Source organism: Oratosquilla oratoria, chromosome 25, assembly GCF_046742065.1.
Source record: "Oratosquilla oratoria isolate Oo_2021 chromosome 25, ASM4674206v1, whole genome shotgun sequence".
Classification (NCBI taxonomy): Eukaryota; Metazoa; Arthropoda; class Malacostraca; order Stomatopoda; family Squillidae; genus Oratosquilla; species Oratosquilla oratoria.
In genome coordinates this window covers 13,075,559-13,219,737 of record NC_134801.1, presented here as the reverse complement: position 1 = coordinate 13,219,737, position 144,179 = coordinate 13,075,559, and the positions used below count along the sequence as shown (strand labels likewise).

Here is a 144,179-nt window from a genome sequence, read left to right as displayed (position 1 = left end):
TCCTCCTTGTCTTAATTTCTCAAAATCTTGTTTGTTTTTCAGTTTGTTGTTTACAAATCTGTAGAATAGTTTTGGTTGATCTTTACATTTTTCTATGACATCTTTTTCATATTTTCTCTTTTCCTCTCTGCACGCTTGTACATATTCATTTCTATAACAAATATATATTTTCCATTTTTCTGGTCTTTTGTTTTTCTTCCATTTAGCCCAAGCTTTGTCTCTTTTGTCTTTTATCTCCCTACAACTTTTATTGTACCAGCACTTTATATATTCTTTTTCCTGTTTTTGTCTTGGGACATACTCTTCTACTCCCTTTTTATAGATTTTTGTCAAAATATTCCATTTCTCTTCTACTGTTGTATCTTCTTTGTGTATTCTTTCCCAGTTTTCATTTTGGAAGAATTCTCTTAATTTATCAAAATTTGCTTTTTCATACATCATTCTTCCTTTTCTATATTATTCATTTCTTTTTATGTATTTTTTCTCATTTAGTTCTAGTTCTATCAATATGTGGTCACTTTTGCTTATTGGTGCCTGGTATTCTATCTTTTCCACTATTTCAGGTTCTGATGTGAATATTAGGTCTAGACTCGATGGTTCTTCTTCATTTCTATACCTGGTGTTCTCTTGGATCCATTGTGTCATTGTGTGGTCAATAATCATCTCAAGTAGAACACTTCCCCATGAGTCTTCTCCACCCTTTACGGTCATCTCTTCCCAGCATATTTCTTTGCAATTATAGTCGCCCATCATAACTATTCTTCCTCCATCTTCCATTATCTTGTTTAGTGTTATTCTTGTGTCTTCTAACATGCTTTTATGTTCATTCTCTTCCCACGAGGCTGTTTTTGGAGGTACGTAGTTTATTACAAATTTTCTGCTCTTCTTATCTCTATCTTCTACTTCTACCATAATCATCTCTACTGTATTGTTCCCATATGTGACATTCTTCACGCTTATATCCTTCTTAGTCAGGAACATAACTCCACCCCCTTGTTTTATCTCTCTGTTTCTAATCCAATAATTATATGTATTGTGTCCTATGCTGTTGGGTGGTATGGGCCTTTTAATTTTGTTTCAACAATTCCCATTATGTCCGGATCTCTTTCTTTCAGATATTTGTTCAGTTCATTCAGTCCTGTTATTAATCCATCTATATTTGTGTAGGATACTTTTAACTTTCTGTTATTTCCATTGTATTCTCTGTTTCTTTTGTGTTTCTCTCTGTTATGCTCCATTTCTTCAATTTCATATTCACTACTCTCCAGTAGAATTCTTGTTTTTCTGTCTCCGTTCTGGTCTCGTTTTTTCTCTTAGCTTCATGTCTTTTCCTTATTTCTTCCTCTCTTTCCTCTTTATTCATTTCCCTTTTTATCCATACCTTTTTATATTGTTCACTTGTTGCTAGTTTCCCTGTTTTGGATAAGATATTCTCTGCCGTCGTTTGTGTGTGTGCGTGCGTGCGTGCATGTATGCGTCTGTGTTAACATGTACAAGTAAGCATGTACGTGTGTGTGTCTGTGTTCGTATTTGTGTGTACACGCACGCGCATTCACAACATACACTGGTTGTCTAACACGTGTCTACGTGTGTGTGTCTACACGTGTGTAAGCGTGTATATGTCTGTTTTTGATCTCCCAAACCACCACCGCCAGTAACAAGAACCTCGTAAGAGAAATTAAGACACGACAAGCGCAGTCATTATCAGACTTATTAGTTGTGTTCCAAACGAAAGAAACATAACACTTCAGCAGGTTAGGGCGGTAAAATTGTTTGCGATGTTGCCGCGTGTGTGCGTATGCGTGCCCGACTCGGCACGAATTTTAAAACGGTTCTCTACATTTGAGATGGTTTTGAAATAAAATCCGCGTATGATTGAATCCGTGTTATTCGAATCCGCATTATTTGAGGGACCCCTGTACAGGCATCCAGACATTTTGCTAAACTCAAAACACTTGAAAAGTAGCCATTTCTGATCATACTCTTCGCTGTTTTTCAATGCTATCATCTGTACAGTTGTTTGGACGAGACAATATGCACCACTCGGCAGTCATTATCAGACTTATTAGTTGTGTTCCAAACGAAAGAAACATTACACTTCAACAGGTTAGGGCAGTAAAATTGTTTGTGATGTTGCCGCGTGTGTGCATATGCGTGCCCGACTCGGTGCAAATTTTAAAACGGTTCTCTACATTTGAGATGGTTTTGAAATAAAATCCGCGTATGATTGAATCCGTGTTATTCGAATCCGCGTTATTTGAGGGACCACTGTACAGGCATCCAGACATTTTGCTAAACTCAAAACACATGAAAAGTAGCCATTTCTGATCATACTCTTCGCTGTTTTTCAATGCTATCATCTGTACAGTTGTTTGGACGAGACAATATGCACCACTTGGCAACTCTGTTTAGTCGCTCCCGGGACCACATGGTGTTAGTTTGTAAACATCTCTCACGTGGACTAGTCAATTTTTTGCAGTGGCCTCTGTTCTTGTGCCTTGATATCTCCGTAATGGGAAGTGGTAAAAAGCTGAGAAGAGACTATTATAACCCTCTATAAGGAGGGTTATAAGTTTTAAGATATAGCCACTTGTGTGGGAATTGGAGTGCAGCAAGTACAAAAGTGGACCAAGAAATTTTGAGGTGGAGGAAGTGATGCCATTCCTACCCCAAGCCTCACTCTGGTCAGTCAAGGAAGATATCAAATCATACTTCTAAGGTTATTAGGAGGCAGTTGGATAAAGATCCAACACTCACAGCTTGAAAACTGAAGGAAAAAAAACCCACATTGCTGCAGGACATGTCTGTAAGATGTGTTTCTAATCATTTAGCCAAAGTAATGTCGTAACACATTGATAAATGCACTAAAAACCCACTGTTGATTGGATTTAAGAAAAGAAAGGAAATAACGATTTCCGTATATATATGTTGTGATTGCATGAGGAGGAATGGGCGGGGGGTGGGGTAGTATGTGTAAGTAAATTTTGACGCAGCCCGAAGGGATTTCTCCCCGTCCTCTCCTTATATGCAAGGGGGGTCGCCGATTAAATGAAGCGGCCTTGCTGTGGATGTGCTGTGTCTTGCGACACTGCTTCTGACCCAGGGCGGTGGGCAGGGTGCAGGGATGACCCGTCATCCAGGAGGTGCTCAGATGAGAGGGAGGGTGGGAGGGGTGTGGAGTGTATTTAGGGATGAAATGGGTGGGAGTGTTTTTATGCCTTTCCCTTTTTGGCTACCTCCCTTGTAAGGGGGAAAAAGCCTTGGTATATGTATGTATGTATATTTCAATCACTTGCTGTGATCCTCTTCTGCTTGAAGAGGATCACAGCAAGTGATTGAAATATACGGAAATCGTTATTTCCTTTCTTTTCTTAAATCCAATCAACATTGGTTTTTGTGCATTTAGCCAAAGATTTATAATATTGTAGTTGTTGTGCTAAGGTTCTTCCCCTCTTAGATGCAAAAAACATATGTGATCGCATTGCTTTTTGCAAGAAATATAAAGATTGGATCCTAGAAGACTGGAAACAAGTATTGTGGAGTGATGAGTCATTGTTTATGATGTCACCGGGCTGTAGGTTGAAGCGTGTGAGGCGCCCCAGGGGGTCGGACCCTAATGACCCATGCTATACAGCTAAAGTGGTGAAACATGCACCAAGGGTTTTGGTGTGGGAGTGCTTTGCGTTTGGTGAAGTTGCCAATTTAGTGTTTCTTGGGCAAAATGAGTGTGTAAATCAGCACAGTTATTTCAAGTTATTGTGTGATAACCTGCCTTAAAGTTTTGAAAAGTGTAACGCTAGCTGGTTTATACAGGATGGAGCTCCTGCTCACATAGCTTGGTCTATTACCCAGTGGTTAGAGGACTGTGGTGTAGATTACTTCAAAAAGTGGCCTGGGAATTCACCAGACTTAAATAGAGCATGTGTGGCATATTGTTAAAAAACAGCTTCAGGATCATGATGTTTTGACTGTAGCGAAGCTAGAAATAGAAATACAGGATATTTGGGATAATATTATTCCCAATCAGTAGAAAACTGGCAAGATGCATCCCATCACGTTTGGAGAAGGTCATCAAGCTTAAACAAAAATCGCTTGGCAAATAAGGTATGTCATGAGCCCTTTAAATGTCTACATTCATCTATCGTCGATTTGCACCCAAAATTTCCTCTACCACTATAGACTGCATTTCAAATCCAGGAGAATCGCAAGATGTAACCCACTTGGGTTTCATGGGGGAGGGGTAGCTTAATTTTGAGTTTTTCCATCCATTGTTTTGGATTAAAAAGTGTAATGAGGAATAGACATTTGGGAATGGATGCTAAGAGGAGACTATATGAAGGAGTGATTGTGCCAACAGCACTGTATGGGGCAGAAACAAGGAACTTAAGAGAGGAAGAGAGAAGGAGTTTGAATGTGTTTGAGATGAGGTTTCTGAGAAGTATGATGGGGGTTACTAGGCTAGATAGAGTGAGAAATGAGGAGGCGAGGTGGAGAACAGGGGTGGAAAGGGAGTTGGGAGATAGGGTTGATGAAAGAGTATTAGGATGGTTTGGACACATGGAAAGAATGAGTGAAGAAAGACTAGTAAAAGAGGTATGGAAGGTAGATGTTGAGGGAATGAACATGAAGGGACGTCCTAGTATGAGGTGGATGGATGGGGTGAAGGGGGCTTTAGAGAAGAGGGGAATGTCTGTTGAGGAAGGATGGGAGAGGACAGAAGACAGGGGTGAATGGAGAATGGTTGTATATGGATGATATTGTGATGCATGAGGTGGAATGGGCGGGGGATTGGGGGTGAGGTAGTAAGTGTGAGCAATTTTTGACGCAGCCCGAAGGGATTTCTCCCCGTCTTCTCCTTTTGTGCATGGGGGGACGGATAGGGGGGGTCACTGATTTAATGAAGCGGCATTGCTGTGGATGTGCTGTGTCTTGCGACACTGCTTCTGACCCAGGGCAGTGGACAAGGTGCAGGGATGACCCGTCATCCAGGAGGTGCTAAGATGAGAGGGAGGGAGGAGGGGTGTGGAGTGTATTTAGGGATGGAATGGGTGGGAATGATTTTATGCCTTTTCCTTTTTGGCTACCTCCCTTGTAAGGGGGAAAAAGCCTTGGTATATGTATGTATGTATGTGTTGGTTAGTTTTTCCCAGTTTTCTTTCTGTTGTTTGATAAGTTTATGATGTTTCTATGTAATTGCTCAATATTTTCTTTATATTTTGTTATGTAACCTCTGGATGTTATATATGTATATATACATACATATACCATTGCTTTTTTTTTTTTGCCTTACAAGGGAGGTAGCCAAAAAACAAAGGTATAAAATCCACTCCCACCCATCCCATCCCTACATACTCCACTCCCATTCATCCCCCTCTCTCCCTCGTATTTTGGCTCTTCCTGGATGACGGATCGTCCCTGCATCTCACCCACTGTCCTGGGTCAGGAGTAATGTAGCAAGACACAGCACATCCACAGCAAAGCCGCTCCAATTAATCGGCGACCCCCCCCCCCTCTCCATTCCTTCATGCAGAAATAGAGAAGACAGGGAGAAATCCCTTCGGGCTGCATCAAAATATCATCCACACATACTCCCTCACCCCCCCATCCCCTGCCCACTCCATGCATCACAACATGATCCATACACAACCATTCTCCATTCATCCCTATCTTCTGTCTTCTCCCTTCCTCAACAGATATTCCCCTCTTTCCCAATGCCCTTTTTACCTGGTCACCCCGTCATGTTCACTCCTTCCACCTTTGCTTTCCACGCCTCTTTTACTAACCTTTCTTCACTCATTCTTTCCATGTGTCCAAGCCATCCCAATACTCTTTCATCAACCAGCACAGAATAGGCCTAACCACAGAGTTATATTGACCTAGATGCAACTGTCTGCCAAAGGACAATGAATACCTTACACTGCCCCAAACAACAACAAAATCTTACACTGCCCCAAACAACAACAAAATTTTCCTTCAGTGAATTATGGGCCAATCCAGTGGCTGATACCAATTCCCTTGGAGCCATGGGTCTCCTGTAAGAGACCCAGGACAGTGGAATGATTGATTGATTACACCATAGGCTACCATGGCAGTTATGGCTGCATTTTAGTTTATTGGCAAGTTTGTATAATACAATATATATTTTCATATAGAATTTGATGTTGTGAGCTTGAGGAATAGGTTTGGAGGTATACTTATTTTGTGTATAAGGTTTAACTACTGATATGCTGATTTTTGCAGAGTTACGGCCAGAGCAAGTTGTTTCCTGTGACCCTGCAGATGTTCGAAACATTGAACTCAATGATTTCAAGGAATCACTTAAGAAGATCAGACGCTCAGTGCCAGTTGCCACCTTAGCCTTGTATGAACGCTGGAATGCTGACTATGGAGATCTGTCTACTTGAGCCCCTCATTGATAGACTTCAATTAAATTGTCCTACCATTCCTATGACTTCATTACTTCCTTCTTGTCTTTGTCTCGGAATGAATATTCTCAAAACTTTCTCCTCGTTACTTTGTCACTCCAGCTACTATGTGTTGATCCTGTGCATTGTTACCAGGCTGCCACTTGATGAGTGTTGTCCATTTAACCTAACTCAGCTGAATTTTGTCACCAAGAAAACACATTTAATACAAATATATTTAAATATCTTTAGTTCAGATGTAAAGTGCCATTTTTTTTTTAATAAACATTTAAAAAGATTCTCAACTTTGTGCTATGACAGTTTCATAGCCATGCTGGTCATGTGTTATATATGTCCAGCATTTCCCTTTGTCCAAACAAACACTCATCTGTAAATTACCATTTTTACGCTTTTATACTTTTTGAATGATGTATTTGTAAATCTCGTACACATAATCTGGTTGATGTTTTCCTCCTGTTGACAATATAAGGGCTTTCAAGTAATAGCACATGGTAAAACAATTTTGTTAAAAGCACAAAGGTTGTATAGTGTGGCCTGTAGAAGTTGAAAGTTAGAACTTCATTGTAATCCCTGCCAGTACACACTAAATATATAATTCTAGGAAGGACTGCATAGCCTAAGTCTCACCCAGTGATTCGTATTAACTATCTCCAAATGGAACAAAATGTTTTTGTTTTGAAAGATGTGCATCATTTATGAATTGCAGTAAGTCAGAAACATTCCATACAATGTTGTTGTTTTTTTTAAATGTAGAAAGACATTGAGGTGATTGCACAATTATCATATTATGCTAATAAATTTTGCTGTGGTGCACTCATGGCTCCTCCTGAGCTGCAGGTCCAGTGTGATAATTCAATAGTGTCACATAGTGAAGCTACTAGTAATGATCTATAGATACCTAGTGAGAGAACAGTTGCAATATTTGTGGTGTAATATAGTCATGCTATTTATACAAAGGTGCAAGAATATTTTTTTCAAAGAATCTGCATAATATGTACAATATTTTGTTGTCAGTGTTGAATATGATTTGGTCTTTAGTGAATCATGCAGTTTTTTTTTTATTTTTATCACATCTCTAGAAAAATCCCTGCTGCCTCATTCCACTCAGGCTTGTCAGCTTTAAGTAGGAGAAGTTGGCCATAATTCATGAAATGCACTCCAGCCTTTTATCCTACACATTTGGTGCTGTCATTGTACTGTGGTCAAGGTATGCGTAGATAAACGCTCTAAGAGAGGAATAGGCTTTTTCACTAAGGTTATAGTTTACAGTGATAATGCCAGGTGTTCTACATAGATATGCAAATTATAGTATACTATTGAAAAAAAAAAATAGTGCTTTATATAACTGGACAATAACTTGCATTCACAAACACCTTTATAGATCACTAGCAGTGTTGTAGATACAGTATTGTCTTGTACCCAATTACATGTTACAAAATTTCCATCACAATTTAATGTCATTATTGAATTTTCCCGTGCCATTTTGTGTGAATTTTCCACAAATTGGTGGGAGAAATTTGCTCACATGGGATGTTTTGTGAGCAAATTATATGTTGCAATGAACTTATTTGTGTATATAATAATTCCTTCTTTATGTGGGAAAAAATGTGGAAATCCAGATTTCCATGTGAGAATTTTGTGGTGAAAATCTCACTCATTTGTGGGAACTGGCGTAGATCACAGTGGCAACACTGTTCCCTTGATTTGAATGTTTAGTCCATGTTTTTAGTGGGGATGATGCTGGTATTAAAATACTTTGACTTATTTTCTATATTCACTCCTCTCACCTAACCCTCTTTTTCTGTTCTCAGAACATGCCTCCTTCAGACTCCAGTTCTGAATTTATTACTCTTTCATGTAGTCTTTACATACATACTATACCAAAAGGCCCTTTCACCCTTATAAGTGAGGTAACCAGCCAAGTCATGTACTCACTCTTCACCCATTCCAAAACACATTCAATACTCATTTGGTTTCCCTTTTATTTTAGCTCCTTTTGGTGGATGAAGGGCCATCTCTATCTCCCCCCTCCCCCCACTATGTAAGCACAAAGCATTGCAGCAAGACAGCACATCTACAGCAGGGCATAACAGCTGAAGCTTGTTTACCCCTACTACTTCATTACATGGCAACCCTCTTTGTCCACTTGTAATCCTAGAAGACAAGGCCCTTGGAGCCATGTCAGTTTATCAGCCATTCATAACCACTCACCACTCACACCTATCTCTTGCACTTTTCCCTTCCCTCCAACTGCAAAGTGAGGTGGCTGTTCTTGTTAACATAATTGTTTTAACTATTATTTTCATTTTTATAATTTTTATTGTTATTATTATTATTATTATTATTATTATTATTACTTTATTCATAAAGTGGAAGAAGCCTTGTGGTATATATGTTATTATTATTATATTATGGGAGTGGAATATTTGAGGATAGAATGGATGGGAGTGGATTTTATGCCTTTGTTTTTGGCTACCTCCCTTGTAAATACACATACCAACAACTTTTCCCCCCCTTACAAGGGAGGTAACCAAAAAACAAGGGCATAAAATCCACCCCCACCCATTCCACTTCTTCATACTACACTTCCATTCACCCCTCTCCCTCCCTCTTATATTGGCTCCTCCTAGATGACGGGTCATCCCTGCATCTTGCCCACTGCCCTGGGTCAGAAGCAATGTAGCAAGACACAACACATCCACATCAAGGCAGCTTCGTTTAATCAGTGACCTCCCTCCCTCTTTGTCTCCTCATGCAGAAAAGGAGAAGACAGGGAGAAATCCCTTTGGGGTGCATCAAAATAACATTCACACACACTCCCTCCCCCCTCCCCCTCCCCATCCCCCATACACTCCCTTCCATGCATCAGAGCATCATCCATACACAACCATTCTCCACTCACCCCTATCTTCTGTCTTCTCCCTTCCTTCCTTAACAGACATTACCCTCTTTCCTAATGCCCCTTTACCACATCCATTCATCCCATCCTAGGTTGCCCCATGTTCACTCCTTTCACCTCTGCCTTCCACACCTCTTTTACTAATCTTTTTTCACTCAATCTTGCCATGTGTTCAAACCATCCCAATACTCTTTCATCAACTCTATCTCCCAACTCCCTTTCTACCCCTGCTTTCCTCCTCACTCCCTACAATACTTCTCAGGCATTTCATCTCAAACACCTTCAAACTCTTCCTCTCTTATGTTCCATGTTTTTGCCCCATACAGTGCTGTTGGCACAATCACTTCTTCATACAATCTCCTCTTAGCATCCATTCCCAAATGTTGATTTCTCATTACACTTTTTAATCCCCCAAGGCATTTACTTGTGTCTCTCAATCTACATTCTACCTCTACCTCCACTCCTCCCTCTCCCGGCACATTTGCACCCAAGTATCTAAAGCTATTCACTTCCTCCAGTCTCTCCCTTAATACTCACTTCCAGTTTGCTGCCACATTTTCCCCCTTGTACATCTTATCATCTTACTTTAACCCACATTTATCCTCAACTTCTTTCATTCGCACACCTTCCCAAACTCACTAACTTCCTTAATCCCTCCTTGGATCCTGCCACAAGTGCAGTGTCATCAGCAAACAACAACTGGCTTATCTCCCATTTTTCTCTTTTTTTTTTAACCATCTCCAATCCCTGGCCCTTTACCCTTGCATTTACCTCTCACACCACCCCATCCATGTAGGAATTGAACAGCCAAAGTGACATAATGCATCCCTGGCAAAGTCCTACCTTTACTTCAAACCACTCACTCTCTCCATTTCTAATTCTAACACAGGCTCTACTGTATACATACATATACCAAAGGCTTTTTCCCCCTTACAAGGGAGGTAGCCAAAAAATAAAGACATAAAATCCACTCCCACCCATTCCATCCCCACACACTCCACCCCCATTCACCCTCCTCCCTCACTCTTATCTTGGCTCCTCCTGGATAATGGATCATCCCTGCATCTCGCCCACTGCCCTGGGTCAGAACCAGTATCGCAAGACACAACACATCCACAGTAAGGCCACTTAATTTAATCGTCGATCCCCCCTCTTCATCCCCTCATGCTCTACTACTCTCGTAAAAACTCTTGACCACTCTCAACAGCTTTCCTCCTATCCCATATATCTGCACTACCTCCCATAGTGCCTTCCTGTCTACCCTGTCATAAGCCTTTTCCAAATCAAATAGAGGCCCAAAAACATCCTTATCTTTTCCTAAAGCTTTCTCACATATCTGCCTTACCACAAAAATCTGATCCACACAATCCCTACCTGTCCTAGGGACACTGTTCCTCACCAATTACTCTCTCTGTTCCTCTCCTAATCCTCTCAATCAAAACCTTCCCATAAGCCTTCCCAACTACACTCAATAAACTAATCCCTCTGAAACTACTACACTCCCCTTGTAAGGGGGAAAAAGCTATTGATATATGTATGTATTATATATTATTGTTATAATAACAGTGACCCGGTCACTTTTGGTCAGTATTATGAATAGAGTGAAATTGAAAGGAGGGTGAAGAAGTAGGTGGATGGATTGGGTAAAAAGGTCATTGGATGGAAGAGGAATGTCTGCTGAGCAAGGAAGAGAGATTGCTAAAAAGGGGAATGGGTGGAGAGTGGTTCTAATTGAAGATATGATGCAGACCAAAGGGATGATTTGTGTGCTCCATCAATTTTTTTTTTTCTTTCTTTTTTTAGGGAGGCAGTGGGTGGATTGGACCATGTAATGAAACAGGGGGGGGTAAGCCAGTTCTTGCTGTCACACCTAGCTGTGGAAGTGCTACATCCTGGTGCATGGCCAAGCAATGTGGCAGGGGTACAAGGGTGACTGTTTAAAAGGGCAAAATTGGGAAGAACAATGATTGGATTTTTCAGTGAGCATAGGATGGGTGTATACTTTGACTCAGCCACCTGCCTTGTTGGGGTAAAGGCCTTTTGGTATATGTACAGGTCCTCTTTAACCATGACATATTGGGGTTTAAAAACATCATAGATTAAAAAAAAATGTTCATATAAAAAACATTGTTTTTCAATAGATATTAATGGAAAAAATCAGGTTTAGGGGATTTTTTAGCCATAAAATTCACCTTTTTCATGTGGAAATACACTTTAAATTCTTCTTTAAAAGAATTGTATAATAATTGGCTACTTCTTTTCCTTCTCTAATTCTTGTAACATATGTGTACCAGAAGGTGTTGCTCATCACCAACCTCGATACAGTGCTGCCTCTATGAACATATGGGTAACTTTCTTCATGGCTCTGCAAAGCTTCCTTCTTGCACACTTCATCACTAAGTATTTTGCTGGTCAGGACACAAGCATCTTCAGTTGTTGTTATTATTGCTGCCTCTGCTGCTTCCATTTCTTTATTCCTCTTAATCTCAAACTCCAGTAAATCTTTGTTACTCAGCTCCTTCCTTTTGGACTGTAGAAGCTGCTCAATGTCTTCATCCATGACATCATCCAGTCCAAATTCCTTTGCCAAATTCAGCCTGCTTAGTGATATGTTTTCCACACTGAAGCCTTTAAACGAGTTGATAAATTGGGGGCAGATGTTTTTCCATGAACATATGATAAGACTGTGAATCTTGTGCACTAGGTTGTTTCCTACTTTCTTTAAGTATCCAGTTTGAGATCCCGTCAGGTCCTGAAGCTTTTATCACATCCAGTGACCCTAAAGATCACTTCCCTCACTTCTACATTTATATCTTCTAAGCCAGAATTCTTACTCCTCTCGCTTTCCTCCAAAAATTGCTCTCTTTTGTGAAGTCCAATTGGAAACTTTCATTTATTATTTTTGCCTGAGCTGATGCCTCCTCAAAGACTTCACCACCCACTATTAATTTGGTGATTATTTCCCAGTGTCTCAATTTACCATTTATAAACTTGTAAAACAGTTTCAGTTCATCCTTACATTCGCCTACTACACCTCTTTCAAAATCACTTTCCTCCTCCCTGTGAATTGTGTTTGAGATGAAGTGTTAAAAAGTATGTTGGGTCTGAGGATGGATAGAATTCAAAATGTGGAGGTGATACAGAGATCAGTTGTGGAAAGAATTGGCAGATATGGATGATGAATGTAGCTGAGATGGTTTGCCCATATGGAAAGAATGAGAGTGGAGAACAGAAATGGAAGGAATGAACTTATGGAGATGACCAAGAATGAGGTGGAGTGTTAAAGAGGACATTGGATACAAGAGATACAAGAGACATTGGACACAAATCTGTTGAACAAGGAAGAGAGAATTTGGTAGGAGTGGATAGTGTGGTTGTAAATGGATGAGGAAGTGATGTTTACCAAAGGGATATTTTTCTTGTCTGCTCCACACATTACTTGAGTGGATAAGAAGTTGGGGGTTAGGGGGCCTATAATGAAGCAGTAGGGTTAGAAAAGCTCTGACTGTGAAGCCCTGCTGTGGAAATGCTCTGTCTTGCTGGTAGAGGACAGGGATGACCCTTCATACATGAGGTGCAAAGAGGTGGAGGACATTGAATAAGTTTTGGATGGGTGTAGGGTGGATGTATGCTTTGACTGGGCTACTTCCTCTGTAATCAGGAAAAGGCCTGTTGGTATTTATATGTATGTTTTTTAGTATGATATGGTTCTCTGAGTGTATGTGTTTAGTGCAGTCTGTCTTATTCCATCCATATTTAGTAGACTTCTCTTCGAAGAAATTAAACAATCCTTTGTAGATTAAAAACCTTAAAGTTCAAATTCAGTCCGTTCCATCACCAAACATTTGCTCAGTATAGCATGTCATAGCTGAAATACCTGGAACCAGTCTGTAAATTGTTGATGCCACTAATTAATAACTCCAGAAATATTTGTTGCCATTTTTAGAACTGTTTCTTCTTTCTCCCTTTTTTTTTTTCTGCTATATTAGAAAATATTACCTGCAGACCTAGTTCATTCTCTGTAATGTTCAGAGTGCCATTTCTTGAAATTAAAGGCCATGACTTTCGACCATTTTGTTGGTCCATTGTTGGCAAATGTAAAATTTCTTTAATTTCTTGATGTAGAATTATTTGTATGTCGTGGAGGATCTGGAGAGAAGTGGAATTTCTTCTGTGTGGTCATACAATTCAGAAAAATTCATAGCTAAATAACCAAAGCCATGATTATGGGCATGTTTTCATTTAAATTCTCCTGCAAGAGAGATCTAAGGTAATATATTGATTTATTTATTTTCATTTGATAGATTTTACCAAGTAGTTCTTGTGGCTTGTTACTGTTTATGTGAATGAAATTACTATAAGCTCATTTTGATCAATTAGCTCCAGTCCAAAGACTCATAGTCAGGTCAAGATATTTGACTTTAGTAGATGTATGAGGGTGAAAAGTAATACGGTTGTCTATTTACACTGAAAATTTACATCTTGAAAATTATTGTCTTGTGGAAATAATAAAATTAAGCACATTAGTATTTTCAGGGAAAAGGTCTATCATATCATCACACAAGGTTAACTTTATAGCTTTATCACTTGACCATGTTCATATATGATATAGCTGCCTTTGAGACATGTGAGCTCAATCTTAAGTGAGAAAAGTTTGTTTTTGCCATTTGGTATTTTGCATTCTTATCCTGATACCACATGGAAGTTCCTTTAAGCTGTATAGAATCTCTTGGCATTAATTAGAACAAAAGATAGTGTAAAATTGGGCACTATATGCAATAAAGAGTTGAACAAAGTATACATATATTGGCAACTTGTGCTGAAAGAACAGTAAAGGTGAAAGATAGACAGACATATTGTTCAAATGGTGGCCAGATAATAATGGTAACAATGATAATAATAATCATTGCTGCCCTGAGTTTCAATGACTGGAAACCTGCAGTCCCACAGCAGCTAGCATTAGCCCTCAGGCATTCCATTAGATCTGTCTCAGAAGAAACATTGGACCAGTATTGTCTAATGTATTTGTGTGGAACAGTTTCTTTGTTACTACCAACTTGTAGTAGTAGGAGGAGGGGAACAGTGGCCAGTTGTCAGTTGTTTTTTATGTGAAAAGGTGGAAGAAATAAAGAAGTTGGTAGAGAAAAGTCTTGGGCCTTTTCCAGAGACTTAGTGTCATGCACCTGAAGTTGGTGGTGAGTGTTGATGGGTTTTGAGGACAGGCATCAAAGAGATTTCTCTAATGTCTGTCATACAGGATCACTACTTGCAAGTACCTTGTGGTCCCGTATGCCCAAATGACTTACATATGTAGAATGTGTGTCATACAGTTTTGGTGATTATATAACTGGCCTCAACATTTAAGATGTCATTATTGTATCACATAAAATAAATGTCACAACAAATTATCCAGTGATGATATAATGATGGTTTGAGTGTTAACTTTTCCATGTTCAAAAAGATGAATATTTTTGAAATGGAGAACAAGTGACCACTTTTGTATATATTGTTTTAACATCATTGGCTAGGAATTATGGAGAAAACATGTAGTTCATTATTAATCATTTTTTAGAATGGCACACATTGCAAACAAAAGCTGTATAATACTACTGGACATTTCAGAGTAAATTTTCCATTGATACTTACCCAGCCATATTGATTTCACTAGCTGGAGAATACTTTTACATGTTAATATGTAAAATAAACTATATGCCATGTTTTGGGTCCAGGACATAAATAGATTTACTTTTAATTTCAGGCACTAGTCAAGCCATATGTGCTCTGTTGTTAGGGGAAGGGGTAGCATTTCAAGACAGGTATTTTTTCTTTTCCTGTTAAAAATTGAAAGATATACATATGAAATCAATTAACCATTGAAAAAGGTCTTGATGAGATGTTATATACCAGGTTATTCATGCATATTATTGCAAGGAGCCTCTAGTATGTTTGCCATAGTGGCAACATTTTCTAGTTTGTGAGTTTCAGCAGCAGCCAAGGTAGGAATCTCTCATTTTCAGTGAAGATCACTTTAGAGGGATGCACACAACAAAATTTGTGATTTGTTAGAGATATGTACACAGTAAACCCTTGATATTCGTTGATTTGACTCTCATAATTTTTATATATTTGTTGTTTTTTCCCAGATAATAAAGAGTAATTAGAATTGGAAGAAAGTAGTAATATAGGTAAGATTTGTATTTTAAATTGAGTACACAAAATCATTTGGCAATCATCAGGCATCAGTAAATTCCTCAGTTCCCACCATACTGTTTGCTTAGTGTTCATCTCCATGCTCTGATTTTCATGGTTATTTTTCATCATGGCCAACAAATGAAAATCTGACAAGCCTCAATGTATACTGATAGAATGGGACATTGCAGATATGACAAGACATTGAATGCAACAGCTTTGAACACACAATACATGTAATGTCTAATGTATACAAAGCATTTGCACTGCCAAGCATGCAATGGTACAATACATACTGTATATCCTACATTACTCATTTTTGAATCATAATAAATGCCTATATTACTGGCTTACGAATGTACTCTACTGTACTTTCCATAATTTTTTAATGTAAACTTTCCTTACAAATAAAATGTTTACTTTATAAAAGTGTATGCTTTGACTCATAGACAACAGCATCCAATTTCACATTTTGTGCATTTCTTGTATGTTTTAGTCTATGTAAATTATAGTAATGGGTGTTTAAGTAATAATGTAATTCCCAAGCATGTTTTATGCTTCAGCATTAATTTCATGGATGAATATAACTATTAATTCTTTATTCATTCATATATATATATATATATATATATATATATATATATATATATATATATATATATACACACACATACCAAGGGCTTCTTCCCTCTTGTAAGGGAGGTAGCCAAGTCAAATGCACACGCCCACTCCCACCCATTCCACTCTCATCCACCACCCTTGTTTCCCTCTCATCTTAGCTGTTTGTGGATATCCCTGTCTCCTGCTCACTGCCTGGGTCAGAAGCAATGCAGCAAGGCACCACACATCCACAGCAATGCTGCTTCACTTAATTGACAACCATCCCCTCATGCAGAAAATAGAGAAGACAGGGAGTAGTCCCTTCAGGCTGGGTCAAAGTATCATCTATACACAGCCATTCCCCACTCTTTCTCATCCCCTTCCTTCTCTCTTCCTTGCTCAACAGTCATTCTTCTCTTGCTCAAAGCCCCTTTCACCCCCATCCATCCATTTTGCCCTTGTTCCACACTTGCTAATCTTTCTTCATTCTTTTCATGTGTCCAATACTCTTTTATCAGTCATATATATGTATATAATGTATGTATGTACATTACACTTGGGTGGGATAAGATCCTTGAAAGATATTTGCAGGTTTTGCAAATTTTACAAGAATGTGTAGTCACTGAAGTCTGTGAATACTAAGGGTTTACTGTACAGTGTTTCTGCCTTTTCCAATCCTAAAACCCACAAGTGGATTGAGTCACACAATAAATTATGATACTGGTACTGTGTATAGTTCTGGTAAAATAAAGAGTAAAACATGATGTTTTTTAACTGCCTAGGCAGAGAGTAGCTCAGAAACAGCTGAGTAACCAAATAGGGCCCAGAAGGCAATTCCAAACTGGGGTAAAATACGAAGGGAAATGTAGATTATTGATTACTGTAAAAAATGAGAGTGAAAGTTAACTCTCCAAGGTATCTATTACCTGTCAAGAATCTCATTTTGAGGTCCTACAACTCTTCACCTTCTTTTCTTGTTAATGGGAGGATAACAGGTTCTTGAAGTGAGACTAGGGTACTGGAAACCCGGAAAAGGAGGAACAAGTACTGCCCCACCACCTCCAGTGGTACTCCTCAGGACCTGCTCCCATCTAGGAGTTGCCAAAAGTGAAAGCAGTGACTGAGACTGATAATATTCAATCACCATCTCTCTAACTTTTTTTTCCCCACAACTAATAACCAACACTTCTGCAAAGGTGGAAGCAGGAGATGGTGATCTTTGTTACAACCCACACAGTAGCCCTGTGCAGAAATTGGGAGTAGCACATCTTGGCAGCAACCTACACAACTGAGCACCCATAATTGGAATCTGTTCTGCTAAACCCACATGGGGAAGAGACTAGAAAAGGTGCCGTAGATATGGCCTCCCCAAACCTGACTAAATTGGGGAGCTGTTCCCAGCATGGTCACCCATTATGTGGTATAAAACTGACAATAACAAAATAACAACTAGGTGGCAGCAGCCCACCCAAAACCAAATTCCACCTGTTGCATTCCCATCCCATCCTGCAACACCCCCCAGTGATCAGAGGCCTGCCCCTCAAACCCTAGAAGAAATCTACAATGGTAATATCAGAGCAACTACCCAACTTCACCACAGAAGGTAATACCTGCCACCAATGGCATTATTAGCAGACCCAAGTACCACAATCCATAACTACAACCCTAATCCCACTATACTAAGAGATCTTGCATTATCCACATGGGGTAGGGTCTAGAAAAAGTGCCCTAAACGTAGCCATCCTGAACCTAACTAGGCTGAGGAGCTGCCCTCAGCATGGTCACTCCCATTGTAGTATGAATAATAGTTAATTCTATGTACCAAAAGGCTTCTTCCCCTCATAAGGAAGGTAGCTAGCCAAGGCAAATGAAGATGATGATTATAATAATAATAATGATAGCAATTAAAAATAACAAGTAAGCATACCCATCTGGGGTATTGGCTGCTTGTTATTGTATAGTAAAAATCTGCTCAGTATCATGCAGCTGATACTTCAGGATATATATTGGATTCCCCTGTGCACCAGAGCCACACATAATTTTGTCTGTGTTAGAGGAAATATCTATATATGTAGAGTAGTAAGTCTCTACATGAGTCTAGGAGAGCAAAACCTTATTTGGTTTAACTTCTTTAATCTCCAATCCTTCTCTGTACAAAATATGCTGGCAAGTCCTGAGGAAAACTTGGAGGGTTGCCAGACATCCCTATACAATATTTACAAAATATGATGGCACCCTCGAGGGGCTGCCAGAAAGGAATATACACAAAGTCAAGAAATGTTGAAATGCTTGCTTGAAGCGTGAAGGTGATGCATTGTCAGCTTTGTACTCCAGAAGTATCCAGGGTGTCTGCGCCAGCATGAGTAGGATGTCTAATTCAGTGTATTGGGAAAACATGAGGGGTAAGGCTGCCTGTTGCTGCTGGACTTTGCATCCCTTCTGGTCACTCCCAGTGTCATAAAGCCATGCCCTAGTGAGCACCTGTGCCCAACGAGCTATCCTGAGTGCCTGGCTGAAGGGCTTAAGCTGTTCCCTTTCAAGCATGAAGTGCCATGTGCATCCAAAGGGACGATAACAGGGCTTGGTCAGCTACCACTCACCAGTGTCGATGAGAATTGTGCTCATGAAAATAAGAAAACACAAAACAAGGCATTTTTCAGAGCCTTGACATGAAAGTACATGTACATAATTTGGAACAATGGTGTTATCAGGAAAATATACGTGAATAACATAAAAATAAACTCAATTGTATAAGTGTGTGGAGGTAGATATTTCTGTTCACCCAAGGCAAAATATACATTTATGAAGTCGCTCGATTTCATAGACTGGAGTGGGGAAGTGGCAATGGGGGGAATTGGAGAAGAAGATTGATGACTGTCCTCTATTGCAGGAGTAGTGTGAATTTGTGAAGGAATAGTTTCTATGTCAAGGCCATGGGGAACTCTTTTTTTATGTGATCTTCGTGCAAGATGGTCTTCATGAGATTTTGCAAACTGAGTGCTTTTACTTTGTTCTTAGATTCATGTCCAATGATGCAATAGGGTCCAAAGAATTTAAGTGAGAGCTTCGAGGTGGGGATATGGTTAAGGGTGTAAACAATCACCAATTTCAAAGGTACGAGTTCTGGCTGATTTGTTATGCAAATGGACCATTTCATCCTTAGATGAAGGGTATTATGTATTCTTTTGAAAAGATGATTGAAATTTGCTACTTTAACCTTTACAAAATCATTGAAGTTGTAAATGGGAGGTAATTCTGAAAGAAGATCATATAGGAGCCTTTTATCTGAGCCAAAAAGGACAAAATGGGGTGACTCCAATATTGACTTATTTATGGAGCTGTTCAAACAAACTTCAATCATGGGGACATGTTCATCTTAAGAAGGGTGAAGATCAGAAGCAAGGTGTCTAAGAACATTGAGAATCTTTCTATTCTGGTGTTCAACTAAGCCATTAGAACTAGGGTGATAAGCAGTAGTGTTGCATTTCTTGACTTAAAAATAATCACAAATGTGTGAAAGAATCTCATTGTTGAATTCATTCCCATTGTGGAAGTGGAGGTAGAATGTAGAGTGAGAGAAGCGAGTAAATGCCTTGGTGGATTAAAGAGTGTAATGAGGAATAGACATTTGGGAATGGATGCTAAGAGGAGACTGTATGGAGGAGTGATTGTGCCAACAGCACTGTATGGGGCAGAAACATGGAACATGAGAGAAGAAGAGAGAAGGAGTTTGAATGTGTTTGAGATGAGGTGTCTGAGAAGTATGACGGGGGTTACTAGGCTAGATAGAGTGAGAAATGAGGTGGAGAACAGGGGTGGAAAAGGAGCTGGGAGATAGGGTTGATGAAAGAGTATTAGGATGGTTTGGACACATGGAAAGAATGAGTGAAGAAAGACTAGTAAAAGAGGTATGGAAGGCAGATGTGGGGGGAGTGAACATGAGGGGATGTCCTAGGATGAGGTGGATGGATGGGGTGAAGGGGGCTTTGGGGAAGAGGGGAATGTCTGTTGAGGACAGAAGACGGGTGAATGGAGAATGGTTGTATATGGATGATGTCGTGATTGCATAAGGTGGAATGGGGGGTGAGGTAGTATGTGTGAGCAAACTTTGACGCAGCCCGAAGGGATTTCTCCCTGTCCTCTCCTTTTATAATGGGGGGACGGAGAGGGGGGGGGGTCGCCGATTTAATGAAGCGGCCTTGCTGTGGATGTGCTGTGTCTTGCGACACTGCTTCTGACCCAGGGCAGTGGACAAGGTGCAGGGATGACCCGTCATCCAGGAGGTGCTAAGATAAGAGGGAGGGTGGAGGGGTGTGGAGTGTATTCAGGTATGGAATGGGTGGAAATGATTTTATGCCTTTTCCTTTTTGGCTACCTCCCTTGTAAGGGGGGAAAAGCCTTGGTATATGTACGTATGTATGTATGTATGTACTCCCATTGTCATCAATCAGAGTTTTGGGAGTAGTAAAGGGCATACAAGTTTGTCAATAAGTGTCTTTGCTACGTGTTGTGCTGTCTTGTCTGGTAGGGGAGAAAGAACACAAAATTGTAAAAAAATGGTCGACACAGACAAGGAAGTATTTGTTTCCAGTATGTGTAAGTGGTAACTTAAGAAGATCAAGAGTTACTGTGTCGAATGGTTTGGAAGATGTAGGGTAAGTTAGAATTGGAACTTAATTGCTGATATGACCTTTGTGACTCGTGCAAGAGTGACAAGCATCGATGTATGCATGTATATCCTTCCTCATGGTTAATCAGGAATAGTGCAATCTGGCTTGTATTACACATTTCTCCTTGCCAGGGTGTGCAGCAGTGGGTGAATCTTGTATAAGTTTTAAAACTTCTGGAATTAGGTCCATAGGGACTACCAGTTGAAACACTGATCTGTTGGGTTCATGTTTGTTAATGTTATTTTGTGATACAGAATGTCATCCACTAACATGTAATTGTCAAGATCTGGAGGAAAGTTTTCTGTGTCAGTTGTGTCTGCAGATTCGAGGAAGTATATGACATGTTTCCAAAGAGGGTCTATCTGCTGTGGCTATGCATGCTTGAGTAAGAGTGACTGAACTTGGATTTTGAGTGATGGTGGCAATATGGTGACTAAGAGCATCTGCAACTAAGTTTACTTTTCCCTGAACAAAATTAAAAGTAGGCATGAACTCTTGTATGGTAAGGAGTCAGTGGGCAAGTTTTCTTGAAAGATTCTTTCCTTTGAAGAGGTGTAAGATTAGTTGGTGGTCAGTATATATGTGCATTTCATAATCAAGGATGATGTCTTTGAAATGTTTGAGTGCATATACAACTGCTAAAGCTTCTATGTCTGTGACTGAATAATTTCACTCGTGTTTGTTGAGTGCATGACTCACATAGGCAATTGGTCTAAGTTTTTCACCTTGGTGTTGCATGAGGACTGTGCCAAGTCCTGTGTAGGATGCATCAGTGTAAATTGTGAAAGGAAGCTTGTGGTTTGGGAAAGCAAGGACAGGCTACATTTTTTGTTTCAGTACAGAAATTATGGAAACTTTGCACTGACATGATGTTAACTGGGGAACCCATGTTGAGAAAAACTCACTTTGGTGTTGCCAGACATGGTGTTGAAAGTTAGGGAATGGGAAGATATGTCTGGGATATCCAGGGTATATACTGGTAGAGTTGATGCTTGCATATCTGGGTGTGGGGTCACTGTCCTCGGTGTGCACTGAATCTTTGTATTCTGTAGTCAAGAGGGAGATGTGTTATATGAATGCCTTGTAGATGTTTAACATGAATATCTTACAGATGTGTTACGTGAATATCTTGCAGTAGATATAGAGTCTTGTCTGTGTTGTCTCCGTACTCACAGCACACAGCAATGATCACTCGTGTGAAAACATGTACCGTGAATCTTGCAATGTCTGGTTGTGTCAGGTATTTATGGTAGCACATGATATCGAGGTGTCATGAATTTTGGCAGCATGTACAAAATTTTTGTGTTCTTGAGGGGGAGTGATGGTGTGATTGATATATGCGAGATGTACATTTTGATCTCATGTTATGTGAGAGGGACTGTGTGACCTGGGCTATGGTGTGGTTGGGTGTGATGGGTACGGATTGGCTCTGTATCTGAGCGATAATTTTGTCTGTCAGAGAATTTTCTGGAGAATATACCTAGCTTACTACCTGGTGTGAATGAAGTAGTGCTATCTTTCTGCTGATGACTTTGAGGGGTCCATCGTACGGGCGTTGGAGAGGGGTTCGTCTGGAGTCTCGCCTGACGAAAACGTAGTCACTAGCAGCGATGGCCGGGGGAACATGCCCTAGCTTTGATTGTGGCGTCCGAGGTGGCGGGGGGCGGGTGTTGGCGAAGGTCTCCTTGATGAGCTGAAGGAGGGCGTAACAATCGGGATCGCCAACGGCGGGGGTGGCAATCTCCCCAGGAAGGCGAAAGTTTTCAACGTACACTAGCTGAGATGGAGACACGTCACTGTCGACTTTGGAAGTGTTGCGAATGGAGAGGAGCACCAGAGGGATGGCGTCAGTCCAGTTGCATGAAGAAGATTGCTGTGCCTTGAGCGACTACTTCAGCTGGGGGTGGAATCTTTCTACTAGTCCATTGGCTTGAGGGTGATAGGGGGTAGTCCGGTTGCGGTTGGTGCCAAGGAACTTGAGCATTGTGGACCATAGATCAAATTCGAACTGGGAGCCCCTGTCGATGACAATGGTGTGGGGGGCGCCGAATCTGGATACCCAACCGGAGAAGAAAGCACGGGCTGTTGTCTCGGCAGATATATACGGGAGAGGGGTCGCCTCTGGCCACCTGGTGTACCTGTCGACGCACATGAGCATGCCACAGGACGATGGAAGGGGACCCACAATATCCACATGGACCGATTGGAAGCGTGCTGTGGTGTAGGGAAACGTTGGAGTAGGGCGTGGACGTGGCGCGTGACCTTTGAAGACTGGCAGGGAAGACAGGTGCGGGTCTATTCTGTGACGTCTTTGTTGATGCCTGGCCAGACGACCCGATCCGTGAGGAGACGTGTTGCCCGGATACTAGGATGACTGCGGTCATGGAATGCCGAGAACACATCCTTACGATGACAGGCGGGGATGTACGGCCGGGGTTTGCCTGTAGAGACGTCACACCACAATGGTACAGGAGTGTTGGGGAGCTGTCGGAGCTGCAGGGAGGAGGTGCCATACAGGCGTAGGAGACGGAGTTCCTTGTCGTTCCCCTAGGAGGCGGCGATGCGGGCGTAGTCGACGTGGTGGTGATCAGGGAGGATGCTGGAGGTAATTCTGGACAAGGCGTCGGTCACTTGGTTGTCCTCTCCCTTGATGTACTCAATGTGAGTATCAAATTGGGATAGGGATGACAGCTGCCGAGAGACTCTTGGTGTCCAGTGCATGGGTGAGCGGTTTGTGGTCAGTAAGGATGGTAAATGGCCGGCCTTCTAAGAAATAGAGGAAGTGATTCACGGCTGAAAATATGGCCAGAAGCTCCCTGTCGAATGCACTATAATTCATTTGAAGAAGGATCCAGTCGTTTGGAGAAGAATGCAATCGGCTGGAGCTGTCCGTTGACCCTCTCTTGGAGGACTGCGCCTATCGATGTGGAAATAGGCATCGGTGGTAAGGAAGGTGGGGGCGTGGGCCACCGGGTAGGACAGGCGGGCAGCCCGTGTAATAGCAGCCTTGACCTGCCCAAATGCGTGGGTAGCTTCATGAGACCACTTCACGGGTACGACCGACCGCTTGGAACGGTTCTTGGTGAGGTTGTTGAGTGGTGCGAGTTTGACGGCTACATCGGGGATGAATCTATGATAATAGTTGACAATCCCTAGGAATTGGCGCATCATCTTGACGGATGTTGGCTGTAGGAAGCCTATGATGGTGTCCACTTTCTGGGGAGAGGGTACAGGCCTGCTGTTGAGATGCGATGTCCGAAGAATTCGAGCAATGGCACTCCTAGGAGGCATTTAGACGGGTGGATACTGAGGCCATACTCTTGCAGTCGGCGGAAGAGAAGGCGGAGGTGTTGGCGGTGTTGGTCGTAATTGTCAGAAGCCACCAATATATCATCGATGTAGACGGTGACGAAGTTGAAGTCTCTGAGGGCGTGGTCCATAAACCGCTGGAACTTTTGGGCAGCATTACGCAGACCGAATGACATCATTTTCCACTCGATCTTGGAGAAGACTTGCTTCCCGGAGAGCTTGAAGTGGAAGTCTTAGGAGTGCGGGATGGGATAGCGGTCGGCCTTGCTGATGCGGTTAAGTTGGCGAATAGTCACCGCAGGCCCGCCACTGGTTGGGTGGTGGAGGTGTCTTGGGGACCATGTAGAGTGGCGATAACCACGCACTCTTCGATGGGCGGATGATGCCTTGGTCAAGGAGGTCTTGGAATTCTTGTTTGGCGGCGACCAACTTCTCTGGGGAGAGGCGTCGAGGCTTGCTGTAGACCGGCGGGTCGATTGTTTGAATGTGATGCACAATGTTGTGGGGGCGAGTAGTGGTGGCCTTGCATGGAGACGTCAGCTGAGGAAAATCTTGCAGGATGCGTGTGTATTCGCCAGCTGGCTGAAGGGAAGATACTTTAGGAGAAGTGGCGGTGGTGGTTCCTGGTATGCGTATTGTTGTATGGTACAAACAGTTATCCTTGGCGCTGACTACCATTTTGTAGTATTGTAGGAAGTCGTAGCCAAGAATGGGTTGGCGGACATCTGCGATAACGAAGGTTCAAGGGAACTTGCCATTCTGGAGGTCCAGAACGCTGTAGTGGCTGCCGTACGTGGCGATGGGTGTACCGTTGGCTGCAAGCAGGTCGTACGACGGAAGGCTTGTACCTTGGCTCGGGTCTTCCGTCGGAGGCATAATGCTGACGGCTGAGCCAGTGTCCACCAGGAACGATAGGCCAGTATGACTAATGCGCACTGAGAGGAGGGTGTGAGTATGGTTAGCGGGGGAGGGAGTGCTTACCGACCCCCGCGTCTGGAGTTTCCCGACCAGCTACAAGGTTGTGTACACTTGAGCGCCTTGTTGCCGAAACGGGTATGGTACCAGCAGGGGCCACTATCCTGTCCCGGGACGGTGCTTCGTGGTGTTTGATGGCGTTCCTTTTCGTCCAAAAACCGACTCAGCAATTTCTTCATGTCGGTGATTTCCTGCCGTAGCTGCTGCACATTTTGATCCTTGGCATTGTAGATGAAAGCGTGGTTTTGCTCACTGCACTAATGTCTGAGGGATAGCTGGTTGGGGAGTTGTAACCGTGAATCCCGCGATCATTAGCATCTGGTTTCTCACTGCGCACTTCACTTATATTATGCATGGCATCGTCACTGTAAATGATGCTCCTCGCAGAGAGCGTGGCGTTTGTCGTAGCTTGTAAGGACCTATGGCGCTGGTACATCCTGTCGGCGATGGAGCAGTAGGCGTCGTCATCCTTGTCGGCGGCTAGGGCTTCCAGATTTAACTGGAGGGCCTCCGGCATCTTGGCGAGGTGTAATGACCGGAGGAGTTCCTTGGGCAACTGCACCTTTGCCCATGCGTTAAGGGTGGCAATTCTCCTGAAGAGTTGTTATGGTCGGTCGTCTCCGAGTTCGCTGTGCTGGATTTCCTTGCACTCTTGAAGGCTGCACACTTGTTTTCCGCCGGTGGTGAACTGACGTCACGGATGAAAGTAATGACGTCCGTTGGTAGCAAGGCGATGTATGCTCCGAAGGCTTGGTTGTCCGGCACGTCGGTCTGGGTGGCTAAGTACGCCTCGGCGTGAACTAGCCAGCTCTCCAAGTTATGGGAGAAACTTGGAAGTTTAACCTGTGAGCTTGCCATCTTCCTGGTTGTCCTCACTCGGGGTCACCACTTTGTTGTGATATGGTTCGGACAAGCCAGGGAAATGAAGCTCACTATAACACTACGCAATCGGCTTTTAATTAAATCTAAACCCGTAAAGGGAAAAACCTAAGAGCGAAGGGGAACTTGAAGCTTGGAGAGGAGTACTGCTTCAAGAGGAGAGCTGCTTGAAGGGGAGAGCTGCTTGAGGGAAAGTACTGCTTGGAGAGGAGAGCTGCTTGAAGAGGAGTACCGCTTGGAGAGGAGAGCTGCTTGAAGATGTGTCCTGGAGTAAACTGCCCGTCTCGGTTTTTTTTTTTTTTTTTTTTTTGCAAGTATATACAAAAGAAAACTTGTGCGGGTCACAACCCGCTACTTCCTAGGAAGTCTGAGGGACTTTTACAATAAATTACAGTACTAAGAGTGTATGCTGTCAGTCATCTCTCCGGTGTTCTTCTGCCTCCCGGTCTGATGTGTGTCTTGCCTCAGTCCATGCCCTCCGGGATCCCAGGTAAGGATGGCCAGTCGTTTTTGCTGTAAAGAGAGAAAAAAAAAAAATAGTCGTGGTGAGCGGATATGCTTTGTGGTATATAGGTTATATACTCAGTGTATATTCATCAAGGAAAGTGAGAAAAGTATGAGGGATATTATCTAGGAGGTGGCACTTCCATTAGGCGCCGAAGCCGATATGGGTTGAGCGTGCCCAACAGCCTCCTCACTAGTCCCTCCGGTGAAGTGGCGGGACCCGCTCGAAGAAATCCAGACGCTGGATTGGCCCCCACCGCGACGCAGTGTTGGCAGTCCTCTTGGCGTCCCGCAATCTCCCAGAAACACCGATACCCTGGACGAAGGCGATGTAGGACCACTTCTTGCGCCCTCGAGAGGTGCATTCCCGTGGCAAACTTCTCATAGTTGGAAGTCCTTTTGTACAACAGGACTGACGGCCTCATGGGCGCCATCAGCTCTCGGCTAGGTTCCCCTCCTTATAAAAGGAGGCTGGTGAGGAACCCGGCGAACTTTCCGAGCTCCTGATTGGCCCGTTTTCTTGTCGGCGCTGATGGAGAGGGGGGGGGGGAGGTCGTCGGGGGCGTTTTCTGCTCGTTGGCCTGTAGATGCCCTCTGGCGAAGTCTTGTGGAAGTGCAGCGAAGATAGGTTGCTTCGTATTATGATGCTGGACGGTACCGCGAAAGGGGCTACCTCGTAGTAGAGCTGGGCGATGCAGCGAAGAGGGGTTACCGCGTAGTAGCTGCTGCGGTGATGTTTGGAGAAAAGTTTGTCCGATTTGTCTCTGTGGTGGTGGTGGTATCGGGCATCGTGGGTGCTGGCGAACACTGGGGAACCACAGCGTAAAAATGGACGGCGTGAAGTAGTGCAACGGTGCTTTGTCGTAGACTGCTTGCTGAAGCAGGGGAGAAGGGTTGCCTCGCCGTACTTCCTCGTATGTGGTGCTTGGTTGTTGGCGAAGATTGGTAGCGTTGGGAGACGGCTATGTTCAAACGGACCCGCTGTCGTAGAGTTGTGCTTCGGAGGAATGGTATTTGACATAGGTTGTATTCCACCGTTACCGCCACCAGATGTAGAGTGGTAAGTCTCTACATGAGTCTAGGAGAGCGAAACCTTATTTGGTTTCACTTCTTTAATCTCCGATCCTTCTCTGTACAAAATGAATAATAATAATAATATCAAATTTATTTGGCAAAGAATCAATATACATGAAGTGCAGATAATGACAAGAATACAGTTCGAAATAATAATTGCAAATTGCCGAGGATGACACAAAAAAGCATGTAGGCTTATTTCCATTGTGGTCCTCATTAGATTGTTATTCTACACTAAATTACACACAACATATGTAGGGGGTGTGGACCAGAGACAATCATGAGTAATACCAGTCAGTACACATATGACACATAAACATTGTTATAGTTTTGCTAATATTACTAAAATGTTTGTAACACATAGGACCAAAAATTGAGCACCATCACAATAAGGAACATTCCATTAAGCAAAGGGACAACAAAATAATGTGCTGGCAAGTCCCGAGGAAAACTCGGAGGGTTGCCAGACATCCCTATACAATATTTACAAAAATGTATGATGGCACCAGCAAGGAAAATACACAAAGTCAAGAAACGTTGAGATGATTGCTTGAAGGTTCTAGCCAAGATCGATATATACCTTGTTTCTAGCGGCGCGTCACCACATTAGCGTCTCACTGGCATTTGTTATTCGGGTTGGTTTTATACTAAATAAAAAAAATAATTCTCCGGTTTGCGAGTTTTTCTCGAGACCCGGCAAAACGGTCGCACCGGACCCTGGGTAGGTGTAAGGGTTTATTCAGTTCGTTTCACGTTTTCAACTGGAACTGATCTGATTCACGTTGTTCATTTATTAATATTATGAGGTTTTTTTTTCGGAAATTGTTATCGTACAAGTACAGTGACGAAACTTTGGAAAAACTCGAGTTGTTTGACGGAGAAATTTCGCGAGAGAGTACGTGTGAGTTCGAAAAACATTACTTTGCGGGTTATAAGAATTTTACAAAACATGGGGTAAAATCGGATCATGGGGATTACCAAAGGTATTATTTGGAATAAGAAGAAGAACTCGAAGAAGAATTCGAAGAAGAAGAAGAACTCGAAGAAGAACTCGAAGAAGAAATCCAAGAAGAAGAACTCGAAGAAGAACTCGAAGAAAAAGAAGAACTCGAAGAAGAAGAACTCGAAGAACTCGAAGAAGAAGAACTCGAAGAACTCGAAGAAGAAGAACTCGAAAAAGAAGAACTCGAAGAAGAAGAAGAAGAACTCGAAGAACTCGAAAAAGAAGAACTCGAAGAAAAACTCGAAGAAGAAGAACTCGAAGAAGAAGAAGAACTCGAAAAACTCGAAGAAGAATTCGAAGAAGAAGAACTCGAAGAAAAAGAAGAAGAAGAAGAAGAAGAAGAACTCGAAGAAGAAGAACTTGAAGAAGAACTCGAAGAAGAAGAAGAAGAACTCGAAGAAGAAGAAGAACTCGAAGAAGAACTTGAAGAACTCGAAGAAGAAGAAGAACTCGAAAAACTCGAAGAAGAATTCGAAGAAGAAGAAGAACTCGAAGAAAAAGAAGAAGAAGAAGAAGAAGAAGAACTCGAAGAAGAAGAACTTGAAGAAGAACTCGAAGAAGAAGAAGAAGAAGAAGAAGAAGAACTCGAAGAAGAAGAACTCGAAGAAAAACTCGAAGAAGAAGAAGAACTCGAAGAAGAACTCGAAGAAGAAGAAGTCGAAGAAAAACTCGAAGAAGAAGAAGAAGTCGAAGAAGAAGAAGAAGAACTCGAAGAAGAAGAACTCGAAAAAGAAGATGAAGAAGAACTCGAAGAAGAAGAAGAAGAAGAACTCGAAGAAGAAGAAGAAGAAGAAGAAGAAGAAGAAGAGCGAGCAGCGCCGCAGGCCAAGCCCCCCGGCGTAGCCGGGCCGGCGCAGCCGGGGGCTTGTATCTATTAAAGGAAACAAACCAAATGAAAAATCAGATCGGTAAAGTGCCTGGTTTCTTCGTGTTTCATACTTAAGTAAATCAGTATTAAAGTCACCACATAAATATAGGTTTTTATTTTTAGGGGGATTAAGATTTCTTCAAGCATGTTAGTAGGGTGGCAATTTCCAATTTTCCAAAAAGGAGGACGCTGCATATCGACGATTATAATATACAGTAATATATATATATATATATATATATATATATATATATATATATATATATTTATATATATATATATGTATATATATATATATATATATAGATATATATATATAGATATATATTATTATTATTATTATTATTATTATTATTACCAATAAAAATATTCTGTTACAATTATTTCTTTTTCCTGAGGCGAGAGGCGTTTGGGGGTAAATCGGTTACACCGCCAACTGCGGTAAAGAAGAAGAAGAACTCGAAGAAGAAGAAGAACTCGAAGAAGAAGAAGAACTCGAAGAAGAAGAAGAAGTAGAAGAAGAAGAATAAGAAGAAGAACTCGAAGAAGAAGAAGAAGAAGAACTCGAAGAAGAAGAAGAAGAACTCGAAGAAGAAGAAGTAGAACTCGAAGAAGGAGAAGAAGAAGAACTCGAAAAACTCGAAGAAGAAGAAGAAGAACTCGAAGAAGAAGAAGAAGTAGAACTCGAAGAACTCGAAGAAGAAGAAGAAGAACTCGAAAAACTCGAAGAAGAAGAAGAAGAACTCGAAGAAGAAGAAGAAGAACTCGAAAAAGAAGAACTCGAAGAAGAAGAAGAAGAACTTGAAGAAGAACTCGAAGAACTCGAAGAACTCGAAGAACTCGAAGAAGAAGAAGAACTTGAAGAAGAAGAACTCGAAGAAGAAGAAGAACTCGAAGAAGAAGAAGAAGAACTCGAAGAAGAAGAAGAAGAACTCGAAGAAGAAGAAGAAGAACTCGAAGAAGAACTCGAAGAAGAAGAACTCGAAGAAGAAGAAGAAGAACTCGAAGAAGAAGAACGAATGAAGAAGAAGGAGGCTAGAAAGGAACGGAGAGAGGCCAAAGCAAAAGCTTTAACAATGCGCAAAGTTTTGAAACAAGAAAAGCAAGTAAAAAAAAAAAAGTTATTAATTAAAGGAAAAAAAAAGAATTAAAAAAATATATAAAGAGGGTGTTTTGAACGGAAATTTAACACCAGCACAAATCGCCTATATAGATGACTTGCGAGAACAGCTAGATGTTGACAAGAAATAAAAAGCAATATGATTTTGATATTTTATTTTCCTAAAAAGGGGCGTAGCCCAGGGCGCGCAGCGCCGCAGGCCAAGCCCCCCGGCGTAGCCGGTGGGCTTGTATAATAAAAAAACTGAAAGTGAATAATATTTTTCACTTCTAATGAAACCGACAAAAAACAAATACCTGTATTTCTTACCAAGTTACAACACAAACAAAACCTAGTTGTATCCTCACATTGATTGCCTGGAGGTTTATTACTTTTTGTATTTCTGCCCTCTTTCTTTTCGGCATTTTCAGACTCCTTAACCTCATAAATTAATTGCCAAACGACACTGCACCGTGGCCACATCAGGACTGCAGCCCATGTATGAGATGTGAATCATGCAATCACACGTTCACAACATTGGTCCTGTGCAGTTCCTGTATACGGCTGCCGAGTTCCGACGTTGACCTTGGCCTGGGTACTCCCACATAATTTAATTGTACGGCATCACTGTATACCTAGGATTATTTATTTACTTATTTATCTATTTATTTGTTTATTAATTTATTTTTGTCACGCCCCAAGAAAGGAGGACAAATGCACGTCCGGCGTGAGGTTGCGCCGGATGGAGGACAAAGTGCTCAAAAGGAGGACTGTCCGGCCTAAAGGAGGACGTCTAGCCACCCTACATATTAGTAAATTCATTAATTTTAGTGCCTGGCTTTCTGTAAATACTTGTTATGATGGTGTTTCTTTTTGAGTGTTAATCTCAATGGATACACAATCAAATAAGTTTTCATATGAATTAGAGGATTGATTTAATGATTTGTACGACAGGGTGTTTTTGACGGTCACGTATTAGAGACTCCACCACCTTTATGGAGCTGACTAGTATGGAGTATCCGGTAAGAAATTAACTAAACACGTGGGGACAGTCCATGTCTCACTTATCACTATGACGTCAAAACTTTTAATGAGTAGCTTGATAGTAATACATTTTCTGGTAATTGGCATTTCGGCTCCTGGCATTAAAGTGAATCAAAGCGAAACCGTTTATCTCATGAAATCAGTGTCAAATTGTGTATCACAATAGAAATCGCAGTCTTTTGTTTGCTCTTGTAGTGACGCAGCCACAGGCGGTCACACACTTCCCATAGTTGGCAAGAGGTGAATATGAGCTAGCCAATCAGGAGCCAGCAAATGGTTCTCGAGCGGCTAGCGACCTCTCTTGCCAACTACGCTGAGCCGCGAGCGGCCCTTAAATAGGGCAGCGGCGGCCAGTCAGGGCAGAATAGTAGTAGCCACGGCAGCAGCAACAACATCTCGTCCAGTCTTGTAGCAGTCCCATCGAGCCTCGCCGTCATCAGCCGCCACCGCCTCTGACGTTAGGCTCACCGTTCAGCTACGACTGATCAGATCCACTAAGCAGTGGCTATTACTTGTGGTTGTTTTACCAAAGAGATTAGAATTTCATTTTCCCTGGCTTGTTCGAACCAAACCACTACAAATTGGTGACCCCGGTGAAGGACAACCAGGATTATGGAAAACTCACAAGTGAAACTTCCCAGTTTCTCCCGTGACTTGGAGAGCTGGCTACTTCACACAGAAGCCTATTTAGCCACTCAAGGTGACGTTCCGGACCACCAAGCCTTCGGCGCGTACATCGCCGCTCTACCAACGGACGTCATCGCCCTTGTCCGTAACGCCGTCTCTTCTCCTCCGGAAGAAGGCAAGTGTGCCGCCCTCAAGACTGCCTTACGGAAGCTATGCGCCAGGCCTGACGACCAGCTCTACCGAGATATCCAGCAGAGCGAACTCGGCGACACCACCCCCTCACAGCTATACACCCGTATGGCCAACCTCAACACCCGGGCAAAGGTGTCATTGCCCAAGGAACTCCTCCGCTCCATTCACCTCTCCAAGATGCCGGACGCCCTCCACTTACACCTGGAAGCTCTAGCCGGCGATAAGGACGACGAACAATACTGCGAAATAGCAGATAGGTTGTTCCAGCGACATACCTCGGTACACAAACCAGTGCATAGTGTTCGTGCAAAGTGTAGTGACAACCCAGGTGTTACTGACCATAGTGCTGTGAGTGAAAACATTCCCATGTCATATAGTGCCAGTGACCAAAGTATGCAGCAGCTACGGCAGGAAGTCGCCGACATGAAGACCTTGCTCAACCAGTTGCTTGCCGAGAAGGGAACCCCCCCTCAACCACCACCTAGCCCCGCTCCACGACAGGATACTGCCTCCTGTTGGTACCATACCCGCTTCGGAGCCAAGGCGCTCAGATGCACACAACCATGCAGCTGGTCGCGGGGAAACGCCAAACGCGGGGGTCGGTAAGCACTCCTACCCCCGCTAACCATACTCACACCCTCCTCTCAGTGCGTGATCGCCACTCTGGCCTATCTTTACTGGTAGACACGGGCTCAGCCGTCAGCATCATACCCCCGACGGAAGAACCCAACCACGGTACACGGTGGCCATCCTACGACCTGCTTGCAGCCAACGGTACGCCCATTGCAACGTACGGCAGCCACCACAGCGTCCTGGACCTCCACGATGTCAAGTTCCCTTGGACATTCGTCATAGCAGCGGTCCAGCACCCCATTCTTGGCTACGACTTCCTCCAGCATTACAATATGGTAGTTAGCGCCAAGGATAACTGCTTGTACCACGGCACGACAAGCATACCGGGAACCACCACTAACGCCAAATCCCACCAGATATCGTCCCTCCAGTCCGCTGGGGATTATGTACGCATCCTGCAGGAGTTTCCCCAGCTAACATCGCCAGACAAGACCAACACCACCACCACCCCTCACAACATCATGCACCACATCCAGACATCTGGACCGCCAGTATACAGCAAGCCTCGACGACTTTCCCCAGAGAAGTTGGCCGCTGCCAAACAGGAGTTCCAAGAACTCCTAGACCAGGACATCATCCAACCATCGGAGAGTGCTTGGGCATCACCACTCCACATGGTTCCCAAGCCACCCCCACCGCCCAACCAATGGCGGGCTTGCGGTGACTACCGTCAACTTAACCGCATCACGAAGCCCGACCGCTACCCCATCCCTCACGCTCAAGACTTCCACTTCAAGCTTCACGGGAAGCAGGTCTTCTCCAAAATTGACCTGGTCAGGGCGTTTCATCAAATCCCTGTAGCGCCGGAAGACGTCCAGAAGACAGCCATAGCCACTCCGTTCGGCCTCTTTGAGTGGAAGATGATGGCCTTTGGCCTCCGGAATGCCGCCCAGACGTTCCAGAGGTTCATAGACCATGCCCTCAGAGACTTCGACTTCATCACCGTTTACATCGACGACATCCTCGTAGCCTCCGATACCCACGACCAACACCGCCAACACCTCCGCCTCCTCTTCCGCCGCCTCCAAGATTATGGCCTCCGGGTACATCCGTCCAAGTGTCTCCTCGGAGTTTCATCTCTCGACTTCCTCGGACACCGCATCTCAACAGCAGGTCTGTATCCTCTCCCTCAGAAAGTAGACACAATCCAAGATTTCCCACAGCCAACAACCATCAAGATGCTCCGACGATTCCTAGGAATCGTCAATTATTACCACAGATTCATCCCCAACGCAGCTGCAAAACTCGCTCCCTTGAACGACCTCACCAAGAACCATTCCAAGCGGTCGCTCAAACCTGTGAGATGGTCTTCCGAAGCGACCCAGGCATTCGGGCAAGCCAAGGCGGCAATCGCTGAAGCCGCCCGCTTGTCCTACCCAGTAGCTCACGCACCCACATTCCTTACCACTGATGCCTCCTCCACAGCAATTGGCGCCGTCCTCCAACAGAAGATCAACGGCCAGCTCCAGCCTATCGCCTTTTTCTCCAAACGTCTTGACCCTCCTCAAATTCGCTACAGCTCCTTTGACAGGGAACTGCTAGCCATAGTCTCGGCTGTCAAGCACTTCCTTTACTTCCTGGAAGGCCGGCCTTTCGTTATCCTTACAGACCACAAGCCACTCGCCCATGCCCTAGACAGAGTCTCCGACCATCACTCCCCAAGAGTCTCCCGGCAGCTGTCCTTCCTCTCCCAATTTGATACTCGCATTGAATACACCAAGGGAGAGGATAACCAGGTAGCCGACGCCTTGTCTAGAATCACCTCCAGCATCCTCCCTAACCACAACATAGACTACGCACGCATCGCCGCATCTCAGAACAACGACGGTGAACTCCGCCTCCTACGTATGCACGACACCTCATCCCTACAGCTAAGACAGCTTCCCAACAACCCCGTACCATTGTGGTGTGATATCTCCACAGGCAAACCCCGTCCGTACATCCCCGCCTGTCACCGTAAGGACGTCTTCTCCTCCTTCCATGACCACAGTCATCCGGGCATCCGCGCGACACAACGCCTCATCACGGATCGAGTCGTCTGGCCAGGCATCAACAAGGATGTCAGACAATGGACCCGGACCTGCCTCCCCTGCCAGACGGCCAAGGTTACGCGCCACGCCCACGCACCACTCCAGCGTTTTCCTGCACCAACGGCACGTTTCCAGTCAGTTCATGTGGACATTGTGGGCCCCCTTCCGCCTTCTCGCGGCATGCGTTACCTCCTTACGTGTATCGACAGATACACCAGGTGGCCAGAAGCGATCCCCCTTCCGGATATATCCGCCGAGACGACCGCCCGTGCTTTCCTCTCTGGATGGGTATCCAGATTCGGCGCACCTCACATCATTGTCACCGATAGGGGCCCCCAGTTCGAATCTGACCTATGGTCCAGCCTCCTCAAGTTCCTTGGCACCAAACGTAACCGGACCACCGCTTACCACCCCCAAGCCAATGGACTCGTGGAACGGTTCCACCGCCAACTGAAGGAGTCGCTGAAGGCACAACCCTCATGCGACTGGGTCGACGCCCTTCCCCTGGTGCTTCTCACGATCCGCGTCACACCTAAGGTTGACAATGACATTTCCCCATCGCAGCTACTTTACGCTGAGAACCTTCGCCTCCCTGGGGAAATTGCTACGCCTGCCGTCGGCGATCCGGATCGTCACGCCCTCCTCCAACTCATCAAGGACACATTCGCCAACACCCGTCCAACACCCCCTCGTCCACCACAACCACAGCCGGAGCACCTTCCCCCGGCCCTGTCTACAAGTGACTACGTCTTCGTCAGGAAAGACTCCACACGAGCTCCTCTTCAGCGCCCATACGACGGCCCCTTCCGAGTCCTCAGCAGATCACCAAAGTACTTCGTGCTCAACCGAGGTGCCAAACCGGATAGCGTCTCCATCGACAGGCTCAAGCCGGCCCATCTCCCCATCAATCCCCCTACCAAACCTCCAGGGCCACTACAATACATCTTACAACATGGTCCTAACCCCATCCTCACCACCGAACCAAGTCATTCCTCACCCCCGAAACACTCTCCCTTCCAAACCAACACTCCCCTCCTGCCCCTGACTCTTCACCATACACAGATCACACGCACACGACAGCGAACCCTTCTCCTTCTCCCACCCCGCAACCACATCCTTCTACAACTGTTCCCGGCACCCCGCAAGATCCTCCCCACCCTACGCCCCCACTCTACCATGCAATGCAACAATTCTCATCCAACCTTATGTCTCCACAGCTCCATACTCAACCGACCCCACCTCGCCAGGCATCTGACTTCGACCACACCACCCTGCATTCGAGCCCCCCTCCATCAAGGCCCTCCTCGCCAGACATGCCCCCTGATGGAATGACCACACGTTTTGGGCGAGTGATACGAAAGCCACACCGATTCAACCACGTCGCGCGCGTCGCTCCCTATCTCCCTCGACGCCCGCTCTCGAAGAGAGGGGGAGTGGTGTAGTGACGCAGCCACAGGCGGTCACACACTTCCCATAGTTGGCAAGAGGTGAATATGAGCCAGCCAATCAGGAGCCAGCAAATGGTTCTCGAGCGGCTAGCGACCTCTCTTGCCAACTACGCTGAGCCGCGAGCGGCCCTTAAATAGGGCAGCGGCGGCCAGTCAGGGCAGAATAGTAGTAGCCACGGCAGCAGCAACAACATCTCGTCCAGTCTTGTAGCAGTCCCATCGAGCCTCGCCGTCATCAGCCACCACCGCCTCTGACGTTAGGCTCACCGTCCAGCTACGACTGATCAGATCCACTAAGCAGTGGCTATTACTTGTGGTTGTTTTACCAAAGAGATTAGAATTTCATTTTCCCTGGCTTGTTCGAACCAAACCACTACACTCTCAGTAAAATCTTAAGACTTATTAAAAATCGTAAATTCTTTGTCTGGTATTTTGTCTATATCTTTGTACTTATTAATAGCGGTGTATACATCAGAGTTTTTTGTTGCATATGTTGAGGAATACAATATTTCAATTTCTGTGTTGGACGAGGCATGAAAGGGAAATATTTACAGTCTGAGCAGAACCAGTTTTTTAATATATTATGGTTATTTTTTACAGTATTTGCTGGAACATTTGCGCACATAAAGTGAAGTAAATGATGACAGATTTAATATTTCAATTGATTCTTTGGGACAAATGTTTGGCAGGAAGACCAAGTATTTGTTTTGTTTAGTTTTGTGTTGGTAGAAGTGATCATGGTTATGGTTATGGTGAAAGACTTAAAGAATGATCAGATCAAGAAGATAATCATGTAAAAAAAAAAAAAAAAAAAAAAAGGCTAAAGTTATGATAAAAAAGTCGGATAACTGATCAAGGTGACTTACCTGAAATACCTTTTGGCCATTGCTCTCACAAACACCTTGCAGTGAATGCAGTCCCTGGTCCACGTCGATAGTAGCTTCGCTTTCCTTCCTCAGGTCACGTGCGGTTCTGGCTATCTCTCCGTTCCGTTTGGTCAAATGCTCGTTCACGTAAATGCCCGTCCCCTTCAGTTTCTTGGCGTTCTTCAGTACGTGTACTTTCGTCTTCCTTGATACAAATCTGACAATCACATTCTGGGTATCGTCCTGTCGTCGTTTTCCTAGTGTATGGCAAGCCGAAATCTCAGTGTCTCTAATCTGTATTCGTTATTCAGAGTTTGAATCACTTGATTCTCCACAATATCCCGTCCACTGTTGTCCTCACTAAAGTCAGAATCACCTTTCACAATATCCGAATACGGCTTCACAATATCTAATCCACTAATAATGGTGTCCTCGTGTATTGTTCTAAATCATCCACTCTAGTTTGAAGGGTCCCCACTGTCGATCTCAAGTCCGATATCCCCTGCTGTTGTCGGGTGCAAGGTCGGGTGATCAGGTCTTTGAACTCGACGATAGTCGATCTCAGGAACTGTCGGTCTTCTTTTCTGGATTGCTCATTGGATATTTTATCTTCTTCTCTGACCTTGAGTAAAATCTCCACCATATTGTCCAGTTTCTTGTTGTTATTCCTGGTGACCATTGTGCTGTTATTAGTTACCGTAGGGAGCGTTTAAAGAGTAGGTGTGAGCGGCACGACGGCTAAGTTAGTTAGAGGGCGGGATAGATGGGGGAGAGGGAGGGAGGGGGGATTTGGGGGGTTAGTGCAAGGAAAGAATGAAATGGAAGGAAGTTAGAGATATGATAGGTGTGGGGCAGACCCACTTGCTTGGTTGGTTCAACCAAAGAAATGAATATGTAAAAGTGCGCAGAGAGGAAAAAAGAAACTACGAAAAAATATAGAAATATGCAAAGATCAACCTAAACTGTTCTATAGATATGTGAATGGTAAACTTAAAAATAAACTGGAAATGGTGAAAATACAGAATACACAAGATCTAGAAATGGCCGAAGTTATGAACAATCACTTCAAGTCGGTTTTCATTAGAGAAAAAGTACAACATTGGGACGAAGCAAGTGAAGTGCGATCTACCCCATGAGGGAAATAATAATAACACAAAAAGAAATAATGGATCAATTCACGAACTTTGACGTTAGGAAATCGCACGGCCCAGACGGAATTGCAAATGTGACACTAAAAGAATGTAAAGAAGAACTATGGACAAAATACACAACATAATAAGTTTCTCAAGGAAGGAAAAATACCAAAAGACTGGGGAAATGTCAACATTATACCAGTATATAAAAGAGGAAACAAGGAAGAACCAACTGATTACAGACCGGTCACCTTTACAAGCACTGTAGCCAAAATTTGTGAAATAAAAAATAAAAAATCATCAAGTATAGATGGATAAAGCACCTGGAAGAAAACAACATTTTAACTCGAGACAATTTGGATTCAGACAGGAAACATATTGTGCTACAAATTTAATATGTTTCTACTCAAGACTAATAGATATAATATAAGAAAGGGACGGATGGGTTGGTTGTGATTTCCTACTTACAAAAAGCCTTCGACAAAGTACCACACAAAAAAATTATTTAAAAAATTGGAAAACATAGGAGGGATACAACGTAACCTACGAAACTGGATGGAGGATTTCCTGTATGGTAGAAAAACGAGAGTAGTGCTCAGAGAAAAGTGTTCAGGTTGGGAGGAGGTGATTAGTGGAGTTCCACAGGGATTAATATTGTCTCCAATAATGTTCACTATTTATGTGAATGACATGGATGAAGATGTGAAATGTTGCATGAGCTTCTTTGCAGACAATGCTAAATTGTTGAGGAAAGTGAAAACCGAAATGGATTGTGAATCGCTAAAGAGAGGTCTAAACAAGGTTTGAAAATGGAGTCAGAAGTGGGAAGTAGACTTCAACATTAAGAGATGTAGCATAATGGAGTTCGGAATATATATATATATATATATATATATATATATATATATATATATATATATATATATATATATATATATATATATATATATACAATTGGAACAAAGGAAGTGAAGAAAGTGGGATCTGAAAAAGATCTGGGAGTAATCATCTCAAACGACTTATCCTCTGATAAACAAACAAACAAAATTGTCGGAGAATCGTACAACTTGCAAGACCAATAAAGGTGGCTTTTATAGATGAAGAAATAGTTAAAAAAAAAAAAAAAAAAAAACATTAGTCACACTAATAAGGCCTAGACTGGAGTATGCTGCGACACTATGGTCACCCATAACCAAAAAGAATGTAAAGAAAATTGAATGAATCCAGAGAGCAACCAAGAAAATTGCCCCCAGCACTTTCAAACCTGTCATATGAGGAGAGACTGGGTAAATATAAATTACCAAATTTGGAACAAAGAAGAGGGAGAGACGACTTACTGACCATCTACAAAATCATGAAAGGCACAGAAGTCCTTGATAGAAAGGACTTACTAAATTGGGACAAGAAACACAAGAGGACATGAAAAAATGATAGTTATAGAAGAGACCCGAAAAAAAAAGTTTTCCACACAGCCTCGTGGGAAGAGAGTGAACATAAAAGTATGTTAGAAGACACAAGGATAACATTGAATAAGATAATGGAAGATGGAGGAAGAATAGTTATGATGGGCGACTTTAATTGCAAAGAAATCTGCTGGGAAGAGATGACAGTAAAGGGTGGAGACTACTCATGGGGAAATGTTCTACTCGAGATGATTATTGACCATACAATGACACAATGGATTCAAGAGAACACTAGGTATAGAAATGAAGAAGAACCATCGAGAGTAGACCTAATAATCACATCAGAACCTGAAATAGTGGAAAATATTGAATATAAGACACCAATAAGTAAAAGTGACCACAAATTGATTGAACTGGAACTAAATGAGGAAAAATACATGAAAAGAAATGAACAATATAGAAAAGGAAGAATAATGTATAATTTTTTTTTTTTTATGACAAGCCCCCGGCTGCGCCGGTCCGGCTACGCCGGGGGGGCTTGGCCTGCGGCGCTGCTAGCTCTTCTTCTTCTTCTTCTTCTTCGAGTTCTTCTTTTTCGAGTTCTTCTTCGAGTTCTTCTTCTTCTTCTTCGAGTTCTTCTTCTTCGAGTTCTTCTTCTTCTTCTTCTTCTTCTTCTTCTTCTTCTTCTTCTTCGAGTTCTTCTTCTTCTTCGAGTTCTTCTTCTTCGAGTTCTTCTTCTTCTTCTTCTTCTTCGAGTTCTTCATCTTCTTCGAGTTCTTCTTCTTCTTCGAGTTCTTCTTCGAGTTCTTCTTCTTCTTCTTCTTCTTCTTCTTCTTCTTCTTCTTCTTCTTCTTCGAGTTCTTCTTCGAGTTCTTCAAGTTCTTCTTCTTCTTCTTCTTCTTCTTCTTCTTCTTCTTCTTCTTCTTCTTCTTCTTCTTCTTCTTCTTCTTCTTCTTCTTCTTCTTCTTCTTCGAGTTCTTCTTCTTCGAGTTCTTCGAGTTCTTCTTCTTCTTCATCGAGTTCTTCTTCTTCGTCTTCGAGTTTTTCGAGTTCTTCTTCGAGTTCTTCTTCTTCTTCTTCTTCTTCTTCTTCTTCGAGTTCTTCTTTTTCGAGTTCTTCTTCGTCTTCGAGTTTTTCTTCGAGTTCTTCTTCTTTTTTGAGTTCTTCTTCGAGTTCTTCTTCTTCTTCGAGTTCTTCTTCGAGTTCTTCTTCCTCGAGTTCTACTACGAGTTCTTCTTTGAGTTCTTCTTCTTCTTCGAGTTCTTTTTCAAGTTCTTCTTCTTCGAATTCTTCTTCGAGTTCTTCTTATTCCAAATAATACCTTTGGTAATCCCCATGATCCGATTTTCTTCTTCTTCGAGTTCTTCTTCTTCGAGTTCTTCTTCGACTTCTTCTTCGAGTTCTTCTTCGAGTTCTTCTTCGAGTTCTTCTTCTTCTTCGAGTTCTTCTTCTTCTTCTTCTTCTTCTTCTTCTTCTTCTTCTTCTTCGAATTCTTCTTCGAGTTCTTCTTCTTCTTCTTCTTCTTCTTCTTCTTCTTCTTCTTCTTCGAGTTCTTCTTCTTCGAGTTCTTCTTCTTCGAGTTTTTCGAGTTCTTCTTCTTCTTCGAGTTCTTCGAGTTCTTCTTCGAGTTCTTCGAGTTCTTCTTCTTCTTCGAGTTCTTCTTCGAGTTCTTCTTCGAGTTTTTTTCGAGTTCTTCTTCTTCTTCTTCGAGTTCTTCTTCTTCGAGTTCTTCTTCGAGTTCTTCTTCTTTTTCGAGTTCTTCGAGTTCTTCTTCTTCGAGTTCTTCTTTTTCTTCGAGTTCTTCGAGTTCTTCTTCTTCGAGTTCTTCTTCGAGTTCTTCTTCTTCGAGTTCTTCTTCGAGTTCTTCTTCTTCTTCTTCGGATTCTTCTTCGAGTTCTTCTTCTTATTCCAAATAATACCTTTGGTAATCCCCATGATCCGATTTTCCCCCATGTTTTGTAAAATTCTTATAACCCGCAAAGTAATGTTTTTCGAACTCACACGTACTCTCTCGCGAAGTTTCTCCGTCAAACAACTCGAGTTTTTCCAAAGTTTCGTCACTGTACTTGTACGATAACAATTTCCGAAAAAAAACTCATAATATTAATAAATGAACAACGTGAATCAGATCAGTTCCAGTTGAAAACGTGAAACGAACTGAATAAACCCTTACACCTACCCAGGGTCCGGTGCGACCGTTTTGCCGGGTCTCGAGAAAAAACCGCAAAAAAAAAAAAAAAAAAAAAAGCAATACAAAAACAAGAAAAAGAATATGTAAAGTGCTGGTACAACAAAAGTTGTAGGGAGTTAAAAGACAAAAGAGATAAAGCTTGGACCAAATGTAAGAAAGACAAAAGACCTGAAAATGGAAAATATATACTTGTTATAGAAATGAATATGTACAAGTGTGCAGAGAGGAAAAGAGAAAATATGAAAAAGATGTCATAGAAAAATGTAAAGATCAACCAAAACTATTTTACAGATTTGTAAACAACAAACTTAAAAACAAACAAGAATTAGAGAAATTAAGACAAGGAGCGGCCTTGCTGTGGCTGTGCTGTGTCTTGCGACACTGCTTCTGACCCAGGGCAGTGGGCAAGGTGCAGGGATGACCCGTCATCCAGGAGGTGCTAAGATAAGAGGGAGGGTGGAGGGGTGTGGAGTGTATTCAGGGATGGAATGGGTGGGAATGATTTTATGCCTTTTCCTTTTTGGCTACCTCCCTTGTAAGGGGGAAAAAGCCTTGGTATATGTATGTATGTATGTAAGACAAGGAGTTGAATGCACAGAGGAAATAGAAATGGCAGAAATTATGAACAAGCATTTTAAATCGGTGTTTACAAGGGAGAGCATACAACCCGGAGAGATCTAATGGGAAGAGAAAGCCCCCCCCCTATGAAAGAAATAGAAGTAACAAAGAATGAAATAATGAAACACTTGAGTAATCTTGATGTCAGAAAATCGCATGGACCAGATGAAATAGCAAACTGGATTTTGAAAGAATGCAGGAATGAACTGGCAGACAAAATACATAGCATAATAAACAGTTCCTTGAAAGAAGGAAAAGTTCCAGAAGATTGGAAAAAGGCAAATATAGTACCTATATATAAAGGGGGAAATAAAGAAGACCCTACCAACTATAGACCAGTCTCTCTAACAAGTACAATAGCAAAAATTTGTAAAAGAATTATCAAAAGTAGATGGGTAAAGTGTTTAGAAAAAACAACGTGCTAAACCCAAGGCAATTTGGATTCAGACAAGGATGATCATGCGTCACCAATTTAATATGTTTCTATTCAAGACTAATAGATATAATACAAGAAAGAGATGGATGGGCTGATTGTGCATTTCTAGACCAAAAAAAAAAGCTTTTGACAAAGTACCACATAAGAAGTTGCTTAAGAAATTAGAAACTGAAGGAGGAATACAGGGCAAACTGCTTAAATGGATGGAAGACTTTTTGCAAGAAAGAAAAATGAGAGTAGTGATAAGAGACAAACACTCAAATTGGGATGAAGTAATAAGTGGTGTTCCACAAGGAACAATTCGGCCCCAATAATGTTTGCTATATATTAATGATATGGATGAAGAAATTGAAAGTTATATGAGCTTCTTTGCAGATGATGCAAAACTATTAAAAAAAGTGAACACTGAAGAAGATTGTGAGTCACTACAGAGTGATCTCAATAAAGTATGGGAATGGAGTAGGAAGTGGGAGATGGAGTTCAGTACTAAGACGGGTAGTATAATGGAATTTGGAAAAAGCAAAAAAAGAATAATAGGATCATATAAATTGGGAGAAGAAGGAATAAAAAAAAAAAAACGTAGAAAATGAGAAGGACCTGGGAGTCATTGTTATGAATAATATGTCACCTGAGAAACATATAAACAAGATTTTTGGAGAAACTTATAATTCAATAAGAACAATCAAAGTTGCATTTACATACCTGGATGAAGAAATGGTGAAGAAAATACTAATCACTTTGATAAGACCAAGATTGGAATATGCAGCAACGATGTGGTCACCTTGAGTGGAAGCACGCGCACTCACATGAGCTCGCAATTGTCCCATAGCCAAAGGGAAGGCGGCCAATCAGAAGACTAGTCAGAAACCGGAGCCTGACTGTGAGTCGTTACCAGGATTTAAAAGACGACCTCTTGCCAACGGAGGGCAAAACAGCCTCTTCGATCACAACAGCAATAACTCGACTAGCTCCAAGACCTTCTCTCTCCTAGCATCGGATCGAGGATCTACAAGCTCCAAGACCTTCTCTTTCTCCTAACACCGGACCGAGGACCTCCAGCTCCAGATCTCAGGCTCGCCACATTCTCGACTAATTTGGTGAATAAAGTGATAAAGATCACTGCGTTGGTTTCCTCCCTTGGTTGTCCTCCCTACAAATTGTTGACACTGGAGTGACGCAACCAGGAAGATGGCAGACTCAAAGCTCAAGCTTTCCAGCTTTTCCCATGATGTGGACAACTGGCTCATCCACACTCAAGGATATTTGGATACTCGGCAGGGGGTGACCGATCAACAAGCCTTCGGGGCGTATATCGCCGCACTCCCGACGGAAGTTATCTCCCTCGTCTAGAGCGCCATTCTTGCACCACCAGAGCAAAACAAGTGTTACACCCTCAAGACGGCCTTGAGGAACCACTACATCAGATCTGACGAGGAATTTTACAAGGAAATCCAGCAAACCCAACTCGGAAATGACTGGCCCTCAGCTCTTTTCAGGGGAATGGCAACTCTCAACGCTTGGGCGAAAGTACATCTTCCCGACACACTCCTTTGATCAATACACCTCTTCAAAATGCCGGTTGACCTACAGTTAAATCTGGACGCCCTAACTGCTGACAAGGACTACGACGCCTACTGCTCCACCGCCGAAAGAATGTATCAACGCTATAGGCCTCTGCAAGAGTCGACATACACCACGCTCTCAGGAAGGAGCAACACTACAGTGAACAGCATGCGAGGTGATAACGATCGTGGGCCGCCTATAAACACAATGCTCCCAGAAAAGAGCAACAGTGCAATGAACACAGAGTGTAGTGACATTACGCATGCTAATTACCACCCCTCGGCCAACCAAACTTCAGTCAATAGTGCAGTGAGCAGGACTATTCATTTGCCGACCAGTGCCGAGAACAAAAGTGTGCAGCAGCTACGGGAGGAAATGAACGAAATTAAAAAATTGCTGAATCGGTTAACTGACATGCCACGAAGTGTCTTTCCAGCCAGGAATAGTTGTACCTGCTGATACCATACCCGCTTTGGTGAGCGAGCAGTCAGATGTACCCAGCCCTGCAGCTGGTCGGGAAACGCCAGACGCGGGGGACGGTAGGCACCACCTCCCCCGCCAACCACGCCTCCACCCTCCTCTCGGTGCGTGATGATCATTCTGGACTCTCCTTCCTGGTGGACACGGGTTCAACCGTAAGCATCATGCCTCCTCCAGCAGCCCCTAGACAAGGGAAAGACATCCCATCATACGACCTGCTCGCAGCCAACGGCACACCCATTGCCACATACGGCTGCCACTACGTTGTCCTGGATCTCAAGAATGTCAAGTTCCCCTGGACCTTTGTTGTCACAGACGTCCATCAACCCATTGTAGGCTATGACTTTTTACAGCTCTACAGAACGGCAGTGAACACCAAGGATAACTGCCTGTATCATGCAACAAGCTGCATACCGAGAACGATCACCAACGACACTTCTTCCAAGGTATCTTCCCTTCAGCCTGCCGGTGAATACTGTTACGAATCTCGCTCACATATCTGACTTAAGTAAATGAAATGAGTTCCCAAGACCCCATGTCTTTGGGATAACTCAAATAGAAATTACAAAGCTGTCAGACTCGTAACACATAGTAAGAGTGATGGGTGACTGAGTTCCCAAGACCCCATGTCTTTTGGTAACTTAAAAGAAATTCAAGGCCGCCACTTGATTTTATAAAAATAAAGAAAAATGAAACGCACAGATAACGTTTAACACTATTCATTAAAGTTAATAGGATTACATGAAGGATTACAATCACTAAACTTCAAGTGTGTAAATAAGTTTACATTCAAATGAGTAAATAAGTTTCAAAACAGAAGATTCCCGCTCGAAAACTTTTAACGGGGGTGAAAGAATATTAATTAATTAATTAATACTTTACCAACGAAAAACACTGTCTAAGTCACTACTATAGACATTTCACACCACTACATGAAACACTAGATTAAACACTAGCTGAGTTTATTATCTTACGACTAATACAGGGGGAGTACAGAGGACTTACTTCAGCCGACGACCCCTTCGAGACGACACCTTTACATTGTACCCTCTACTCTAAAAAAAAAAAAAAAATCTGACACGCCCAAGGCGCTCTGGTTCTTCTCTACAAAATCCTCTGATTGGCTCATAGGAATTGCGTCTATGGTGGTTGAACCTCATTGGTCAATTAACTAAAAACGTTCTCCTTCGTTCTAGGCTGAGTGTTAGAACAAATACTCCATTGAGTAGGTTTTCCTTCCCATGCGTCCTCCAGTACTCGTCCTGTAATCTGACGCCCCCTTTATCGCGAGGCGCCGTTATCCAAAGTAATAAACTATTCCCACTTTACATATATGGGAATATATGTGACAATACGCACAAATCCTACAAGACTTCCCTCAGCTGACATCTCCATACAAAGCCACCACTACACGCCCCCACAACATAGTGCACCATATCCAAACAACTGGGCCGCCGTTCTACAGTAAGCCTTGGCGCCTTTCCCCACAGAAGTTGGCAACAGCCAAGCAAGAATTTCAAGAGCTTCTCGACCAGGACATTATCCGCCCCTCTGAGAGTGATTGGGCATCGCCTCTCCCTATGGTTCCCAAGACACCTCCACAACTCAACCAGTGGCGGACCTGTGGTGATTATCGCCAATTCAACCGCATCACCAAGGGCGACCGCTACCCCATTCCACATTCCCAAGACTTCCACTTCAAGATCCACGGGAAGCAGGTGTTCTCTAAGATCGACCTCGTCAGGGCATTCCACCAGATTCCTGTAGCACCCGAGGATGTTCAGAAAACAACCATCGTCCCTCCCTTCGGCCTTTTTGAGTGGAGGATGATGTTTGGCCTCCGCAATGCAGCCCAAGCTCTCCAGCGGTTTATGGATCACGCCCTCAGAGAATTCCATTTCGTCACCGTCTACGGCGATGGCATACTTGTGGCCTCTGACGATCACGACCAACACCGCCTCCTCTTCCGCCGACTGCAGGATTACGGCCTCAGGATACGTCCATGCAAAAATAGTGTTCAGATTTTTTCGCAATACTCTACCGTTCTCTCCATTTTTCACTCTTCTCGTGATTGTTGTATAGTCTACAAACATGTTGGCATAGCTTGTTGTTCCTTCCATCGTGTCATTAGCATAGACAAGAAAGATTGCACTGCTCAACAAAGAACCTGTCCCAAGGAAATCAATAGCTGTAACTTATATCCTTCACCCATCCTTCCACTCTTACTCCACACACGTCTTCATCCACTGTACCCGACCCAAGCACTCCGGGCCCCGACGCCAAAGCATACGTCCCCTTGGTGTAGCAAGGTCACGCCTTGAAGAAATCGTTATCTATCTATCTATATATATATATATATATATATATATATATATATATATATATATATATATATATATATATATATATATATATATATATATATACACGCGCACCATGATTAATTTCCTATATTAATAATTGCCACCCCATTGGAAATTGTTTTATGTAAACATATCTTAATTAACATTATTATGTCTCTCATAACAATATGTAAATATCTGTAGATATTGGTAGTAATATTCTGTATAGTTAAATTTTCAATTTATGAACTAAGTTATACACGGTGTTCCTAAATATAAAAATGCCCTTCTTGTGTTCCGCTGCCAAGACAGCAGCCTTATTCAGCTAGACTCGCATTATAATTACAATAACGAACCCCTAATGTGATTGGAAAGTTCATTATACATTCTCTCGCGGACATACTCTTATAATATATGTAGTAGCATTCCACTACAGTGGTGCTAATGCTCCCGCGCCTCCTAACCCTTCGGGTCATAAGTGTCAACGGTCTTTCTTATCATCCCGCACTTAAAGTAAATTCGTCCATCACATTCACATCACAGTATGATAGAAAATTTGAGAATAGGAGACGGAACCCAACAAGCGTTGCTCCTTTGCTGTAAACTTCAACCAGGTACACTGCTTGTCGGATTATCTCTCTCGCGCACTTTCACCCAACGCATTCATATCAAGTTAGGAGACATTGTGTTGCTAACAAATGTGTTGTTTTCAAAGATGTAACACGCTATTTTTGTTGAGCAGGTGCACTGCCAAGCTGTGCACCCCTTCTGATGTAACCATGCACTGTATCAATAAACATGAATAAAAACAAAGTCTCAAATCACCGTAAATTAATTTGCATCATGTTCTGACAAAGTTAGGTGATCATCATATACGAAAAATAAAATGGACCCTAAAACAGAGCTCTGGAGGACCCCACTAACTAACTAGGAAATCACACACTCGTGACAATAAACCTCTATGCGCCACTCAAACAGCAACTCGCAACAAAGAAAATAAACTGCTCCCAGCGAGTGGATTTTCTCATTAAAAGTGAAATGACACATGAAAAAATAAAAATATTAGTCAAGAGAACACCTACAATATATCCTGCTCCAATTACAAATAATTTTTTCATTGTTTTATACAACACTGTAGTGACGTGATGCATCCTACGACCCGTCACACACTGATCAAAGAAATCTTCGGAACTAGCCTTTCCAAGTTCCTGTAATTGGCAAGCGTAGTTCGCAAGGGTGTCCCTGCCAGCCAGCGGTCAGCCAATCAGGAACTTGGAAAGCTCCTCACGTTCCCGCCAGCCTCCCTTAACCCATTCAACTCCGATGACAAGATTCTTGTCATTTGGTCAAATAAAACAAAAAATCATAAAACACCAAAATGTTTTATCAAACACCAGAAAAATATGACGTCATCGGAGTTTAATGGGTTAAAAGGTCGGCGTTTCGCCGAGATGGGCAGAACAGTACCGACCAGCACACACAACAACATATCCTCGTCCAATCTTCTAGCCGTCCCATCGAGCCTCGCCGTCATCATCTGCTACCGCCTCGCTAACGTTAGGCTCCACGTCCAGCTACAACCATAAGCTCCACTAAGCTGTGGCTTAGTCCTAGCTTCACCTATATTTCTCATGTGACACTTCTAGTGTCGCACCTTGTGTCTAATTACCAAAAGAAAGAGATTAGATATTTTGTGTTGATTTTCATTTGTCCTGCCGTTGTTCCGAACTAAAACTACTACAACTCAACAGATCGCCCACTGTTCTCCCTTGACGAAATCCAAATTGGTCGTTACAAAATGTATCAGAGGAAACGAATTAAAATTAAACATTTTGCACCATACTAAAGCCAAACAGTTTGGATGATCATTACGTGGAGCTTAATATTATTTGACTTATTTCTAAGTAATGGCATTTTGCCAAGTACAGTAGTGAACGATGAAATTTCCCATTCTAGTTAGCGCTGATTGATTCTATTCAGTCGAAAGAAATCCCCCTCATACAGTCATACCTATTCCAAAGAAAATTAGATCATACGCACTGTACATCTTGATGTTTATTGATAAAAGTATTTCTTGTAAATTGTGTTCCTAGTGTTACGTAAAATATTGTTTATTTACACGAACAACTGCTCGTTCTAGTCTCATTGAATAGATTTCCATCGGTTACCTTCGTACATGAACACTTGAGTGAATGACAGGAGTTAAACATTAAGTCTAAACAAAGACGGAGTAAACAAGCATTTTCAGGATGCAAGATCAGGATATTCTCACAACACTTAAAATTCTCATAATAGGGGAAAGTGGAGTCGGTAAATCTAGGTAAGTAGTAGCTGAGAAATTATTTTTGTGATCAGTACTTCATTACGAAGTGTATGAAACTACTAAATATAATCGTATTTCACATCAGGTCAATTATATAATGTGGGATAATTTTGTTTTTCATTAAACTTGTTCATTTTAAATTTAGCATTTAAAGCCACAATTAAGGAATTTCGTGGTTGATTATACGATAATACGTCAACCATAATAATAACATTCAAGAACAATTAGATTTAGATTTTCATTAGCGTTTTCGAGGTATGGCCTTGATACAACAGTTTTATCTAAAAACTAAATGCGTCACAAAATCAGTGGAGGTTGAATTGTATATCTGATTCAGTATTGAAACCAAGGTCATGAGAAACTAGAAAGGTTCAGTTTGGTCTTCTCTAGGACTGATATCAAGAGAAAGATGTAATATTTAAATAAAATAAATATTTACTTTCATATGATATATTCAATTTCTTCTTTTTCTTGCACTGAAGGGATATATGTATTTAAAGAAATTATTATCAGTAAAGAATTCCTATAAACAACAATGATAGTGTTGTTTAATTTTTAGGGAATTTGGGGTAAAATTTTACTTTCGACCTTTGTTGGAATATAGCGATACAAAATTAAATAGTAATTTTGTAAATTAAAATGTATGAACGTAATGTGCAATTTTGTGTGCGGAAATGAAAATAAAAATTGTTGCTAAAACAGATTTCATAATTAACGAAGTCGTGTACTACAAATGGTACGCCATGTTTGTTATGGTAGATTCCGACGTCGGAGAAATGAAAGGACGATAAATTTGTCTCAACTAAAGTAAACTAAACTAAACTAACCTAACCTAACCTAACCTAACCGGTAAAATTTTACTTTCGACCATTGGAGGAATATAGCCATACAAAAGCTGAGAGAGTGGTTGAAAAGCCCGCCAACGTCTCTCACGACGACGAGGACCAGCCGGATGATATCTAATTTGCAGGTAATGATTTATTAAACATAGGTTAGGTTAGTTTAGGTTAGGTTAGGTTAGGTTAGGTTAGTTTAGTTTAGACAAATTTATCGTCCTTTCATTTCTCCGACGTCGGCACTACCATAACAAACATGGCGTACCATTCGTCGTACACAACTTCGTTACTAAGAAATCTGTTTTAGCAACTATTTTTATTTTCATTTCCGCACACAAAATTGTATATTACGTTCATACATTTTAATTTACAAAATTACTATTTAATTTTGTATTGCTATATTCCAACAAAGGTCGAAAGTAAAATTTTACCGAATTTGGGACTAGGTTAACCACTTTGGTACGATGATGCCTACGTAGGCGTCAATAGGTGCGAGTTGGAACATGAGGGTGCTGGTGTCGGCTTCTTGATTATGTATATTCTTTGTAGTACATGAGTTACCCCTGGATTCTGTGAACTGGTTTGATCATGTTTTCTGTGTTTATTATTACTTGGAGTAGAAGAGAACAAGCAATACAGCAGTGACTTTATATTTTATAATGCAAGTAGTGTGATGCAGCTGACGCTGCACACAAGAATTTTAATCGTACTGAAGTGGTTAATGGGAGGGTCTCGTTTCATTCGGGTAAGTGGCTGTGGGTAGTAGGGGCCCCAAGTTAAGTGACAACTACATCTAGGCATTCAGTTGTAATCATTCACTCAATGAATTCATTGTCTCAAGTCTCTTGCAGATCCACTGCTCCCAAGTAGTGGCTGTAACTGATGGGTAGGATTGTAGGTCACTCAGAGAAGAAATATTGTATTTGATTACTTCATGAAGTTTGAGGTTCCTCAGAGTGAAATTCCCTGGTCATACATATGTAAAGTGAAACTTATGTTGTCCAATAGCTTCTAACCTAATATAGCCTAACCTAACTTAATCTAACATAACCATTCTAAAAATTAAATAGATCTTTCAAATGCAAAAAAGAAGGAAGTGAAAAATATGTTTGCATGATACTGGAATAGAACTGATCTCAGTCACAGTGCTGAACCACTGTATTTACCTAATTGTAGTATACAGGAAAGGAGTGATGCTCATTGGGTCCCATCTCCTATTTTGTGATTTTCTAATTTACCTAGCCTCAAATTCTTATTCAGTTCCAACTTAATCTTTATCCTTGATTTCCAATTATCGTGTTTAGATTTGAACACCTGTATTGTTTGAGCTTGGGCTATGTCATCTTCTAAGCTATTCCACATTTATGCTTGTATATGGAAAATTGCATTTCTTCACATCCTTTAAACATGTAATCTTTCTTGATTTACTCCCAAGACCTCTTAAATCAGTAGATCTCTTCGGTCGATGCAACCTGTCCCCATTAGTAACCTGAACACTGTGATCATATCATCTCTTTCTCTTTGATCTTTCAAAGATGGTAGACTCAGTACTAGTCTTTCCTCATATGGTTTATCTGCCTGGCTGGGGACCAGTTGGGTTGCTGCCCTTTGTATTCTCTAAATCTTGCTTATATCCTTCACTTTGTGTGGGGACCATACTACTGACAAATATCCCAGTCATGGACATATCAGGGTTTCAAAGAGTGTTTTCATCATCCCCTCATCCATATAGTCAATAGTCAAATGCCACTTTAATTGTCTGCAGCTGATATGTCTGTCAGGTGACAGGTTGTCTTTTATCAAGACTCCCAAATCTTTCTCCTCTTTTACTTTTGTACTGGGATCCGCACATGTGGCGGACTCTATTCACCACAGGTTGCCTCTCTCTCTTCTTTGTTCCAAAGTCAGTAACTTCAATTTAGCCAGTCTCTTTTCATATGACAAGTTTGAAAGTGCTAGGACCATATTTGTGGTTGTTCTCTGGATTCTTTCAATTTTAATATATTCTATTTGGTACTGAGCGACCATAATGTTGCAGCATACTCCAGTCTAGGCCTTATTAGTATGACTATTTTTTTTTTTTTTTTTTTTTCCCCTTTAGTCCAAATGGTAAACACCACTTTTATTGATCTTAGCAAGTTATAGGATTCTCCAAGAATTTTGTTTATTTGTTTATCAGAGGACAAGTTGTTTGAGATAATTACTCCCAGATCATTTTCAGATCTCACTTTCTTTACTTCCATTCTTCCAATTTTATATTGTCTGATATTCTTTATTTTTATTATTATTATTATTATTATTATTATTTTTTACTTTTTCTGAACTCCATTATGCTACATTTCTTAATGTTGAAATCCACTTCCCACTTCTGACTCCATTTCCAAACTTTGTTTAGGTCTCTCTGTAGTGATTCACAGTCCGTTTTGGTTTTCACTTTCCTCAACAATTTAGCATCATCTGCAAAGAAGCTCGTGTAACATTCCACATCTTCATCCATGCCATTCACATAAATAGCAAACATTATTGAAGCCAATACAGATCCCTGTGGAACTCCACTAATCACCTCCCAACCTGAACACTTTTCTCTGAGCACTACTCTCATTATCCTACCATGCAGGAAATCCTTCATCCAGTTTAGTACGTTACCTTGCATCCCTCCTATGTTTTCCAATTTTTTAAATAATTTTTCGTGTGGTACTTTGTTGAAGGCGTTTTGTAAGTCTAGGAAAGCACAATCAGCCCATCCATCCCCTTTCTTGTATTATATCTATTAGAGTTGAGTAGAAACAGATTAAATTTGTATCACATGATCTTCCCTGCCTGAATCCAAATTGTCTCGAGTTTATTATGTTGTTTTCTTCCAGGTGTTTTACCCATCTATTCTTGATAATTTTTTCACAGATTTTGGCTTCAGTGCTTGTTAGGGAGTCTGGTCTATAGTTTGTTGATTCTTCCTTGTTTCCTCCTTTATATATTGGTACAGTGTTGGCATTTTTCCAGTCCTTTGGTATTTTTCCTTCTTTGAGTGAACAACTTATTTTGTATATTTTGCCCATTAGTACTTCTTTGCATTCTTTTAGTATCCAGTTTGCAGTTCCATCTGGGTCATGTGATTTCCTAACGTCAAGGTTTGTTAATTGCTCCATTATTTCTTTTTGTGTTGTTATTATTTCCCTCATGGGGGGAGATTGCACTTCACTTCCTTTGTCCCAATGCTATACTTTTTCTCTAGTGAAAACCAACTTGAAGTGATTGTTCATGACTTCAGTCATTTCTAGATCTTCTGTGCATTCTTTATTTCCTTGGCGTAGTTCCATTTCCTGTTTATTTTTAAGTTTAACCATTCACATATCTATAGAATGGATTGGGTTGATCTTGACATTTTTCTATGATATCTTTTTCATAGTTTCTTTTTTCCTTTCTGCGCAGTTTTATATATTCATTTCTATAGTTGATATATATTTGCCATTTTCCAGATTAAATTTTTTTCTCCATTTTTTCCAAGCTTTATTTCTCCTATCTTTTGCCTCTGCATCTTCTGTCAAACCAACATTTAATGAACACCTCTTGTTTCTGTCATGGTACGTATTTATGGCAGCTATGGGTGCTGGATTACTCTCTATGTTTGATTAAGCTGCTGGTGTTTAATTTTTTATGTTTAGCTGATACTGTTTGTGTGATAAGATGAGATGGGTGAGTGGGATTCAGGGCTCCAGCACAGAAATGTGTACCCATCATTTTCATATAGTATTCTGTGGGGAGGATTTTGATTTCTGTGTACAGGTGATCTATGGAGGGTATTTTTGGTGAATTATTTTATTACACAGTTTTATTTTGTATAGTTTGTATTGCATATTGTTGGGAATCATGATGTTATATAGAATGTATATTAATTCACTAGAATTGGGTCAGAGGAGAATGACCAAATTAATACAAGTGCTTAGAAATTTACTTTATGAAGACAGGTTTAGGCATCTTAACTTACTCTTTGAAAGGGCAAAGAGTGCAGGGCAATCAAATAGAGGTATTCAAATGGTGGTGTAGATAAGGTCATCATATTAAGACAGCAGGGCAGGACTTATAGTGTATTTAAGTTGAATGAATTTAGGTTTAACCCGTTAACTCCGATATGCCGTCCGGGAGGCAGCACTGGGGAGAACCGATATGCCGCCTGGGCGGCACGATATTCAACCCCTTACAGAAATCGCGCTAGATTTGGTAGCGCTTCCATACTTTTAGGGAAGTTTGTCTGACTTATCAACACTGCCCAGAGAATGCTACCATACACATGGTAGAGCGTTGTTGTTGTTGTTGTCGTTCCCTAGACTGTCTGTCCGAGCAGTCCCGTCTCCCCAAGGAAGGCCACAGCCGAAACTGGGTTTTCCCACAAATCCTTTATAGAGTGTATGTTGTGTTGTTTGCGTGCATGATTGTGTATAATGCAGTCTTCCATTATGTGTTGTATGGTATGAGGTGAAGTGTTACATCCTGGGCAGCTGTTCACAACACGGTCGTCCAGCCTCTTCTGGTAGCTTAGAAGTGCTGGGTGGTGACCGCATCGCAGTCTGGCCAAGTGGACTCTGTCCTTTCGTGGGAGAGAGGATTCAGAAGGGTGGATATCAGGGGGTCTGGCATGCAGCAGTGTGTTGTCTTTCAGTGTGTTAATGGAGCGGTGAGTGATATGATTATGAATATGTTTCCGGAGGCTGGTATTTGGTGGTTGTGGAGGAAGAGAAGAGAGTATCTGTGCGTAATAAAGGTCTTTGGGTGTAGTTTTAATGTTTCTTGGTGTGTGTGGGTGTTCTGCTATGTAGTGTAGCGGGTGTGATGTGTTTGTGGTGGCTGCAGCAAGTGTTTGTGTGCCTCTCATGTCGAGGTGGTCCTTGACTTTGAGGACTTTTGTTTCATGGTGTAAATGGTCTGTAGGTGATGTATTTGTGCAGCCTGTAATTGTTTTTAGGGCTTTGTTTTGTATGATTTGAAGGGTGTTGTGGTGTGTCTCACTGAGATTAGGAGCCCATGCAGGACTCGCATAATTCATCACTGAGCGTATGCATTGTTTGTATATTGTTATATTAGTTTCTTTGTTTTGTCCAAATGTTGTTCCAGTGATTGATTTAAGTGCGTTAAGTCTAGGTGTGCATTTGTTTTTTATGTTTGTGAGGTGTTGTTTGAAAGACATGGATGTATCGTATGTTACACCAAGAATTTTCGGTGTGTTTTTGTGTGGTATTAGAGTGTTGTTGATGTAGAGATGAGGTATGTATTTGTGTTCTTTTGTCCAGTTGGTGAGAAGTGTTGGGACCACCCCCCAACCCCAAGAGTTGGGGGCCAATCAGCAGCAACCACCCCTGGCCATCAGCTCTACGTGGTAGAGCGTTGGTACATGTGGTGACTCGGGAGTGCTTTTTGCATCTCATTTATCGGAATTATCTACCTCAGTCAGTGTGATATTAGTGTCAACATGCCTCAAGGAACTAAGAGGAAGCTTTTGTATGCAAGTGACAGTGATCCATTACGCAGTAGTGTGTACAAAATCAGCTATGCACAGAAAGACTCGTACACCTTCAACCACTCTTCCTCGTCGCCAAATCCACCAAATAATTTTTTCTGCACGTTTATGGTGTCCCTAAGAAGTTGCTCTATCTATCTGGTGCAAAAGATGCTTGAAACCAAACTGCGCTGATACCAACCATCGTGCAGGATCGTCTGAGCACACTGTAGCACGCCCCCCCCCCCCCCGAGTCTGGTAGTAAAAGTTGCCGCTACTGATTCTCGCACCAGATCTACAACTTCCGACCTTTCTCATGGCCATCCTAGAGTGGGTATATGATTTTTATGTGTCTTGGCTGATGCGTCTGAGTATTCCAAAGAAGTTAAACAATTTTATTCAATTTGGTAAGACTTGATTTTGCGGTCATAAATTCGTCATCAGAGATGAATTGATTTGAGGGGTCGTTGGATTTTACGGGTTAAGAAGGAAATAGGCAAAAACTAGTTTACCAAGAGAGTGGTTAATGAATGGAATAGACTTAGTAACCATGTAGTAAGTCCTGAAACTAGTGATTGTTATAAGATAAGATGGGGATGATAGGTGGTAATGGACATGGAACTGCCTAGTGTAGGACATAATATATGGTCTCTTGCAGTCTCATTCATGTATTCTAATGCTCTAAAGTGTAGTCAAGTTTGGTTCTTTTGAATAATTTGTAGAGGGTAATTAGAAATAGTTTCTTTATGTTGTCAGCCTGTGCCTGCATTTGATTTTAGTAGATTTATTTTCTTGGCAATTTTCAATATCAGATCTTTGATTTGTGGGCAGAAGAGGTCAAATGAATATCAAAAGTGAGGTCCAGATTTTTCTCTCTCTCTCTCTCTCTCTCTCTCTCTCTCTCTCTCTCTCTCTCTCTCTCTCTCTCTCTCTCTCTCTCTCTCTCTCTCTCTCTCTCTCTCTCTCTCTCTCTCTCTCTCTCTCTCTCTCTCTCTCTCTTTTTCCCCTGGTAGGGTTAGATTAGTAGTGGTGGGATTAAAACATTTTTTAACAAGAAAGGTTTTCTCACTAATAGCATACCAGGTTGGCCCAATGGTATTATAGCCTCCAAAAGCCAATTTCTAATAACTGGTTTGCAGAGCTCATGATATTCCAAGAACAGGGTTGTATGTACTGGTAAGAACCTGCTGAATTCCACCACTGGGTTAGGTCATTTAACCATTTAATTTCACTGTAGGGTGTTTTTTCTCATGGTTGTTTGTAATGAGCATTGTTACTGATAACTAATTTCTGGGGTGAGACTTCCATTCCATTATTTCTGAGCCATTGTCATAGTTTGTCTAAGTAAACATAGGTTTTCTTAGCAGCTATTATGTAGTTGCTGTGCTAGGTCATAATTATTAGGTCATCTGCATTGGTGTTAAGTTCTTGTTATTTGGGTTAAGTTTAAGTATTAAGCTAGAACTTCACCTTGTCTATATCATCATCATCGTCAATTATGCATATGCCAGGGGCTGCATTGCTTCATGCACATGCCATCATCAGTCCCCACAGTTTCACAGAGCAAGCTCTCATGCAACCACTCCAGACAACTCTTGACAAGTTTGATCAACTTGCTTTAGCCATGAAATCTTTGGGCATCCCCTTTGTCTCCTCCATTGATAGTTTTCTCTTATGGAGACAACCCTGTGAGTGGGATCATCAGGGATACTACATGCCCATTTAGCTGCAGATGACATTCATGAATTATGTTGTTCACTGGCCTAGATTGAGTCTCAGTATAGACTGGTTTGATATAAAGTCATTCCAGCTCAGTCATACCCCATGATTCTCCAAAGGCACTTAGTACTGAAAATATACTGAAAATATTGAGATAACTCATTGAGTCAGCTTTCTTTGTCCATATCTCACAGATGTACAGCAAGACAGGGAGCACAAGTGACTTCAAGATTCAGACTTTAATCCTCCTGCATATATAATGACAATGCCATATACCTTGGTTGAGTGTGGCCATAACACCATGGGTTATGTCAATCCTTTGAAGTACTTCCTGACATTACCCACCACTGTTATGCACTACACTGCCAGGGTATGTGAAGCTTTCCAAAACCTCAATGTCCTTACCACAAGCATGGACAGACTGAACTGTGTCATCCAGGAAACCTGTAGTCCAAGTGGTCTTGCCTTCCTGTGCAGTGACTAGAGGGCTACAGCCAGGATCTCCAACAACTTTGTAAGGAGGACAGCATCATCAGCAAAGACAAGTGTTGCCAATATATGCTTTGCAATGATATTGATGGACAATTCTCTCCGAAATCCAGTCCTTGCAGTTGTTGAAAAATGTCAGGGCAAGAACACACTCTTGCCTCACTCCTGAATTAACAGTAATGAAGCTGGACATGCACATCCTCCATACTTTACAACACTCTGTCCCAGAGTATAAGCCAAGCATCTAGTCAGTAATCCTTTCAAGAATCCCATGGATCCACAAAAGATCCCAGAGCACCCCACAGTGCACCAAGTGAAAAACTTCCTTGAGATGAACACAAGCTGCAATACACCCCTGTTGAAACTCACATCAGTGCTCCACAAGAACATACAGTGCTAGAGTCCTATCGCTTGTTGACTTACTTGATGTGAACCCAGACTGCTCAGTTCTCTGAAACTTAAGCAGGTGTGAATGAACCCATGTCAGTAACAGATGGGCAAGCACCTTACTTGGCATACTGAGCAGTGTAATACTGTAGTATTTGTTGCACTTATGCCAGTGCCCTTTCCCCTTCCAGATAGGGATGACCAGACCCTTTCTCCCATCAGAGGGAATGGTACCAGACTACAAGACAACATATAGTACCACATGCAACCCACAGGTCATGGCCTCACTTCTGGTTTTCAGCAACTTCACACTGATGTTTCAGATGTCAGCTGCTTTTCCACCTTTCAATTTACAACCTCTTTGACCTCTGTCAGAGAGGGCAGAAATCCATCTGTTGGTGGATTGACAACTGCCACCTGAATACCATCAAGGGGAAGTTGTCTGCTTGGAGGGTCACTCAAGAGGAACTCCTCAAAGTATGCAACAAAGGGGCCTCATCCCTCCATGCTTGACACTAACTAACCATTAGACTGTGCTCCTCTGGGTCACAGATTTGGAATGGGTATGCAGGCCTCAGGTCATTTACATAAAAATGGCCCTCAACATCATCATCCTTTTATATCTACTTGAGAGCTTTAGTCCATTGATTCTGAGTCCTGTGTTGGTCTAGGAACCCAGCCATTTTGGCAGCATGGCTCAAGTCTGTACTCTCCAGTGTGTACTGCAACAGTACACCACTCCTCAGACCTTGGACCCTCTCCAGGGGACTCCTTGGCAGCTTTTAGAATTTCACATTTAAAGGTGTCCCACAGTTTGTCAGGTTCTTGAATGCCAAGTACTGGATACTGCAAGGCAATGGTATTCCCTTCCATAGTGCTACTTTGGTATAGAGAAGTGCTACTTTGGTATAGAGAAACTTAGTAGCCTGGGTTAATCTTTTTCTCTGCTAGATGGTAATGTTCCTGTTATCCTGGCTGTTGCTGTGTGTTTTCTTTGTATGTCTTCATAGTACCCCTTTGGATGTGAAACAGTTATACAGTAGAACCTTGGTTCTCAACCGCAATCCATTCTAGAAATCTTCCAGAATCAATTTGGTTGAAGACTGAATTAAGTTTACTGATCTTCTGAATACAGCTTTATCAGGGTGATATTTTTCCACAAAACTCAGAATTTTCCCTCATTTTCCATTTTTCCCTTTCGATTAGTCAAGAACTAGTATTATTGTTGCCTGCTGGAGCAAAAAGTTGTCATTTTTTGGTTGAGATTTGATTTGTTTGACTTGTGAGATGTTCAAGAACTGAGGTTCTTCTGTATATTTAGCTCCATTGAATTACATAGTATCACACACAGGGACTGAGGGTGGGTGCCTGCATGAGGTAGTTCAATAGGATGAATATTAGAGACAGTCATCTCTCCACTCCCTTTCTTGAGTTAATCAATACCATAATCTCCACCTGGAGATGCAGCCCATGGGGTCTAACATAATCTCAGTATAAGACTTAAGTGTTCCATATCACTTTCTTATTTTCCCACCATTTTTTCATAGGAGAGCAAATTGCCATAAGTCACTACATTTTTATTTTATTTACTTATTTTTTGTCATTGTTATCATCCTCATCATTATTATTATTATTTTTTTTTATTTTTTTTTTTAGTTTGTTTATTTTTTATTATTCTCATGGAAACAGCCCCACACATAGAATACAAAGTTAAAAGAAACCAGAAGAGGCTGGATGACTACATCACAGATAACTGTCCAGGGTATAACACTTCACCCCACACTACACAGTACATGGAAGACAGGATTGTGCACAATCATGCACACTAACAACACAATATACACATTATAAAGGATTTATGGGAAAACCCCTTTCCAGCCGTGGCTTGGCCAGACAGTCTAGGGAATGACAGCAACAACAACAACAACAACAGAAACATCAATCCAAAGTTTCTTTATATAAGATGGATTAAGGATAATTGGTATCCAGTCATAAAAGCTTAGGGCAACACACAAATAGTGTAGGAAAGATGTTATGTATGACAGTAGTTATCAAAAAGGGACAGACAGACCACCCAAAAGTACAGTAAATACACCTAGGTTTCTTAATCTAACACTTGCCAACTGCCACTTGTGTGGATGTTTGGGCCCATGACATAAATCCTCTTCAGGAATTGGCCCAGGACATAAAACACCAGTGACTGAAGTGGGTTTATGTCCTGGGCCCAAATGTCTGCACAACTAGTGATTGGTGAGTGTTGGATTAAGAAACCTACTAAGTATTTCAGCGGCTTTGACCCATCGTTTTTCGCTCATATTTCCGAAATAATCATTCACATCAGCATGGTATATTAGCACAGCCTAATTCACACCAGGCCATAATTTTTGACGTTATAGTGTATTCACAAGTGTATTTAATTACGGTGTTTACTCTTGATATTGTGTGTGTCGTAGCCGACACCCGTGAAGTAAATCGAACAAGTGAAGTTGGGATACACGAGGTAGTTTGTGATGACGTCATGACTTCACCTGTTCGATTTACTTCACGGGTGTCGGCTACGACACACTTAATATCAAGAGTAAACGCCGTAATTAAATACACTTGTAAATGCACTCTAACGTCAAAAATTATGGCCGGGTGTGAATTAGGCTGTGCTAATATATCTGATGTGAATGGTTATTTCGGAAATATGAGCAAAAAACGATGGGTCAAAGCCGCTGAAATACTTAGTAGGTGTAAATTGATATCAGATGTAATCTTATATAAAATATTTCCTTTGGTTTAGATATGAGAGATTGTGTTTTTACCCTGAACTTGTATGGAAGGGCTACTCACATAATGCCAAAGAGAAATGGTTTGATTGTCTTTATCTCAGAAAAGAAATTGTTAAAATGCCATACAAAGAATTTTAGAAACATGAAATACCAAAGGTACCATATTTAAGATATAGTACTGACTATGTCCTGTTTTGATATGTTTTTAATTTCATAATTATTTTACAGTCTTCTACTTCGTTTCACTGAAGATACATTTGACCCTGAGCAGAGTGCTACTATTGGGGTCGACTTTAAAGTGAAAACAATTATGGTTGATGGAAATAAAACCAAATTAGCAATATGGGTAAGTCATGATATGTAGATGTATTAAAGTTTAATATTTTTCCCTTTCTGCTTTAAATGTCTTATTACTTCATTGGGACCAATGGCAGGTACCTGCTTGTGGTGGTTTTGCAAGATGGACAGCAAAGCTGCCCATTTTCAAGATCATTCAACAACCTCACCTCCATCAGGAGGTGCTGACTCATGGTCTCTGGACTGTGCCCAGGATATTTATCTATCAACTTCAACTGTATTTCTTACACTTTTCACACAAGGAGAGCGGACAACTGGCATCTGCTCCCTTCCCTCCTACCACTTTCAGTTGGTGACATTGAAACAGTTACATCAGTATGGCATAGACAACAATCCAAAGTCTTCCCAGAAAGATCGGTAAGAGGGCCTGAGGACCATTGCGAGTCACTGTAGGGCTGTGGGTTTTCCATTTAGTGAAACTCAAGGCAACAATAATTATTTTTATTGTTATTATTAACACATTTCATTCTGTAAACACAGTGAAATACAAGAGGAACAGTAAGAACCTATTACAATGAAGCCAGTGTGGTATAACTAATGGCCACCAGGAAACTTGAGAATTTCTATTTTTTTATATTATGATATCCTCATGGAATTTTAGAAGTCTTTTCTTTGTCCCATTTCCAATATTTTGTGTTTATGTTAAAATTAATTTGCCATTCCTGATTCCACTCATATAATTTATCCAGGTCCCTTTGCCACAATATTCAATTCTCTTCACTTCTCACTCTGGTCATGATCTTTGCATCATCAGCAAATAGGTTTGCACAGATATATTTTTGTCTAGTCATTAATATAGTATATACAAGGAACATTACAGGAGCCAAAATTGAGCCCTGTGATACACTGCTGGTTACTTTTCTCCATTCTGACTTTTCACCTCTAACTACTGTTCTCAAATGTCCATCCTTTAACCTCTTCAATATGAATCAGATATTCACATACACATTAGGTTGCATGCTGTAAGATGATGCATCACAATATGTGCATTATAGAATATATAATTACCACTGTTGTACTCATTCTTTTTCACCCTGAATAAATATACATATACCAAAGGCTTTTCCCCCTTACATGGGAGGTAGCCAAAAAACAAAGGTATAAAATCCACTCCCACCCATTCCATCCCCACATACGCCACTCCCATCCCTCTTATCTTGGCTCCAGGATGACAGGTCATCCCTGCATCTCGCCAACTACCCTTTGGTCAGAAGCTGTCACAAGACACAGCACATCCACAGCAAGCCCGCTTTATTAAATCGGCGACTCCCCTCTCCATCCCCTCATGCGAAAATGGAGAAGATGGGGGAGAAATCCTTTCAGGCTGCGTCAATTTATTTTTCACATATACTCCCTCACTCTCCATCCCCCACCCACTCCCCTTCATGCATCACAACATCATCCATACACAACCATTCTCCATTCACCCCTGTCTTCTGTCCTCTCCTGTCCTGCCTCAACAGATATTCCCCTCTTTCCCAATGCCCCTTTTACTACATCCATCCATCTCATCCTAGGTTGCCCCTTAATGTTCATTCCTACCTCTGTCTTCCACGCCTCTTTTACTAATCTTCCTTCACTCATTCTTTCCATATGTCCAAATCATCCCAATACTCTTTCATCAACCCTATCTCCCAACTTCCTTTCCATCTGCGTAGAGCTAATGGCCAGGGGTGGTTGCTGCTGATTGGCCCCCAACTCTTGGGGTTGGTGGGTGGTCCCACGACGTAGACGTTGCAGCTCCAGGACCTAAACTACACCCAAAGACCTTTATTACGCACAGATACTCTCTTCTCTTCCTCCACAACCACCAAATACCAGCCTCCGGAAACATATTCATAATCATATCACTCACCGCTCCATTAACACACTGAAAGACAACACACTGCTGCATGCCAGACCCCCTGATATCCACCCTTCTGAATCCTCTCTCCCACGAAAGGACAGAGTCCACTTGGCCAGACTGCGATGCGGTCACCACCCAGCACTTCTAAGCTACCAGAAGAGGCTGGACGACCGTGTTGTGAACAGCTGCCCAGGATGTAACACTTCACCTCATACCATACAACACATAATGGAAGACTGCATTATACACAATCATGCACGCAAACAACACAACATACACTCTATAAAGGATTTGTGGGAAAACCCAGTTTCGGCTGTGGCCTTCCTTGGGGAGACGGGACTGCTCGGACAGACAGTCTAGGGAACGACAACAACAACAACAACTTCCTTTCCACCCCCCCCATTCTCCTTCTCACCTTGTTTCTCACTCTATCCAGCCTAGTAACCCCTATCATACTTCTCAGGCACCTCATCTCAAACACATTCAAACTCCTCTCTTCCTCTATGTTCCATGTTTCTGCCCCATACAATGTTGTTTGTACAATTACTCTTTCAAAAGCATCCATTCCCAAATGTCTATTTCTCATTATACTTTTTAATCCCTCAAGGCATTTACTCGCTTCTCTCAATCTACATTCTACCTCCACCTCCACTCCTTCCTTTTCCACCACATTTGTACCCAAGTATCTAAAACTATCCACTTCCTCCAATCTCTCCCCCTTAATACTCACTTCCAGTCTGCTGTCACTTTCTCCCCTTGTACATCTCATCACCTTACTTTTACCCACATTTATCTTCAACTTCTTTCTTTTGCGCATCTTCCCAAACTCTGTCACCAACTTCCTCAATCCCTCCTCTGATCCTGCTACAAGTGCAGTGTTTTCAGCAAACAGCAGCTGGCTTATCTCCCTCCTTCCTCCATTTTCTTTAACCATCTCCAATCCCTTGCCCACTACCCTTGCATTTACCTCTTGCACCACCCCATCCATTTATAAATTGAACAGCCAAGGTGACATAACACATCCCTGATGAAGTCCCACCTTTACCTCAAACCACTCACTCTCCAGTTCTGATTCTAACACAAGGTCTACTACTCTCATAAAAACTCACGACTGCTCTTAAAAGCTTTCCTCCTATCCCATATATCTGCAAAACCTCCCTCAATGCCTTCCTGTCTACCCAGTCATAAGCCTTTTCCAATTCCATAAAAGCCCAAAAAACATCCTTACCTTTTCCTAAAGCTTTCTCACATATCTGTCTTACCACAAAAATCTGATCCACACAACCTCTACATGTCCTAAATCCACACTGTTTCTCACCAATTATTCCCTCTGTTCCTCTCCTAATCCTCTTAATCAAAACCCTCCCATAGACCTTCCCAACTACAGTTAATAAACTGATCCCTCTGAAACTACTACACTCACACTTGTCCCCTTTTCCCATGTAAAATGGAACCATACAGGCACTCCTCCAGTCCCCCGGCACTCTACCCTCTCTTAAACAAACATTAAATAACCTCACCAGCCAGCCCATAAATGTACAGGAGTCCCTCAAATAACGCGGGGGTTAGGTTCCTGAAATTACCACGTATGACCAAATCCGCGTATGCTGACTTTCCATATTAAATACCGAGAACCGTATGTATGTATTTACCTAGTTGTATTTTACGGGAAGGGGAGCTATGCTCGTGGTGTCCCGTCTTCATATCTCATTATATCTAAACTATTTTTGAATTCATGTATTGTTTTTGCACACACCACTTTCTCATCCAACTTGTTCCAATTGTCTATTACTCTGTGAGGAAAGCTGTTCTTTTTCACATCTCTTCTATAGCTGTCTTTCTTGATTTTCTTTCTGTGCCCTCTTGTATTTCTATCATCCCATTTTATCAGATTCTCTCTATCAATAATTTCTATGCCTTTCATGATTCTGTAAATAGCTATCAAATCTCCTCTCTCTCTTTGCTCTAGTGTCTGTAGTTCAAGTTTTGCTAGTCTCTCTTCATATGATAGTTTTGAGAGTGTTGGTGCCAATTTTGTAATTGCTCTTTGTATTCTTTCAAGTTTTTTATACATTTTTTTGTACTTGGTGACCACATCGTTGCTGCATATTCCAATCTTGGTCTTATCAGAGTGATTAGAATTTTCTTCACCATTTCTTCATCCAGGTATGTAAATGCCACTTTGATTGTTCTTATTAAATTATAAGTTTCTCCAAAAATCTTATATGTTTCTCAGGTGACATATTATTCATAACAATGACTCCCAGGTCCTTTTCATTTTCTACTTTTTTTTATTCCTTCTTTTCCCAATTTATATGATCCTGTTATTCTGTTTTTGCTTTTTCCAAATTCCATTATACTAAACTTTTTAGTGTTGAATCCATCTCCCACTTCCTACTCACAATCTTCTTCCGTGTTCACTTTTTTTAATAGTTTTGCATCATCTGCAAAGAAGCTCATATAACTTTCAATTTCTTCATCCATATCATTAATATATATAGCAAACATTATTGGGGCCAGAACTGTTCCTTGTGGAACACCGCTTATTACGTCATCCCATTTTGAGTGTTTGTCTCTTATCACTACTCTCATTTTTCTTTCTTGCAAAAAGTCTTCCATCCATTTAAGCAGTTTGCCCTGTATTCCTCCTTCAGTTTCTAATTTCTTAAGCAACTTCTTATGTGGTACTTTGTCAAAAGCTTTTTTTTAGGTCTAGAAATGCACAATCAGCCCATCCATCTCTTTCTTGTATTATATCTATTAGCCTTGAATAGAAACATAGTAAATTAGTGACGCATGATCATCCTTGTCTGAATCCAAATTGCCTTGGATTTAGCACGCTGTTTTTTTTCTAAATATTTTACCCATTTACTTTTGATAATTCTTTCACAAATTTTTGCTATTGTACTTGTTAGAGAGACTGGTCTATAGTTGGTAGGGTCTTCTTTATTTCCCCCTTTATATATAGGTACTATATTTGCCTTTTTCCAATCTTCTGGAACTTTTCCTTCTTTCAAGGAACTATTTATTATGCTATGTATTTTGTCTGCCAGTTCATTTCTGCATTCTTTCAAAATCCAGTTTGCTATTTCATCTGGTCCATGCGATTTTCTAACCTCAAAATTACTCAAGTGTTTCAATATTTCGTTCTTTGTTACTTCTATTTCTTTCATAGGGGGGACTTTCTCCTTCCATTCGATCTCTTCCGGTTGTATATTCTCCCTTGTCAACACTGATTTAAAATGTCTGCTCATAATTTCTGCCATTTCTATTTCCTCTTGTGTATTCAACTCCTCCTTGTCTTAATTTCTCCAAATCTTGTTTGTTTTTCAGTTTGTTGTTTACAAATCTGTAGAATAGTTTTGGTTGATCTTTACATTTTTCTATGACATCTTTTTCATATTTTCTCTTTTCCTCTCTGCACGCTTGTACATATTCATTTCTATAACAAGTATATATTTTCCATTTTTCAGGTCTTTTGTATTTCCTCCATTTGGTCCAAGCTTTGTCTCTTTTGTCTTTTAACTCCCAACAACTTTCGTTGTACCAGCATTTTACATATTCTTTTTCTTGTTTTTGTCTTGGGACATACTTTTCTACTCCTTTCTTATAAATTTTTGTCAAAATATTCCATTTCTCTTCTACTGTTGTATCTTCTTTGTATATTCTTTCCCAGTTTTCATTTTGAAAGAATTCTCTTATTTTATAAAAAAAAAATATATATTTCATACATCAATCTTCCTTTTCTATATTGTTAATTTCTTTTCATGTATTTTTCCTCATTTAGTTCTAGTTCTATCAATATGAGGTCACTTTTGCTTATTGGTGCCTGGTATTCTATCTTTTCCACTATTTCAGGTCCTGATGTTATTATTAGGTCTAGTCTCGATGGTTCTTCTTCATTTCTATACCTAGTGTTCTCCTGAATCCTTTGTGTCATTGTGTGGTCAATAATCATCTCAAGTAGAACATTTCCCCATGAGTCTTCTCCACCCTTTACGGTCATCTCTTCCCAGCAGATTTCTTTGCAATTAAAGTCGCCCATCATAACTATTCTTCCTCCATCTTCCATTATCTCGTTTAGTGTTACTCTTGTGTCTTCTAACATGCTTTTATGTTCATTCTCTTCCCATGAGGCTGTTTTTGGGGGCACGTAGTTTATTACAAACTTTCTGCTCTTCTTATCTCTATCTTCTACTTTTATCATAATCATCTCTACTCTATTCTTCCCATATGTGACTCTCTTCACGTTTATATCCTTCTTAGTCAGGAACATAACTCCACCCCCTTGTTTTATCTTTCTGTTTCTAATCCAATAATTATATGCATTGTGTCCTATGCTGTTGGGTGGTAGTGGGCCTTTTAATTTTGTCTCAACAATTCCCATTATGTCCGGATCTTTTTCTTTCAGATATTTGTTCAGTTCATTCAGTCCTGTTATTAATCCATCTATATTTGTGTAGGATACTCTTAACTTTCAATTATTTCCATTGTATTCTCTGTTTCTTTTGTGTTTCTCTCTTTTATGTTCCATTTCTTCAATTTCATATTCACTACTCTCCAGTAGAATTCTTGTTTTTCTGTCTCCGTTCTGGTCTCGTTTTTTTTCTTAGCTTCATGTCTATTCCTTATTTCCTCCTCTCTTTCCTCTTTATTCATTTCCCTTTTTATCCATACCTTTTTATATTGTTCACTTGTTGCTAGTTTCCCTGTTTTGGATAAGATATTCTGTGCCGTCATTTGTGACCTGAATTTAATCTTAATTGGTCTGGTCTTGTCTGTACTATATTTCCCAAGCCTGAATTTCTCTTCAATTTGTTTAATTATTTCTGGTTCATCTTCCTGAACTAATTCTAGTAAATTTCTTACTTTTTCATTTTCCTCTTTGATTCTTGTGGTTCTATCTGGGTTATGTTTCTCTTCCATTCCTAATATAATTATACATTTCTTTCTATCTGCTAAGTCTCTTACTATATTCTCCTTCTGTCTCATCACTTTAATAACTGAGTCTTCAGTTTGCTCTTTCATTTGCTGTTTGATTATGTCAGTAAATGCAACTTTACTGTTTTCTTGAATTTTTTTCCAACCCTCCTTGTTGTCCTTATTATTCTCCTCTAAGACTTTATTCTCCTCTTTTACTTCTTTTAACTGTTGTTTTAATTCTTCAATTTCCTTAGTTAAGTTTTTGTTCGCCTTCTCTAGTTCTTCCAATTTTTCAACCCTCTGCACAATGTTGTTAACGTGACCGAACCTAAGCTCCCAGTGCTCGATCATCTTATCGAGCTTCTCTTCTAGGGGGGGTTGTGTCCCCCCCACCCTCTTTAAATCCCTGGAAAATATTCTCATCACCTTCTACTGTATTGCTCTTATCTATACTTCTAATCTTTACATTTTTGTTAGTCATTTCGTCGTCGCTAAATTGGTCCGGACCTCTTTTGTTTAGATGGCGTCTGCCTGCCTGGGCCAAGTCCTCACCTTCCTCATTTCCTTCCATTTCCCTCAGTAATCCCTCCCCTTCTCCTTTTTCCTCACTTTCCCCTACACCACGAGCAATTTCCCCCCCACCCTGTAAATACAATAGGTACTTCCTTTGCTTCGGGATCCACGAAATTTCACTTTTTCTTCAGAACGTCCTCTAAGCTGTCCGTTCGTTGAAGTGTGTGTGTATTTACCTAGTTGTATTTACCTAGTTGTATTTTACGGGAAGGGGAGCTATGCTTGTGGGGTCCCGTCTTCATATCTCATTTTATCTAAACTATTTTTAAATTCATGTATTGTTTTTGCACACACCACTTTCTCATCTAACTTGTTCCAACTGTCTATTACTCTGTGAGGAAAGCTGTTCTTTTTAAAATCTCTTCTATAGCTGTCTTTTTTTATTTTCTTTCCGTGTCCTCTTGTATTTCTGTCATCCCATTTTATCAGATTCTCTCTATCAGTAATTTCTATGCCTTTCATGATTCTGTAAATAGCTATCAAATCTCCTCTCTCTCTTCTTTGCTCTAGTGTCTGTAGTTTAAGTTTTTGTAGTCTCTCTTCATATGATAGTTTTGAGAGTGTTGGTGCCAGTTTTGTAATTGCTCTTTGTATTCTTTCAAGTTTTTTTATACATTTTTTTGTACTTGGTGACCATATCGTTGCTGCATATTCCAATCTTGGTCTTATCAGGGTGATTAGGATTTTCCTCACCATTTCTTCATCCAGGTATGTAAATGCCACTTTGATTGTTCTTATTAAATTATAAGTTTCTCCAAAAATCTTATTTATATGTTTCTCAGGTGACATATTATTCATAACAATGACTCCCAGGTCCTTCTCATTTTCTACTTTTTTTATTCCTTCTTCTCCCAAATTATATGCTCCTGTTATTCTGTTTTTGCTTTTTCCAAATTCCATTATACTACACTTTTTTGTATTGAACTCCATCTCCCACTTCCTACTCCATTCTTGTACTTTATTTAGATCTCTCTGTAGTGATTCACAATCTTCTTCAGTTTTCACTCTTTTCAGTAGTTTTGCATCATCTGCAAAGAAGCTCATATAGCTTTCAATTCCTTCATCCATATCATTAATATATATAGCAAACATTATTGGGGCCAGAACTGTTCCCTGCGGGACACCGCTTATTACTTCATTCCATTTTGAGTGCTGATCTCTTATCACTACTCTCATTTTTCTTTCTTGCAAAAAGTCTTCCATCCAATTTAGCAATTTACCTTGTATTCCTCCTTCATATTCTAATTTCTTAAGCAACTTCTTATGTGGTACTTTGTCAAAAGCTTTTTTTAGGTCTAGAAATGCACAATCAGCCCATCCATCTCTTTCTTGTATTATATCTATTAGCCTTGAATAGAAACATATTAAATTGGTGACGCATGATCGTCCTTGTCTGAATCCAAATTGCCTTGGATTTAGTATGTTGTTTTTTTCCAAGTATTTTACCCATCTACTTTTGATAATTCTTTCACAAATTTTTGCTATTGTACTTGTTAGAGAGACTGGTCTATAGTTGGTAGGTTCTTCTTTATTTCCTCCTTTATATATAGGTACTATATTTGCTTTTTTCCAATCTTCTGGAACTTTTCCTTCTTTTAAGGAACTGCTTATTATGCTATGTATTTTGTCTGCCAGTTCATTCCTGCATTCTTTCAGAATCCAGTTTGCTATTTCATCTGGCCCATGCGATTTTCTGACATCAAAATTACCCAAGTGTGTCAATATTTCATTCTTTGTTACTTCTATTTCTTCCATAGGGGGGACTTTTTCTTTCCACTCAATCTCTTCAGGTTGTATATTTTCCCTTGTAAACACTGATTTAAAATGTTTGTTCATAATTTCTGCCATTTCCATTTCCTCAGTGTATTCAACTCCTTGTCTTAATTTCTCCAAGTCTTGTTTGTTTTTCAGTTTATTGTTTACAAATCTGTAGAATAGTTTTGGTTGATCTTTACACTTTTCTATAACATCTTTTTCATATTTTCTTTTTTCCTCTCTGCACTTTTGTACATATTCATTTCTATAACCAGTATATATTTTCCATTTTTCAGGTCTTCTGTCTTTTTTCCATCTGGTCCAGGCTTTGTCTCTTTTGTCTTTTAACTCCTTACAACTTTTGTTGTACCAGCATTTTACATATTCTTTTTCTTGTTTTTGTCTTGGGACATACTTTTCCACTCCTTTTTTGTAAATTTTTGTCAAAATATTCCATTTCTCTTCCACTGATGTTTCTTCTTTGTATATTTCTTCCCAGTTTTCTTGTTGGAAGAATTCTCTTATTTTATCAAAGTTTGTTTTTTCATACATCATTCTTCCTTTTCTATATTGTTCATTTCTTTTCATATATTTTTCTTCATTAAGTTCCAGTTCAATCAATATGTGGTCACTTTTACCTATTGGTGTTTTATATTCAATCTTGTCCACTATTCTAGGTTCAGATGTAATTATTAAGTCTAGCCTCGATGGTTCTTCTTCATTTCTATACCTAGTGTTCTCTTGTATCCATTGTGTCATTGAATGGTCAGTAATCATCTCAAGTAGAGCATTTCCCCATGAGTCATCACCACTCTTTACTGTCATTTCTTCCCAGCAGATTTCTTTGCAATTAAAGTCGCCCATCATAACTATTCTTCCTCCGTCTTCCATTATTTTAGTTAATGCTATCTTTGTGTCCTCTAACATACTTTTATATTCACTCTCCTCCCATGAGGCTGTTTTCGGAGGCACATAATTGATCACAAATTTTCTGCTCTTCTTATCTCTGTCTTCCACTTCTATCATAATCATCTCTACTGTATTCTTTCCATATATGACACCTTTCACGTTTATATCCTTCTTAGTCAGGAACATAACTCCACCCCCTTGCTTTTTCTCTCTGTTTCTAATCCAATAATTGTATGCATCATGTCCTACACTGTTGGGTGGTAGTGGGCCTTTTAATTTTGTTTCTACAATTCCCATTATGTCCGGTTCTTTTTCTTTCAAATAATCATTCAGCTCATTCAATCCTGTTATTAATCCATCTATATTTGTGTAAGACACTCTTAGTTTTCTGCCACTTCCATTGTGTTCTCTGTTTCCCTTATGTTTTTCTTTTGTATGTCGAACTTCCTTAGTTTCATGTTCACTACTCTCCAATAGAATCTCTCTTTCTCTGACTCCGTTCTGTTCTCGTTTTTTGCCTTAGCTTCCAGTCTTTTCTGCTTTTCTTCCTCTCTTTCCTCTTTATTCATTTCTCTTTTTATCCATATCTTTTTGTATTGTTCACTTGTTGCTAGTTTCCCTGTTTTGGATAAGATATTCTCTGCCGTTGTTTGTGACTTGAATTTAATCTTAATTGGTCTGGTCTTGTCTGTGCTATACTTTCCGAGTCTAAATTTCTCTTCGATTTGTTTCATAATTTCTGGTTCATCTTCCTGAACTGATTCTAGTAATTGGCTTACTTTTTCATTTTCCTCTTTGATTCTTGTGGTTCTATCTGTGTTGTGTTTCTCTTCCATTCCTAATATAATTATACATTTCTTCTTGTCTGCTAAATCCCTTACTATATTCTCCTTCTGTCTCATCACTTTAATAACTGAGTCTTCAGTATGTTCTTTCAATTGCTGTTTGACTATGTCAGTGAATGAAACCTTATTTCCTTCTTGGGTTTTCTTCCAATTTTTACTTTCTTTAGCTATCGTTTCTCTGTTTTCTTTACTATTCTTCTTCAATTCCTCATTCTCCACCTTTACCTCTCTTAACTGTCTTTTTAGGTCTTCTATTTCATCAGTTAAGTTTTTATTCGCCTTTTCCAGTTCTTCCAATCTTTCAACCCTTTGTAAAATGGTGTTCATATGACCTAACCTACTCTCCAAGTCCTCGATCACCTTATCAACCTTCTTCTCTAGTCTTGTCAGTCGGGGGGGGTTTGTGTCCCCCCCACTCTCTTTAAATCCCTTGAATATATTCTCATCACTTTCTACTGTATTGTTCCTATCTATACTTCTAATCTTTACATTCTTATTAGACATTCCGTCGTCCTCCAGCTCGTCTTGTGGTCGTTTGTTTACTTTTCGGCGGTCTGTTTGGACCAAGTCCTCTACTTCCTCATTACCTTCCATTTTCCCAGCAATCCCTCCCCTTCTCCTCTTTCCTTACTTTCCCACTACCCCACGAGCAATTTCCCCCCACCCTGTAAATACAAAAAGGCACTTCTCTTTGCGTTGGGATCCACAATCTGCACTTTTCTTCAGAACGTTCTTCAAGCCGTCCGTTCGTTGAAAGTGTGTATTTACCTAGTTGTATTTACCTAGTTGTATTTTACGGGAAGGGGAGCTATGCTCGTGGGGTCCCGTCTTCATATCTCATTTTATCTAAACTATTTTTAAATTCATGTATTGTTTTTGCACACACCACTTTCTCATCTAACTTGTTCCAACTGTCTATTGCTCTGTGAGGAAAGCTGTTCTTTTTAAAATCTCTTCTATAGCTGTCTTTTTTTATTTTCTTTCCGTGTCCTCTTGTATTTCTGTCATCCCATTTTATCAGATTCTCTCTATCAGTAATTTCTATGCCTTTCATGATTCTGTAAATAGCTATCAAATCTCCTCTCTCTCTTCTTTGCTCTAGTTTCTGTAGTTTAAGTTTTTGTAGTCTCTCTTCATATGATAGTTTTGAGAGTGTTGGTGCCAGTTTTGTAATTGCTCTTTGTATTCTTTCAAGTTTTTTTATACATTTTTTTGTACTTGGTGACCATATCGTTGCTGCATATTCCAACCTTGGTCTTATCAGGGTGGTTAGGATTTTCCTCACCATTTCTTCATCCAGGTATGTAAATGCCACTTTGATTGTTCTTATTAAATTATAAGTTTCTCCAAAAATCTTATTTATATGTTTCTCAGGTGACATATTATTCATAACAATGACTCCCAGGTCCTTCTCATTTTCTACTTTTTTTATTCCTTCTTTTCCCAAATTATATGATCCTGTTATTCTGTTTTTGCTTTTTCCAAATTCCATTATACTACACTTTTTTGTATTGAACTCCATCTCCCACTTCCTACTCCATTCTTGTACTTTATTTAGATCTCTCTGTAGTGATTCACAATCTTCTTCAGTTTTCACTCTTTTCAGTAATTTTGCATCATCTGCAAAGAAGCTCATATAGCTTTCAATTCCTTCATCCATATCATTAATATATATAGCAAACATTATTGGGGCCAGAACTGTTCCCTGCGGGACACCGCTTATTACTTCATTCCATTTTGAGTGCTGATCTCTTATCACTACTCTCATTTTTCTTTCTTGCAAAAAGTCTTCCATCCAATTTAGCAATTTACCTTGTATTCCTCCTTCATATTCTAATTTCTTAAGCAACTTCTTATGTGGTACTTTGTCAAAAGCTTTTTTTAGGTCTAGAAATGCACAATCAGCCCATCCATCTCTTTCTTGTATTATATCTATTAGCCTTGAATAGAAACATATTAAATTGGTGACGCATGATCGTCCTTGTCTGAATCCAAATTGCCTTGGATTTAGTACGTTGTTTTTTTCCAAGTATTTTACCCATCTACTTTTGATAATTCTTTCACATATTTTTGCTATTGTACTTGTTAGAGAGACTGGTCTATAGTTGGTAGGTTCTTCTTTATTTCCTCCTTTATATATAGGTACTATATTTGCTTTTTTCCAATCTTCTGGAACTTTTCCTTCTTTTAAGGAACTGCTTATTATGCTATGTATTTTGTCTGCCAGTTCATTCCTGCATTCTTTCAGAATCCAGTTTGCTATTTCATCTGGCCCATGCGATTTTCTGACATCAAAATTACCCAAGTGTGTCAATATTTCATTCTTTGTTACTTCTATTTCTTCCATAGGGGGGACTTTTTCCTTCCACTCAATCTCTTCAGGTTGTATATTTTCCCTTGTAAACACTGATTTAAAATGTTTGTTCATAATTTCTGCCATTTCCATTTCCTCAGTGTATTCAACTCCTCCTTGTCTTAATTTCTCTAAGTCTTGTTTGTTTTTCAGTTTATTGTTTACAAATCTGTAGAATAGTTTTGGTTGATCTTTACACTTTTCTATAACATCTTTTTCATATTTTCTTTTTTCCTCTCTGCACTTTTGTACATATTCATTTCTATAACCAGTATATATTTTCCATTTTTCAGGTCTTCTGTCTTTTTTCCATCTGTTCCAGGCTTTGTCTCTTTTGTCCTTTAACTCCCTACAACTTTTGTTGTACCAGCATTTTACATATTCTTTTTCTTGTTTTTGTCTTGGGACATACTTTTCCACTCCTTTTTTGTAAATTTTTGTCAAAATATTCCATTTCTCTTCCACTGTTGTTTCTTCTTTGTATATTTCTTCCCAGTTTTCTTGTTGGAAGAATTCTCTTATTTTATCAAAGTTTGTTTTTTCATACATCATTCTTCCTTTTCTATATTGTTCATTTCTTTTCATATATTTTTCTTCATTAAGTTCCAGTTCAATCAATATGTGGTCACTTTTACCTATTGGTGTTTTATATTCAATCTTGTCCACTATTCTAGGTTCAGATGTAATTATTAAGTCTAGCCTCGATGGTTCTTCTTCATTTCTATACCTAGTGTTCTCTTGTATCCATTGTGTCATTGAATGGTCAGTAATCATCTCAAGTAGAGCATTTCCCCATGAGTCATCACCACTCTTTACTGTCATTTCTTCCCAGCAGATTTCTTTGCAATTAAAGTCGCCCATCATAACTATTCTTCCTCCGTCTTCCATTATTTTAGTTAATGCTATCTTTGTGTCCTCTAACATACTTTTATGTTCACTCTCCTCCCATGAGGCTGTTTTCGGAGGCACATAATTGATCACAAATTTTCTGCTCTTCTTATCTCGGTCTTCCACTTCTATCATAATCATCTCTACTGTATTCTTTCCATATATGACACCTTTCACGTTTATATCCTTCTTAGTCAGGAACATAACTCCACCCCCTTGTTTTTTCTCTCTGTTTCTAATCCAATAATTGTATGTATCATGTCCTACACTGTTGGGTGGTAGTGGGCCTTTTAATTTTGTTTCTACAATTCCCATTATGTCCGGTTCTTTTTCTTTCAAATAATCATTCAGTTCATTCAATCCTGTTATCAATCCATCTATATTTGTGTAAGACACTCTTAGTTTTCTGCCACTTCCATTGTATTCTCTGTTTCCCTTATGTTTTTCTTTAGTATGTCGAACTGCTTTATTTTCATGTTCACTACTCTCCAATAGAATCTCTCTTTCTCTGACTCCGTTCTTTCCTCGTTTTTTGCCTTAGCTTCCAGTCTTTTCTGCTTTTCTGCCTCTCTTTCCTCCTTATTCATTTCTCTTTTTATCCATACCTTTTTATATTGATCATTTGTTACTAGTTTCCCTGTCTTGGATAGAATTTTCTCTGCTGTTGTTTGTGACCTGAATTTAATCTTAATTGGTCTGGTCTTATCTGTACTATATTTTCCGAGTCTGAATTTTTCCTCAATTTCCTTTATAATTTCTGGTTCATCTTCCTGGACTAATTTTAATAAACTGCTTACTCTTTCATTTTCCTCCTTGATTCTTGCAGTTCTATCTGGGTTATGTTTCTCTTCCATTCCTAATATAATTATACATTTCTTTTTGTCAGCTAATTCTCTTACTATATTCTCCTTCTGTCTCATCACTTTAATAACTGAGTCTTCATTATGTTCTTTCAATTGCTGTTTGACTATGTCAGTGAATGAAACCTTATTCCCTTCTTGAGTTATTCTCCAATTTTTAGCTTCTGTAGCTAGTTTCTCTCTGTTTTCATTACTATTCTTCTTCAATTTCTCATTCTCCTCCTTTACATTTCCTAACTGTCTTTTTAGGTCCTCTATTTCTTCAGTTAAGTTTCTGTTAGCCTTCTCTAGTTGTTCCAACCTTTCAATTCTTTGAAAAATGGAGTCTACGTTACCTAACTTACGCTCCAAGTCCTCGATCACCTTATCAACTCTCTCCTCTAGTCTTATCAGTCGGGGGGGGGGGGGGGTTGTGTCCCCCCCACCCTCTTTAAATCCCTGGAACATATTCTCGTCACTTTCTTCTGTATTGCTCCTCTCTATACTTCTAATCTTTACATTTTTATTAGACATTTGATCCTCGCTAAGTCTTTTGTTTACCTTCCGCTTGTCTGGCTGGTCAAAGTCTACTCCCTCCTCATTTCCTTCCATTTCCCTCAGTAATCCCTCCCCTTTTCCTCTTTCCCTACGTTCCCACTACTCCACGAGCAATTTCCCCCCCACCCTGCAAAAACACTAGGCACTTCTCTTTGCGTTGGGATCCACAGACTTCACTTTTCTTCAGAACGTCTTCTAAGCCGTCCATTCGTTGAAGTGCGTGCGTGCGTGCGTGTGTGTGCATGTGGTGTATGTATGTGGCGTGTGTGTTTGTGTGTATATACATGTGTGTGTATGTGGCGTATATACATATGTGTGTGTATGTGGCGTATACACGTGTGTGTATGTGGCATATGTACATGTGTGTGTATGTGGCGTATGTACATGTGTGTGTATGTGGCTTATGTATGTGTGTGTATGTGGCGTATGTATGTGTGTGTGTATGTGGCGTATGTATGTGTGTGTGGCGTGTGTGTGTGTGTGTGCGTGCATGTGTGTATGTGTGTTCACATGTACAAGTAAGCATGTACGTGCGTGTGTCTGTGTTTGTATTTGTGTGTACACGCACGCGCATTCACAACATACACTGGTTGTCTAACACGTGTCCACGTGTGCGTGTCTACACGTGTGTAAGCATGTATATGTCTGTTTTTGATCTCCCAAGCCATCACCGCCAGTAACAAGAACCTCATAAGAGAAATCAAGACACGACAAGCTCAGTCATTATCAGACTTATTAGTTGTGTTCCAAACAAAAGAAACATTACACTTCAACAGGTTAGGGCAGTAAAAATTTCACGATAGCATGCAGCAGGTGGTGGAAGCGACAAGCTAAAGCTTGTTGGCTACCCCCATACCACCCCCTACTCCCCCCTCCTGCATCAGTACCCATAGGTTGACACGTAACCGCAGGCAGCCACCCTTGGCTATCCCGTCGCCCCACACCCTTGTTTGAGCAGTTCCCAGTGTACATAATGACCGCATTATATGAGGATCGACTGTATATGGTAAAATAGAAAGCATTCACCACAAATGTTTGAAATGTTGCCGCGTGTGTGCGTATGCGTGCCCGACTCAGCACGAATTTTAAAACGGTTCTCTACATTTGAGATGGTTTCGAAATAAAATCCGTGTATGATTGAATCCGTGTTATTCGAATCCGCGTTATTTGAGGGACTCCTGTACTTCCTTTTTTTTTTTAGACATTCTGTATGACACCCATCCAACCCAGGTGCCTTATGTGCTCTCATCTTTTTAACAACTGCCTTCACTTCATCTTTCCTTATTTCTCCTCCATTTTCCTCACTCATCACTGTCATTTTCTTAGTGCTTCCCACTCCAACAACCTTTCCCTCCCTATCCTCCTTCACATTTAGCAACTCCTTAAAATACTCTGCTCATCTTCCTTATACTGCCATCTTCCATTATCATCTCTCCATCTGCACTTTTTACCTTTTCTTCTCTACTCAGTTTGTCTCCTTTTCCTCTCTTATTTTCCTTCCAAAACATCTTTTTATTACTTTCAAAATTTTCTGTCATACTCTTATTCCATTTCACATCTGCTCTCCTCTCCTCTTTGCCTCCGTTACCTTGTGCTTTACTTCTCTTTTCTTTGTACCTCTCATATGATTCATCCTATTTTGTTACCAGTCTGTGAATGCTCACTTCTTCTCTTCTACAACCTTCTTTGCTTACTCATCCCACCACTCACTACCTGTCCTTCTATTTCCTCCTGTCCTCCTTGTTCCACACACCATCTTTGCACACCTTGTGACTTCCTCTTTGAATCATCCCCCATTCCTCCACTCCTAGTTCTACACTATCCTTCACTTCCTCCCACTCCTCTCTCAACTTCTTGTACTACTTTTCTTTCTCATTTAAGCAGCTCACTTTAAGCACTTACTACCTTTTGTCCTTTTCCTCTTTCTTCATCTATCCTTTTCTCTCAACTTGCATTATACACAATCATGCATGCAAACAACACAACATACACTCTACAAAGGATTTGTGGGAAAACCCAGTTTCGGCTGTGGCATTCCTTGGGGAGACGGGACTGCTCGGACAGACAGTCTAGGGAACGACAACAACAACAACAACTTACCTTCCACCAAAAAGTGATCTGATATTCCCCCACTTTCTCCCCTTAGAACATGTACACCCTTAACTCTTCCTACTGTTCTCATGGTTACCACTATATAGTCCATTATTGCTCTCTCTACCACCCTTCTATCCACCACCTTCTCTCATGTGTACATATGCTTGACTTTCTTCCTAAACACTATATTTGCTATCATCAACTCTCTAGACACATCATCAACTCTCCACCACAATTTTTTCCTGAAATCCACACTTCCCAACCACTCTGTTGGATCATTTCCTACCCTAGCATTAAGATCTCCCAATATCACTACATTGACATTTCTCCCTAAACCCTTTATGTATTTGTTTAAATCTATCTAAAAAGCCTCCTTTCCTCAACACTCTTCTCACTACCAGGCCCATATGCATTTATAAAAAACCACATCTCCTTTCCCAGTTACACCTTCACCCACATTATCCTTGAAAAAACCTTCCACTCCACCACACGCTTACCTATCTCTTAACTTACTAGTAGTCACCCCTTCTCTCCCTTGTCTTCTCGTCATTCCTGAGATCTTCCCAACTACACTTCCAAACTCAAACTCCCCCCTCCCTTTCAACTTAGTTTTACTCAGTGCCAACACATCCATCTTTCTTCTCACAAACATACTGCCTCTCTTCCCTTTTACTCTCATCTGTACCACATTCACATATATTAAAAGACCCAAACATTAGGGTACTGGTTGAAAAACTCCTCCCAGACTCTCATATGCCTTTACTTTTTTAGGAATGTCCTCTTTGGGGCTACAGGGAGAAGGATACCTAGTTCTATCCCCGTATTGTTTTTGTTGCCTTATATAACTTGAGTGGAAATACTTGGTGGTGGTATTCTTGTCCCCCACCACAGGGTTTGGCAAAATGAGAAAATGAATATTCAGTGAAATGTTACAGGACAGTTGCAGTGTAATAAAGTATCATTATTTCTGTATGAAGAGAGATTTCCCCTACCACAGGCAAAATTATGTGTCTCTGGTCCATAGGGGCACCCCATATAGACCCTAAAGTATCATCTGTATGCTACTTAGCAGCTTTTAACCCCACAATAACATGCAGCCAATACCCCAGACAGGTATAAATATAACCTCAGAAAATGTGATCCAGCCTGTTCACAGAATACGGGGGTCACTCAGCTACAACTACAAAATTAATATAATCAGGAAGCTGCCACTAGGCATCCTCATATACCTACTCATGCTTCATGAAGCCCATGTAGGCATCTTAATATTCTAGAGGTTAAAGACTTCGGTCAGCTTTATAAAGGTAAAAATTAAGAATTAATAAAAAAAGTTGAAAACTTGCTGAAAAATAGTTTCAAGTGTTGTCAACAGTTTTAACTTGATATGGTGATTTTTGCAATGATTATCATTTCAAAATAAATATCACATGCTGGCAAACCTTTGTTTGCCTGCGGCATCAGAACACATGACTACATATATCTAGCTTGTTGTTGTTTTGACTAAGTCTTTGCTCTAATTTTTCTTTGTCCATTTAGATAATTATTTGATAGCAAACTCTGGTGTGTGTATGAGAGAGAGAGAGGAGGGAGAGTGCATCAGTTCCTGTCATAATGTGAGTAGCAGATCTGTTAGAAAAAAATCATATTTTCATACATTACTGTACTTTTTTCCATGCTTTTTGACCAGAAAAAAGCCAAAAATCACATCCATTTTTATCTAGGATGTATGGAACCCTGCAACATTGAGGCTGAAATTTTTTGCTATCGTACCGAAGGGACAATTTTAAGGCATTTCTAAGCATATTTTGTGGTATAATTTTTTATCTATCCAAGATAGGGCAACAAATTAGGTACCAAATGAACCAGCAGGATCTACTCTATACATATCAACCATTAGAATTAATGAATTTTCCCTGTGACTTTTAATAGATAGGATATTATTGAAAATCTTTACTTTTTTTTTTTTACTAGCCTGGAGACATGGTTTTTTCGTGGAACAAGATACATACATATACCAAAGGCTCTTTCCCCTTTACAAGGGAGGTAGCCAGAAAACAAAGGCATAAAAAACACTCCCACCCACTTCATCCCCACATACTCCACTCCCATCCACCCCCTCCCTCCCTCTCATCTTGGCTCCTCCTAGGTGACAGGTCATCCCTGCATCTCACCCACTGCCCTGGGTCAGAAGCAGTGTCACAAGATACAGCACATCCATAGCAAGGCCACTTCATTAAATCAGCAACCCCCCTCTCTGTCCCCTCATGCAGAAATGGAGAAGATGGGGAGAAATCCTTTTGGGCTGTGTCAAAATTTTTTCACATATACTCTCACCCACCATTTCCCACCCATTCCCCCTCATGCATCACAGCATCATCCATACACAACCATTCCCCATTCACCCCTGTCTTCTGTTCTCTCCCGTCCTTCCTCAAAAGACATTCCCCTCTTTCCCAATGCTCATTTTACCCCATCCATCCATCTCATCCATGGTTGTCCCCTCATGTTCGCTCCTTTCACCTCTGCCTTTCACACCTCTTTTACTTATCTTCTTCACTCATTCTTTCCATGTGTCCAAACCATCCTAATACTCTTTCATCAACCCTATCTCCCAACCCCCTTTCCACCCCCATTCTTCTCCTCACCTCCTCGTTTTTCATTCTATCCAGCCTAGTAACCCATATCATACTTCTCAGGCACCTCATCTCAAACACATTCAAACTCCTTCTCTCTTCCTCTTTTATGTTCCATGTTTCTGCCCAATACAGTAGAGTGTTGTTGGCACACTCACTCCTTCATACAATCTCCTTATAGCATCCATTCCCAAATGTCTATTTCTTATTACATTTTTTAATCCCTCGAGGCATTTACTTGCTTCTCTCAATCTACAGTGTCCATAGTCTCATGTGTGTCAACAACTGAGTGTCTCTGAGCCTGTTGTTCCAAATATTGTCTCAGCAGTTGTTCAGTCTTCTGGAGCAACTGATTTTGGCTATGTTGGGACGCAGCCACAGAGGGTTCAATCCTCAAGGGACTTGATGTGCTCATGCTTTTGGTAAATGCCTCATACAGATGCTCCTCAACTTACGTTTTAGTTGCGTTCCGAACGGCCGAACGTAAGTTGAAAATGAACGTAAGTTGTTACTGTACTATACATCCGTAAATTCTATCACCGTATCTTATAAAACACCCCTAAATCATTAATTATACACATAACATTGTAAAATACAGTAAACTTCCACTTATCCGAACTCCAAGGGGGATTAGAAATGTCCGATTAACCGAAATGTTCGGTTAATCCAACTTTGTATGTTTTATGCGGTAATGTCGTATGCAATATTCGTACCTGTAAACTTAACATACACATGGAAATGCTTATAATAGTTCATAAACATATTCTATAGAGTATAAACAGCCGATTAGGTGTAAACATGGAGTGTGCTGCCACCGTGTATTTACCTAGTTGTATTTACCTAGTTGTATTTTGCGGGAAGGGGAGCTATGCTCGTGTTGTCCCGCCTTTGTATCTTGCAGTGTCTAGTTTGTTTTTAAACTCATGAATGGTTTTTGCGCATACTATTTCATTGTCCAGTTTGTTCCAAGTGTCCAAAACTCTATGAGGAAAACTGTTTTTCTTCAGTTCTCTTCTATAGCTATGTTTTTTTATTTTCTTTCCATGTCCTCTTGTGTTTCTTTTGTCCCAGTTAAGTAAGTTCTCACTATCGAGTACCTCTGTGCCTTTCATGATTCTGTAGATGGTCAATAGGTCACCTCTCTCTCTTCTTTGCTCCAGTGTCGGTAACTCCAGTTTAGCCAATCTCTCTTCGTATGATAGGTTTGCAAGTGCAGGTGCCATTTTTGTAGCTGCTCTTTGGATTCTTTCTATTTTCTTTATATTCTTTTTGGTACTGGGGGACCACAATGTCGCTGCATACTCTAATCTAGGCCTTATCAATGTAACCAATATTTTTTTCATCATGTCTTCGTCCAAGTATGTAAACGCCACTTTTATTGATCTTAGCAAGTTGTAAGTCTCCCCGACAATTTTGTTAATCTGTATATCATAGGACAAGTCTTCCGCCTCTTCTGCGGGTGGCGGAAGAGGCGGCGGGGTGTTTGAATGTTCGGTTGAGATCCAAATACATTCGGTTGAAGCGATGGCTACCGTATTGAGAAAATATTCGGTTAATGCGATTATTCTGTTAAAACGCGTTTGGATAAGTGCGAGTTTACTGTAACATTAATTTCAAATAAATTAAATTCAAGCAACATAAATTGAGATGGTGGAGGAGGAGGAGGCAAGGCACGTTCAGTCTGTCGTTTGTATCATGTAAACAATGGGCGCAGCGTCATGCGTAAGTATCGTTTGAACTACGGAGAGCGCGCTAAAATAAAAAATTCACTCCCAAAAAAATTTACCATTTTTTACAGTCGGTTCAAACGTAAAATTGAAAAAACATAAAACGAATGAACGTAAGTAGAGGAGCATCTGTACTGTGGATTTATTCATATCAAACTTCTTCCCCACACTTCTCTTCATTTCACCACTGTCAATGAGTTTCACTATTTCAAGTTTCTGTGTGTAAGTTAAGTTCTTTCACTTCTTTATTTCCCTCCCAGGTGCCACTGTATTACATTCAGCAATGGTAGGAGGATGGGATGGCATATTACTTGCCATTATTGTAGCACAAACGCACAAAAAATTATATGGCAATCACTGTGTGCACTGAGAAGATGTACACTCAGACTGAATCAAATTTGGGGTGTAAATGTGGAGCAGCATGGCCAATGAGCACTCAGAGGTCCCGTAACATCATGAGCCTTTTCTAAATCCACAAATCCCCCAAAAAAAAAACCTTACCTTTTCCTATAGCTCATGTCAATTTTGAAAGTGTTGGTGCCATATTTGTTATTGCTCTTTGGATTCTTCCTATTTTCCTCGTATTCTTTTTTGTACTGGGTGTCCATAATGTCATAGCGTATTCAAATCTTGGTCTTATCAGTGTGACTAGTATTTTTTTTTTTTTACCAATACTTCAAGTAATTAAAAGCCACCTTTATTGATCTTAGTAAATTGTAGGTTTCTCCAACTATTTTGTTTATCTGCTTGTCTGGGGACATGTCTTTGGTGACAATTACTCCTAAGTCCTTTTTGGAACCAACTTTCTTTACTTCCTTTGCACCAATTTTATATTGTCCTAATATTCTTTTTTTACTTTTCCAAATTCCATTGTACTACATTTCTTAATTTTGAAGTTCACTTCCCACTTTTGACCCCATTCCCAGACCTTGTCCAGGTTCTATGTAGCAATTCACAATCTTTTTCCATACTTTCTGTAGTAGTTTCGTGTCTATTGCAGAGAAGTTCATATAACATTTTACTCCTTCATCCATGTCATTTACTTATATAGCAAACATTATTAGAGCCAATACTGAACCCTGTGGAACTCAACTTATCATTTCTTTCCAAGTAGTTTTTATCTCTGAGTACCACTCATTTTTCTCCCATGCAAGAAGTCTTCCATCCATTTCAGTAATTTTCTGTGTATACCTATTGTTGTTTGAGTTTTCTTAATAGTTTTTATGTACTTTATCAAACACCTTTTGTAAGTCCAGGAAAGCACGGTTTGTCCATCCGTCCCTTTCTTGCATTATATCTAACTTGAATAGAAACAGATCAGATTTGTGGCACATGATTGTCCTTGATTGTGGCACAAATTGTTTCAGATGTAGTATATTGTTCTCCAGATGTTTAGTCCATCTACTTTTGATGACTTTTCAACAATATTTAGCTATTGTACATGTAAGGGAGACTGGTCTATAGTTTGTTGGGTCTTGTCCCCCCATTTATATATTGGCATGATTTTGGCATTTTTCCAGTTTTGCAGTACCTTTCCTTCTTGGAGTGAGCAATCTATTATCCTATATATTTTGTGTGTTAGTTCATAGATACATTCTTTTGGTATCCAATTTGCAATTCTATCCAGGCTGTGTGATTTTCTGACATCAAGGTTCATTATTTGGTCCCTTATTTCTTTCTGTGTCACAATTATTTCTCATGGGGGGGGGGATCTTTCTCCCCTTCCTTCATCCCTATTGTGTATGTTTTCTTTTGTGAATACGGATTTGAAATGTTTGTTTATAATTTCAGCCATTTCTGTGTCCTCAGTATATTTTTTAGTTTACCATTTACATATCTGTAGAATAATTTAGGTTGATTCTTACATTTGTCTATTATGTCTTTTTCGTAGTTTCTTTTTTCTTCCCTGCATATTTTTACATATATTATAGATTTCTTTTAATATAATTCATTTCTCTTCCATCTTTGTTTCTTCATTAAAGAAGTTTCCCAACTCACTTTTTGAAAGAATTTTCTGAGTTTCCAAAACCTGTTTTTTTACATCAGTCTTCCTTTGCTGTTTCTCATTTCTTCCCAAATACAGGTAGTTGTCGACTTACAACTGCAATTGGTTCTGACTGACCAGTCGTAACTTGATTTGGTCGTATGTTGGACACTTGTTAAACTCCCATAAAAATAGTAGACTTTTAAAGTCTTAATTTACCCACATTTTCTTATACATTTTACATATATATATATATATATATATATATATATATATATATATATATATATATATATATATATACAGTAGTGGGATTCAGCCGGTTCTTACCTATTCGCTAGAACCGGCTCACGCAAATTTGTCAGTTCGGCGAACCGGCTAACTGGCGAACCGACTAGTTGCTCAGCTGGTCAGTGGTCTTCTGCATCTCATCCGATAAGTACCGGGACGGTATGTTTCGTAACTTTCGTTAGTGATTTATTGCATAGTTTATTTACACAAGTGGTTACCAGTTTTTTTTCATGTATATAGTGCTTGGTTTCTCTGTATATTTGTGTTATTAAACTACATTTTATTATAATTATGGACATACATACACGCACTCTCATACACACTCCTTAGGCCTACCCACACAAACATGTTTGTTTATAAATAACACAAATGCATTGCACACATGCACACACATACTCATGTACATGTACACATATGCACACGTGTAAGCACATACATAGCCTACACATGCACACACTACCCCCACACAAACATGCGTCCGTAAAAAAATAAATACACCTGCACTAGGTTGCCCAAATCGAATTTTTTGATCACGAGACTAACTATAGGTTGGCACCCAGGTCTATACCCCATTTTTTTTTCCACCTGACAATTTTTCAGGTTTTTCGTATGTAAATATTTGAATATTTTTTACGTTTGGCAGCCAGAGATGCATTTTAAATATAATATTGTTAGTTTTCCATATTTCTAGTTAGAATATTTAATTGATAACAATAATATAAAGAAAATGTGGCTAAGAAGTGGTTGCAAATTAGAACCGGCTGACGAAAAATTTGAATCCCACTACTGTATATATATACAGTCGAACCTCGAAAGCCCGGACCCTGAATGCCCAGACCCTCGTATGACTGGTCGAAATGAACAAAGGGCAGACTTTTCAAGCAAAGTTCCCTATTTGTCCTGTAGGTGGCAGCGATGGCCATACACGTGTACTCAAACCCGGCCCAGTCAAGCCGCCACCAGGACTGCCGTTTTGTAGAATTTTGTACCAAAACGTAGTAAAATAGTGGCATGTGGCAACTGCACAAGGACATGAGGAAATTTTTTCTACATAGCAGGCTGTTAAAAACATTCAAAAACTCAAACTTTTGTTTAAAAATCATAGAACTAGTTATCAAATAATAAATGGTACATCAAAATATGAGTTTTATTGGTAATTGTGTTACTTATAAAATATTATGCCCCCAAAAGGTACGTTTTTACGGTGTAGAAGAAAAATTCTACGCTAAAGTTTCAGCTTTCTTTAGCACCAGGGCTGCCGTTTCATAGAATTTTGTAACAAAACGCAGTAAAATAGCGGCATGTGGCAACTGCACAAGGACATGAGGAAATTTTTTCTACATATCAGCTGGCTGTTAAAAACATTCAAAAACTCAAATTTTTGTTTAAAAATCATAGAACTAGTTATCAAATAATAAATGGTACATCAAAATATGACTTTTATTGATAATTGTGTTACTTATAAAATATACCCCAAAAGATACGTTTTTATGGTGTAGAAAAAATTCTACGCCAAAGTTTCATCTTTCTTTTAGCAATAATATATATATATATATTTTTTCTAACTGAATATGTTAGGGCATGGGGGCCTTATATACATTAAAAAAAAAAAAAAAAAAAAATAGAACCAACATTTTGTCAAAGTTTGACAAGTATATCTTGCTATGAAAGTCTGCACACACCCAAGAAAAATGTATGCCCCGGTATGGCAACACTCCCATTCTACACGGCAGTATAGAAAACGCGGCAACCCTGGCCGCCACCACTGTCCCATGTGCATACCTTCCAATATTTACAGTGTACGTAATAAAAAATACAGTACAGTACACTGTATGTACAGTACATTTACATGCCTGTAATACAGTTATTATTACAGAATTATTAGTATTATAGTATTATTATTACAGTATTGTTATTATTACAGTGTTAGAGTATTATTCTTATGTGTTTCTATGCCATATCATACATCACCTATACATATACCGCTACGTAAATCTACGGGTGTTAGGGCGACATTTTCAATGACCGGACTTTTGGCATGACTGGACCGCCCTTCTCCCCAATTAGTCCGGGCTTTCAAGGTTCGACTGTATATATATATATTGTCATATTTAAGTCATATTTAGTACTCTGAACACATGTCTCTATAGCACATTTCTCTAAACGTCATACTGTTTCATATTGTTAAGTTTGGCTTAAATCAAACAGAGTATTAAAGTTACTACAATTGGTTTAATATTGAAAACATAAGAAATAATACAGTAATACTGAAAAATACAATTATGTACAGAAGATGTTGAAAAAAAAATAGAAAACATTTGTGGAAATACCAAAAGACAATTTAAAACAGACACAAAGAAAACTTAGTCATTGCTCGGATAGTTGGTGCTGGGCTGTGGATCATCTGGGTCAGCTGTTGGTGTGGTGGGAGGGGTTCAGTGTTGTAGGGGGTGGGGTAACAGTCAGTAAGGTGGCAGCAGGGGCAATGGTAGGAGTGACTGGTGGAGTTGTGCGTTTCATAAACATAGTAAGTTTTGTTTGGATTGATTGCTTTTTGTTTTTGTTTTTTCTCATAAATTTCATGATATGGATGCACTGCATTGTTTATCATCCTTTCAATCCTTGTAAAGTGTTCAAAGTTGGGGTTCATTTCTTCCAACTATTTAAGGAATTTATTCATTGTAGCGAAGCTTTCTGATAATCCCTTAGTGGTGAATTTCCTTACTTGCAACTCTTCTTCTTCCTCAGCCTGTCTTCTCTCCTCTTCAGCCACTCGTTCCTCTTCTAATTCGATGAGTTCTTCATTTATTAGTTCACCAGGTTCTTGATCTAATAACTCTTCCACATCTTCTAATTCACTTTTGACAATTTCAATATTTTTTCATGTATCTCACTGATTTCTTCTTCACTGTCAAATCCAACAAAATCATGCACATAAAGTTGGAGACACTTTTTTCCAAATTCCATTCATACACTTTTCAGTGACAGCCTCCCATAGTTGTGTCGGCATCTATAGCAGCTATTGCATGGGTGAAAGTGATTCTCAAATAGTTTGCTTTGAATGTTGCAATTGAACCTTGGTCCATAGGTTGAAGAATTGATGTCATGGTAGGCGGCAAATAAACAACATTCACATTGGGACGAAGATAACCCAAGTGAGGTGGATGTCCAGGTGCATTATCCAACAGAAATAAAACTTTAAAAGCAATTCCTTTTTCTAACAAATACTCACACACTTGAGTTATGAAGCAATTCATAAACCAGTTTTTAAAAAAATGGCTGAGTCATCCATGCCTTACGATTTGATTGAAAGTAAACAGGCAAAGTGTGCTTGTTTACATGTTTGAATGCACGTGGGTTTTCCGAATGGTAAATTAAGAATGGCTTCAGTTTAAATCCTGTGATATTCCTGCCAAGCGGAAGAGTAAGCCTCTTGTAAGCTTTAAATGCTAGCATTGTTTAGCTTCTTTATATATATACAGACGCTCCTCTACTTACGTTCATTCGTTTTATGTTTTTTCAATTTTACCTTTGAACTGACTAAAAAAAATTGTATTTTTTTTTTTTTAGTGAATTTTTTAGTTTAGCGCGCTCTCCGTAGTTCAAACGATACTTGCGCATGATGCTGCGTCCATTGTTTACATGGCACAAACGACAGACTGAACGTGCCTTGCCTCCTCCTCCTCCCCCTCCTCCTCCACCATCTCAATTTATGTTGCTTGAATTTAATTTATTTGAAATTAATGTTACAGTAAACTCGCACTTATGCGAACGCGTTTTAACAGAATAATCGCATTAACCGAACATTTTCTCAATACGGTAGCCATTGCTTCAACCGAACGTATTTGGATCTCAACCGAACATTCAAACACCCCGCTGCCTCTTCCGCCACCCCCGCGCCACCCGCAAGCTTCACTAAGTGCTCACACGGTGGCAGCACACTCCATGTTTACACCTGATCGGCTGTTTATACTCTACAGAATATGTTTATGAACTATTATAAGCATTTCCATATGTATGTTAAGTTTATAGGTACGAATATTGCAGCTGACATTACCGCATAAAACTCTACGGGAACGAAATATACAAAGTCAGATTAACCGAACATTTCGGTTAATCGGACATTTCTAATCCCCCTTGGAGTTCGGATAAGTGGAAGTTTACTGTATTTTACAATGTTATGTGTATAATGAATGATTTAGGGGTGTTTTATAAGATACGGTAATAGAATTTACGGATGTATAGTATAGTATGAACGGTCATACATTACTAGAACGTACAGTAACAACTTACGTTCATTTTCAACTTACGTTCGGCCGTTCGGAACGTAACTAAAACGTAAGTTGAGGAGCGTCTGTATGTGCATTCTGGCATTCGCTTTCAATACAAACCTATTTCATCTACATTAAATATTTGCTGTGGAAGATAGCCATCATCTGTAATAATTTCATCATGCATTTCCACAAACTTTTTAGCTCCATCTGCACTTGTTGCTTCTCCAGTCACACAAACACTATGACGATCAAATGCGGCAGTCAACAACAAACTGCCTAGTCATTATTACTTGTCTCATTGGTCAGTTGTACACTTCTTAGCCTTATACATCTGTCCACCTTTCATAAACTCTCTTATGTCTATCTGCTTGTGACTCTTGCCTCTTTGCAACAAGAACTCATTTTGAATGCAGTGAACAGCCATGACCTCACATGTGGTCATTTTATTGTATTGTTCAGCAAACTTGACAAAAAACTGCATAACATTTTGCTGCATCTGCCCATGAAACTTTGAGCTCTGGGTCATTTTCCTCTTCACTATCTGCCTCACGTGGGAGTTGGAATTGATTTGTATTGGTTTTATATATATGTAGATTTTCATATATTTTAATGCTTGGAAAAAATATGCCGGATACTTGAATTTGCCGATTAATAGAATGCCGGATACAGGGGCTTTTACTGTATATATATATATATGTATATATATATATATATATATATATTATGCAGACGGTTGGTGATGGTTGTAAAATCAAACAGATAGGTTGTAAATCGACGACTATCTGTATATTTCCTCTTTTAGTTCGACCTCAAGTAGTATGTGGTCACTCTTCCCAATTGGTGTTCTGTATTCCATTTTATCCACAATTTCAGGCTTTGATGTAATATTAAGACTAGTCTTGATGGTTCTTCATTATTTCTATATCTGGTATTCTCTTTTACCCATTGAGTCATTGTGTATTCAGTGGTCATGACCAGTAGTATGTTTCCCCAAAGGTCCTCCACTCTTCACTGTCATCTCCTCCCAACATATTTCTTTAGAGTTAAAGTCGCCCATAATTACTAAATTTCCTTTTATTTTTTTTTATTTTTCCTTGTTTTCTGTTTCCTATGTTTCCTTTTGATATACCATTTTCTCAACCTCAAGTCCAGCCCTCTCTCTCTCTCAAAAAAAAAAAAAAATTCTTTTTGCTCTCTGTTCTTCTCTCGTTTTTTCATTAACTTAATTTTTTCATGTCTTTACTCTCACTTTTTTCTCACCACTCATTTCCATTTTCACCCATATATTTTTGTAGTTTTCACTTCTTGCCAACTTTGCTGTTTTTGTTAATACTTCCACCATCATTTGTGACCATTTAATTTTTAGAGGTCTATTTCTTTCTTTAGAGTATAGTCCCATTCTATGCACTTCTATTTCTTTTTCCATCTCCTGCCCCTCCTCTTGTATCTCTTTTAGAATTTCTTTTGCTATTTCTTTCTCTTCCTTTTTCTCTTAAGTATCTAGCTACATTGTGTTTTTCTTTAATACAATATACTACTATGCACTTTTTTTTTACCTGCTGTGTCCCTGACCCAATTTTCTTCCTCTTTGATTACATTAATAACTGTTTCCTTTTCATTTCTTCCATTTTTTGTTCAATTTCTTTAACCTCTTCACTCCGGGGCACATCGCACATATGGCAGCATTAGCTGCCCGACGTGCGATGTTGCATCATAATAATCGCATTATAAGAAATAAAGTCAGTGCTCAATCGTTCGTTCTCTTTCACCTGTGTATTTTGATAACCATAGAACACATGATGAAGCCAGTTTAAAGAGAATGAAAGTTACGTAGGTACGACTACAATAAATATCAAGATGGCGACATCGGCATCATCGAGCACCCACTTGCTCCTCATGCCGCCTACGTAGGCGTCACCGTATGGAAGTGGTTAAAAGCTATTTTTTTGGTTTTCCTGATCTACTTCCATTGATTTTTGATATCTTGAAGATCTGTCTCTTTTATGCTATCTCCAACTTTATCGGTCACTGCTTGTATTTGTTCTTTAACTTCTTTTTTCAAAGCCTCATTTTTGTTAGTATCTTCATTTTTCATCCTTTTGTTTTCATTATTTACTATGTTTAGTTCTTTTGTTAGATCATTAAACTCTTTGTTGGTTTCAGCATTCTGTTTTTTCAACTCTTTCATTTCTCTATGCAATGCCCTGCATTCTGCTTTTAAATCTATAATATCTTTCATTAACTCTGTAATCTTTTGATTCCATGAAATATTTATATACCTTATCTACCTTTCTAAATCTGTACCTTTACCTAGTCTTATACCTTCTCTTGGAAAGCTGGAAAAACTTAAGTTTTCTTCTTCATACCTTTGGTTTCATTGTGGCGTCTCAATATTACAGCTTTTTTTGGGATGACACCTAACAGCTAAGGTTTCCCCTTCCCATACAAATACCAGACCAGGCATGTGTGTGTGTGTGTGCTTTTGCTTTGCAACATATTTATACTGAAAACACAGAACTTGTCACCACTCACACAGTACATACAGCAATGCAAAGTTAATTCTTGTTAATGGTTTATGGGCCAATCTGACAACTGGCAGGATACCTTGAAGGAGAGAATTGAGACTATATATTGGTTGATGTATGGGAAAGTCCAAAGACTGTTGTTGATTGCTGTAGAGCCATGAGTTTCAGTTCAGAGAATCATGTGGCAACATTTGAATAATGTTTCATTGCTATGTGATTTAGTGAAAAAATATATAGTTTTGTAGCTGTGGACACTAGTTTTTCAGATCAGAAGCTGAGCAAGTCCACATTTTATGCAGAAATTTATGTAATTCTTACTATATACTTATTTTTCTTTTCCAGGATACTGCAGGACAGGAACGATTTCGAACACTAACACCCAGTTACTACAGAGGTGCACAGGGTGTCATACTAGTTTATGATGTATGCAATAGAAACTCATTTACAAAATTGGACATGTGGCTAAATGAATTGGATACATACTCAACAAAAACTGACATAGTTAAAATGCTTGTAGGAAATAAAATTGATAAGGTAAGATTTTGACACTGAAAGAGAGATTTTTTCAGTGTCATATGTGCATGTGTAGGTGTTGGTGTGTGCCTGCTTGAAGAGATCTTGTGATGGAGAAGCAAAGGAGTACACAAGTAATTAGAATTGTTTGCTACCTCCTCTTTTCTCAGGTCCTTACCACATAGCTTACCCTTATTTAAGAGTGTGGCCCAGAATGGCTAGTACCTGGTCTTCGGATTAAACCCAAAATTACATGGTTATTTTCTACAGCTGCCTTTTTGCCTATTTTTTCAGAGAGTGATAGTAATACACTGTACCGTATTTTCCAGCTTAAAATGCGCATCGGGTTATAATGCGCACCCATGCACTACGTTATCTCGGTACACAGATAGCGCGCACCGGCGTATAACGCGCATGCCAGGAAAAGTCACTGGTGGCTAAAGCTCGTGAACTGCGTGTATGCGACTCCTGCTTGCGTTGGTCCATTGTTTTGTGGGAAATTTGAGCTATGAAAAGTTTATTGAATACAAAATGTACATGAAAAATTTCGGATTTTTACAGAAAAATTGTAATTTACTATCCTGAGGGAATAATTCATCTTACAAGTTTTTATCACCGTGTACAAGTTTTTATCACCGTGTACAAGTTTTTATCACCGTGTACAAGTTTGTATCGCCATGCAGTAACTATGTTTCGGTTCATAAGTGTCTTTACTGAAGTGACGCTTAGTTTAACAAACTCTCGCAAGAGGGTGTTTAGTGTAGGCTAGATTGGCAATAGAACTGTCAATCTCGGCCCTGATCTCGCATATTCCGGGTGAGCTAAAACGGCCAACGTTCATGATGTTAGTACCAGTGCTGTTTTACGGATCCCAAATATTTGCATAGACTATGATAATTAATGTTAGTAATAATAAACCAATGAAATAACGGCGATTAATTACTTAGTATCATGTGAACGAGGTTACATGGAGAAGTATTTTTCATTGGCTAGAGCCACCGCTAGGAAATCTGTTGATTTGTCACTAAATTAAGTGTCAGTTTAGGCATCAATCAGGACACAAATAAGAAAAAGTCGGAACTACATGTACCGGTATATGACTCATGTTGTGCGTTGGTCCCTTATTACTTTGTAGCTTAAATAGTTTGTAGGAAATATGATCTAAAAAAAGTTTATTGAAAGTAAAATATACAGAAAAATTTCGGGATTTTTACAGAAAATTTTCATTTTATATCATAAGGAAATAATTCGTCTTTACCACTTTATTTTTAATACTGAAACAAACTACAGACTGCTTCGTTTTAGCTTTGAACCTGCAATAACAGTGGTGAAATAGGACAGTCTCTCATCGAGGTGACGTTTAGTTAATATAACTCCCGAAAGAGGGTGTTGTAGTCACGTGTTTGACACGAGTTTATGAACGGCCGCAACGGAATTTGTACTATACCTAAAGTGAAGCAACAAAGCCAACATAAAAATTCAAACTAGGATGCTGTGAACATGGGCAAATATCATGAATATTGATCATGTTTCATGGTGTTTAGGCCTACTTAAACATTAAAAATAAGATTCGATAGATACCTACCTATACCAAATATTTACATGGCCCATGCTGGCGTATTCTTTCATATCACCATGGCTGTTCTTCTTGTTCTCACGGAACGTCACAGAGAAGTGTGCCGTCCCGACTTTGTGATGGCCAACATCGTCACGTTGTTGTGAAAAAAAAATTACACACACAGCCGCAGAATTTTTATCGTAGGCCGTAGATAATGCGCACCACCGGATAACGCGCACCCCCCATGTTTAGGCCCTTCCAACGGAAAAAAGTCGCGCACTATACGCCGGAAAATACGGTAATTTATATAATAAGCTATTCCTTGGGAAGTGAACCCATTACAGAAACAAAATGGGAGAAAGATTTGGGAGTGTTGATAAAAGACAGCCTGTCATCTGACATATATCTGCAGGATTGTGGGAGAGACATACAGACTATTGTAGGAGACCAAAGTGGCATTTTACTATATGGATGAAGAGATGATGAAAAAGCTCATTGAAACCCTGATCTGTCCAAGACTGGAATATGTGTCAGTAGTATGGTCCCCACACAGAGTGAAGGATTTGAGCAAGATTGAGAGAATACAAAGGGCACCAACCAAACTGATCTCCAACTTGGCAGATAAATCATATGAAGAAAGACTAAAAGTACTGGGTCTACCAATTTTGAAAAATTGAAGAGAGAGGGGTGATATGATTACAGTATTCAGGTCACTAAAGAGGATAGATTGCATTGATGAAAGAGATCTGATTAAAGATGGGAAGCTCTAAGAGGTCAAAGGAAATTGGGAAAGACTACATGTCTAAAGAATTTGATGAAATACAATTTTCCATATAGATGCATAAATACTTGGAATAGCTTAACCTCTTCAGTACGGTTCAAAATCTCGCTGGCAGCATTAGCTGCCAGACGTACGATGTGTCGTAATAATACTCGCATCATAAAATATAGTCACCGCTTATATCGATCGTTCTCTCTTTCACCCGTGAATTTTGATAACCATAGAAAATGTAATGAAGACAGTTTAGAGAGTATGTCATTACGCAGGGGCAACTACAATAAATATAATCAAGACGCTGATATGGCAGCCTCGCGTATCCACTTGCTCCTCATGCCGCCTACGTATGCGGCACCGTATGGAAGGGGTTAAGAGTGATATAAACCAAGCTTGAACAATACATGAGTTCAAATCTGAATATGATTATTGGAAATCAAGGACAGATTAAGTTGGAATTGCACATGAATTTGAGACTAGGTATGATAAAAAAAAAATTAGAGAATAGGGGATAGGACCCAACAAAGGTTGTCCCTTCCCTGTGTACTATGATTAGGTAAATATTGGCAACTGCTCTCCATCTGTTACCATTCACCAACATTGAAACAAATTGAAGCCCCTGGGTATGCCAAGAATGCTCTAGATCTGTCACACACTTGCATACACTTTTGGGTGAGCCTCTGCTGTGCAGCACATTTTCACCAAGATATTTTGAAACCACTAGTTGTATTTACTAATGTGAAGAGAGTTGTACATACCGAGTAACTGAAATGGCATAATTATTATAAATATTAATGCTAAATACATAAAATGTAGGGAGACAAAAGTGAAAGAAGAAAAAGGGAACCAACAGAGAAATGTCTGGATGTGAGCAGAGTGGAATTGCTGCTGGGGGTAATACCAAAAAGATCCTCCATGAATGAATCCCCAAAAGTGACTCAGAGGTTGGATAATTACATATTTTCAGGGTTTGCAAGAGAAGGTGGAATTTTAGGTAGAGGTTTGGAGTTGGATAGAGAACCTAGGTACAATAATATCTTAAGAAATAGAGATATTACTGATTTGTTGGATGAACTAATAGATTTGAAAATTGAGTACAGGGCAATGTGCAAAGAAATAATTCAACTTAAAAGAGCTAATGACAAGACAAACAAGGAGCTTGATGATCTGAAGAAAGAATTAAACATATCAGAAATGAGAATGAAAGAATGAAAAATGAAGATGAAAACAAAAACGAGGCATTGAAAAAAAAGTGAAAGAACAAATACAAGTGGTGACTGAGAAAGTTGGAGAAACAATTAAGGAGGCTGATCTCTAAGAAAAAAAATATATATATTTGTCTATTATTGGTGACGTTGTTGTTGTTGTTGTTGTCGTTCCCTAGACTGTCTGTCCGAGCAGTCCCGTCTCCCCAAGGAAGGCCACAGCCGAAACTGGGTTTTCCCACAAATCCATTATAGAGTGTATGTTGTGTTGTTTGCGTGCATGATTGTGTATAATGCAGTCTTCCATTATGTGTTGTATGGTATGGGGTGAAGTGTTATATCCTGGGCAGCTGTTCACAACACGGTCGTCCAGCCTCTTCTGGTAGCTTAGAAGTGCTGGGTGGTGACCGCATCGCAGTCTGGCCAAGTGGACTCTGTCCTTTCGTGGGAGAGAGGATTCAGAAGGGTGGATATCAGGGGGTCTGGCATGCAGCAGTGTGTTGTCTTTCAGTGTGTTAATGGAGCGGTGAGTGATATGATTATGAATATGTTTCCGGAGGCTGGTATTTGGTGGTTGTGGAGGAAGAGAAGAGAGTATTTGTGCGTAATAAAGGTCTTTGGGTGTAGTTTTAATGTTTCTTGGTGTGTGTGGGTGTTCTGCTATGTAGTGTAGCGGGTGTGATGTGTTTGTGGTGGCTGGAGCAAGTGTTTGTGTGCCTCTCATGTCGAGGTGGTCCTTGACTTTGAGGACTTTTGTTTCATGGTGTAAATGGTCTGTAGGTGTTGTATTTGTGCAGCCTGTAATTGTTTTTAGGGCTTTGTTTTGTATGATTTGAAGGGTGTTGTGGTGTGTCTCACTGAGATTAGGAGCCCATGCAGGACTCGCATAATTCATCACTGAGCGTATGCATTGTTTGTATATTGTTATATTAGTTTCTTTGTTTTGTCCAAATGTTGTTCCAGTGATTGACTTAAGTGCGTTAAGTCTAGGTGTGCATTTGTTTTTTATGTTTGTGAGGTGTTGTTTGAAAGACATGGATGTATCGTATGTTACACCAAGAATTTTCGGTGTGTTTGTGTGTGGTATTAGTGTTGTTGATGTAGAGATGAGGTATGTATTTGTGTTCTTTTGTCCAGTTGTCGTTCCCTAGACTGTCTGTCCGAGCAGTCCCGTCTCCCCAAGGAAGGCCACAGCCGAGACTGGGTTTTCCCACAAATCCTTTATAGAGTGTATGTTGTGTTGTTTGCGTGCATGATTGTCCAGTTGGTGAGAAGTGTTGCTGTAGATTTGGTTGGAGCTATTTTGAGTCTGTTTGTGATGAACCATGTGTTGAGTGTGTCAAGGTAAGGCTGGATTATTTCTGCAGCTTTGTCTGTTACGATGTGTGCATGTGATTGTTATGTCGTCTGCGTAGGAAGAGATTTGTATTTCTGAGGTGTCTGGTGTGGGTAAGTCATGCATGTATAGATTAAATAATGTGGGGGATAGAACTGAGCCCTGTGGTACTCCGTTCTTAATGTTTCTGATGTGCGATGATTGGCCATTATATGACACATGAGCATTCCTGCCTGCCAGATAATTGGCCAGCCATCTTTTGGTGTTATTGTGCATGTCTGTGTTATATATTTTATTTGTTAGGTTGTGGCGGGGGATAGCATCAAAAGCTTTACTAATGTCCAATGTTATAAGAAGTGTTCTGTGGTGGGGCCTATCTGAATTGATGCCATCTAAAATTCTTTGTGTGAGGTTTGTCAGAAGAGTGTTTGTGGAGTGTAGTGGCCTAAAACCGTGTTGTGAGTCAGCAAGGGGAATATATGGTGTGACAAGTTTAAGTATTAGGCGTTCAATGACTTTAGAGGGGGTGCAGAGAAGTGTGATTGGGCGGTGCGATGTTGGGATTGTTGGGTCTTTGTTCGGTTTTGGAATGGTGATTATTTGACCATGCTTCCAGATGTCGGGTATAGTGTTGTGTGAATAGCTGTAGTTTGCAATGTTTGTGAGTGCGTGTATACCTTGTGGTCCAATGTGTTTTAGGTGGATGTTGCTTATGTTATCAGGGCCACAGGCAGATGAGTGCTTGAGATTATGCATTATGAGTTTTGTCTGACTGTCTATGAAGGGTGTATAGTCTGAGTCTGTGGGGAAGTCTTTCTTACGTCGAATGGTGCGTCGGTCGTCAGGGTGAGATGTAAGATGGCTCGTCTGTGCAAAATGACGTATGAGTGCGTTTGCTTGTTGTCTGTTTGAGGGTAGATTATCTGTTGTTGTGATTATTGCTGCGTGAGAGCGTGTAGTGTTAGTGTTGGATAGTGTGATGCTGTTGAGTGTTTTGTACAATTTGCTGGTGTTTGTTTTGTGATCAAGGGTATTGATAAAGTTTTGCCAATTTTGTGTTTTTTGTTCATGTATTTTATTGGCAATCACAGTGTTTAGTGTTTGTATTTGGTCTGCTATGTTTTGAGGGATAGGTGTGGGGGTATCGTGTTTAAGTGTGTCACGTTGTCTGATGAGGCCTTGGATTTCTGGTGTGAAGTTGGGGTTGTGTGATTTTCTGTTGCCTCTAGGGATGTATCTCTTGTCTGCGTTTTGTATGATTGTATTAAAAGCGTGCACAGCATTGTTTATGTTTGTGATTGGTGTTCTGTTAAGTGTTTCAAAATGTTGTTCTGTCTCTTCAGTAAAAGCTTCCCAGTTAGCTCTCTTGTAATTGGTGTAAGTGTGTCTGTGGCCAGCTGGGGTGCATCTTGTTTTGGTGGTGATGATGATTGGAAGGTGGTCAGAGCCAAGGGCTCCGACCACTCTCCATGATGTTGTTGGGGTTAGGCAGGGGGAGCAAAAGGTGATATCAGGAGAGGAGGGAGTGTAGAGGGCTTGGTATGGGATATGTGTATGATTATGCGTGTTGTTCATGATAGTCAATGAGTCAAATTGAGTCTGTATATCAAGCCCTCTGTCTGTGTCAGGGTTGTCGACATACCAGGCAGACGACTTGGCGTTGAAGTCACCACCCATGATCAGGTTGGGGATTGAGGTTAGTTGGCTAAGTTGAGGTCTGAAGGTGTTTGGAACTGTGGGGGATGATTGGGGGGTAATGTACATGTTAACTATTGTCAGTGTTGAATTGTTGCCTGTGCGGATTCGAATGGATTGGGTTTCTGTTGTGTTATCTGTGGTAGGGAGGAGAATTTTGGTTGTGGCACTTGTGTCCACAAAACAGATGGAGTGGTGGATCAGGGTGATGAGTCCACCGCCATTGCCATCAGTCCGGTCTTGTCTGATGGTGGTGTAATTATGAAATGATGGTGTTTTGTGTGAGTGTCTTAGTTTTGTTTCTTGTAAAATCGCAATGTGTATGTTGTGTTGTTTAAGAAAGTGTTCAAGTTCATGTTTTTTAGTGTTAATACCGTCAATGTTGTGTTGTAATATGTTGATGATGTGTGTTTTGTATGTGTTGTATGTTGCCGTTTGGGGTTGAGGTTGGGGTGGTAGTGGGGAAGGTGTAGGATCTGGGTCAGAGGGGGGGAAAGGAGAGATCGGGGACAAAGGAAGGGGAGTACTAATCGGGGGTAAGGGCAAAGGGAAATTGGGAGTGGGTAAGGGTGTTGGCTGTGGTTGGGGAGGTGGGAGTGGGGTTACTGGAGGGCAGGTAGAACATGTCCAAGTGTTTGTGTATTGGTTTGTGTCAGCAAGTGTTGTACAGGTGAGGTGGGCCCAGTTTTTGCACATATTGCACTGAACTGAGCCCTTTGTCTGTCTGCTCGAAGTAATGGGTTTAGAGCATGTTGGGCATGTGTATTTTGTGGTGGGCCCAGGATTGCTCTCTACATCTCCGGCTGAGCCAGGTACTGATATAAAATTTGTATTATTTTTATCAATTCTCTCTTTCAAAAAGAAAAGCAATAAATATTTACAATCGCGGAAAGAAAGAGAGAAATGATAAAAATAATACAAATTTTATATCAGTACCTGGCTCAGAAACGTCACCAATAATAGACAAATATTTAACAAAATCAGGTATGAACATAGCTAAAATAACTAACAAGAGGATAGGTGATTTAATAAAGACTTCTAAAAAGAGAACCAATTCCGAAAACAGTGTCGTATACAAAATCCCTTGCAATAGTTGCTCAATGGCTTATTTTGGCGAATCGTCAAGAGGATTAGAAAAAAGAATTTATGAACATAAAAATGACATAAAAGCACATAGGACATCTAATTCTTTAGTAGTTCATGTGGAAAAATTCGATCATTTACCAAACTGGAGAGAAGCTGAAGTGCTACATAAAGGTTTTGATAAATTCACTAGAAGAATTGTTGAATCAGCATATATTTCAAGCAATAATCACAACAACAGATAATCTACCCTCAAACAAACAACAAGCAAACGCACTCATACGTCATTTTGCACAGACGAGCCATCTTACATCTCACCCTGACGACCGACGCACCATTCGACGTAAGAAAGACTTTCCCACAGACTCAGACTATACACCCTTCATAGACAGTCAGACAAAACTCATAATGCATAATCTCAAGCACTCATCTGCCTGTGGCCCTGATAACATAAGCAACATCCACCTAAAACACATTGGACCACAAGGTATACACGCACTCACAAACATTGCAAACTACAGCTATTCACACAACACTATACCCGACATCTGGAAGCATGGTCAAATAATCACCATTCCAAAACCGAACAAAGACCCAACAATCCCAACATCGCACCGCCCAATCACACTTCTCTGCACCCCCTCTAAAGTCATTGAACGCCTAATACTTAAACTTGTCACACCATATATTCCCCTTGCTGACTCACAACACGGTTTTAGGCCACTACACTCCACAAACACTCTTCTGACAAACCTCACACAAAGAATTTTAGATGGCATCAATTCAGATAGGCCCCACCACAGAACACTTCTTATAACATTGGACATTAGTAAAGCTTTTGATGCTATCCCCCGCCACAACCTAACAAATAAAATATATAACACAGACATGCACAATAACACCAAAAGATGGCTGGCCAATTATCTGGCAGGCAGGAATGCTCATGTGTCATATAATGGCCAATCATCGCACATCAGAAACATTAAGAACGGAGTACCACAGGGCTCAGTTCTGTCCCCCACATTATTTAATCTATACATGCATGACTTACCCACGCCAGACACCTCAGAAATACAAATCTCTTCCTACGCAGACGACATAACAATCACATGCACACATCGTAACACAGACAAAGCTGCAGAAATAATCCAGCCTTACCTTGACACACTCAACACATGGTTCATCACAAACAGACTCAAAATAGCTCCAACCAAATCTACAGCAACACTTCTCACCAACTGGACAAAAGAACACAAATACATACCTCATCTCTACATCAACAACACTCTAATACCACACACAAACACACCGAAAATTCTTGGTGTAACATACGATACATCCATGTCTTTCAAACAACACCTCACAAACATAAAAAACAAATGCACACCTAGACTTAACGCACTTAAGTCAATCACTGGAACAACATTTGGACAAAACAAAGAAACTAATATAACAATATACAAACAATGCATACGCTCAGTGATGAATTATGCGAGTCCTGCATGGGCTCCTAATCTCAGTGAGACACACCACAACACCCTTCAAATCATACAAAACAAAGCCCTAAAAACAATTACAGGCTGCACAAATACATCACCTACAGACCATTTACACCATGAAACAAAAGTCCTCAAAGTCAAGGACCACCTCGACATGAGAGGCACGCAAACACTTGCTGCAGCCACCACAAACACATCACACCCGCTACACTACATAGCAGAACACCCACACACACCAAGAAACATTAAAACTACACCCATAGACCTTTATTACTCACAGATACTCTCTTCTCTTCCTCCACAACCACCAAAAACCAGCCTCCGGAAACATATTCATAATCATATCACTCACCGCTCCATTAACACACTGAAAGACAACACACTGCTGCATGCCAGACCCCCTGATATCCACCCTTCTGAATCCTCTCTCCCACGTAAGGACAGAGTCCACTTGGCCAGACTGCGATGCGGTCACCACCCAGCACTTCTAAGCTACCAGAAGAGGCTGGACGACCGTGTTGTGAACAGCTGCCCAGGATGTAACACTTCACCCCATACCATACAACACATAATGGAAGACTGCATTATACACAATCATGCACGCAAACAACACAACATACACTCTATAAAGGATTTGTGGGAAAACCCAGTTTTGGCTGTGGCCTTCCTTGGGGAGACGGGACTGCTCGGACAGACAGTCTAGGGAACGACAACAACAACAACAACTAATAATTCATCGAATCATCGAGGAGGGTTTATCAATTTAGCTAAAGAAACTAGTATTTTAATTCTAAAGCACGCCAGAAAAACGACCTTTCCCAAGTGTCCGAAAAGATAATTAGATTTAGTACATAAACTTCAATTGCAGTTCTACATACACTCTCTGAAGAAGTTCTACGCGAACGAAACGTTAGAGTATTTAGGGTTCCGAGCCTTCCCCTGTGTTTATGTTCTCCATCATCCAAATAATTTGTCTAAAATACTTATCAATATATATATATATATATAACATATACTAACATAGACTGCATGATTTCAGTACTACATGATCATTTAGCATTAGAAATACCAGACATAATGGGAACTGTGGAGATGAAATTAAAAAGTCCTGTACTACACACTGTGGGACAAGGTCTAAACAACCGTTGGATGAAAAATAGAAAGGAGAAACAGGGTGGAGTCATGTTTTTGACTAAGAAAGGCTTAAATGTGACTAAGAAAACAGAAGGAAAAATGATATGGAATTGATTATGATAAAAGTTGAAAACAATGGCATTAAAAGTAGAAAATTTGTAGTAATATATGTACCCCCAAAAACACAGTCTTGGACAGAGAGTGATCATTCCAAGATACTGGAAGACACAAAGAATGCACTAATTGATTTACTGAAAGGAAGAAACATAGTAATTATGGGTGACTTTAACTCAAAAGAAATATGTTGGGAAAAAATAACAGTTAAAGGTGGAGACTTCTGGGGAGACATACTACTGAATATGACAACTGAATACACAATAACTCAATGGGTAAAGGAAAATACCAGACATAGAAGCACTGAGGAACCATCGAGACTAGATTTAATATTTACTTCAGAGCCTGAAATTGTGGACAGAATCTTATACTTAATAAAATAAAATCTGTCATTTCCCGAGATGGGGCGGGCCAGTGGTAAATTGGTTACATCATCGCTTGGCAGGTGGACGATCATCATTGAGCCATGGACGATCATCGTTGAGCCATGGACGATCATCCTTGACCCGTGGACGATCATCGTTGAGCCATGGACGATCATCGTTGGGCCGTGGACGATCATCGTTTAGCCGTGGATGATGATCATTGGCCCATGAACGATCATCGTTGAGCAATGGACGATCATCGTTGAGCCATGGACGTTGTTTAATCAAGAATGATTATCGTTCAGCCGTGGACGATCATAGTTGAGCCGTGGAGATCATCGTTGAGCCGTGGACGATCATCGTTAGGCCATGGACGATCATCGTTGAGCCGTGGACGATCATCGTTGAGCCGTGGACGATCATCGTTGAGCCGTGGACGATCATCGTTGAGTCAAGAACGATCATCGTTGGGCCATGAACGATAATCGTTGAGCCGTGGACGATCATTGTTGAGTTATGGACGATCATCGTTGAGCCGTGGACGATCATCGTTGAGCTGTGGATGATCATCGTTCAGTAATGGACGATCATCGTTGAGCAATGGACTATCATCGTTGAGTCAAGAACGATCATCGTTGAGCCATGGACGATCATCGTTGAGCCATGGACGATCATCGTTGAGCCATGGATGATCATCGTTGGGCCGTGGACGATCATCGTTGAGCCGTGGATGATGATCGTTTAGCAATGGACAATCATCGTTGAGCAATGGACGATCATCGTTGAGCCGTGGACGATCATCGTTGAGCCATGGACGATCATCGTTGAGCCATGGACGATCATCGTTGAGTCAAGAACGATCATCGTTGAGCCATGGACGATCATCGTTGAGCCGTGGACGATCATCGTTGAGCCATGGACGATCATCGTTGAGCCATGGATGATCATCGTTGGGCCGTGGACGATCATCGTTGAGCCGTGGATGATGATCGTTTAGCAATGGACAATCATCGTTGAGCAATGGACGATCATCGTTGAGCCGTGGACGATCATCGTTGAGCAATGGACAATCATCGTTGAGTCAAGAACGATCATCGTTGAGCCATGGACGACCATCGTTGAGCCGTGGACGATCATCGTTGAGCCATGGACGATCATCGTTGAACCATGAACGATCATCGTTGAGCCGTGAATGATGATCGTTGAGCAATGGACGATCATCGTTGAGCAATGGACGATCATCGTTGAGCCGTGGACGATCATCGTTGAGTCAAGAACGATCATTGTTGAGCCATGGACGTTGTTGAGTCAAGAATGATCATCGTTGAGCCGTGGACGATCATCGTTGAGCCGTGGACGATCATCGTTGAGCCGTGGACGATCATCGTTGAGCCGTGGACGATCATCGTTAGGCCATGGACGCTCATCGTTGAGTCATAGACGATCATCGTTGAGCCCTGAACGATCATCGTTGAGCCCTGAACGATCATCGTTTTGCAATGGACGATCATTGTTGAGCCGTGGACGATCATCGTTGAGTCAAGAACGGTCATCGTTAAGCCATGGTGTCAAAGTTCTCGAAGCTGCCGAAGTTCTCGAAGGTGCCAAAGTTCTCAAAGGTGCCGAAGTTCTCGAACGTTCCGAAGGTGTCTAGGTTCTCGAAGCTCTCGAAAGTGCCGAAATTGTCGAAGGTGCCGAAGTTCTCGAAGGTGCCAAAGTTCTCGAAGGTGCCAAAGTTCTCGAAGGCGCCGAAGTTGTCGAAGGTGCCGAAGTTCTCGAAGGTGCCGAAGTTCTCGAAGGTGCCGAAGTTCTCGAAGGTGCCGAAGTTCTCGAAGGTGCCGAAGTTCTCAAAGGTGTCGAAGTTCTCGAAGGTGCCGAAGTTCTCGAAGGTGCCGAAGTTCTCGAAGGTGCCGAAGTTCTCGAAGGTGCCGAAGTTCTCGAAAGTGCCGAAGTTCTCGAAGGTCTCGAGCTTCTGGAAGGTCTCGAAGATCTCTAAGTACTTGGTGTTCGTAGACAGCTCGTTCCGGCGACCCCGTCTCACTGGCGAGTTGTCATCAACATACGCCATGAAGAGAGTCTAAGAAGTGTATAACTGGGATGAGGCAATTGGTCGAGCGTTTTAGCTCATTCCTGGACTTCCCGTCCTCGCATATGAAAACCAGTCTTCTGTTAGAATAAAGTGTATTTGTAAAATTGTGTGCGTGCGTGCGTGTGTGATGTTTCCCTTCGGGACATTTTGGGTGTTCCAGGAAGGTTTATGGGGGGGATAGTCTTTGTGCGGGAGATTTTCGTCAAATCCTCCCAGTTATAAGAGGGGGAGGAATGAATGATGACCTCGAATACTGTATAAAGTCCGGTTATTTCTGGGATGACCTTTTAAAGTTGGAACTAACACGTAACGTGAGACTCAAGGCAGATGACGCAGAGAACAAGATATTTGCGAAAAATCTATTGGCTCTGGGGAGAGGGGAGAGTGGACCTGTAAAACTTCCCGAGAAGTTTGGGATTGTCGTTGAGACCCATAAAGAGTTAGTGGACAAAGTCTATGATAATTTAGAGGAATATCACCTGAATGCTTCACATTTCGAGAAGAGGGCTATCATTTCCCCCACAAACAATGATGTCGACAGGATAAACTTGATGGTCTACGATAAGTCTGAAGAACCAGAGAAAGTGTACATGAGTGTTGACACTGCAATGGAAGAAGTAACGGACATTCAGACATCGGTTTTCAATGCCATAATGAGCCCTTCTCTCCCTCTTCATATGTTGAGACTGAAAGTAGGAAGTGTCATCATGGTTATGAGGAATATATGCCCTCCCAAGTTGTGTAATGGGTCCAGAGTAATAGTGACTAATCTTAAAAATATATATATCATAGTCGGAAAGATCTTAGGCGGTACACACAGGGGTGAACAGGTTTTACTCCCGAGAATTACTCTGGAGTCTACTGATACCACTATACCATTCAAGCGGAAACAATTCCCTGTTAAGCTTAGTTATGCGATGACGATAAACAAATCTCAGGGGCAGACATTTGATAGGTGTGGAATATTGCTTGATTCTGCACAGTGCTTTGCCCACGGAGAACTTTATGTTGCCTGCTCAAGAGTTACAAGCTGGAATTCTCTCATATACACAGGTTGGGAAAAAGTGAACGACGATTTCAGGATGAAACTACCACGCAGTTGCGTGTATAAAGAACTTTTCGTTGAGAATCTTTCAGAAGAAGATAAACCTGAAGCGGTCGTAGTTTCTGACGACCAAGAAGTTGCTTTGGCCGAAGAAGAGCCTGACCAAAGCATTGTCGAGATACCCAAAGAAGTGTACACGATCTCAGAAGAGGAAGCTGTAGATATGTTGCTGCCCGCGTCAGATGATTTGTGCTACGAAAGAGAAGAAGAGGTCGACCCTGCCTCCAGTTTCTCTATCTCTATCAAGGAGGAGTTGGAAGAGAAAACCGAGGAAGTTAACCAAAAAATAGAAGAGGTAAAAAAGATGCAAAAAGGGAACAGAGATACCACCACTGAGAGCAACAAGAGGTGCAGCGACGACGAGGGAGAATCTTCTACTAAGAAGTAGTGCCGGCGGCTTTAAGTTGAAGAAGTTAAAGATGACTAATGAAACACATGATTTTTATCACTCATATTTTATTTTGACATTTTACAAATGTATAGCAAGAGGGCGTAGCCCTAGGGCGCGAAACGCCCGCGAGCGAAGCGAGAAGCGCCGCAGCCCAAGCACCCACGGCGTAGCCGTGGCTGGCGCAGCCAGGTGCTTGTAGAATACAAAACACCAATTGGGAAGAATGACCACTTATTAATAGAGTTCGGACTAAAAGAACATATTGATTTGAGAAACATAGAAAAGGAAGACTAATGTACAACAAAACTGATTTTGAGAAACTCAGAATTTTTTTTTCAAAATGCAAATTGGGAAAGCTTCTTAAATGAAGAAACAAAGATGGAAGAGAAATGGAACATATTAAAAGGAATTTATAATAAGGGAATAAACAAATACATACCAAAACAGAAGCAAGAAAAGTTGTACACTAAGTGCTGGTACAACAAAAAATGTATTGAGGCTAAAGATAGAAGAGACAAAGCTTGGAAAAGATGGGAAAAAGAAGATGACAAAAAAAAATGAGTAAGTGGCAAACATATATCAAACTAAGAAATGAATATGTAAAAATATTCAGGGATGGAAAGAGAAACTATGAAAAGGACATAATATAAAAATGTAAGGACCAACCTAAACTATTTTACAGGTATGTGAATGGTAAACTAAAAGATAAACAATAGTAAAACTGCGCCAAGGGAATAATAAATATAACAGATGTAGAAATGGCTGAAATTATGAACAAACATTTTAAATCTGTATTCACAATTGAAAGTATACAAAATTGGGAGATACCTAGTCCCTATGCCTAGGTTCCTCCAGGATGAGAAGTAAAAGATGAGATGAAAGCCGTTATATAGATAATGAGAACAGGTAAGGCACCTGGGTTGGGTGTCATGCGGATTGACTAAAAAAGGGAGGTATAGTGATGATGGAGTGGCTGGTGAGGTTTAATGTTTGTCTATAAGAGGGTAGAGTGTCGGAGGACTAGAGGAATGCATGTATAGTTACACTTTATAAGGGAAAAGGGGACAAGTGTGCGTGTAGTAGTTTCAGAGGGATCACTTTGTTAAGTGTAGTTGGGAAGCCTTATGGGAGAACTTTGATGGAGAGGATTAAGAGAGGAACAGAGGGAGTAAATGGTGTGGAACAGTGTGGGTTTAGGATAGGTAAGGGTTGCATAGATCAAATATTTGTGGTAAGACAGATAATATATGTGAGAAAGCTTTAGGAAAAGGTATATAATGTTTTTTGGTCCTTTATGGATTTGGAATAAACTTATGACAGGGTAGACGGGAAGGCACAGTGGGAGATATTGCAGATATATGGGATAGGAGGAAAGCTGTTAAGATCAGTCGAGAGTTTTCATGAAAGTACCGTATTTTTCGCACCATAAGGCGCTTCGTACCATAAGGCGCACCCGTAATTTGCTATTCCCTGTCCTTACATAAGGCGCACCTGACCATAAGGCGCACCTGGTCTCGTCATCGGATAATCATGCATATGTGAGTGCATTCAGAACAACATTTTCGTTGAATGAGAAAAATCGGTTGGGATTTAGCAAAATTACAAAAATAAATGATAAATATTTTTATTTTGGTCAGTGAAATCAGACCACCTCCATGGACAGTATGCCCTGCCAATACTCCTAAAAAACAACAAACACGTTACGGGAATTGTGGGGAATAAAACCAACATTAGCAGTTTTATTCCCGGAATTCTCTATTCACTTAAAAACACAGGATTACAAATGAAGGTAAATTTTTTGTTTCAACCATGGGCGCAATATAGCAATAAAAAATTAATTATTAATTTTGTAAATTATAATGTATCAACGTAATATGCAATTTTGTGAGCGGAAATAAAAAACAAAAAATGTGCTGAAACAGATTTCGTAAGTTGGTCGTGTCGGACGAACGGTACGCCATGTTTGTTATGATAGATGCCGACGTCGAAGATATGAAAGGGTGATAAATTCGTCTAACCTAACCTAACCTGTGTTTAATAAATCATTACCTGCAAATTAAATGTCATCCGGCTCGTCCTCGTTGTCGTCGTCGTGAGAGACGTTGGCGTCCCGATCCTATGCTACCGACTTCGTTCATGAGCATAGGTATTTTTTATTTTCATTTCCGCCCATAAAATTGCATATTACGTTAATACATTTTAATTTACAAAATTAATAATTAATTTTATATTGCTATATTGCGCCCATGATCGAAACTAAAAAAATACCCAAATGACTACAGTGTGAGTGGAGCGAGACTATACCAATGCAAAATGGTTGTCTGTGTTGTGGACGCTATCATGTCATAGCCATGATAGCGTGAATGAATGCTGTGGCATGGACCCAAAAACTGTCAAAGTTTTCGCAATTTTCTTGTCAAGATACATGCATCTTGGTTATAACTTGGTTGTAACTTTTGCTAGGCCTATCATGCACTGTCACCGTCGGCAGGCTAACTACGAAACATGTCAAAATAGTACGTCACTATCCGAGGCATTTTTTTTTGCACTGAAGCCACATATAAGGCGCACCGCACGATAAAGCGCACCACCCGATTTTGGCCGATTTTAAGGATTTTTCCCGCGCCTTATGGTCCGAAAAATACGGTAGTTAGAATTAGAAATGGAGAGAGTGAGTGGTTTGAGGTAAAGGTGGGACATTGCCAGGGATGTGTTGTCACCATAGCTGTTCAGTTTATTCATGGATGGGGTGGTGCAAAAGGTAAATACAAGGGTAAAGGGCAGGGGATTGGAGATGGTTTAAGAAAATGGAGAAAAATGGGCGATGATCAAGTTGTTTACTGACAACACTGGGCTTGTGGCAGAATCAGAGGAGGGATTGAGGAAGTTAGTGACAGAATTTGGGAAAGTGCGTGAAAGAAGAAAGTTGAAGATAAATGTGGCTAAAAGTAAGGTGGTGAGATGTACAAGTGGAGGATGGCAGCAAACTGGAAGTGAGTATTAAGGGAGAGAGGCTTGGGGGAGAATGTGGCAGGAAAGGGAGGAGTGGAGGTGCAGGTGGAATGTAGACTGAGAAAAGCAAGTAAATGCCTTGGGGGATTAAAAAGTAAATTGAGAAATAGTCATTTGGGAATGGATACTAAGAGGAGATTGTATGAAAAGGTGATTGTGCTGACAGCACTGTATGGGGCAGAAACATGAAACATAAGAGAGGAAGAGTTTAAATGTATTCAAGATGAAAATGTCTGACAAGTATGGTAGGGGTTAATAGGTTGGGTAGAGTGAGAAATAAGGTGAGGAGGAGAGTGGGATTGGAAAAGGAAATGGGAGATAGTGTTGATGAAAGAGTATTGGGATGGTTTGGACACATGGAAAGAATGGGTAAAGAAAGATTAGTAAAAAAAAGTGTGGGAGGTAGAAATGGGTGGAGTGAATGTGAGGGGGCGACCAAGGATGAGATGGATGGATGGGGTAAATGGGGCATTGGAAAATAGGGGCATACTGTTGAGGAAGGGAGAAGACAGAAGACAGGGGTTAGTGGAGAATGGTTGTGTATGGATGATGCTATGATGCATGTTTTCTTTTTTTCTGCATGAGGGGACGGAGAAGGGGGGTCGCTGATTTAATGAAGTAACCTTGCTGTGGATGTGCTGTGTCTTGCGACACTGCTTCTGACTCAGGGCAGTGGGGGAGATGCAGGGATGAGCCGCAGCGTCTACGTCGTGGGACCACCCCCCAACCCCAAGAGTTGGGGGCCAAACGGCGGCAACCAGCCCTGGCCACCAGCTCTACGCACATAAATTATATCACATAAATAGTACCTGTAAGAAACAAAGATATTCAGAGGGATTAATTTGCAAAATAAAAGAAAGCTAGGAACTTTCATGAAATGAAATGATCATTTGTCAGAGAAAAATAAAATCCAATATATTTCAGTTCCCAACTCCAAGAAAACTGAAGTTATTGACAGATTTCTCTTGAAAGGTAGGGTGAAAATAGCAAGGGTCTCTAATTAAAAAAATAGGAAAAGTTATCAAGACCAACAATAAAAAGAAACTGGCTCAAAATGTCCTCAGTGACATTTACTGCACTCCATGCAGCAGGTGCATCTCTTTGTACTACAGTGAGTCTGATTGAAATGTCGAGAAACAGCTAGCCAAACATAAAAGGGATTTGAGCCCACACAGGACATCCAATTAACTCATTCAGCATGCTGACAAATCTTGACATTTGCCCCATTAGGGTGGGGTTGAGATTTTACACAAGGCATTAAAAAAGGACATGAGAAAAAAATATTGAAGCTGCCTATATTAACACTTTTGCAAACACCAATGACAGGGAAGGTTTTGTATGTTTATCTAAGGTAACAAGTAAATAATAAATTCAATAGAAAACCATGTACCTGGTACAGGAGGTACAGGAACAGGATTCCCCAGATGGCTCATAGGATGACCTGTTCAAGCTTCCAATTTCAAGTGTGTATAAATTTAATGTTCATGCCATTGGTAGACAGCTTTCTGAAGAAGACTGAGCAGGTCGAAATGTTTAAGTTCCAACCCATCTTCATTTGTTCTTCCATTCACACTATCATCTGTCAAATTCAATCATTCAATTTATATATATGTATATATCTGAATAGAATTGCCAATGACGGTGTATGTCAATCAAATAATTCCAACAGTCATCCCCGGACTCGAACTGGGGCCTTGCAAGATGCAAAGCCGAAAGTCTACCAACTGGGCTATTGAGACTTAAAATTCTCCAACTTGGAAGTTTATCTAACTGCCATTCTAACTCTGTTTTACTGAGAACTAAGCCCATTCATAGCTTGTGGTTAAGCTGGTATGAATCCTTGATGGACTTTCGTCGTTATAATACCTGAATAGAATTGCCATTGATGGCATATGTCAATCAGATAATTCTGACAGTCATCCATGGGCTCGAACCGGGGCCTTACTAGATGCAAAGGCGAAGCTCTACTGACTGAACTATTGAGACTTAAAATAGAACTAAATTGACTGCTAACTGCTGTCCTAACTTTGTTTTATGGAGAACTAAGCCCACTCATAGCTCATGGTTAAGCTGGTATGAATCCTTGATGGACTTTCATCATTGTTTTGTCCTGAGGTTTGCTGATTTAGACATGCAGGAGGAGTTAGTGCATCTGTTACATTTTGAACGCAAGTCCACAGGTGTCAGTAAGTCGAAGAGTTAAGAGTCCTGGGGAGTGATTTGGGTGGAACACTGGGAACTCTGTTATGCAGGTTGTAGAGCAATTTATGCTAGCAGCTGGTGCATCCATGTGTGATGAAAAGGAGTGAATTTGAATGGGGGTGTAGAATCAACTGACGCAGAATCATGTTCTGCCTGCTTGGCCATGTTGATGTTGACTTTGTGAGAAGTTGCTGATAGTAATGCAGGGGGGAAATTATTTGTATAAATGATGCCATTTTGAGCATGGTAAATCATTGTTATGTTGCTTGTCAATGTTAAACCTATGAGGATATCAGCAGGAAAGTAAATGTAAGCTACGTAGGTGGTAACTGAAATGGAAGGGCACATCTTTGAAGCTGAAGTCTAGGGAGAATTTACCAATGATCAGGAATGGTACATCATCAACATTGTAAAGGTTGACGTCGGGGGGGGGGGGTGTTCCAAAGTGGTGACACTTTTAGTTTCAGTGAGGAATTTTTGTAAACTATGTGTTAACAAAGGAGATGTGTTATGTGAATGCCTTGCAGGAGATGTGTTACATGAATATCTAGTAGGAGAGCGATCAGGGGATTCTGGTATGTGTTGCCTCTGTGCTAGCAGCACACAGCAATGATCACTTTTGTGAAAACATAGACAGTGATAATCGCAGTGTCGGTTTGGTTGTGAAGGGTTTCTGTGGTGACATGTTGATGAGGTGTCCTGGTTTGTGGCCATATGTACAAAACATTTGTGTTCTTGAAGGAGAGCATTGGAATGAGCAATGTTGAGTGCGAGAAGTATGTCTTGATCTTGTGTTATGTGAGAGGGACTGTGTGACCTGGGTTATTGTGTGGGTGGAAGCAATGGGTACTGAATGGCTCTGGATCTGGGAGATAGCTTTTTCTGTGTCAGAAAATTTCCTCAAGAATTTGCCTAGTGTGATACATGGTGTGAATGGAATTGTGCTAGCTTCCAGGAGGGTGTCTGGATGTAATTGGGAGAGTAGTCAAAAGTATGCCATGAGTGAGACTATGTGTTCCAGTGACATTTTGCTGTCTGAGACCCAGTCTGAATTTTTGAGTCATTCTCTGAATTCACTTTTAAATGTTTAAGCAATTTTGACAGCTTTCTCTTTGGTGTGGTGTGGACCATGATTATAAGTTCTGCCCAAAGAGTATAGGGGGTAATCCAAGTGGTTCAAATGGAGCAAAGGACTTTTTAAAGTGCTTTATGAATTCCTGATAGTCTGGTTTCCTCAAATGAATCAGACTGAATGATGTCATCAGGTAGTGTGTTAGTCTTATATATTCTGGATGTCAGTATGGAGATTTTTGCCCTGTCATCTGTGATGTTTCTTCATGTTATCTCTGATTCATCCTCAAAGATGAATTTGTGTACAGGAATCTTCTAGCCATTAAAGAGTGGTAATGTCTCATCCTTGACAACAGTGATAAGATTTTGTGTTGTCATGGTGTTTTGGTGAATTTTCTGAAGAGTTGTTAGCAGAATGAGGGGGGGACATGTTTGGTGTATTGGAAGTGAGCTTAGAGTAGCTGTGTTTACAGGGTCGGTATGTTGAGTCAGAGAGGGTTTGAACATGTTCATGGACTAAATAATAATAAAAAGGGCAGGGACTATCTGCTTCCAAGGTGATAATGATAACGGAAAAATATCTACTTACCCAAGATGATGTTGGAATGTTAAATGATGATGCAGTGGGACGAATTGGTGGTAAAATGCACTGCTGGAAATGGGGGGAGGAGTTGGTACAATGTATTGACTGGTGAGTTAAAAAAATACATCAAAATGTACAAAAAAAATCAGGAATAAATGACAAAAAGGATGGAGATCTTGCAAAGCTAGATGCTGGGTGGATGTTGGCTATTGATGTAGTGACAATCATTAGGCACGTCTGTGCAAAGCTAGATGTGATGGTGGAGTAGGTCGTCCAACTCAGTGGTGGCATGGAGATGGCAGAGGATGTCTACCTTGTGGGAGTAATACTGGATGTGGTGACAAGTGTTGTCTTATGGATGTTGGACAATGTCTTGTAGATTACCAGAAAGTTGGTAGGAGTTTGTTGCTTCGATTTTTATGTGGAAGTAATGCAATGAAGATCAGTTGCTTTGTAGTAGGCTGATGGATGATTCAGCGAAGAGGGATTGCCTTGTGCTGGACAGTGCGAGGGTCTGTGCCTTGTAGGGATGCTGGGTGATTCAGCAAATATTATAGAGTTGAGAAGTGACTATATTTGACCAGAGTGTAGATATCTGGTGTATTTTCTCAGCATGTGGAATCCGCTAATATGTAGCCACTGTTGTAGAGTTGTTGCTTCATAGAAATTAGTGTTGTAGAGTGGAGTTTCTTATCTCACTGCTCTTGCCACCAGAATGTAGATTTGTAGTTGAATGGTCTACATTTATCTGGTTTGGTGAGATAAATTCAGAGAGTCTTTGCTTTAATTTTTCAGTCTTCTCTGGTTTACAAATAAAAGCAACCTCCGAGGAAGACTTGGGAGATTGTCAGATTCTAATTCATACAGGTACAAGTATGCTGTTGCTATGTCATACATTATTTCCTCTGAGAAAGCAAATAAGATTCAAGGACTGATTGCACGATCTTTTGATTTCAAAAGTCCATCACTCATTAACAAGCTATATAAATCGTTAGTTCGTCCACATTTGGAATATGCTGTTTCCATATGGTCACTGAATCTCATTAAAGACATTGACAGACTGGAAAAAGTACAACGGCGAGCCACAAAACTGATTCCAAATATCAAAAATAAATCATACAAAAATCGACTAAAACATATGAATCTGTTTTCCCTAAAAAAGCGTAGACTCAGAGGTGACTTGATACAGGTCTTTAAGATTTTGAAGGGAATTGACAACATCAAAAGTGACCAAATTTTCACATTGAATGAGAATCAGACAAGAAACAATGGTCTCAAACTGTCCGGAAATAGATTTAATTTGGAAGTAGGTAGAAACAACTTTGCCAACCGTGTAGTTAATGAATGGAATAAACTTCCTGCACAGGTAGTGCAATGTAGTTCAGTTCGAAGCTTTAAGAATCATTTAGATAAACACCTAAGCAAGATGCTGTAATGATTATAATTTATTTTATTATATTTGTTTTTGTTTTGTTATCATTTGTCTGTTTGATTTTCATTTATTATTAGTTATACTGTATGTCAATTTATTATTATTTACTATTTACCTGTTTGTTTATTATTTAACTATACCTATGCATTTATGTATTTTATTTGTTATTTACATTATTATAGTTTTTATTTATTATTTTATTATGATTTTTTTCTCGCATCCAACCCAGATATGGACCAAAAGGTCTCCTGTCGGCATGCTCCGCCTTTGTAATCCATTGTAATATGTACAATGCATGGACAGCATCTGGACTCAATATCTACATAAGAATTTGCAAAGGATAGAGACATACCAAAAAAAAAAAAATGTGTGATAAGAGGTGAAATGGTGATGCAAGTTAATCTGGAAAGGTTGGCAATCAACGAAAGGAGAATTATTGTCCTCACAGGTGTTGGGCGTCACCTGAATTGCCTGACTCTCTAGTCACTGTTCAGATCTGGAGATGATGGAGTGTCCCTCAGGAGGAAAATACCAAGCACAATAGAGAATCCCTTGAGAGTTGGTTGGAGAGTTTAGAGTTCCTCTTCACTCCATATCCATGCATTCTTGTATGTACACTCTGGACATTTAAAGGATTGACTATTGCTTTCAATTATCTTGCAACATGTGAAGGTGAAATTTGGATGGGCAACGTGGATTTTTGAGATATATGGTTTTGGTGGTATGAAAAGTGAAGAGGGAAGGGATACTTTCTGGATCAATTTAAATTATTGTAAAGTGTTTTGGGAGAAATGTTAATGTAATAGTGTTTGGCTATCTCAGTGCCAAAGTATAGAGTAGTAGAGAGGTTTGGGGTGCCTGAAAAGAGTTATTGCATTTACCTAGTTGTATCTTATGGGAAGGGGAGCTACATTCATGGTGTCCCGTCTCTGTATCTTGCCATATCTAATTTGCTCTTAAGTGCGTGTATTGTTTTTGCACACATTATTTTGTTTATGTTCCATACATCTACCACTGTGGGGAAAGCTGTTCTTTTTTAAGTCTCCTCTATAACTGTCCTTTTTGAACTTCCATGTCCTCTTGTATTTCTCTTATCCCAATTCATTAAGTTTTCTCTGTCAAGGACTTCCATACCTCTCATGATTATGTAGATGGTTAACAAGTAACCTCTTTGTTCCAGAGTCAGCAATTCTAATTTTGACAATCTCTCTTCATAAGACAGTTTTGATGGTGTTGGGATCTTTGTAGTTGTTCTTTGGATTATCTCAATTTTTCCAATATTCTTTTTAGTACTGGGTGACCATAGTGTCACTGCACACTCCAATTTTGGCCTTATCAGTGTGCCAGTATCTTCTTTACCATTTCTTCATCCAAGTAAAAGCTACTTTCATTGATCTTAGCAAGTTGTAGGTTTCTCCAACAATTTTGTTTATCTGTTTGTCAGGGGACATCTTTTTTGTAATGATTACTCCCAGGTCTTTTACAGATCCCACTTTCTTTACTTCCTTTGCACCAGTTTTATATTGTCCTGATATCCTTTGCAGCGAATCACAATTCGTTTCAGTACTCTCGTTAACAGTTTTGCATCATGTGCAAAGAAGCTCATATAACATTCCACATCCTTGTCCATGTCATTCGCATAAATAGCAAACATTATTGGAGCCAAAACTGATCCTTGTGGAACTCCACTAATTACCTCTTCCCAGGTAGAACTCTTATCTCTGAGTACTACTCTAATTTTTCTTCCATGATGGAGGTGTGTTCAGAAAAGGAGTTGATAAAAGCAAACACAGTGGTTTAAAAGAAAGCCAAGCATAAGCATATATGGGAAAGGCTTGTGGAGGGAAGAGTGGTTGATAGAGCATTAATGGTGTATGTAGTAGTACCCAGAGGAAGGATAGGAAGAATTTTGGACATTTGTGTTTTCAGGGGATAGAGTGGGGGATTGTCAAATAATTTTTTGGTAGAAATGAAATTGGAAGTGGAGGAGGAAAAGGGAGGTAGAAAAGTGCTGAGAGTAAACAAATTGAATATAAAGGGTAAGAAAACACCAAGATAAACTGGGAGAAGTGTGAGGTAAGGGATGGGGATAAGCAGAAATAGAAGAAGAATGGGCATGTTTCAAGGAGAAAGTGATAACATGCACAAAGATAGTATGTGTGATGAGGAAGGTGGGGGGGAACAGAAGAGGTTGTGAATGGTGGGATGAAGAGCTGAAGGCAATAGTGGAAGAGGAGAAGCAAGCAGATGAGCATTGGTTGCAAAGTAGAACAAGGGAAACAAACAAGAGATCTGAAAAAGAAGAAATGCAAAGGTGAGGATGGTAGGGATAAAATGGGTTAGGAGTTTGACAGAGAATTTTGGAAAGAATAAAAAGATGGAAGTGAAGAGTGGGAGAAGAGTCAGGTAGGGAGGAAAAGGTAGAGTGCAGATGGGCAGACATTAATAGTAAAGGTGGCAAGGGGAAGATGGATAAAGTGTTTCAGAGAATTGGTGTGTGTGAAAGAGAGGGAGGGATTGATTGTGGCAGTGGGGGTCCTGGGAAAATGACTAATGGGAGAGGAAAAGGACTGAGCCTTAGGAAAAAATGAGATACAAATTAGATACTTTTTGGGTGTGATGTTGGATAATATGATTCTTCTGGAGATACCTATTTAAACATATGATGTCTATTTTGTTCTCAGGAAAAAAGGGAAGTATCCAGAGAAGAAGGTCTTAAATTTGCTAGACGTCATTCTATGCTGTTTATTGAAGCTTCAGCAAAGACACGAGATGGAGTTCAGTGTGCATTTGAAGAACTTGTACAGAAGGTAGGTATAGTACTCTTTTTCAAAGAGAATTGAATATTTATTTCAACAGGTCTGGGCAAAGGAAGTTCTTGGTATGAAATTTACTCATCAGCTTGTATCATTTGTAATTGGTGCCATCAGTTTTGTGAAATATGTATATGTGAATGTGTGAACCCAACAGTCATTTAAATCTGTTCATCCATCTTGTGGTTTAGAGATACATATAATAAGTACATTCATATACCAAAAGCTTTTTTCCCCCTTACACAGTGGGTAGCCAAAAAGAAAAAGGCATAGAAACCACTCCCACCCATTCCATCCCCTACATACTCCACTCCCCTCCACCCTCCTCCCTCCCTCTCATCTTGGCACCTCAATCTACCTTTTACCTCCACTCCTCCCTATTTTGTCACATTCACACCCAAGTATCTAAAGCTATCCACTTCTTCCAGTCTCTTTCCCTTAATACTCGCTTCCAATTTAGTGCCATCCTCTCCCCTTGTACATCTCATCACTTTACTTTTACCCACACTTCCTTCTTCTGCACACCTTCCTAAACTTTGTCATTAACTTCCTTAATCCCTCCTCCAATCCTACCACAAGCGCAGTGTCATCAGCAAACAACTGGCTTAACTCCCACTTTTCTCTATTTTCTTTAACCATCTCCAATCTCTTGCCCATTCCCCCTACTTTAACCTCTCATATCACCCTATCCATGTATAAATTGAACAGCCAAGGGACCATAACACATCCTTGGCAAAGTTCCACCTTTAATGCTAATGTAGGCTCTGCTACTCTTGTAAAAACTCTTGACTGCTCTAAACAGCTTTCCTCCTAACCCATATATCTGCAATACCTCCCACAGTGCCTTCCTGTCTACCCTGTCATAAGCCTTTTCCAAATTCATAAAGGCCCAAAAAACATCTTTAACTTTTCCTAAAGCTTTCTCGCATATCTGCCTTACCACAAAAATCTGATCCACGCAACCCCTACCTGTCCTAAACCCACACTGTTCTTCACCAATTACTCCCTCTGTTCCTCTCCTAATCCTCTCAATCAAGACCCTCCCATAAGCCTTCCCAATTACATTTAACAAACTGATCCCTCTGAAACACTCACACTTGTCCCCTTTTCCCTTATAAAGTGGAACTATACATGCACTCCTCCAGTCCTCCAACACTCTACCCTCTTATAGACAAACAGTAAACAACCTCACCAGCCAGTCCACCATCATTGTACCTCCTATTTTAGACACTGCATGACACCCATATAACCCAAGTGCCTTGCCTGCTCTCACCATATTAATAATTACTTTCACCTCATCTTTTCTTATTTCTCCTTCATTTTCCTCATTCATTACTGTCATTTTCATAGCGCTTCCCACTGCAAATACCTCTACCTCCCTATCCTCCTTCACATTTAGCAACTCCCTAAAATGCTCTGCCCATCTTCCTCTTACTGCCATCTCTTCTATTATCATCGCTCCACCTGCATGTTTTACCTTTTCTTCTCTACTTGATTCACTTCCCCAAAGGTATTGGTGCAGTGCCTTTTTTTTGCTGCAACAGTGAAAAAAAAAATTGATAAAAATATTTGGGGGTATTTACTAACTTCTAATACTTTGTAGAAAGTCTCCTTTTTAGACAGTTCTCCAGGTGTTGAGGAACAGATTTAGAAATCTTTGGAGTATGTGGGGTTTCAAGTTGTACCAGATGTCCTGAATCTCCTGTATGAGCTTTGGCACAGTTGTGGTGTTGCATCCTCATAGCCATTGCTCAATGAGTTTCTATATATTTTCAGTGGGGTTTAAGTCCAGACCATTACCAGGCCAGTCCTTCATGTAGTCCACTCCCACAAACTCAACCATGACTAATTTTGCTGTGTGTGTAGGGGCACTGTCCTACATGAACACCACAGTCTGGCATGCATCAAAACAATACTTCAGATGGTTGCACAACAATTCCAAGTAGTGTTCTTTGTTCACTGTATTGTTTTTAGGCTACACTATTAACTTAACCTGTCCATGGTCTCCAAAGGCACCCCATACCATGACACTGTCAGGGTACTCTGTCCCCTATGTGTACTTGGTGTGGTATAGGTCTGGACCTGGTTGTAACCTCATTTTGCCTCCTCGGTTCCCAGTAATGTTAAACATAGTCTTATCACTCCACAATACCTTCTTCAATTTCTCACTGTCCCACTTCTGTTATTTCTTACAAAATTACATACATTTTTGCATTTGTCTCTCCATCATAGCTGAGGCAATGTGGGGTAGTCCTAACAGACACCTGTTGCAGTAGTTGCAGTTTCTTTTCTTTCAACTCCTTTGTTGTGATTCTAGGTACAGCTTCCACCTGTAGCTGAAGCACCTTAACCTCTTCAGTATGAGTAAAAACTCCTGTGCACATTAGGCTGCTTGATGTACGATGATCCATTACAATACGTGCATTATAGAATATAATGTTATAGCTGTTATACTCATTCTCTTTCACCCAGAATGTTTATAACCACAGAAAATGCTATCAAGCCTGTTCACAGAATACAGGGGCTCTGGCACAACTACAAAATTTATGTAATCAGGACGCCTACATTGGCATCCTATTATACCCACTTGCACCTCATGATGCCTAAGTAAGTGTCATTGTATTCTAGGGGTTAAGAGTCCTCTTAGAAGTCTTCCTAGCCAACCCAATCCTCTTGACCTGGAGTGGCAGGTCATCACCTCCCACGGCCTTACATTTCTTTGTCCATCTCTGGACACTGTGCAGTGTTATACCAATCTGGATTGAGATATTTTTATTGTACTTTCCTGCTACACAAAGCGATAATGCAATTTGGTCCTTTATCAATTCTGGACCTTGTGCCATTATCCCATAATGGACAAAAAACTACCACACATAACAGCAGGAAAAACACATGAGTCACATCACAAAAAAGAATTGATCCACTCACTCACTGGCCAACTGAGATCTTCCTTTCTGTGGGACTGGCTCCACCCACCCTACCTCATGTCATATTCTTTAGGTGGTTACAGGGGGTCTTTGAAAACTTTTAATAGACATTGGCGCATGATTTCGAAACCAATGCTGACTGTATATATATATATATGTATTTACCTAGTTGTATTTTACAGGATGAGAGCTATGCTCGTAGTGACCTGTATTTATATCTCTCCGCATCCAGTTTGTTCTTAAAAGCTTGTATAGTTTCGGCACTCACTGTTTCCCCATTTAGTTTGTTCCAGACATATCACTCTGTGTGGGAAGCTATTCTTTTTCAAATATCTTCTGTAACTGTCCTTCTGTAGCTTCTCATGTCCTATTGTTTCTCTTCTGTCCCATTTTAATAAATAGTCTCTATCAAGAACTTCCATCCCTTTCATAATTCTGTAAATAGTTAGCAAATCATCTCTTTCTCTTTCTTCCAGTGTTGATAGATGTGATTTATCCAGTCTTTGTTTGTATGTATTGTTTTTTTTGCGTGTGTGTGTGTATATATATATATACAGGTAAACGTCGACTTACGATGGCATTAGGTTTCGATAGAGCCATCGTAAGACGATCTCATCGTAAGTCGATCCCCACTCTGTTCCGTGGTCACTGTACCTAGCCTACCTGTATATTAACCACCAGAGATACTGAATATAGCCTATTAAACATGTACAGTAGTTTATTTAATTATTTTTATCCTTTTTACCATATTCAAACACTATAATATGTATTTTCAGTACGGCACTTAAATCTCGCGGGCAGCAGCCAATGCCAGCCGTACGACGTGACGTAATAATACTCGCATCATAAAATATAGTCACCGCTTATATCGATCGTTCTCTCTTTCACCCGCGAATTTTGAAAACCACAGAGAATGGGATTTAGGGCACATTTGAGAGAATGTAAAAACACAGGGGCGACTACAATAAATATAATCAAGACGCAGATATGGCAGCGTCGCGAATCCACTTGCTCCTCATGACGCCTACGTGTGCGGCACCGTATGGAAGGGGTTAAATTATCATATCGTCGTCGTCGTCGTCGTCATCGTAAAGTCGAACAATCGTAAGTCGCGGCCATCGTAAGTCGACGTTTACCTGTATATATATATATATATATATATATATATATATATATATATATATATATATTTTTTTTTTTTTTTTTTTTTTTTTTTTTGTACATCATCATCACTAGGTGCCCATAGTGTCACAGCATACCTCAGTCTAGGTCTTTAGATCTTATCAGTGTAATTATTATTTTACCATTTCTTCATCCATATAATCGAAGCCCACTTTCATTGATCTTGATAAATTAAAAGTCTCTCCAACTAGTTTATTGACATGTTTATCAGGTGTCAAGTCACTTCAGATAATTACTCCTAGGTCCCTTTCTAAGTTGACTTTTTTGACTCGCTTGGTACCAATTTTATATTGACCCAATATTCTATTTTTGCTTTTTCCAAACTCCATTATACTGCATTTCTTAATGTTAAAGTTCACTTCCCACTCCCATATTTTGTCTAGGTCTTCTTGTAGCGATCTGCAGTCTTCTTCTGTGCTTACTCTCTTAAATAATTTGGCATCATCAGCAAAAAAGTTCATATAACACTTCACTCCCTCATCCATATCATTTATATATATTGCAAACATTAAAGGAGCCAATACAGAGCCCTGTGGGAATGCCACTTATCATATCTTCCCAGTTCAAGTTTTTGTCTCTAAGTACCACTCTCATTTTTCTCCCACTTAAGAAATCTTCCATCCATTCCAGTAACTTACCTTGTATTCCTCCTATTATTTCAATTTTTCTTATTAGCTTTTTATGTGGTACAGGTACTCCTCGTTTAACGACGACAGTTGGGACCAGTGCGCCGTCGTTAACCGAATTGGTCGTTAAGCGAAAGTGTATACATATACATACATGTACTGTATGTACAATGTCCAGCAATACATGTATCTTTATTTTCGTGTATTTTCCCTCTTTTATACAGTACATTAAAGCTTTATTTACTGTTTATTTACGGTGGTTATGTTCCTAAAATTACCGTATATGACCAAATCCGCGTATGCTGACATTCCATATTGAATACCGGGGTATTTTTTTAGTTTCGACCATGGGCGCAATATAGCAATAGAAAATTAATTATTAATTTTGTAAATTAAAATGTATCAACGTAATATGCAATTTTGTGGGCGGAAATGAAAGTAAAAAATACCTTGCTACAAGAAAATATGCTAATGAACGAAGTCGGTAGCATAGGATCGGGACGCCATCTTGTCGTCTGCCAACGTCTCTCACGACGACGACAACGAGGACGAGCCGGATGACATTTAATTTGCAGGTAATGATTTATTAAACACAGGTTAGGTTAGACTGTAACCTTCTTGGGTTGGGGGTTACATAAGGAGGACTTAATGCGGGCGAGATAAACTCCAAAAAGGGAGTTTTCTTCTTATTTATTAAAAATTGAAGCAATCTGGTTAAACACTGTACACATTTAGTCACTAGGCCACGTCACACACTGTACACAATTGCTCACTCGGGCAAGTCACACACCGACCGCTCCTGGAGCCGTGCACTCCGGTTTTCTTTCCGGAAATGCTGAGTCTGTTGAATTTTGAGGTGCTCGCAGTCACCTTGTCAAGATTTTTAGTCGGGTTGTTTGGCCCTTTACAAGTTTGTTCTTGGTTCATAATTACTACAAACATAATATACTACATACATAATATATCCAGGGGGAAAGGGTTGAACAGTATTGTGTTCCCGTGTGTTAATCCGGGTTGGCGATTGAACTGCATCTATGGTGTGCGTTCGTGTGTCTGTGTGTCAGTCCGCTTTCATGCGCTGAGCTAAATTGCTGATTAAGCTGGCGCCGTAGTGTCGGCCGGAGTGGATGTCTTGTGTCGCGGTGTCTGGGTAATGCTGCCTGCATGGTGTATGGGAATGTGGTGATGTGGTGTATACATATCGCCCTCCCCCTGGGGTTTGGTGGCACCCGGCTCGTAATGGTACATGGTTAACAAATATAATATTGATATATATATATATATATAGTTATATAGTCAGAGACACAAAATCTTTGGGTGGTTATAAGTGGAGAAGGGGGTGTGTGATGTTGAATTGATTATGAGGGTCCCAAGAGGACATGTTGAACAAGAAATAATGGGTATGTGATGTTGTGTCTCTGAATGGGGAATAAGGTTGTGTTTCACCAGTATTTATATATATTTTCAACTTTTATCTATGAGTTTGTGTGACACTTATATATTATTTCTGAGAAACTCTTATCTGTGAGTTTGTATGGCACTATCTGTGTTTTCTGAGAAACTCTTATCTGTGAGTTTGTATGGCACTATAATATGTTAAGATATTGGTGAGACACAAGATAAAACTTAGCCTAGGTTTACAGCAATTTGGGAAAACCTTTTTCAAGCACTTATTTCATGCAAAAGTACTTTGTTAGTATTATTATTATAAAAATGATGATTAAGGTTGAGAGGGCAGTGGAGGCATAGGGTAAGATTTTATAGTGTAGATCTAAAGAATCTATATCAAGGGTAGTTGATTTGTTTAGGAGACGTACCATGTCTATCTCACTTGGGAGGATGGTATCGGGGATCGTAGGGAGGGGTGGGAGTATTAGTTGGGTTATGGGACCTAGATTGTGGGTGGTGTTTAGAGTGCCTTGGTAGTGGAGTTGGTTAGGTAGGAGCATTGAGTCCATCATATAGATGTGACAGGTGTCTGGTAGGGTGATAGAGCCGTTGATCTTATGATGGGAGGGTGGTTTGTGAAGGCATATTACGGATACTATTGTGGGGTGGGGGAGAAATATGAAGTGTTTATTTCCTACGTGGATGTGGTGTATTTGAGTGTTGTCCGAAAAGCGAAAGTTGCATGTCTTGGAAAGGTTGACTTTGGGTGTTGTGAGTTCTGAGAGGCAAGGTTGGGATTTGGTTAGTTGGAAATGGAATGGGTAAGCTGGGTGAGAAGTGGACGAGGATGGGGAGTAGTAGTAGTGGTTGCATCCTGTGGATGGAGTTTTTGTTGTAGTGATTTAGGATATGTATATCTGACTCTCGCTAAGGTTATAATGGTCGGAAGGAAGTAGAGAAGGTTTGATAGATATGCGGAAAGAAGTTCTTATTGTAATGTTGGCCATTTTAACCTCCACTGAGGAATGCATGACGTCCTGCATCTTCAGGGGCGAGAGCTAAAGTGTATGTTTTAGTTGCGTCGACGTAGTGTCATGTGATGGGAATTGCGCTTGGTTGGGTTATTTGTTAGTCTGGTGGGTGGGTTCTGGTTGGGAGGTGGGGTTGCATTTAGGTTAAGTTTGACTTTTCTTAATTTCTCTCCGTGTATGGTTACGGTTGTGTGATCGGAAGGGTCCGTTAATAGGAAAACATTGTTGGGGAGTGAGGTTGTGACTGTGAAGGGGCCTAGGAACTTGGGTTTGAGTTTGTTAGTTCTATTAGAGTCTCTGACCATGACTGTGTCTCCAAGTGCTATGTTGAGTGGAGATGATCGTTTGTGTTGTTTGGTTTGGTTTTTTTCTTGGGCTGCTTTGAGGTTTTCTCTGACCTGTTTGTATATACTTTGCATGCCTCTTTTTAGGCATTGTGTAAGGTTTTCTAGGTTGTATAAGGGGGGTGGGGGTTGGTTAAAGATTTGGTAGGGTAGCCGCATTCTTTGGCCAAATATGATCTCATGGGGGGACATCTTTGTTGCGGAGTTGACTGTGCTGTTGATACTGGCTTGTACCTGGGGTAGCCAATCTTCCCAACTATCCGAAAGATCGTTGGCCAAAGGTCTGAAGATTTCAAGCACTTTTCTGTTAGTGCATTCTACTAGTCCATTCCCTTGTGGATGGTAGGCAGTGGCGAAGGTTTGATTTATGTTATATAAATGTGCTATTTTGCGCATTACTTCGTTCTTGAATTCAGAACCGTTATCAGATAGCATTTGTCTTGGTATATTATACCTGCAGAATATGTTGTTAACCAATGCTTTGGCCACAGTCTCTGCTGTTTTGTCTTGTAGTGGAACTAGGATTGTGTATTTTGACAGATAGTCGACTGCCGTGAGTACATAATTGGAACCTTGATGGCTCGTTAGCATTTTAAGTAGGTCAATGCCAAGTGTTTCCCATGGTTCAGCATGGAGTGGGATGTCTTTGATATTGAGTTGTTTGGGGTCAGGTCCTCTGAATTGGTTGCAAGTGATACATGAGTCTATATGTGTGGTTATGTCTTTTTTCATATGTGTCCAAAAATATGAATGCCTAGCAGTAGTCAGTGTCTTATCCCTGCCTGAGTGGCCTCCCATTGCGCTGTCGTGCAATATGTGTAGGACCTTGGGAACTAGGGCTTTGGGGATGACAGTAATTTCTCTGTCGTTAGTGGTTCTCCTTATGATTCCGTCGACCAGTTTGAGTTCCTCTATAGGGACAGGTGGTCAGGACTGTAAGGGTGTTCTTGAAAGTAGATGTTGTTTTACTTTAGACCATGTCAGGTCTTTGTCTGTTTCTTCTCTAAGGTCTTGCATAGGAATACAGGTTGTTTTTGTTAAGGTTGATATGTGAATTTGTCTGCTTAGTGAGTCTGCTACTACGTTAGCTTTTCCAGCTAAGTATGTGATTTTAGGGTCAAAGTCTAGTAAGGTGGTTTTCCACCTAGCAATTCTGCCATGTAGGTCTTTAGAGTTAAAGAGGTAGACTAGGGGTTGGTGGTCTGTAAAGATGTTTATCTTGTATCCTAGTATGAGATATTTGAAATGTTTTAAACCCCATATCATTGCAAGTCCTTCTTTGTGGGTTGTTGAATAATTACTTTCAGGCTTATTTAGTACTCTACTTGCGTATGCAATGGGGTGCTCTTTCCCGTTTTCATCCTTCTGTTGTAGAACTGCGCCTATTCCTTTAGAGGAGGCGTCGGTGTAAAGAAGGAATTCTTTCTTCATGTCAGGAAAGGCTAGGACAGGAGCTGTGGTAAGAGCATGTTTAAGGGTGTCGAAGCTTGTCTGTTCCGCTTCAGACCATTTGAATGTCTCGCCTTTTCTTGTGAATTTGGTGAGAGGGGATGCTATGTGTGCAAAATTTTGTATGAAGTGTCTATAGTATGAGGCTAGTCCTACGAAACTTCTTGTTTCATCTGCGTTTCTGGGGGTTGGGAAATTAGCTATGGCATTTATTTTGTCTGTGGTGGTATGGATGCCTTGGGTGTCTACCCTATGGCCTAGGAAGGTGAGTTCCGTCTGTAGGAATTTGCACTTTCCTAGTTGGATTTTCAATCCCGTGCTTTTTAGTCTTTTTAGGATAATCTCTAGTATATGGAGGTGGTCAGTTTGTGTGGGGCTATAGATGATGAGGTCGTCTAAGTAGACGAATAATGAGATTCCTATCATATCGCTGAAAACGCGATTCATTAATCTCTGTTGGGTTGAGGGGGCATTCTTAAGGCCAAAGGGCATGCGCTCGAAGTGGAAATGTCCCTTATCTGTGGAGAATGCAGTTACAGGTTTTGATTCATCTGTCAGTTCCACTTGCCAGAAGGCTGACTTAAGGTCAATTGTGGAAAATACAGAATTCCCGTTTCCTATGGATTGCAAGACATCTTGCATGGCAGGTAGTGGGTGTGGGTCGGATTGAGTTAGGTGATTGATTTTCCTAAAATCTACAACAGGGCGTAGAGTTCCGTCTTTCTTAGGGACTAGGAAGAGGGGACTGTTCCAAGGGGAATCTGAGTGAGAAATTACACCTTGGTGTAACATATCATGCACACTGTTGTTTACTTGTGTTTTCCTACTGTGGGGTATGCGGTAAGCGGGGGTGTATGAGGGGGTGGTGTTGGGGGGGATTTGGATGTGGTGTTTAGTTATATCACATTTGCCTAGAGGTTCGCCTTCTAAGGCGATAGCCGATCTATTCCTTTGGAGAAGGTTTAGTAGCTTGTTACGTATCTCTTTGTTGGCTGATGTTGTTATTTGGTTGGGGTGGATAGGGGTGAGGTTTTGTGTTTGTCCTACAGTGTTGATGTGTTGTGGGAGTGGTTCTTGGATTGGGGAATTATGGAGGTGGACTGAACAAATGTTTGTGTTCTTTCTGATTTTGCGGTGTTGGTCGGAGAGATTTGTTAACATAGCTAGGGTGTGTTTATTTTCTGACACTAAATCCCATGAAGGTTCGAGGGATATGTTGTTAACTCTTGACGTGTCTGGGTCAATTATGACATCCTGATGTTCGATTGCTCCGGGTATATATAGTGGGACTGTTATTGAATGTCTAGGGGGTATGATGACTGTGTTAGACATCAATGCCTTTGAGGTGACATAAGGTGGTGGACAGAATGAGTAGCTCTTAGTTGGAGAGGGGTTATTGAAGCCAGATAGACATGAAAGAGGTTGTGTGTCTGGGTCGGGTGTTTCAGGAATTTTGGAGTTGTCATTTTCATCTCGGAAGGAGATTTTGTTGGTATCTAAGTTGATGATGGACTTCCAGTCTCGCAGGGACATTAAACCTATTATACCTTGGTGGTCGAGACTCCATTCATCAGACCTGGGATTTGTTAATTTCTATATCTAAGTCTATCCTATCATGAAGTGATATGGTACTTCCTTCTATCAGTAGGCCTTCTGTGTTGGAGTACTGGATTTGGGGTGGGTCATTCGCGAGGCTGCCATATCGGCGTCTTGATTATATTTATTGTAGTCGCCCCTCCATAATGACATTCTTTCTAATTCTTTTGTAATCGCATTTTCTATGGTTATCAAAATTCACGGGTGAAGAGAGAACGATCGATATAAGCGGTGACTATATTTTATGATGCGAGTATTATTACGACACGTACGGCTGGCATTGGCTGCTGCCACCGAGATCTAAGTCCATGACGCCTACGTGTGCGGCACCGTATGGAAGGGGTTAAGTGCTTCGTAGAGAGCTCTGGGTATGAGGTTCAGGTTTGTGCCTGTATCAACCATCATCGCAACACTGATTTGATCTAGTGTTACCTTTAGAGTGATATAGTTGTGAGGTGGGTCAGACGTTCCTATGGTGGTCTGGTGCGTGAGGCTGGTACGCGTTCCCCCAATCGGTGTTGGGTTGTGTGTGTTGAGTTTGACGTTCTGTGGGAGGACGGTGTTTGTTGTGATGCCATGGTCTGTTTGTCCTCTGATGAGGATGTGGTTGTGATCTTTGTTGAGAACATTCCTCGTTGGAGTGAGTTGTGGTTTTGTGTAGGTTGCAGTATTTACTTGGCCGTGTTGGTCTTGATATGTTGAGTGGGGTGGGGGAGTGCGTGGGTGATTGGTTTTGTTGTTGGGCTCTACATTGGGAATCTGTGTGGGAGGTAGTTCCATGAACTGAGCAAGGGGTAGTGCGGTGTTGTGTCTGTGGTTGTTGGTGTTGCTGTGCTCTACATTGGGCATCTGTGTGAGTCGTTGTTCCATGAACTGAGCAAGGGGTAGTGCGGTTTTGTGCTTGTATTTGTTGTTTTTGTGTGCAGTCTCTGGTGTTGTGAGTTGTTGAAAGATGGTAGGAACACCAGGTTGATGGTTGTGCTGTATTGGAGCTAGGGGCCTGGTGTGACTGAAGGCTATTTAGTCTAGCATAATGGTGCTGGTCGGAGAGGGAAATGTTGCAAGCGTTGGTTATCTCTAAGATGTAATTATAAGCTAATGGGTTTCTGGTGTTTAAATCCCTTCTAGCTGCTTCTTTTTGACACTTTGGTGGGAGTTGGGAAAGATAAAGGCCTATCTCTAGTAATGTGTATAGGTTTTCTAATGTCATTGCTTTCTTTCCTGAGATGTCTGTGAAGGTCCAAGGGCTTTGGTTTTCTAGATTTTCCCTAATTTCTTTTATTGCATTGGCAACATTGTCTTTGATGTTAGACTGTTTTTGAGTTCTAGTGTTGTTTAGAAATGTGAGGAGAAAATTAATGTTGTTTGTTTGTTCTGAAAGACATTAAACAGATGTGTTTTGTATTCATTGTATGTGATTCTACTAGCAATAAGGTTATCAAGCATTCAAGCCGTGGATCTATGCTCATCTGAGGCTTGTATATTCTGGCGGCATAGATTTATCTTCTCTAAGTTAGAGTAGTTAGGATTTTTAGAGAAAAAAAGGTCACATGCCGTTAGGAAGTCAGTGATGGAGAGTCCGCTAGTTTGAGAGAAGGTGGGGATTTCGGTTAGAGGGGAGATAGTCTGGTAGTTATTGACTATTGTAGGTTGGTGTTGGGATGTATGTGGGTTGGTTGGCAGTTGGGTTGGGTGGGGATGTTGTGATGGGAGTTGTGGGTGAGGATGTTGCGATGGATTTGGGGCAGGGTTAGGTGTTGGGTGGGTGTCGGAGGTGAAGGATATTTGACTTGACGGTTGGTTAGGAGAAGGGCAGGCTAAGTTCTTGTATGCATGGGTTGTGGAGTTTGGGGGTTGTTGTTGGGGGTCTAAATGAGGGGCAACTTGGAGTTGTATGAGGTGTGGGGGAGGGGGTTGAGGGGTAAGAGTGGTTGGTTTGAGTCAAGCAGTTCTTCGTGGAATGGGTCATATTCTAAGTGTGGGTTGTCAACGTTATTCTCGGGAATATTTGTAGAATCTACTTAAGGTGTGGAATGATCGATGTCACTGGGGGGTTTCTTTTCTTTCGATTGAGAAAGGAATGAGTCAATTATATTCTTGACTTTGGATCTCGTTCCTGAAGCCATGTTAGTGTCTAACTAGGGATGCATGCATTACCTAAAAGATAGTGTGTTATAGTTAGATAAGAGGAGAGGTATAAGTCATCAATGGGTAATATGCAAACAAGAATCACTTAACTGATAAAATGCATATCAAAATGATACAATGTATGTAAAACAGGGTAATAATAATGTCATAAAATTGTAAATATGCATAAAAGGGTAATAAGAAAGTTCTTGTACATACAATATATATAACAAGGTAATAGTGAAATCTAAAAAAAATTAATGCATGCACAAATATATGTTAAGTTATAAGTTGGCAAAATACATATGGGGGTAAGTTTGATATAACAATATATTATTATTAAATGTATATGTGAATAAGGCACAGGTTATGTCATGAGTAATTTCATATAGTTAAGTTCTATAACACTGTTACCTTATTGACGTAAAAATGTTATTTCCGATAGTTCTACGTGGGCTGTGTTGACGTCCAGCTGACGGCAGTGTCAGCAATTCTCGGTGAGCCAAAGGTGGCGGTGGGTGGAGGGTGAGTTGGGTGGTCGTGAAGGGTAAGCGAGAGTGCTGACCCGATGCGAAGGGGAGGTATGTTAGGTGGGTCCGGGCCTAACTGCTGTGAAACTCCTGGCCTGGGTGGAAGGGGTGGAGGTGGGTTAGGCGGGTCGTGGCCTAACCGATGCGAGGCTCCTGGTCTGGGTGGTCATGGAGGGGGGGTGGAAGTGGGTTAGGCGGGTCTGGCTCCTCCAGGTGAGGTTGCTTGTGGTTAGGTACGTCTAGACGTATGAAATCTAGGTGTATGGTGCTCACATGGAATGGGAGAGAAAAGCGAGTATCAGGGGGATTTCAGGGGTAGACGAGAATTATTAAAATAATAAAATGGTATGAAGGGTGGATAGGAATTACAATATTTACCTTTATATGGGTTTTAGGTGGTTGGAGTCGGTTGCGACGATTGCCCGGAATTGTGTACAGAGGTGTCACTGTAGACATCTGTCTACAGAGATTATGGTAGCTGACTGCCACCAGGTGGTTTAAAATCGAAAGCCTTCGATTTCACCACCGATTCTAAGATTGATGCAATCTTAGTATTCAGACTGTCGTCTCGAAGGGAGTGGTTGGTGGAGGGCGAGTGGGTAGACGTGTCGCTTGCTTGACGGAGTGATGTCTGCTTCGTAGACAGTGATCTTGGTCTTCAGAGCTGCGGGCGCGGCTGGTTTGCTTGGAGCTGAATTGAATTAAGCGGCTTGATTCCTTTATTCTGGGAGCTTGATTGGTTGAAGATTTTATTCGGCCTTCTGTGGTAGGCGCGAGTGTAACCAGTATTACTTGGTATAAGATAGGCTTGTCTCTTTCGGAGTTTGAAAGGAAACTACCGCTCGCCAGTGGTTGCGTAACCTTGGTTGTATGGTTGAGGACGGCGTTTCTATTCAGAGCGTGGGAGCACCGCTGCCGCCATTTATGTAACCTTGGGTTGGGGGTTACATAAGGAGGACTTAATGCGGGCGAGATAAACTCCAAAACGGGAGTTTTCTTCTTATTAAAAATTGAGGCAATCTGGTTAAACACTGTACACATTTAGTCACTAGGCCACGTCACACACTGTACACAATTGCTCACTCGGGCAAGTCACACACCGACCGCTCCTGGAGCCGTGCACTCCGGTTTTTTTTCCGGAAATGCTGAGTCTGTTGAATTTTGAGGTGCTCGCAGTCACCTTGTCAAGATTTTTAGTCGGGTTGTTTGGCCCTTTACAAGTTTGTTCTTGGTTCATAATTACTACAAACATAATATACTACATACATAATATATCCAGGGGGAAAGGGTTGAACAGTATTGTGTTCCCGTGTGTTAATCCGGGTTGGCGATTGACTGCATCTATGGCGTGCGTTCGTGTGTCTGTGTGTCAGTCCGCTTCCGTGCGCTGAGCTAAATTGCTGATTAAGCTGGCGCCGTAGTGTCGGCCGGAGTGGATGTCTTGTGTCGCGGTGTCTGGGTAACGCTGCCTGCATGGTGTATGGGAATGTGGTGATGTGGTGTATACAAGACGAATTAATTTATCATCCTTTCATTTCTTCGACATCGGCATCTATGATAACAAACATGGTGTACCATTCGTCCGACATGACTTCCTTACTTACGAAATCTGTTTTAGCATTTTTTTTTTCATTTCCGCCCACAAAATTGCATATTACGTTGATACATTATAATTTACAAAATTAATAATTAATTTTCTATTGTTATATTGCGCCCATGGTCGAAACTAAAAATTTACCACTACCGGTATACACTGTACCCCAGGTAGTTTTTGCAGCTTGCAGGATGGTAATGTAGACCTAAGCTTCAGAACACTTTACCTCACAGCTAATATCCACCGTACAAGTTAATTTATAACATCATACAAATTTGCCTCAGCCAACTTAATTATCGTACACGACGTCGTAACTTCGGGAGATTTACGTTAAATGACGTCGTAAAGCCCGTCGTTACTCCGAGTTGTCGTTAAACGAGGAGTACCTGTACATACATATACCAAAGGATTTTTCCCCCTACACGGGGGATAGCCAAAAAGAAAAAGGCATAGAAACCACTCCCACCCATTCCATTTCCTATATATTCCACTCCCCTCCACCCTTCTCCCTCCCTCTTATCTTGGCACCTCCTGGATGACAGGTCATCCCTGCATCCTGTCCACTGCCCTGGGTCAGGAGCAGTGTCACAAGACACAGCACATCCACAGCAAGGTTGCTTCATAAATTCAGCGACCCCCCCCTCTCCGTCCCCCCATCCAGAAAAGGAGAAGACGGGGAGAAATCCTTTCGGGCTACATCAAATTTTTTTCTCATACATACTTCCTCATCCCCCATCCTCCACCCACTCTCCCTCATGCATCACCACATCATCTATAGACAACCCCTCTCCATTCACCTCTATCTTCTGTCCTCTCCCATCCTTCCTCCACAGACATTCCTCTCTTTTGTAATGCCCCTTTCACCCCATCTACCCATCTCATCCTAGGACGCCCCCTCATATTCACTCCTTCAACTCTGCCTTCCACACTTCTTTTTCTAATCTTTCTTCACTCATTCTTTCCATGTGTCCAAACCATCCTAATACTCTTTCATCAACCCTATCTCTCAGCTCCCTTTCCACCCCAGTTCTCCTCCTCACCTCCTCATTTCTCACTCTATCTAGCCTAGTAACCCCTATCATACTTCTCAGACATTTCATCTCAAACACATTCAAACTCCTTCTCTCTTCCTCTCTCATGTTCCATGTTTCTGCCCCGTACATTGCTGTTGGCACAATCACTCCTTCATATAACCTCCTCTTAGCATCCATTCCCAGATGTCTATTACTCATTACACTTTTTAATCCACCAAGGCATTTACTCGCTTCTCTCACTATACATTCTACCTCCACCCCCCTCCTCCTTTTCCTCTCACATTTGCTACCAAGTATCTGAAACTATCCACTTCCTCCAGTTTCTCACCCTTTATGGTCACTTCCAGCCTACTGTCACTCTCTCCCCTTGTACATCTCATCACCTTACTTTTACCCACATTTATCTTCAGCTTCCTTCTTTCACACACCTTCTCAAACTCTGTCACTAACTTCCTCAATCCCACCTCTGATCCTGCCACAAGTGCAGTGTCGTCAGCAAACAACAACTGGCTCACCTCCCACTTTTCTCCATTTTCTTTAATCATCTCCAACCCCTGACCCACTACCCTTGCATTCACCTCTCGCACCACCCCATCCATGTAAAGATTGAACAGCCAGGGCAACAAAACACACCCCTGACGAAGTCCCACCTTTACCTCAAACCATTCACTCTCTCCATTTCTAATCCTAACACAAGCTCTACTACTCTCATAAAAACTCTTGACTGCTCTTAACAGCTTTCCTCCTATCCCATATATCTGCAGTACCTCCCACAGTGCCTTCCTGTCTACCCTGTTGTAAGCCTTTTCCAGATCCATAAAAGCCCAAAAAACACCCTTACCTTTTCCTATAACTTTCTCACATATCTGCCTTACCACAAAAGTCTGATCTACACATCCCCTATCTGTCCTAAAACCACACTGTTCCTCACCAATTACTCTCTCTGTTCCTCTCCTAATCCTCTCAATCAAGACCCTCCCATAAGCCTTCCCAACTACACTCAACAAGCTGATCCATCTGTAACTACTACACTCACACTTGTCCCCCTTTCCTTTGTAAAGCGGAACTATACAGGCACTCCTCCAGTCCTCTGGCACTCTACCCTATCTTAAACAAACATTAAATAACCTCACCAGCCAGTCCACCATAAATGTACCTCCTTTCTCAGACATTCTGCATGGCATCCATCCAACCCAGGTGCCTTACCTGCTCTCATCATCTTAACAGCTGCTTTCGCTTCATCCTTCCCTATTTCTCCTCCATTTTCCTCACTCATCACTCTTGTTTTCTTAGCATTTCCCACTGCAACTACCTTTCCCTCCCTATCCTCCTTCACATTTAGCAACTCCCTAAAATACTCTGCCCACCTTCCTCTCACTGCCTTCTCTTCCATTATCATCTGCACCTTTTATCTTTTCTTCTCTACTTGATTTGCCTCCTCTTCCTCTTTTAACTTCTTTCCAACTTTCCAAAACATCTTTTTATTACTTTCAAAATTTTCTGTCATACTCTTTCCCCATTTCACATCTGCTCTCCTCTTTGCTTCCTTTATCTTATGCTTAACTTCCCTTCTCTTTACTTTGTACCTCTCATACAAAGGATTACAAAGGCGGAGCATGCCGACAGGAGACCTTTTGGTCCATATCTACGTCGGATGCGAGAAAAAAATCATAATAATAAAATAATAAATAAGAACTATAATAATGTAAATAACAAATAAAATACATGAATAAATGCATAGGTATAGGTAAATAGGAAATAATAATAGATTGACATATAACTAATAATAAATGAAAATCAAACAGATTCAAACTCCTAAACAATTTTAGAATAGATACTTGTGTTTCTAAAATACCCGATTTCAGTAAAGCTCAGTTCATAGGACTACGTCAGGAGCTTCAACTTACAGATTGGGAGGCAAAATTAAATGAAAGACCTGTAGATCAGATGTGGGAAATATTTCAAAATACGCTCACTAAGATGATTCAAACTTACATTCCTTTTAAGGACAGACGTCCCCCAAATCAGGCTCGCCCAAAGTGGCTCAACAAAGAAACTGAAAAAACTATTGCTAAAAAGAGACAGGCTTATAAGAAATATAAGTGCTCGGGTGCATCTAATGACTATGAAAGTTATGTATCAATACAGAGAGATTTAAAAAAGACAATAAGAAAAAGAAAACGACAATACGAAATGAACATCGCTGAGAAATCCAAAGAGAATCCCAAAGAATTCTATAGTTACATTAGAGATAAAAAGGTTGTTAGGAATCACATTGGTCCACTATTATCTGCTGACGGTCAACTTGAATATTCAAATGAAGGAATGTGTAATATCTTAAACAATTATTTTAGCTCGGTATTCGTAAACGAAACACCTCAAGGTGAATTCCAAACTGAAACATGTGAAAAGTCTAGGGTAAACTTACTCACTATGGTAAATATAACAAAAGAAAAAATTAAAAGGTGTATAGACAAACTCAAAGTTAATAAAACACCAGCGCCTGACGGTTGGCATCCAAGAATCTTAAAGGAAATGAAAAATGAGAATGTTGTTCCATTAGAAATTATTTTCAAGAAATCCATCATATCCGGAGATGTCCCAAGAGAATGGAAGTTAGCTAACGTTACTCCCATATTAAAAAAAGGTGACAAAAAGAAACCAAATAAATATAGGCCTATAAGTTTGACTTCAATCTTAGGAAAAATAATGGAAACTATCATCAGAGATGCTATCGAACATCATTTAGAAAGTAACCGTTTGATTAATGATAGCGAGCATGGTTTCAGACAGAAACATTCTTGCGTGACTAACTTACTCGAATTCTACAACACAGCTATCTCGAATTATGACAAAAGAAACAATATAGATTTAGTATATCTAGACTTTGCAAAAGCTTTTGATACCGTCCCACACGAAAGACTACTTACTAAATTAGCTTTGCATGGAATAAGTGGTAGCCTATTAGGTTGGACTAGTAATTGGTTGAATGGTCGAAAACAGAGAGTTGTTTTAAATGGAAAAACTTCTGGATGGAAAAGTGTTGCAAGTGGAGTTCCTCAGGGTTCCGTTCTTGGGCCACTTCTATTCATAGTATATATAAATGATATAGACCATGGACTAAAATCTACTGTTTCCAAATTTGCTGATGATACAAAACTGTGCGGAGTGGCAAATGATCACTCAAACCAATTAGATATTCAAGAAGATTTAGATAAACTACAGCAATGGTCTGAAAAGTGGCTAATGAAATTTAACACAAGTAAATGCAAGGTAATGCACATAGGTAAAAATAACAGTAAGTACGATTACAAGTTATTTGGAAATTCGTTAACAAAAGTGGATAGTGAAAAAGATCTCGGCGTAATTATCAGTAACGATCTCAAATCATCCAAGCAGTGTATTTCAGCCTCTGAGAAAGCAAACAAGATTCTAGGACTGATTGCACGATCTTTTGATTTCAAAAGTCCATCACTCATTAACAAGCTATATAAATCGTTAGTTCATCCACATTTGGAATATGCTGTTTCCGTATGGTCACTGAATCTCATTAAAGACATTGACAGACTGGAAAAAGTACAACGGGAAGCCACAAAACTGATTCCAAATATAAAAAATAAATAATACGAAAATCGACTAAAACATATGAATCTGTTTACCCTAAAAAAGCGTAGACTCAGAGCTGGCTTGATACAGGTCTTTAAAATTCTAAAGGGAATTGACAACATCAAAAGTGACAAAATTTTTACATTGAATGAGAATCAGACAAGAAACAATGGTCTCAAACTGTCCGGAAATAGATTCAATTTGGAAGTAGGTGGAAACAACTTTGCCAACCATGTAGTTAATGAATGGAATAAACTTCCTGCACAGGTAGTGCAATGTAGTTCAGTTTGAAGCTTTAAGAATCATTTAGATAAATACCTAAGTAAGATGCTGTAATGATTTATTTATGTATTTTGTTTATGTACATTATCATAGTTTTTATTTGTTGTTTTATTGTTAGTGTGATTTTTTTTTTTTGGCATCTGACCTAGATATGGATCAGGGGGTCTCCTGTCGGCGTGCCCCGCCTTTGTAATACTTTGTAATGATAATAAAACAAAAACAAATAATATAAATAAATTATAATCATTACAGCATCTTGCTTAGGTGTTTATCTAAATGATTCTTAAAGCTTCAAACTGAACTACATTGCACTACCTGTGCAGGAAGTTTATTCCATTCATTAACTACATGGTTGGTAAAGTTGTTTCTGCCTACTTCCAAATTGAATCTATTTCCGGACAGTTTGAGACCATTGTTTCTTGTCTGATTCTCATTCAGTGTGAAAATGTTGTCACTTTTGATGTTGTCAATTCCCTTTAAAATCTTAAAGACCTGTATCAAGTCACCTCTGAGTTTACGCTTTTTTAGGGAAAACAGATTCATGTGTTTTAGTCGATTGTTGTATGATTTATTTTTGATATTTGGAATCAGTTTTGAGGCTCGCCGTTGTACTTTTTCCAGTCTGTCAATGTCTTTAATGAGATTCAGTGACCATACAGAAACAGCATATTCCAAATGTGGACGAACTAACGATTTATATAGCTTGTTAATGAGTGATGGACTTTTGAAATCAAAAGATCGTGCAATCAGTCCGAATCTTATTTGCTTTCTCAGAGGCTGAAATACACTGCTTGGATGATTTGAGGTCGTTACTGATAATTATGCCGAGATCTTTTTCACTATTCACTTTTGTTAACGAATTTCCAAATAACTTGTAATCGTACTTACTGGTATTTTACCTATGTGCATCACCTTGCATTTACTTGTGTTAATTTTCATTAGCCACTTTTCAGACCATTGCTGTAATTTATCTAAATCTTCTTGAATATCTAATTGGTTTAAGTGATCATTTGCCATTCCACACAGTTTTGTATCATCAGCAAATTTGGAAACAGTAGATTTTAGTCCATGGTCTATATCATTTATATATATACTATGAATAGAAGTGGCCCAAGAACGGAACCCTGAGGAACTCCACTTGTAACATTTTTCCATCTAGAAGTTTTTCCATTTAAAACAACTCTCTGTTTTCGATCATTTAACCAATTACTAGTCCAACTTAGTAGGCTACCACTTATTCCATGTAAAGCTAATTTAGTAAATAGTCTTTCGTCCTAATTTGTAGCCAATCTATGAATGCCTGCTTCTTCTCTTTTACACCCTTTGCGTCCTCATCCCACCACTCACTACCCTTCTTTCTATTTCCTCCCGCCCTCCTTGTTCCACACACCATCTTTGCACACCTTATGACTCCCGCCTTGAACCATCCCCATTCCTCCTCCACTCCTAGTTCTACTCTATCCTTTACTCTCTCCCACTCTTAGTTTGATATATATTTGCCACTCTCCAGGTTTTTTCTTTTTTCCATCTTTCATCTTTTACCTCACTGTGTTTTTTGTTATATCAGCACTTAATGTACACCTTTTCCTGTTTTTGTTTTGGTATATATTTATCCACTCCTTCATTATAGATTTCTTTTAATATCATCCATTTCTCTTCCACCTGTGTTTCTTCATTAAAGAATTTATCCTAACTCATTTTTGAAAGAATTTTCAGTTTCTAAAACCTGTTTTGTTACATCAGTCTTCCTTTTCTGTTTCTCATTTCTTCCCAAATACAGGTAGTCGTCGACTTACAACTGCAATTGGTTCTGACCGACCAGTATTAACTCGATTTGGTCATATGTTGGACACATGTTAAATTCCCACCTTCCTCTCACTGCCTTCTCTTCCATTATCATCCCTCCATCTGCACCTTTTACCTTTTCTTCTCTACTTGATTCGACTCCTCTTCCTCTTTTAATTTCCTTCCAAAACATCTTTTTATTACTTTCAGAATTTTCTGTCATACTCTTACCCCATTTCACATGTGCTCTCCTCTTTGCTTCATTTATCTTATGCTTAACTTCCCTTCTCTTTACTTTGTACCTCTCATACGATTCCCTCGTCCTAATTTGTAGCCAATCTATGAATGCCTGCTTCTCATCTACACCTTTCTTTGCTTCCTCATCCCACCATTCACTACCCTTCCTTCTATTTCCTCCTGCCCTCCTTGTTCCACGCACCATCTTTGCCCACCTCATGACTTTCTCCTTTAACCATCCCCATTCCTCCTCCACTCCTAGTTCTACTCTATCCTTTACTCACTCCCACTCCTCTTTCAGCTTCTTATACTCATTCCCCTTTTTTTTTTCATTGAAGCAGTTCACTCTAAGTACCTCCTTACCTTCTGCCCTTTTCATCTTTCTCCACCTATTCTCCACTCTCAATTTACCTTCCACCAGAAAATTATCTGATATTCCCCCACTCTCTCTCCTTAGAACATATACATCCTTAACTCTTGCTACCATACTCCTGGTCACCACTATATAGTCCATTAATACTCTAACTGCCACCCTTCCATCCACCACCATCTCCCATGTGTACTTATGCTTGACTTTCTTCCTAAACACTGTATTTGCTATCATCAACTCTCTTTCAAGACACACATCACCATCAATTCTCCAATACAATTTTTACCTGGAACTCCATACTTCCCAATCACTCTGTCTATTGGTTCATATTGGTTCATGTCTATTGACATAGACAAGAAATATTATTGGTGCAAGCAGTGAATCTTGTACTACATTTGTTGTTGCTCCCCATTTTCATATTTTATCTTTAACTACTGTCCTCATGTGTGTGTATATGAGTTTGTATACATAGTAAGGTGTCATTTTGTTTCAGATTGTGCAGACACCCGGACTTTGGGAGATGGACCAGCGTGCACAAGGTTTCAGTGTGTCTGATGAGCAAAGGAATGACTCCTATTGTTCTGGATATTGCTCTCTTGCATGAATAGGGACCATTTAGTGATTGGGATGAATGATAACTGTTGTTAAAAAGTTCATTATGGACTTACTAAGCACCATCGTCATATTTCATATTTTCAGAGTTTTGTGAAGGTTGAAATAATGCTTTTTTAATTACTTGTATATGCATTAGTTTCAAGATGTATATAAGTAGATATGAAATAATAGCCTGTGATTTGATTTAACCATATGTTGCATATTGTAATCGGTTTATCAGCTTTGTACTACTGTATCTAAATTATTTTCTATATGAATATTTCAACTTTGAGTAATCATAATGACTGTTAAAAGTTAATATCCTGTAAAGAGTAGTTTAGGAAAGCTATTGGTGTGGAAGTTAAGAAAATGTAATTTCAGAAATATTCACCTAAGTTTGCTTTTTAATTGAAAACATTTCAGTACCAAACCTGAGGACCTTGTACTAGCTTCCATTTTATTGAGAAAAATATTCCTTGTAATATATATGCACAAAAAAGAAAACAGTTGTGTACTTGTGGTGAAGATAATGAGGTATTTGCATAAATATATTGCATGACAAGATAAACATGTATATAAATTCTCTCTATGGCTCATTCCTTTAAACCCCATAAAAAGGATTAAGAAATGTAATGGATTTTTGTAACTGTGTAGATTAATAGTTGAATTCAAGAATTGTTTATTTTTAACATCCTTTTGAGGCTGAAGTTAGGGTTTGTAAGATTTTCTTAACCACTTCTGTATGATGACACCTATGTACATGTCATGAGGTGTGAGTGGGTACACGAGGATGCCGGTGTCTGTATCTTGATTATATATATTTTTTTGTAGTTGTACATGAGTTATGCCTGGATTCTGTGAAATGGTTTGACCACATTTTCTGTGTTTATTATTACTCAGAGTAAAAGAGAACGAGTAATACAGCAGTGACTTTATATTTTATAATGCAAGTAGTGTGATGCTAATTACATGTGGCAGCCAATGCTGCCTATGATAATTTGAGTCGTACTGAAGTGGTTAAGAAGGAAATAATATTTTTCATTGTTACAATCCTTTTTTTATCATGATGAAGCCACAGCATTGGGTATTTTATAATTGATTGGTAAAAATATAGTCAAAGAGGCTTGATTATAAAGGAAAAAACATCTATGAAAATTAGAGTTTTAAAACAATCCTGAACACCATATTTCCCAAACATTTAATCTCAAACACATTTAAATTTCTCCTGTCTACTTCCCTTGCATTCCAAGTGTTTGCCCTATACAGTGCTAGGCACAATTGCCCTTGTATATATAGTCTTCTCTTTGCATCCATCCCCTCATAACTATTTCTTGTGACACTTTTCATTCTACCAAGACATTTACTTGCTTCCCATACTCTACATTATACCTTCACCCCTTCATTCCTTGCTTCAGGTGACCTTAAATACTTTAAACTATTCACCTCTTCCAGCCTATCATTTAAGACTTAACTCGAAATTGCTGCTACCCTCACCCTTTGTACAACTCATCACCCAACTTTTACTCTCATTTACTTTCATTTTCCTCCGATCATATACCTTCCCACACTGCCTCAGACCCTCCTCTGACCAAGACATAAATGCAGTGTCATCAGCAAACAACAACAGGCTCACATCCCACTTTTCTCCACTCAAACAATCTCCAATCTTATGCCCATTACCTAAGGATCTACCTCCTGTACTACCCCATCCAAGAATCTTGGTGGAGAGATGATGTTGAAGATGTGTTTAGTAAGGGAGTTGATAATAGCAAACACAAGGTTTAAGAAGAGAATCAACCATTAAGTTTACCTAAGAAAGGGTAATGGATGGAAAGTTGGTTGATAGGGTACTGATAGTGTAGGACAAGTGGAGGGGGAGGAAAAGGGTGGAAGAGGTGCTAAGAGTTAACAAATTAAATGAGAAGGAAAAAGAAAAAGAAAACCAAAAGTTGAGAGAAATGTGAGAGGTGGTAAGGATTAAAAGAGAAGTTGGAGTAGAAGAATGCATGTGTTTTGAGGAAAAAGTGACAAAGTGTGCAGAGATGGTATCATGTGAGACTAGGAGGGAACAAGGAAGGGTAGTGAATAGTGAGATGAAGAGGTGAAGGCAGTGTAAGTATGTAAGGTAGAACTTGGGAAGCATATGAGAGATACAAGAAAACAGTAACAAAATATAAAATAAGCAAAGCAAAGAGGAAACTGATGTAAAATGGGGTAGGAATTTGACAGAATTTTGAAAAGAGGAAATATTTTGGAGGGAAGTGATGAGATTGAGGTAGAGGGTGGAGAGGGTGTAAATAGACAGATGCTAATGAAAGGGAAGGTGGTAAAGGAAAGATGTGTAGAATATTTCAGAGAATTGTTGAATGTGGACAAGGTTAGAGAGGGATTGATTGTGGCAATGGGAGGAGGTAGGAAAATGACGGCCATATGAAAAGATGAAGTACAAATAGCATTGAAAGTGTTATGCAGAATGTCTGATAAAGAGAGGAATGGTTAAAGTGGATTGACTAGTGAGGAGGTTGTTTAATGTGTCTAAGGGAGGGGAGATGGAGAGATGATAATGGAAGAGAGGCAGTAAGGGGAAGATGGGCAGAATATTTTAGGG

The 144,179-nt window shown here is 40.4% G+C and overlaps 2 protein-coding genes across 4 annotated transcripts in view; both read left to right on the top strand.

Annotated features, from left to right (window-relative positions):
* The window catches only part of spas (spastin), a 367,066-nt gene extending 360,363 nt beyond the window's left edge, over positions 1-6,703 (top strand). For all 3 annotated transcript variants that reach the window (XM_076208392.1, XM_076208390.1, XM_076208391.1), the window contains exon 11: positions 6,241-6,703. In XM_076208392.1, the coding sequence (XP_076064507.1) occupies positions 6,241-6,404 (164 nt within the window). In that variant the 3' untranslated portion in view covers positions 6,405-6,703. The remainder of the gene's footprint in view (positions 1-6,240) is intronic.
* A 42,905-nt stretch (positions 6,704-49,608) lies between these two features.
* Positions 49,609-142,246, top strand: LOC143038819 (ras-related protein Rab-18-like). Its single transcript, XM_076208388.1, has 5 exons — positions 49,609-49,820; positions 61,748-61,865; positions 93,236-93,427; positions 118,740-118,865; positions 141,471-142,246. The coding sequence occupies exons 1-5, from the start codon at positions 49,750-49,752 to the stop codon at positions 141,579-141,581; spliced, it is 618 nt and encodes a 205-aa protein (XP_076064503.1). The 5' UTR covers positions 49,609-49,749; the 3' UTR covers positions 141,582-142,246.
* Positions 142,247-144,179: the final 1,933 nt, after the last annotated feature.

Coding starts and splice junctions, on each gene's coding strand:
- LOC143038819 (XM_076208388.1), top strand. CDS start 49,750: ATGCAAGATCAGGATATTCTCACAACACTTAAAATTCTCATAATAGGG. Junction 93,428..118,739: donor TAGGAAATAAAATTGATAAG/GTAAGATTTTGA, acceptor TTTTGTTCTCAG/GAAAAAAGGGAAGTATCCAG. Junction 118,866..141,470: donor TTGAAGAACTTGTACAGAAG/GTAGGTATAGTA, acceptor ATTTTGTTTCAG/ATTGTGCAGACACCCGGACT.